This window comes from Thamnophis sirtalis, unplaced genomic scaffold (genome assembly GCF_051295495.1).
Source record: "Thamnophis sirtalis isolate CommonGarterSnake01/CBP01778 unplaced genomic scaffold, rThaSir2_p1.2 scaffold_8, whole genome shotgun sequence".
NCBI classification, from domain to species: domain Eukaryota; kingdom Metazoa; phylum Chordata; class Lepidosauria; order Squamata; family Natricidae; genus Thamnophis; species Thamnophis sirtalis.
In genome coordinates this window covers 38,634,267-38,752,282 of record NW_028261388.1, presented here as the reverse complement: position 1 = coordinate 38,752,282, position 118,016 = coordinate 38,634,267, and the positions used below count along the sequence as shown (strand labels likewise).

General features: G+C 37.5%; 1 protein-coding gene across 7 annotated transcripts; it reads left to right on the top strand.

Moving 5' to 3' along the window:
• The first annotated feature begins 2,301 nt into the window (after nt 1–2,301).
• On the top strand, nt 2,302–116,264 carry POU2F1 (POU class 2 homeobox 1). 7 transcript variants are annotated; one of them, XM_087721481.1, is made up of 17 exons: nt 61,347–61,561; nt 66,049–66,117; nt 72,167–72,261; nt 77,893–77,946; nt 79,502–79,621; nt 81,277–81,318; nt 81,424–81,456; nt 83,210–83,336; nt 88,968–89,062; nt 91,971–92,144; nt 92,746–92,887; nt 94,918–95,063; nt 95,959–96,135; nt 96,527–96,632; nt 100,480–100,825; nt 101,235–101,323; nt 103,287–116,264. In XM_087721481.1, exons 1-17 carry the CDS (start codon nt 61,534–61,536, stop codon nt 103,595–103,597), a joined length of 2,154 nt encoding a protein of 717 aa, XP_087577607.1. In that variant the 5' UTR covers nt 61,347–61,533; the 3' UTR covers nt 103,598–116,264. The 7 variants fall into 7 exon arrangements, with proteins under 7 accessions (XP_087577606.1, XP_087577604.1, XP_087577603.1 ...); XM_087721480.1 differs by lacking the exon at nt 61,347–61,561 and adding an exon at nt 2,302–2,346 and having other exon boundaries at nt 81,277–81,456; XM_087721478.1 differs by having other exon boundaries at nt 61,346–61,561; nt 81,277–81,456; nt 83,219–83,336.
• The last annotated feature ends 1,752 nt before the right edge of the window (nt 116,265–118,016 follow it).

Genomic DNA, 118,016 nt, shown 5'->3' with positions numbered 1-118,016 from the left:
TTAAAAACACATGTCTATTTTTGTAAATTTAAATGGTAATAATGGCTTTGGTTAAAAAAAACCAACTGATGCTTATTTATATAATTTTACATAATCATTGAAATTACATTCTCTCACCACTTGAGTTGTGGACAATGGAACTTTTCTAAAAGTGATTTCATAAGGAGTGCATTATGTTTCTAGTTTTGTCATTGTTGCTTGCCCCTTAGATGATAAATGTAACAATGAGTTGTCAAAGAACACTTCCAGGTTGTTTGCTCATCTCTTTATCTGTGTGCACAAAGATACTGCAATAAGATATTCTTATGTCACTGCCTTTGTCTCATCTACAGCCCATGTTGGAGGCAGCTCACTTTCATCTTTAGAGATTTTAGTCTAAATGTAATATTTTCCTCCTTCTCTTGACCCAAGGCAAGCCATGGATTATAATTGACCATTTCATCAATGGTGCAGGTAATAATATACTCATAGTCAGGGATTTACCAGCTCCCATTGGCCACTCTTGGCTGCTGTAGCATGTCTTCTGCCCTTTGATCACTGCCTTCAATTGCATTTCAGATTAGGCTGCTGGACAGATTGAACACCTGGTCTATATGCAATGCCTGCCTGATTGGTGTTTTCTAAGTGGTTGTTGGTATTACGCATATTCCACACAACCTGGGAATACCACTCTTTAAAAGGGGTGGTGGTCTCTTGGATATATGTGTGTGCACATTAGCAAAGTGGAATTTGACTTTGAGTTGCAGCGTCTAATCTAGTGAACAAATCATTCTGTTTCCAATCAACCTTATTCCCTCAATTGCTTATTCTCGTATTCTAGGCAGGAAAATATCTACAATCTCTAAAGTTATTTGTCTTCACATTAAAATCCATTAGTTAATTCCTTCAGCCTCTTAACATCTTAAACTCCAGAGGATAAACAAAAAGAGTAAATATATGCTTAAATGCAGAGGAGACCCACTGGACTCTTCACCCACACCTTATGGACTGTTCATGATTTGTCATTATCTGTTTTTGTTGTGTTTTTTCAAGAGATTGCAGCTTCTTGAGGTTGAAATTTACCAGGTAACCTTTTCCCACACCGTCTAATATCACTTCTCAGGCTACTTATAATCTGTTCTGGGATAGATGGGCTAACTTTAAACACCTGAAAAACAAGTGCCCAAATGAAAGCATGGTTTGACAGATAGTTAAAGTTACTACTCTAATCATCTGTCAAAATCTGCCTCCCACTCCAGCCTTTCCCCCATTAAAGGTAATGCTTTTCCCACTGGCAAGTAGAAGGAGAATTGAAGCAAAGGGATTACAGCCATGATTTTCCTCAGCCATTTCTTTAAATTCAGACTATCCTAGCTTCTTGAGGGAGAGCAGGGATCAGCAGTATGTTGCACAATGTTTTTGGTTATAGGCATTTTGTAACTCTTCATATTCTCTTTATTCTTATGACAAACAGTTTTGTGATTCTAAAACTTCGGCTTGGTATTGTTTTTATTTTGCATGCAATTTGTAAAGAATCAGGAAAAGTAAAATATAATAGAAATATATAACTGAAATTTCTACATTTTAAATTGAAAGTGGTGAGAAGAATTTCCAAATAACGTACAGAGATTATATCCGAATAAAATATGAAAAGGATTAGAATGCTTCGATTCAAATATCGAAAGGAACAAGTTAACACGAAATAATGTTCACCCAGCGGTAGCATAAGGCATGTGGGAAGAAAATTGCAGTAACTAAGAATTCCCTACAGCTGGGGACTCTGTTCCCAGGCAATGTGGGAGCTATGAGGTCAGGAAGAACTCAATTCAAAACTAAAGCTGGTGCATACGGACAAGAGAGCACCTCTCCGCGATTCAACCAGAGCAAAGCGTATTTGTAATTTGAACAAACTTTTCATGAGTTCACCTAACTGGCTTGTCTTTGCGTCTCTTACTGCTTTGAGTACAGTCGCAAAACAGGCAGAAAAAGTCGCTTTGTAGCTGGTTGGATTTACTTCGGTCCGCGGGGACATCCCATATTCCGCCCACTCGCCCTCACACGCATAGCGGACGTCTCGATTTCGTCCAGCAAACGGAGCCGGGAGGCGTGGGGGTGACGGAACGGCGAGTGGGGGGGGGAGTGGAGAGAAGCGGTGATGCGCACCGGCCGCGTCGGGCAAAAAGGGAGAGGGAGAGCGGCACCCAGTCGGCGCCTGCGCAAAAAGGAATGCGAGCAGGGAGGGGGCAGCCAAGGAGCAAACAAGCAAGGGAGGGTTTATCGGGCGGCCGATTTTGATTAAAATATTCAAAATGGCGGACGGAGGAGCAGCGAGTCAAGATGAGAGTTCGGCGGCGGCGGTGGCGGCAGGTAATCATTACTGCATTTTACATATTCATATTCATACTCGTACACGCGCCCCCCCGCCGCCCGCCTTCCTCGCTTAGCATAATTTATTAGTACTCAGAATTATTATAATTAACGACACAGGAGGGAGCTGTGGGGGTGGGGGGGTAGCCGCCGTGCAGACACAAGAGACACAAGGCACGCATAGACATACACACGCGCGCGCGGGCACGGGGGGCAACGGGCAGGATCCCCCACCCTCGCTCCTGGAGCCCAACTCGGACAGCTAGGCCGACCGTTGCCGCCGCTACCCAAAGCTGCTTTGCATATTCATCTACTGTATAATAGTAGGCTCTCAGACAAGGGGGGCGGCGCAGCAACGGCCGGAGGAGGGGGACGTGTAAGAGAAGAGCCAACAGGAGGGCGCTCAATCTTGCCGCATCTAGTCTGGGGTGGGGGGACCCCAATGGATCTGCGTCCGCGTCCCCTCAGAGGTCGCGCTGGCTTAGGGGAAGGCAGGGAAAAGTGCATTTTTTTAAAAAGGGGGTATTTCTGCGTCTCCTGCCCTTCTCCCGCAAGCAGCCTAATTTCCCCAAAGGCCGAGGCCTACGCGCCGAGGGGAGTTTGGGGGTTGCCCTCGGGTGGGCATCTTTGGCCTAAGTCCTAAGAGAAACCTCCAAGGCGCGCGCGGGCTGCTCCAGACGTATTTGCTCTCCCATCAGTAAAGTGTAGGGAGGGGTGGGTGGGTGGGGGGTGTTCATATAACCTCCTTTCTTGGGAGGAGGTAGGGCTGCGTTTAGGAAATGCACTGGGTCGATTTTGTCCGCTTGCCCGACAGGACTTGGATTGGCCTGCCAAATCTCCCCCCTCAGAGATGGAGGGAGAGCGTGTGGAATGGGGGTGGTGGTGGTGTCTTTCCTTGGTTTGTGGGCCAGCGAGGCGGGGGGGGGGCGAGACTAGAGAGGTCAACAATGCTTCCTCGTTTCCCATGTTTTTGGCAAAGTCAGGGTTTCTGGGGTGACAGGTTGAACGCGCCTCTTCTTTTCAAATTATTTCCTCTTCAAACTCCCCCCCCCCTTGCTCTCGTTCTCATTTGAATAATGTCTAATTCGGGGAGGTTTATATTATTGAAATGGCCGCCCGACTTTCCCCGCCTCTCATGTTTAGTAATTCAGGCCTTTAATAACAGCCACTCAGAGCCCAATGCCGTGTTTATATTTTACATTCGCCCCATGTGCTTTTGTGGTTCAATATGATTCTTCTTTCTCGCTCTCTTGCCTTTTTACGTTTTCTTGGCAAACGAATAGGGCCCTGAGATCAATCCCAGGCTGTGTGGGAAGGGAGGGAAGAAAGCTAGGCCCGGGTTCCTTTGGCAGGCGTTTAGGCCTTGCTTTCTGCTGCTTGATTTATTTACTAATAACTAAAATGTCCCCCTCCCGGCCTCGATGGTGAAAATAAAATCCTCCTGGGGCATGGGCAACATCAGATCTGCTCTGAGCTTTGCCACTTTAAAAAAAAAATCTGCCTCAGATAAGGGACTTGTTTTTAATTTACTGACCACAACAGGACTTTCTAAAACTGCCCCTTCCAATTCAGTATGTGTGAGGTCTTTCTTTGTCCTTATTAGCCATGTTTTTAAATGGTGAAAAGAACAGTTTGTCTTTCACATTTTTGAAGTGTGAAATCTGCAATAAGCTTAACAACTCAGCTCAACAGATTAAATACAAAATTGTTAAATATAGAGGTAGAATTGGTAATAGTTTTAATCTGAATTACAAATAATGTGCAATAGTAAAGGTAATGTAAATCACAATATTCATCTTGAAAAAGATAATCAGTACTGTCATATTTAATTGTTAATATTGTCCTTTTTTGAAGCTTTTAGATAACAAGTGTAAAGTAAAAAATATTATTGAGAAATGGGCACTAAATGCAAGGAAAGGAATCTTAAGTTTGTTATGATTTGATAAAGGTAAAATTGGAAACATTCTTGTTCTTTTTAGAACAAATACTAACAATATATTGTGTAAAACACAATACCCAGTAAAACACAGCTCTAATTGTTAAGATAACTTTATAAATGTAATATTACTACACTTGATTGATTGATGTAGTGAGTATTTTCTTCAGTTTATGCAGAATGATATCTGACAGTATATTTTACAGAATCTGTTTGAGTCTTACAAAATAATCATTGAGGCATGATGCTAAATTAATTGACCTTATGTCCCTTGGTCTTAGAGATATTAAGTGGAAGCATCATTAGGGGTATTGTGTAAGTTGTAATCAAAATTCACTTACTTCTATTTATAGCAGCAATGTGCAGCTGATTGGGTACAAATATAATATGATTGCATTACAACTATTGTAAGTTTAAAGCATATGCTCCACCACTTTTTAAAATGTCAAGTTGGTGTCATCAGTGACGAGATAGTCACGTGACTATAGCAATGTCCTATAGTCATGTGATTGCCATTGCAATCTTTTTTGCCAGCTTCAGACAAACAAGGTCAGTGGGGAAACTGGTTCCTATCTCAGTTGCCATGGTTAATGGAGGGCAAGCAAAAAATGTTTATGCCAAAATTAACATAGAATTATGTCATAAAAACATCTCTCTTAAATATTTGTATTCTTGTATGTAATGTAAATACATAAGGGAACGATGTTATGTATGTTTTGTTGTAATCCTCAGCTATTCCAGTGCTAGGCATACTAATTACAATTTATTTTGTATTTCTGTTAGAAGTGTCATTAGAAATGCATGTTCTGAATACTGTCCAGTATAGTGCCGAAGATATAGATACTTTTGGCACTATTCTTGGGATCTGAAGGATAGGAAAACTACAATTGCATATGATCTGCAAGAATGGGCTCTGTTTAGATCTCTTGGGGGAGATCATCAGGGACTACTGAGGTGGGCTTTCTCAATTGCTGTCTCCTTTAGACTGCATTTCCCCCCAATATCTGTATGGATTTACATGTATTGGAACTTATGAAGAATATAAAAAAGTGATTATTTCAACAAGACATGGAGTGGATATGTTAGAAATTACGGTATTTTCTTTTGGTAACATTTGTTTAATGGCGATTTTATTGATTCTTGAAGTGTGAACAGATGTATGATTTTGTTGCTTCTTGTGGTGTTAATCTTACTTACAGTTGTAATGTATGTAGACTACAGGTAGTTCTCAATTTATGGCATTTGTTCAGCAACTTTTGATATTAAAATAGCACTGAATGAAAGGACTTAAAACACATGCCCAAAGTTACAACTGTTGCAGTGCCCCCACAATCATATGATTCAAATTCAGGCATTTGGAAGCCTGCTCACGCATACTCACCTTTGCTTCTATCTTTTTGCTTCTGCTGCTGAGGAGGCTGGTTTAATGAAATGCATAAATGAGCTTGAGAAAGGGGGAAAGAGATGTTTCCTAGGAAGCTTCTCTTCTCCACTGTTCTTAAGGTCATTCAGACAGTCCATTACAGCAGGCTCAGCCCACCTGAAAGTTCTTATGGGGCTGGGAGAAAAAAAAGATACAAAGTAGTTTAAAGGATCCATAGTGTACCAGTCCCCTGTTTGTGCTGTGTGTCTGGCCCATTTGGGGCTGACTTCACATGGCGAAAAACGGGGGGGGGGGACCTTTAAGCTGCTTTGGGTCCCCCCCCCCCTGTTTCTCTTTCATGATACATAGTCAGCTCTAAACATCCAGGGGCACAGTTCATTCACAGTTTTCACCATGTGAAGCCAGGCCTATGTAGTCATAATGGGCATGTCTCATTGGCAGCAGAAGCAAGAAGGCAAAAAAGGTAAGATGGGGCAACAGATTGAGGTCCTGGATGAGGAGGGTGACCATAACTGGATTGAGGTGGCTTCAGCCTTCCAGGTTCACCACAGTTCTGAGATTGCTTGCCACTCTGTAAGGTAAGGTGCAGAGCAGCCAAAGGGCAATAATATGAAAGAGATAGGCAAATGTGGAGAGTTGGTGGTAGTCCCTTGATTTAGGTCAGAGCTGGGAAGACCAAGCCCAGAATGATTTGGATTGTGGTGGATACTTCCTGTTTTTTTAAAAAAAATCTTTTTATTTTGTTATTGGTGACTCTTAAAAGAGCCTTTGGGGTGGCGAAGGAGACTTCATCTCAAGCAAGATGGAGCTGGGGCCAATGGAGGGGAAGGACACAGTCCCTATGGCCCTTGAGGAACAACCTGGGCATGAGGACAAGGCAGTCCCCGGTCCCTCAGGTTTCAGAAGAGTAGGCAGGGAGGAAAAGAGAGTGCATGCTGACAAAGGAAGGGGGGAGGAGATGGAAAGGGCAGGCAGCGGAACAGAGGAGGGGCAGTGCTCCAGAGATGAGCAAATGCTTCCCCCATCTGATCCCTGAGTGCGGAGAATGCAGAGGTAGCGTCAGCACAGGATGACCTGATTACTTGGGAGAAGGGGACCCTACCCCTTCTCCAGAAGATCACTTGTAGAGTAACATTTAAGGAGATGCCTTGGAGAGGCGTTTTTGTTGGAAACAAGTGTTGTATTTCGCAACAACACACTCAATGGCTCCAAGAAGAGGTTTACTCCGGAATCTTTGCTGGTGTGGACTGAGGTTTGATACTTTGCTTTGACATTCATCGTGAACTTTGCCAAGTTTTAGAGTCTGTCTTGTCCCCCGGAGCAATGCTGCTGTGGACTTTCACTCCTGGGAAATTACACAAAGTGTGTACGGGCATGTATATTCGAGTCTTGCTCTTGGGCTGTAAGGGTAGCCTGGGGGCAGAGACCTTGGAGAATGGACCAGGAATTGCGGGATAGTGGGGGATGGTGGTTGAATAAATGCTGTCAAGCTTCTGCATAGATGTGTTGCTTGCGTGCCAACTCTGGATCATAACACATCCCCATGATTATGTGATCAAAATTCAGATGCTTGGCAAGTGGTTCATGCTTATGACTGTTGCTATGTACCAAGGTCATGTGATCAACTGTGATCTTCAGACAAGCAAAATCAATGGGGAGCGAGATTCACTTAATAGCTAGGTTACTAACTTATCATTTGCAATAATTCAGTTAACAGTTATGCAAGGAAGATTGTGAAATGGGGCAAAACTCACTTAACAGATGTCTCACTTAACAACATAAATTTTGGGCTGAACTGTGGTCTTAAGATGAGGACTACCTGTATTTCATTTTTATCGCTAACATTTGTTAATTTTGCTGATTTTCAGTTTTCAGAAGACTGTTCAATCAGTTAATGGGTGACTGAAGTAATATGAAAAAGTGGCTGGGCAGCTTGACTAGAAATCAAATATATGGTTAAACTTGGAATGCTCCATACTTGGAATGGAAAGATAAAAGGCAGGGGTGAATGAGAAATGATGCTTGCTAGGTTAGAATATTCATAAAATATTATTGCATAATAGAATGATGACAATATGTAGAAGTGTCACAGGTGTATCTTTAGAAAGAACAACAAGTGGAAGAATAGACAGCATGACTAGAATGAAAAATAAAAATGATGGTGTACGTTGATGAAATGACGTTTGAAATACACTGATATTGTGATCGAAGTGTTGAGGATAAAATGACAGTGTACAGAATAGAATACCAGTTTGCCACATAAGACTGACAGTGTCTCCTATGACATAGCATAATCCCATGGGTATTTCAAAAGGAGTACAGTGACAATTGGTTCCTTGCTCTTTCATCTATCTCCCTTTAACTCGCTGTGAGAATAGTTGCTGTCTTCTGCAAGCTTCTTTTTTTAATGACAGTTCTTAGCATTTGTTTTCCACGTCTTGCCTTATTTAATTTAAACACTTTTTAATGTCTGCTCTTCTCATCTATTCTCTTTTCTGCAGCATACTCCAGTTTATGCTGACTCTTATGGCTCTGACTTAAGTGTTTCCATCTTTGTTGGCTTATTCACTTTATATCCCCTAAAAATGTCCTCTACATTTTTATTCAGAAATAATTCGCTATGAGAAAAATGCCTCTACACAGTCCTAATAAAATCTACCCAAAAATATAGCTTGCATTATATCTATAAATGTTCTGTTTTTTCATTCTTTTCCGTTTTTAGGCTTCACTAACTTTTATATATTTTTCTGCTTTTGGTATCCACCATCGTCTTATCTCTCCTCTTTGTTCTTTGCCCTGAATAAATGTCTTTCATATTTCTGATATCCTCATCCTTTTAAAACAACCAATTCTTACATGTATTTTTAAAAATGTATGTCTATTTCAGTTACAGAGCTATATGTTATAATAATTTAAAATCTTTCTTTTGATATGAGAGACAGAATAGATCTATTTTAATAGCATTTCTGCTACTGCTCAGTAACAAAAAATGTCATTTTTACCTGGTACAAAAGAAACATCTACTGATGTTTTCAGTAGAAGTCTTTCAGAATAAAGATACAAAGGAATCAAAGTTTGCATCAAGAGAAAGAATCAGAGAAGGATGGTAGGATAATGAGATAATCAAATTCAGAACAGTTCTTCCCATATTTAGAATTTGATAGGCCCAAGTAAGTTGATGATAACTTTCAGTTTAATTTTTGAAAACTTAGGATCCCATTTTTTCTAATGCATAAAAGGAACTATGCAACTATTATCCAGCAAAATTATAAAAACATGACAATTATTATTTCAAATTTTGCTGAAAACATGTATTTCCTGATAAACACATGCCAGTTTTCTCTGTTTGAAGTTGCATTGACTTCAAAGACAATGCAGAATAAAATGTGCAGGATATTTAGTTGATGCTGTGTTCCAGTTCTGAAATGTACTGCCTTTTTATTGCATGGCAGAAATGGAAATTTTGCATAGGACTGTGCTGTATACAGAAATAGCAAATTTTGAAAAAATTATAAAATGGTATTTCCTTTTTTAAAAAAATGTAATATAGTTTGTAAAGCCAGTTAGACATATTTTAATAGGAAACAGTAAAAGAAATTAATACTTTATTCAACTATGGTTTCTAATTATTTCAACAGTTTACAAACCATAAAGCTGGAGTGTGTGTATAAGGGTAATAAATTAGGTTGGAGAGGGGCAACCAGTAGTTTGCAAGCAGTCACTTAATGTCCAACCCCAACAACATCCCAAGGTTATACTGCTGAAATTTAGTCATTATCAAATGCTTTTTAATTACAAAATTATTTTTAAAATGGATAAAACAATGTATGAAATGGATCTGGTACAAATCTGCAGTACTAATAAACTCTGCCTCTTAATACCTCCATAATCCAAAATAATAAATTAAGTGTCTATGTCCTAGGTGAACCAAAACAATTTTTTAAAAAAATGATTTGATTAGTGGCTAAAATACTTGCCTGGCTTATTGACAAACGTAGCCAATAATGTCTGGCTTTGTGGCACTTCTTCCTGTAAAGGTCTATCTTTTTCTCCAAATTCAGTTTCATACAATATTGCAATATTGTTCAGAAAATAAATAAATAAATATTTAAAGAAGTGCTTCTGATCTTTGCAAGAAGCACAGCAAATTTTATGTTTCCCCCTGTATTGAAATTATATAATAATAACACTTCTTCCCACAATTCCTTTCTTCCATTCACAAATAAGAAAATTATTGTCATTTCTGTTCAGGTATTGACACAATGTCCATAAAAGGTTTCCAACATTTTTATTTTGTTTCTAATCAAACAATTCAATGTCATATTCCTTTGATTTGGTTCTAAAATCTTGATGTTTTTAGTTCATCGATTTTTTGTTATGGGATTGAATTTCCATTCAAGTTTTCTTCTTTCCACTAAAATATTTATTTAAGACTAGAAACTCTGTTTTGAAAAATCTATTATTAATAAGCCTTTGCCAGGTCATTCTTCTATCTCATAATCCACAATTTCTGTATTTTCTAGTGTTTCTATATCAGCTGTAATTTGTTTCACCTCTTTATCCTGCTGGCCTGTAAATTCTTCCACTTTATCTTTCTCATCTTTTGTTTCCTCTTTAGGATCTTTTTCAAGAAATATATTGGTGGAGGCAGTAATTATTGCTGTCAGTCAATATGTTTCTCTTGAAATTCTTGAAATATGTGTTCATCTTTTTTGTCTTTTTAAGACACTTTTTTAATATCTTTGTTGTGGTTTTTATTTTTTGTCTTTTTTATTTAAATATTTTGGCATTTATATTTTAACTCTTTGAATTAGCTAAATTATATATGGTGAAAAAAGCCTTTGAAATGTCTCATATATCATAACTTATCTCTTATTTTCTAAGTTTCACTCTTTCTCCTTCAAATCCAACATTTTCTTTAAAAAAATGTTTGTCTTTTTCCTGTCTGAAACTCAGTCCCCTATAATATCATTTCTATAGAAATTCAGATTTCTTCATTTCTTAGTACTCAAATTTCAACCAGTTACCTCTTTTATGATAGAATAAACAATTTATATTCCCATGAATAGTCTTGTCTAGTCTAGCTTAGTCTAGTCTTTCATTTATGAAAAATAATAAGGTCCCCCAACTCACACTCAGTGATTCCAGGTAACTTACAAAGATAAAAATTCAGTATAAAAATAATAAAAAGCTATAAGCCTTCACCCCATCCGATGACAACAATCAATCATATAATGATGGCCTCCATCCCACCGTACAGTCCCCAGGCTAATTGAAAAAATCAGGTCTTCAGGACCTTACAATAAAATATGGACCAATGTTATTTCTGCAGAGATGGTGTTCCACAGAGAGGGAGCTACCATAGCTACAGCCCTTCTTGGTCTCACACTAGAGGAACCTTTTTAGGAGAGGGGACCTTTAGCACTTCCTGCTTCCCCAATCTGAAGTGTCAGGTAGATGTGACGAGAAAAAATACCAAGTCATGTAAAGCTTTAAAGGTGAAAATCAGCACCTTGAATAGGATCTGGAAGCAAATCAGCAGTTAATGCAGCTCCCGCAAGAGAGATAACACACGTAGACCTGAACAAAACCATGCGGGCCACCGCATTTTGAACCAATTGAAACTTCCATATACTTTTCAAGGGCAGCGCTATGTAATTGCAATAGTGAAAATGGGAGGTGACTAGAATGTGAGTGACTATGAACAGGGATTGTTGGTCCAGGATGAGGCTAGATTTCTCACTTCCGATCAACACTAACTGAGAATGACCATAAAGGAAGGAAATGAATCAGAACAACCCAATCCTAATCCCCAAAGCAACCCCAGAAAGATACTATGGTTAATTACGGCTGCTAAGAGGTCATGTAGAATGAAAATTAAAGTACTACCCCATCCTGCTCTTGCCAGAGATTAACAAAAAGCATGATCAATGCTTCTATCCAATGTCCAGACCTAAACCCTGACTGGAAAGAGTCTAGGTAATCCATTTTATCCAGGAACCTCTGGAGCCACACAGCCACTTTCTCAACAAACTTCTTAATGGAGATGGCAGTTTAGAAACATGAAACACAAACAAATCTTCCCCAGAAAAGGAAGATTGGAGACAGGATGAAAATTATCCAATAGGGTTGAATCTCACAATGGCTTCTTATGAAAAGGGCAACCACCACCTCCTTAAATGCTGGGGCACCACCCCCTCCCATAGGGAAGCATTAATCATCATCAGAACCCACCCGCATGTCAGTTCTGGGATACTTACACAAGCTAGCAGGGGCATGGATTTAAAACACAGTTGCACACATACTCCCAAGGTCAATTTCCTCAGTAGCAACAGGGTCAAACTGTTCCCAGATAATTGGGCAAGAAGCTACCCCAGGTGCCTCCACTAGATCAGCAATCACACCAACACCTAAATGGGAACAAATTCAAGTGATTTTGTCAGTCAGGAAATCAGATTCCTCAACGCACTCTTTCATGTAGACTTCTGTATCCTCCTTCCCCAGGAGGAGATTAAAGAGGGTTGCTGGCCGATTATCTGCAGATGCTATTTGTGTGGAAAAGTACTTACAGTTCGCCGCCCGAATCACCATGAGGTAGGCTTTAATAGCAGCTCTTACCTGTGTTTAATTGAATTAATTTCTTGTCTTCCACCATCCGCACTCTAGACATCCCTTCTTCTGTTTTCATTAATTAATTTTAAAATTCAAAAACCTTAGCAAAAGTTATTTTAAAAATTTAGCAAAAATTCCAATATTCCATTTTTTTTTCTTGTTCCTTAATTCATTTAAAATTTTCTTGAATTAAATTCTTATTTAGCTTTTTGGCCTTTATTTTATATTTTTTTTCTCTAAATTTCTTTTTCTTCTATTTAGGAATGAACTTTTATTCACCAGGTAGTTTTTTAAACATTATTTAGACTACTTCTTTTAACTTGGAAATAATTGTAAATCCAAAAGTATTTAGAAAGTGAGATTGACGAAGTATGCTAATCCAAAAATATCTTTCCTATCTGTTTGTCTGGTCGTCCGTCCATCCATCCATCCATCCATCCATCCATCCATCCATCCATCCATCCATCCATCCATCCATCCATCCATCCATCCATCTATCTATCTATCTATCTATCTATCTATCTAAGAATCTCCTTTATGGAGTCTTAGCTCGCCATTGCCCTACCTGAAAGTCCTACACAATGTAAGACTTGCATTTGGTGTCTCTCAATATTTGCAACTTCTAAAATATATTTTCATATTTTACCTACATTTTTATTTGGTTTGAGGGATCATAATCTACATTGCATGGTAATGGATTGCTTGTGTCAGATTGATTGCCTGACACAAGCATTCATTATGCATTTACAAAAGCATGCTGGATTTGATCACAAGGGTTTTAAACTGAACCTTGTAAAAAGGTTGGAGGGGAAATCTAGAATTAAAAATTTAAGGACTTATGCATTAACAAAAGTAAATTAAGAGACAAATTGAGAGGGCATCTTCAACATGAGACTAGACAAAGCTATGTCAGAACCATGCAGCTAAAGAGTCTTTCATTTAGCATTTTCTAGCCTCAGTGGAAATGTTCTCACTACAATATTTAAGTCTGTACCTGATTGTCTTTAACTATTGCCAACATCCTGCAACTACCGGTAAACTGCTCATAATTTTTTTTGGTAGTAATTTCTTGTGTCTCACCTTGCCTGGTGATCCTGGTTCATCCTTTGGACTTCCCTGTGGCAATTTTTTTGAATACAAGAAAATGGTTTTACTGACTGTCTTGGCTATCAATCTTGTTTGTATTTGTGTTGTGGACATGTTCATTCTACTATGCTGTGTATCCTGTATTTACAAAGCAACCTAGATAAAACATCTATAAATTAATGCTCAAGAGTATAAAAATTAACAAGATAAGTCTGAAGTATTAAAAGAAGGTACATATAATTTAATAGATCTACTTCTTATGAAATGGCTTTTATATTTTTAATACTGTATAGCAGATGAGTATAACATTAAAATGAGCAAAAACATTAAAATCATTTTGTGATTTGATGTTATAGAAATGTATTGCATTAAATATCCATAACTGTATAGAAAATAAATTTATTTGAGAATATTGTCAAGAGCAATATTCTGGATTAAAATACATGGAGGACAAATAAGAGCAGTACTATATGATATTGACATACATCCAACTAAGATGATATGAATGATAGTTTTCAGAAGCAAATTGCTAGTATTTTAAAGAAGCATATAGTAAAGCTATCATTAATCCAACTATTTGGAGAAAGTTACCAACATAATCTTTCCAGAACTTCTTCATTTCTTTGGAATACGGTTTATACTTTCAGATAGAAACACAAAGGGATCAGCTATCCTAATTAAACCTACCGTATTCTTCAGCGTATAAGATGCTTCCAAGTATAAGACACACCTAGCTTTTGGGGAGGAAAACAGGGAAAACAAATCTGCCTCTGCATCCTAGCAATTTTCCTCTTTGCAGCAAACAGTACAGACGATATACGCTATTTGTGGTGTTATATTTCAAACTATACTTGTACAGATGCTGTTAAAATTGATGTGGCTTTCTGGAAGTATACACTATTCTCTGCTATTTAAAAGACCATACAATAGCATTTGACCTCTTCAAATCAAGCATTTATTTTAAAAAGCTTCTTCATTTTGTTAAATTGTCTAGAACAGCGGTTCTCAACCTGTGGGTCGTGACCCCTTTGGGGGTTGAATGACCTTTTCACAGGGGTTGCCGAGGAGCCTCCCGCAGAGAGGCTGGCAAGAAGCCGGCCCGAAGGTAAGGAGCAGCTCGGGTTCCCTGTGCAGCAGAAGGAGGGGTGCCAGAAGACTGGCAGGCTTCCCAGCAGGCCAGTCCGGCCGGCTTCCCATACGCGCATTTTTCAGCAATTGTTCCTGCCCGGGAGCTCCTACAGGGCGCAGGAAGAAGAGAAAGGGAGAGGAAAAATAAGGGAAAAACAGAAATGAGAGGGAGGGGGAGAGAAGACAGAGAGACCCTATTCCCACAGAAAACACTGAGGCATGTCTGGAGGGGATGTCATGTGACTGGGTGGGAGTGATGTTGAGTTGGCCACACACACCCAGGTTTTGTGGCTCCCAGTGTTTTCTGTGGGAAACAGATCCAAATGGCTTTTTTGAGTGTTGCCGACCCCTGTGCTACACCATGCTTCAAGACAAATTTTCATTTATTTGTAATTAGAAAGAAATATTTCACAATATATAATTACATATTGTTTTTGTGATTAATCACTATGCTTTAATTATGTTCAATTTATAGCAATTAAAATACATCCTGCATATCAGATATTTACATTAAGGTTCATAACAGTAGCAAAATTACAGTTACATAATAGCAACGAAAATAATTTTATGGTTGGGGGTCACCACAACATGAGGAACTGTATTAAAGGGTCACGGCATTAGGAAGGTTGAGAACCACTGGTCTAGAACAATATAAAGCAGTCTTTAAAAAATGTCTAATAATTTGAACGTTCTATAGGCATTTATAGTTATTGACTTACTTCCTTGCAGCACACAGCCTGTTTCAGTTTAGCCTGATTAGAAGGGGAAAAATCTCCCTCTGCCTCCCAGCAATTTGTCTCCTTGCAGCAAACAGTCTGTTTCACTTTCAATTTCCATTTCAACATGGGCCTCCCGATGATCAGTTGTTTCAGGCTGCAGGGATTGCATAGCCTATTGCCATCTCTGCAAGCCCCATTTTCCCGTTTGCTGCAAGGAGGTAAATTGCTGGGAGGCTGAGACCAAAGGATGGGGGCCTGTGGTTGGGCAGCGCTAAATTCAGTGTAATAAGACATACTCAAATTTTCCCCCTCTTTTAGTGGGGGAAAAGGTGCGGCTTGTACTCCAAAAAATATGGTAATGAATATGAATGATGTAGAGTTAAGTAAGGGGGGGAATACTTTTGTGCTATTGGAAATCGTATGGGGAGATTAAAACTGACTGTAGTTAACTGCATACTTTAAACAACATTTTAAACTAATTTGCAGCAATTATAAGTAGAGTTAGACAACTTGTAACACATTGGGTCATTGTTCCACAGATATTTCCTTATCTAACCAAAAAAACCAAGAAGAGAAAAGCAGTGGGAGCAGCTTCCAACATCTTGCTGGTTTGAACATGGCTGATTGCCTTATAATAGCTGATGGCTATCTACCCAGAGAGTTAGCCAGCTGGCTGAAGGAATAGCTGGTTTATCTGGACAGTTGGTTTATCTGGCCTCCGGAAGGCTAAGGCAGGTCTAAACAGCAGCACTCATATGACCGCAAATATGCCAAATTTCAATCCCATCCCAATTTTGGATACTTTCTTCAAATTAGCATATTTGAAATACGTTGGTTCAAAAATTGTTGCCCTAGGATGCACTGTTTCTGCCAATTAAAAATTACACAACAATTTTAGCAGTATATAGATTTTATGACAAAAGATGTTAACAAAAAGGAAGCTTAAAATGGATGGAAGTTCTTATAAAAGAGGACATTTAAGAGTACTATTACAAGGAGTTGCAATAAGAAAAACAATAGAACAGGAATTCTATATAGGGGGAAGGGAAGAGGACCCAGGAATGGATGTTGCTTAGCTCTTCTGCCTGGAGACTGAGCTAGTCATCTTTTTTGGCAATGCTTCCTTAGCGGGAATCTCACCCAGTTTTAACTCAGTCTTTGCTGGTTGAGACGTAGAATTTTTTCCTCTGCTACAGCCATTCCTGGACTCTCTTCCTCACTCGTATAATAATTGGATTTTTCTAAATTGTATTGGAGATCACTAGAGGCGCGTTTCACAATCGCGTGGCTAACCAGTCTACCGGCTTAGCCGCTTGCCTGGCTTCTCAGCCAGGCATCTGTTATCTCGCGCCTTCTCAGCAAAGCAGGACCTTACCCTTGCTAAGTCCTTGCCTCAACTTGACAATCTGCCAGGCACATTCAAATGTAGGAATGGAAAAGGAGAAGTGCTAATTGAATATGGCAAAAGGTTAATAGCTACCCAACTAACCCAAAATAAACCTAATAACTCAACTTCTGTTTTTGCTTAGTCTTCTCTGAGAGGAGGATATGCCTTCCCTCAAGACAGTTGTAAACAGCTGGTTGAAACAAAAATATTTTACTTCAAATTTGATGGAAACGGAGGAAATGTATTATTCACCATGCAAAACATCCACTTCTCTGAGTTCAGATAAAATACATCTTAAGATTTTAAGAAATGCATTGTAGATTTGCAAAGCCTCTGGTCATTATCTTGAAAAACTGCTGGAGAATGGGTGAAGTACCAAACGACTACTGAGGGCTGGGCATGCAATCATATTATATCAATTTATTGGAAAGAAAACATTTAATAAAGCTTTACTATCCAAGCATTCTCCTAGGCGCTGCTTGGAGTGTCCAAGCACGGGTTAACATCAGCTTGCTGCCCAAGGACTGAGTTTAATATTTTTTGTAGCTCCGCCTCCTGCTCTCCTGAGAGCTCAGTTTCAAAAAACTCAGTCACCCTACAGGACGCATTTTGGGGAGATCCAGCCCTTGTGCAGCAAGCTGGTTCCCCTAGTCAGTGTAGTGTAGCTCCTAGAATTTTATTTTTACTGTGGTTAGTTAGCATAGACCTTCTGTTTTCCCCTTTAATTTCTCCTCCATTCTAATTCGGCTTTTCGTTCACTTTAAAATCAGCTGTTTGGCGGGAGGCTGCCTTTCTCTAGTGTAAAGGCTCCTGGTTGCCGTGGGGAGGCTCGTTAGCTGCTGCTAACGAGCCCAGGGGACGAATAGGGAGATAGGGTCCCCAGCGTAGAGCATTAGGCTCTCCAGCTTCCCTCGGTGTCACTCCAGGCCCACGCGTGAGTTGCGGCCGCCATTTTGAATCCAATTTGGCGCACTTTTTCTCTGAGGCTCTGACCATTACTGCGCTGTCTGTCCTCACTCGCAGATTGCCGCGGAGATCACTTAATTCAAGGGCCTAGTTTTGGGTTGGCTGTTCCAAGCGGCTGGGGGTGTGTGTGTGTTCTGGCTTCAATCCAGCCATTCTCCCTTCTCCCTTCTCCCTTGCTAAAGCGCAGATCTGCAGGCTTCCAGCCTTTCCTCAGCCGAGGCCATTATTCCAGCTCCACCTGCTCAGAGCCTTCAATTACCATCTGGCCTGGCTCCTGCAAGACTCATCTTCCCTCCAGGAGGTTGCCTTTCTGAGCCATTTCTGCAGCTGTTACTGTTCTGGCCTGACTCTTGCAACACTCACCTTCTCTCCATCCAAGCAATCTCTTAATACCAAACACCAGTCCATTATCTTGAGTGTAACTGGATAATACTCCACACAGATAATGGGCGAAAACAGAACCCCAGTCATTTCCATAAGATCAGCATAGTTGAAGTCTAACTCCAAGCAGATCAAAGCAATTTTATCCATTAGATGCTTGGCATAATATTCATAGTGACTGTACAAGGGATATTCCAGTCCCTCCAGGAGTGGCTATGAACTTTGCACCAAAGTTTCAAGAACCCCATTTGGTTTATTAGGTGCCTGGAGTGGATCAAATGAATAGGTCCCTCCTCCTTGTTGCAGCGATAGGGACTGCCAGAAAAAAAACTCCCAAGGTAGTTAGATCTCTGCAATGAAGGACAGATAACAACAACATGAAGAACTCCAAATTATGTGCCACTGCTTTGAGATAAAAATCAGATGTAATATAACCTCACTATGCATTAGATGGTCAGTAATCTAGATCAGGGTCATGTTCATGAATTTCTGAGCTGCTTCCAGCTTTGAGCCAGACAAAGGCAGAGTGAAGTCCTCTAGTACCATAATCCCAGAAAACTCAATCACAATTTGGCTATAAAAACAAGCAGCAGGCAGGTAGGAATACAACCAGCAGGTATATCTGATTCTCACAGCCCAACCTCACAAACATGGCTTCACATCTGCTTATCTGGATGTGCAAAGCAGCATATCCTGGAAGCTTCCAGAGCTTATGAACTACTGTCCACACCATCACCTCTGCTCTAGAGCCTTGACTGGTTTCTGCAAACACATCACCAGGAGGTCTTGGTCATACATTCCAGATTGGCTGTCTCATCCATGATTACATAAAGAGGCTTTATTACAGACCCACCTGGCTATATTCAAAGGTACTGAAACTGATTAGGTCTTGAGGGTGTGGAATGTGGCTAAACCTAGAGGCTGCCTTACTGAGAATGGCCCATCCCTTTTATCTCTTACTGTAATGGAATGTATGAATGGCCTGAAGGGAGGGACAAAGGAAAATAAACCTGTCTAGGAATAAACAATGAGACAGAAGCCTCCAGTGGATTAATGGTCAGAGGAAGAAATTTAGGACTTGTCCTAATTGTTCAGACAGTTAAGTGATGGGCAGGAGATTTGTACCTTCAGACTTGCAAGTTTACATTAATTTAAGCTTATAATAAAGTAGAATTATTTCATTTAGATATGTTTCCTGTCTGAGGTATCTGGAAGGATTGACACCTGCCACAGCTTTTCATGGCATCACCATCATGATATCTCTGCTTGTTCCTTTTATAGGACTCATCACTTCCAGGTCTCACCTTCCCCTCTCCCAACTATAAGGTCCCATGTCTTGCCCTAGGACTTGAGTGCTTCTGACCAACACTCGTCACCAGTCTTCACTAGTTCAATCATATGCTCCCCCCATTTTTTTTCCTCCAATCCTTTCTACTCTCATCTGGCAGGTCAGAGGAAAACACTGCCCTGCAAATCAGTCAAGCATCTCATCTCTCACCCCAAAAGTGGAAGAATAACTCTGGTTTTCTTCTAACAATTTCCTCAAAAAAAACCTACCAGCATCAAGCTCTGCAGATCAATCATTCCAGTCTTAGTTTTCTACCAAACCTTTCGGAAACACAGCTGAGATAGAATCAAGGCTGCTGCCAACTAGTGATATAACACCTAGCAAGACATCCATGATAGAATGTGAGAAAGATGTCAAAAAAGAAACCAAAATGTCTACTGCCATCTTTTCTTTGATATGTAGTAGCCACAGGATGCAGCTTTGTTCTCTTACAAGCCCACTGATTTACTTCTGCTCCTGCTGCTACCTGAAGTCTGGAAACTCCAAAACTTGGACACACTAAGTGTAACATCATTTGAGTTTGCTGAAAACTGGCTGGCTTTAACGTTTTAATGTTTAAAATTAAAAGCATATAATTCTGTCTACAGCCGAACAATAATGTTGACTTTTCTAATTAAATATTTGGACCCAGATAGTCTTGGAAAATCATTCCCATTTGATAACTTAGTTAATATTTATGTTTTATTCTTGTGTTTTGGAACTGGCACATAGACATTACATGTTTTGCACTATTCATTTGCAGCAAAAGAAATAGAGAGAGCAGTAAAAGCCATTCAGCATGGTGAAGACATAAGTAGCTACTAGTGCAAATGTTTCAGAATGAAAAAGTGAGAAACTGAATTATGTGACTTTGTACAGAAAGCAATTATTAGTGGACATGCAGGAACGATATGAAGATATATTCTCCCTAAAGATATATTCTGACGTTTTTGAACTTAAAACTATCTGAAACCTATAGTACAGTGAATTATAGTGATCTGAGCTTCATCCAAGTCCCGTTAAAGTTACATAAAGGTATACTGAATTATTTCTTTATTAAACATACTGAGCCAACTTTTGTTTGGTTTGTGGGAAAAAGTATGAGGCAATAAAAATTTTGTTGCAGATTCTTTGCCATTCCTCTGGACTTCTTTGCATTCTAGAGTATTCTATGCAATGAGCTATTTTTGTTGGGATCAGTCCTGGGAGGAATAACAAATGGGGTTGCCTCCATTTGTACACCAACTACCTGACAGTGATGCCTTGGTAATGCATTTAGTGCTCATTCTAGCTATCTGAGATTCAATAACTTTTTCTCAAAGAACTGCAAATTATTTATTTAGCGTATGGCGATGGTACAATTAGCCAGGAGACTACAATGCTAATTCATAGTAGCTGTTGAATAGTCCATTTAGTTCACACTCACATGCTTATACAGGATGTACGATATGGGTTGAACTGGCTCCGCACCAGAAAGGCAAGTGGCGTTATCCAGGGCCTTGTCTCACCAGCAATGTTGCCTTGTTGGACATTGCATCGGGGCAGGTCAAGCACCAACAGGGGTCAATAGTCTGCACAAAACACTGTTTCCCACCACAGTAGTACCTATCTTATCTACTTAAATGTAGCATGCTTTCAAACTGCTAGGTGGGCAGAACCTGAAGCAAATGATGGGAGTTCACTCCGCCATGCAGTGCTAGGACTTGAATTGCCAGAGCAGAGATTATCTTTAGCATCTTTTAAACCACTGAATCATCATATCTTCAGCACTGCAGAAATAGTTCCAATACGGGTAACCAATATGTATAGCTTTTTTAAAAATAGAAGAATGCCTATAAATGGGCTTTTAAAAATCTGGAAAAAATAATTAAAGTTTGCAAAGTATTACAAGGTCGGAACATGTGCATATTCTTCCTATATTGCTGAAACAAGTGCCAGCTTCCCTATTGCTTCTAAGACATTTAGCAAGACGATTAAAGAATCCTGATCCTTATTGATAAATGGGATGCTAAAGTATGCACTGTACATGTAGTTTCCATAATTCCATAATTTAATTCCTTTTAACCTTTCATCAAATCTAGTTAATAAAGCCCTCTGATAATCTAACCTTCTTGGGATTTCATAGGGACTTTCAAACCAATACCTGATTATGACAACATTATCCTAAGGCTTCAGATGCCTTTCCAACAACAGTAGTGAATGTGGGCCCAGTGAATTATAAGGCATGCCGGCTGTTTTTCAGTGCTGTTTGTTTACCTGAAATGTCTTTTTCTATTAATAGTAATTACATGGACCTGAGATAAAATTATAGATTATAGTCCTATATAATTTGCAGCTATTTCAGATGTTTTCACAGACTTTTTTGTATTTCTATAAGCTTTCAAGTTACACATGAGTTGTACAGAGTTTAATACAAGCAAGAAATAAAGTAAAATGTAGTTATGATTCTGAGAGATCTAAAGCTTCAGTTTCTCAAGCAATAATATGCTGAAGGAAATAATTTGATATGCTAAATAGTTTGGATTTTTGACAGCCCCAGCCATGATGGAGATTGGGAAAGGATTTGTGCAAATTATCTGTAAATTAACAGGTTGTTTATGTTGATATCAAGAATTTTCAAATTCAGAGAGCAAAACCAGTTGGTAAAGTAAAGAAAAAAGTTCAGGAACCCATGATCAAAATTCTAGTGATGGAAGATTTGATGCCTTTAAATGAATATTCTTTTTTGCTTTTAGTCTTTCACGGTGTCCCATTAAGTTCTTACAGAATATTTTAAATATACTCTGCATTGCATTTAGAAGGTACATTTGTCTTTAGGGACAAGAGTTGAATTAGGGACAAATAGGAAGGGGAAAACCAGTGCCTTTATGTAGAGGAAATAAATCAGGTATTTCAAGGAGATAGGAAAATTGGCTATTTTGACTTTTATTGAGCTTCATAGGCCAGTGTTATTTCACATTTTAAACAAGAACACATTTCTATCAATGGTGGGAATCACTTGTTAAATAATATATTTGCAAAATATATTCTGTCCCAGAAAACCTAATTTTGGAGCACACTATAACAAATATGTGATCCATTGAGGATGAAACTTCTTGCCTCTATGCATTATTTGCTCTAATTGTGTGTGAGGCTGCTTTTGATTTGATTGAAACCTGAGAACGTGAATAAAAGCCAACTTCTATACTGTGTGCTCACTCATAATCCTGCCCTTCTGATCCACATTAGCAACAAGTGATTGGTTGAATGGGTCCAAAAAGTGTGAATACAGCCTTATATGATAAAGTACTACCACCAAATGTCAAAGAGTCTGTTTACTCCTGGAAAAGCCCTCTTGAAATCCAAAGGTTTTTCTCAATTATTGCTGTACTACAAACACCCCCTTCTTAGGCAAAATGATTTAGAGGCTAGTATCTTCATTGTATGTGTTATTGGAGAATCAGTTATTTCTGTATAGGTTCTGGCCTGGTTTGTGAGCAGAACTAGCCATGTCCCCAAAAGATAATTTCCTACAGGGAAAAAACCAGAAGAGTATGTCTGTGCTGTTCCTACACGATTTCTTGCTAATTTTTATCTTTATATAGAGTAGAATTTTATAGCTGTGTTTCTAGATTTGGCAGTTGTGCAAGGTAGGGCATAAGATATTATTTTGTCCCTAATTCTACTTTACATTTATATCAAATTCATGAGGGCAGGCTTCATAATTTCTGGGGTAAAGAGGCTCTCTACTACAATGATGATATTCAATTACAGGTAGCCTCAACTTACAACAGTTCATTTAGTGACTGTTCAAAGTTACGTCACTGGAAAAAAAAGTGACTTATGACAATTTTTCACAGTTGCAACCATTGCAGCATCCCCATGGTCATGCGATCAGAATTTGAACGATTGGCAACTGAATCATATTTATGACAGTTGTAGGGGTCATGTGATCACCTTTTGCGACCTGCAAAGTCACTGGGCAAAAGAGATTCATTTAACAACCATGTTAGTAACTTAACAACTACAGGGATTCACAACAACTGTGGCAAGAAAGGTCATAAAATGGGGCAAAACTCACTTAAATGTCTCACTTAGCAACATAAATGTTGGGCTCAGTTGTGGTTGTAAGTTGAGGGCTACTTTTTCCACAGTACTTGAATCGGGGTTAGTATGGATGTTCGGAACTAATGGTTCAGGTGCAGTGATTAGGTGGTCATAGTCCACTTAACAGAGTCAGAAATCTAAAGATGGAGACTTCGTGGGTAGTGGAGTTCTGAATATAGAAATTGAGAAGTTCATTCTTAAGTGGCGCAGTGGTTAAATGCAGCACTGCAGGCTACTTCAGCTGACTGCAGTTCTGCATTTCGGCTGTTCAAATCTCCCTGGCTCAAGGTTGACTCAGCCTTCCATCCTTCCGAGGTGGGTAAAATGAGGACCTGGATTGTTGTTGGGGGCAATATGCTGACTCTGTAAACCGCTTAGAGAGGGCTGAAAGCCCTATGAAGCGGTATATAAGTCTAACTGCTATTAATTCTTAGAATCACTGTTGTATTGAGGCCCAGAAATGTTAACAACTTTATTTTGTATGCCATCTTTACTCCCAACAGGGAAAAAAATAAATCCTAACTGCTGTTGTCCCTATACTTATAATGGTCAGGTCATGCCTTGGTGATTATGGGCTTCTCTAGAGCCGTACCTTTCCACAGGAGGCGGGATTTATTAGATCAGCCCACCTCCAATGACTGATGATTTCAGATGGATTTCAGAAGGAGCTGGGAATTCTAACCAAAGATCTGCTGAGTCCCTAGTTGCTGTCTGGAATAGACAGGCATAAAGAGGCTTTGGATAGATTTCTCCTGACCTGTGGACCTCATTGCCCCCATAATAAACAGGAATTGAGAGGACGAAGCAATGTCTAAAGTACTGCTGGCAGAAGACAAACTCAACCAAACATGAATAAGAACTGCTACTAATGCCCACCTTGTGGATTTAGTGTCAAAGCATAATACTTCTTCGCACTGATTGCATCTACAGATCATATAATCACCCAGCAACCCTCTTTAAAGTGACCCGCTTTTTTCTATGGAGGATATAGAGGTCTATCTGCGGGGGCATTTGAGGCATTTCCTGATTCTCTGGAAGACAAAGCAACTTGGATTCATTCGCAGTTAGATGTTGATGTGGCTGCTGATCTGGTGGAGGTATCTGGGACAAGTTCTTGCCTAGTTATTTAGGAATAGAGCCTGTTTGAGTGTTGTAATGTGGGGAAGTGTATTGGGTTTTATATTGAGAGTTTCATTCCTGTAAACTACCTGTAAGTCTCTAAAAAGTTAGGTGGCCATGTGCATTTCTTTAATAGATAAATGAATAAAATATATCGTATTTTTCGGACTATAAGACTCACCGGAGTATAAGACGCACCATGATTTTGAAGAGGTAAATTTTAAAAAAAGTTTTTGCACTCTGCATGCCTCCCAAACCCTCTGCACACCTCATTTTTGGCAAAAAGGTGGGGCATGCAGAGCTTTGTAGGCTTGTAGAGTGCTCCTGGCGGTTGGGGAACAAAACCAAGCAAAAACTGTCCTTTTTTGCTCATTTTTGTCCTCCCCAGCCCCAAGGAGCACTTTGCAAGCCTCCCAAAGCCTCTGCATGTCCATTTTTGCAAAGGGGACAGGGTTTCAGTAGGCCAAAAATGCTGTATTCAGTGTATAAGATGCACCCAGATTTTCACCCTCTTTGAGGGAAAAAGCTGTGTCTTATACTCCAAAAATATAACTACAGGTAGTCTTCTACTTACAACCACAATTGAGCCACAGTTCTGGTCACAGTTAAGTGAATCACTACATTTGTTAAGTTAATAACATGATTGTAAAATGGATCTGGTTTCCCTATTAATTTGGCTTGTCAGAAGGACACAAAAGATGATTATATGATTCCGGATAGTGCAAGTGTCATAAATATGAGCCAGTCGCCAAGCATCTGAATTTTGGTCACATGATCATGGGCATGTTGCAGCAGTCATAAGAGTGAAAAATGATCATAAGTCACTTCTTTAAAGTCACAACGGCAATGAACAAAACAACTTATGGCCATTTTTTACACTTACAACCAGTGCAGCATTCCCATGGTCTCACAATCAAAGTTCAGATGCTTTGCAACTGACTCATATTTATGGTGGGTTGCAGTGTCCCAGGGTCACGTGATCATCTTTTTGCAACCTTTTGACAAGCAAAGTCAATGGGCAAGCCAGATTCCCTTAACAACTGTACTACTAACTTAGCAACTGCAGTGGTTTGTTTAACAACTATGGCAAGACAGATCATAAAATGAGGCAGAATTCACTTAACAACTATCTCTCTTAGGAACATAAATTGTGGTCTAAATTGTGGACGTAAGTTGAGGACTACCTGTACAGTATTTAGCTATGGGAGAACAACAATGTGAAATCATGTATGTATAATCAAGTTATATATGAACTGATTCTTTTTTTAATAATGATTTTTTGGTATTCTTTATTATATTTCGTCTTTTTCTGCATACTTTAAGGAATTAGGAATTGGCAGTGCATTTCGTGAAAAGCCAGGATGTCAGCTAATGGTCTCCACCCTTTTCCGTTTGAGTGGCTGACCATCCTGGTATGATAGCAGAAAATTCTGATAGCTATTTATACAAGAAGAATGAAGAAAAGTACAAGAAGGAGGCTATATATAAAACCATACTTCAGTGATAAAACACAACAGTTTTTGTTTGCCGAATAACTGCCAAGTCTGAGGCTGTTTGTGGAATTATTCAACACCCAAATTGCAAAAGACCAAGCTCTAGAGAATTCACATAGAATTATTTTGTCAGATGACATTTCATAAGATAATATTAAAAAACACTTCTTTGTATTGTGTGACATAGTATTTCAAAAGGGCCTTTGTTGCTTTGAGCCTGCCTGTTGGATCTACTGGTTTAAAAAAATGTTTCCTCTACCTCCCATGTAGTAGTCAAATCTGCATCACAGGACTGGAAACTTTGGAACAGATTTGAACATCATTCAAGAAAAAGACATAACAGCAGGAATCCTTTTGGTGAACCAAAGTGCATTTCCATAACATTAGAGGTTGCTATGCATTACTATTCTATCTGTTCTCCTGTAAATGGGAATTCTGTAATCACAAAGTATTGTGAGATGTTTATGAGACCACATGGGAAGCTTATGTGGCTGTTCTTTGTGATAACATTGCTGGATAAGTTCAAGATTCCTTTAATAAAACTTATTGTTCAGCCGTGTCTAACAGTCTCTGAATTCTTCTCCAGACTATCCAATATAGTCAAATAGAGCTTGTAAAATTTTAATTATAAGAATGTAATCCTTTAGATACTTTAACTCCAGTAGTTCAAGAATGTATATGTGAAAAGCAATATCTTGAATTGTAAATGGAAAAAATAGATGTAATTGCTGGATATATTTAAACAAATCTCTATCCTGCACAGCTTGGTGTTTTCTGAATGTTTTAAATTTTTCCAGCCCATCTAGTATGATCTATAGCCAAGATCAATGGAAATTCGAGTTAAAAGTATTTTGAATAGCACAATGTTCTGCACTCCCTGTTTAATTTTACTAGCCTTAATAATGCATTGTACCAGAATACCTGGAATAAACAATAATTTAAGTACTCTTCCAAATGTGCCTTAAAAAGAATTTGTAAAACATCTTACAGTTAAATAAAGTATTGTAACTTTGGAGTTAAGTTGTTCAATATATCAATTGCTTTTAATAAATTAACACCAGTTCGTTCTCTTCAACAGATACTGCACTTCAATGCTAAACATTTCCTTGATCAGTCTTTGTAATTAGGACATAATAGCCTTTATTCTTGGACAGTGGTCTAAAATATGTGTTTCTTTCAATATTCAATAAATAAACATTTCCTGAAATTTATATACTCTGCTACAAAAAGTAAGCGGTTATTTATTAATGACCAGCAACACAGTCAAATTATTAACTTAAGCAAAGTTTTAGATATATATATTTTTTTTTAAAAAAACATCACAAATGTAGAATGGGTAAATGGTGTGGTAATGGAGAGTAATAAATAAACTTGCCTTTTCTAGTATTTGCTCAGTCTAGTTACAGTAGATAGAGTATATTGTTTTTCTTCTTTTGCTCCTCTAGGTGGCATCTGTGTTCCAGAAAAACATTCCTTGAAATAGTTCTGATGCCAAAGAAAGCTGGTACAGGTTTTTTCCTGGCTTCTAACCCAGTGAAATATTTTAATATTGACGCCTCCCACCTTTCAGAAAGAAAGGGAGGGAAGATTTATCCATCATCATAAGTCATTAACTATAGTTCACAAATCACACTAGCTGAGTTTACACAGCTTAAAATGAACCATGTAAGTACATTTTATTCAACCTCCAGCCATTGCAAATTGTAAATAAAAGCATCCCAGAGAGATAGCTGGCCAACCTCTATTTTAACACATTCAGCAATGGGGAGCTTGCCACCTTTCTGAATAATTTGTTCCACTGTTAAACATTCCTTATTGATATGGGGCTTTTCCCAATACTTAATATTCTATTTATTTTATATAATTTTGTTATGAATTTTTAATTGAATAAAATAAAAATAAATAATAAAAGAAAAAGAAAAAAGAAAAGAAAAAGTTAGAAAGGAAAAAAAGAAAACCAAAGAAGTTGTTTCTGATGTTCTTTTTTTTTTTAAAAAAAACTCATTTTAAGGGATTACAGGGTAGAGTTGGGTGAATGGGCGGAGCTGAGCGTTTACTGGCCGGATACCCTTCCTGACATCACACACAGTTTGCAGCAGATTTTTTTTCTTTGCACTCTTAGAGAAGAAAAAACTGCCACTACCTAAGATTGAACTCTCAACTTTCTGAGTAGGAGGTGAATGTCTTCATCACTAGGCCACCACGCTGCTTATTTTATTTTATTATAGCTGTTAAATCAAACATTATCCCTTTCCTCCTGCTTAAACATAACCACAATCCTTTTATTACCTTATTCAACACTTTTTTAATCATAATTTTATATATTTCAATATTCAGCAAAAATCTGAAAGGTTTGATATTCTGCAAAACTCCCATCATATGTACTTCAATATATATCCATTTTACATCATATATTATATAATATAATAATCATATTGGCTGACAACAGTATTCTCTTTTATGAATTTATCATAAGTAGATGTATTGTTCTGGAGTTGTCCAAGAATTCGCTCTTACAACTTTCACTCCTTTTAGCAACAATCATTTTTCCTGTGTGCTCCTTGGAGATTCCAAGCATGGGTTAAATTAGTCTGGTTGCCCTAGAACTGAGGCAATCTTTTTCCTTAGCCATGCCTCCTGGTCCTCCTTAACGCCAGATTTTTTCCTCAGTCTGGCCCGTTAGGAACTCTATTTGTGAGCTCCAGCCTTTTTAAACACAGGGTCGGACTCTCTATTAGGTTTATTTTTAATCCCTTTAATCTTTTTCCTAGTTGAACCTTACTTAGCCTTAGATATTATTTTGTCCATTTTTTATTTTTGACACCCTTTTATTTGAATTTTCCTGCATCATACGAGTAGATTGAGGTAGAAGCGGACGTGGGGGGTGCTTAGCTTGCTGTGCCGCTCGCAGTCGGCAGCAGAGATCAGTTGATGAGTTTTCCCTTTCAGGATTGCAGCGGAGTTCTTAGCAGCTGCCGAGGGTGGGCGGCGTTTCTTTTGTTAGCGTCCTTGTTGCCTAGTCGTGGAGACGTGTGACCACTTTTAAACCTCGCAGCTGCCATTTTCTCCCTCTACACACTCACACCCTTAAAAAGGGTTTTTCGTGCCTTTTTGAGGCTTGCCTTACCGCTTTGTCCGCTCCAAAGCACATCGCTGCCAAATGGCCAGCTGATTTTTTTCGGGGCTCCGGCAGGGTTGCTGCCACTCAACTTTACAGCATCGGGCGGCGCTAGTGTCTTTGGCTGCCTAGCTGTAATACACCGGCCCATAGAGGGTAGATTTACATTTTTGCCCCTCTCTGACAGATCTGTTAGGCCTCGCAACCTCTCTGGTTCGCGACTCCTGGATTGAATTCCTCAATTAACTGGCTGATTCCTAACGGCTCCAGCTGCAGCAGGAGATTTTCAGCCCTAGAGCCACCTGCACTGCACCATTGTCTACGATCCCTTCGTGCCTGATTCGAGATGGCTGAGGCCTCTGAGTCTACAACCTTGGAGCAACCAGGTCCATCTTGCAGCTATCACAGTAGACCAGGTCCCCCACAAGCCCCTAGTCAGGCCAAGGCCTCAGGCTGGGGCAAGCGGGCCAGGAAGGGCAGGGTTGCAAGAAGGGCCAGTCATCCCTACCAGTCATCATCTGCAGATAGAGATGTGGAACACTGGCAGCAGGCTTTCGACAAACAATTTCAGAAGGCCCAACGCCAGACAGCAACCCGCAAACCATTGCTTGGGTTGAATCTATACTCCCCCCTCCCACATTGGGGAATCCCTGCGGGTCATTGAGGAAGAGTTGGAGTCGCAGGATCTTGGCAGATCCAGATACCCCCGTGCCTTCCTTTGTCTCTGAGCAGGATTTGGGTAGCCAGGCACTGCCTCAGCAGGCAGTCCCAGTTCCATTTTCTGAAGGGAGTGGACCTTCTTCCAGAGTCACGGGTGGGACCGGGCTTAGAGAGGATCAGGAACCCAACCCATAGCCCGCACCATCTCCCAGGGCATATCAGAGGGGCTTCAGAAGAGGGACCAAGTACCAGTGCATTCTGTCCCCTCCAGGTCCCGAGCAATGTGTCTGGTGCTAGCCGCTGGATTCGCCACCCTTCTCTAGAATTTTCTGTGATCAGTGAGTTCTCTGTCTTGGAGGACCTGGATCAGGAGGAGCAGGAAACCTCAGAGGACGAAGATCTTCCTCCAGATGCCCCCACCTTCTCTGGCCTCTTCAAGCCTACCTTATTTAAATCCATCTTGCACAAGGCCAAGGCCATTACCCAGCTGAACGCTAAGGCCCAAGCTCGCCAGGGTTCCTCGAACTCTACCGTTTCCAACCCTAATGACAGCATGTTTAAGGTACAGGTCCTTGTTCCTGTCCCCAGTCTCTTCATGGACGTAGTTCAACGGCAGTGGGTCCAGCCTGGTTTCCTAACCACACGCAGTGGTGGGGATATGAAGCTATATTCGGTGGAATCAACCCTAGAGGACATTTTTGACCTTGCCCTTGGTAGATCCCCCGATAGCAGCCCTCACTTCTAATTCTGTTCTGCCAGCAGACCTGATGGAAGGTCTTAAAGTGGGAGACAAAAAGGCGGAGAACGCCTGCCACAAAACCCATCAAGCGGCAGCCTGGGCCATTAAGGCGTCTTCCTCCACATCTTTCTTTAATAGGGCTTTCATCATTTGGTTATGCGAGCTACAGTCTAAACATCCAACAGGAGACACCCGCCTTCGCCAGGACGTGACCAAACTCATAGCACCAGCTCAGTACTCAACTGATGCCTTGCTTAACATGGTGAAGTTTGCCTCAAGGGTGCTAGCCTCTAATGCATAGCACGCCAACTCCTCCCTGGGTCTTCTCAAACTCATGCTCGCTATGTTGATAACACTAACCATCTCATCCACTGCCTCTCCCTTCTCCTAGACCTGTGATGGCAAACCTATGGCACGTGTGCCACAGATGGCATGTGGAGCCATTTCTTAGGGCACACAAGGCATTGCCATGTCAGCTCCAGCGTGCATGTGCGCACTGGCCAACTGATTTTGGCCTTCATTTTCTCAATGTGCAACCCGGAGGTTTGGGGACAGATTTCCAGGTTGTCCATAGGGTCGTTTTTCACCTTCAGGGGGCTTCCCTGAATCTTCCTGAGAGAAAAATGACCCTACAGGCAATCCAGAAGTCAGAAAACAGGCCCTTTCTGGCCTCTGGAGGGCCTGCAGGGGCGGAGGAGGCCGTTTTCACCCTCCCCAGGCTTCTAGAAAGCCTCTGAAACATGGGGAGGGTGAAAAACAGGTCCAATGTGCCATTTTTGTGCACAAAAGGGGAGAGGGTGGGGCCCCTACATACATGGGGTAGAGCACGAACGTGCACGACCCCCCCTCACTGCCCCCACTTTTTGCACGAGATGGCAAAACGTTTAGCCATCACTAAACAATGTCTAACCTCATCCTTCTTCCTTCAATCTTTTTCAACATCAGGGTCTTTTCCAATGAGTCCTCTCTTCTCATTTGATGATCAAAGTATTTGAGCTTAAGTTTCAGTATCTGTCCTTCTAAAGGACAGTCAGGATTGAATTTTTCTATTGTCCTTTTAAAGTGATCAGCTAATTATGTATCTTGTTTATTCTGAATTTCTTATTATTGAGGGTTTTTTATATTATCTCTGGATACTGGTATTGTAAACAAAGTAGAAAAGGTTTGAGCAGCATGATTTTGGGGATTTTTTTCCCCAACCCCTTTATCACAGGATGCAAAAATCCCTGCTATTTTTTCCATACTATTTTTAATTCTATACATGTCTGCAGTGCTTCCCCCAAGTACTTTATTTCCTTTTACAAAATTAATATTTTAATTTTTACAAAAATGTCTTTCTTCATTTTTCTAAATCCTTTCTCTTAAGTGTGATGTTTTCAAGGCAGCTTTCAAGTGTAATTGCATACAATGTTTTGCTCATTAAAACATTTCAATACTAATTGTTCTAGGACTCTGACGTATATCTTTCCTGATATATATTGGTCAAGCTATTATATTCTTGGTGTTTTTAAAAAAGAAATTAATAAAGTATTTTCACTGCAGTATATTATTCACCTGTCGTCTCCAAATGATTTGGCCTTTGAACATAAAAGTAAAAAGTGCTAATATACTAGTTAATATCTGATTTATTGAAGTTTGCTCAGGAATATATTATATATCAGTGCTCAAAAACAGATGCTGCATGTATTTGATTCTTAAACAAATAAAACAAAATTCCAGACTTATCCACAAGAACTAAAATAATGTGAAACAATCTCTTCTAAAACCCTAGAGATTATTATGAGATTAGGTAAACTTTGGCTAGATGGATAAATAATTTACTGTAATAGAAGGAAAAGGCTTTAGAAATTTGATGACCTGCTTACTAAATTTTCACCATAACTTCTACTGTAAGCCAAGGATTGCAAATGTAGTCCCTACTATGGTTTTGTGGATGGCAGACCTTTCTTCTTCTGTACAATCCGTATAGCATATGCCACTCCATGAATTTAGAAAGACCCTTATAACTCAAACCCCATAGTTGAGTTCTTACACTTCCTGTTAACCCTTGTTGTTTCTCTAATTAATAGTCCTGTGCTTGTTCTGATTTTGGCTTTTGATGCAGTTACTCATTCTGGCTGTTTCTTCATTTGGTCTTTTTGTTATGCTTGCCATCTGTCCTCATTTTATCCCTTTATGCTACAGTATCTGCAATAAATAGTCCTTGGGGAATGTTAGTGCAAAGACACACCAATAACATCAAGGCTGACCTCTGAAATTCTAATAAATTAGTTCTGTTTCAATATTTGGATAGATTTTCAAATATCAGCATAGATATTCTTGTCAATTGAATTACATTGGTTGAATTGCAATAATTAAACTTATAATCTTATAATATCAGAAAGCATTGTAATATTTCTTTCGGTATTCCAGAAAGAGACCATGCTATGTGGGATAAGGATACATACTGTATCTTGGGTACTATACATGATTTCAAAGAAGGTGGGTCTTCCAAACATATGTCATACCTTTCTGTATTAAAAGCAGTTGGAAAGATAATTAAGTGGCACTAAAGTAATTCAACTTCTAGTGATGATGGTTTTTAAAATTGTACACCTATAATTATTCTGAGTAGTAATATAAAATATTTTAGTAAAGGTTTATATTATCCAGAGAGACTATTGGAAAAAGGCAGAGCAAGAAAATATTGAAACATATCATATAATGAAAGGCATTTTAAGTAGCATGAAACAGGAAATTTAAGAGAATCTTGCATTAGAAATCTAAGTTCAGTAATAATATCTTGTATATATTATGGGCTTTCATATTAGGAAGGCTTTGAAAACCTATAGCTGATTACTTCTGAGAATCAGGTTTAGTAATAGAAAGGATGAATTCTTCAATCCATAACATTTAAAGATTTGAATTTTTTTATCTAACATCTGCTTAAACAATTCATAACTCTGGGAATTTTGAAACTAAAAATAATGTAAATATGAAGCAGTATAGTTTCTGCCCTGTGATAGTATTTGTCTCATAGCAACTATATCCCATCTGTGAAGAAACAAGAACAGAAAATAATAAAATTAAAAAGGATTGTATTCAGTGATGATATAATAGCTAGATTTCTTGATGTCATCCATTAGCCAAATTCTTGGCTTGGTTATGTTTCCCTAGTTGGTCATATGCTGCTTATCATCCATAGCAGGTCTGGACTTGAACATATCAACCACTGATGGCTTTGAGCCCAAAGGCTCTGGCCATCTGCTGCTCGGTTCTACATTAGTGAGTTCCCTGTTTAATTGTCTGTTGGCTAACTTCCACTCTGTATTTTGCTTGAAGGACCTGGCTCAGTTCTTTATTGTCCTTTCAGATCCACCTGATCTTTGTTCCATTTGGCTTCCTCTTCTTCCACCTGGTCTGTTCCCAACAGTTTGATTGAAAGTCACAGTTTTACATTTGGGTGATGGGTAATGAGGAGACTTCCTGGGAGGAGCCTACTGGTGAAGGCAGCAAAAAATCAGCTGCCTCCGAATTCCTGGCTACGTACCTGTTTAGAGGATCTTCCATCTGACGTCTTATCAGGTTTTCTTATCCTTCAGGCAAGAGGGAAAGAAGAAACTGTTTTGCTGGCAAATGCTCTTCGATTTTTGCAGCTTTTGTGCTTGCAAGGAAAGGGGGGCGAGCCCAAGGCAGAACGGCTGTCCGTGCTGGGAACTTCAAACTGCCTTGTGCAGGACAAAGTAGGTCTCTCCCACTCTGCTCTAAGTTTTGTTTGATTTAATCTTATCACGAGCTGAATCCGTTTACTGCGAGGACAATAATTGCTTATCAACATTTTAGTTTCTTCTCTTTTTCTCCTCCGAAAAATTATTTACTCAGAGGCTTTTAAAATGGCGCCGAGCAGGCTGGTTTCTCCGGTAATAACGAACACTTTTTGCTAATCCTCACAAGACTTCAAAAGAATTCAAAACAAAAGAGATAGCTTATCAAATGTTTTGGTTTCACAATAGAAGAATTTTACTCCTTCATCAACTTTGTTATTTGGAAGTTAAATGGTGATGAATCTGTTGAACGGTCTTGTTACAATGTTTACTCACTGAAAGTTTTGCCAAGCCTTAAACTTCAAAATAAAAGCCTCTTTACTTAAAGCTGCATATTTAGGCGATAGAGTTTTATTAACTGCAGGCAGACAAATTTTGAAATGGCCTCTAAACCAAATATTAACTTGAAGTCCTCACCCTCTACTTCCAGGGGCACACCCTCAGTGCCTGGCACAAAGCTGCAGCCTCCGCTTCCTACGCCCCCTGCTGGGGATGTGTTAACGAAAGAATTTTTTCTGAGTAATCTAAGCGAGGCTCTTAATGCACAGACAATTAAAATGGAAGATAAATTTAGAGATAATAGAGAGGAGAGAAAAGAGGAAATAAAAGAAATGAAAGAAGAAATTAAAAGTGAAATTAAAAGTGAAATAAAAGGACTTAAACAGGAGTTGTATGAGAAATTTGAGGCTAAGGTTGATAAAATTAGAGACGACATGCTGAGTCTTGTAACTGTATTAACAGAACATATTTCTGGAGTGGAAGATACTCTAGAGGTTCTTAATGATGCCAATGCTAACTTGACATTGAAAACAGAGGTGGTGGAACAAAAAGTGGAAAATGCTGAAAAAGAAATTATTATGATACAGTACCGACAAATGGAGCTTGCATTAAGAGTAAGGGGGCTGCGTGAGGAGAAACAGGAGAACCTGAAACAGATCCTATCGGAAGCTTTTGACCGCCTGATGGGAAGACCAGGGACCAACCAAGGCTGGCAAATTGACAAAGCTTACCGCGTTAACTCCTGGCTGGCAAAGCAGAAGCAGCTTCCTCGAGACATCGTTATATATTTTACTACAAGAGAGTTCAGAAATATGGTACTGCAAGCGTCTTATAACACTAAGCTTCAAATTGGCGGTCAAGACCTGGCTGTTTTGAAAGAGATACCACCTCAAATGTTAAGAGCCAGAAGAGACTACGCTTTTTTGGTCGAAGAACTCAGAAACCGTCAGATACAGTATAGATGGGATGCACCATTCGGCATCATATTTACATTTGATAAGCAAAGGTACCGCCTCAACTCTGTATGGAAAGCCCGAGATTTTTATTATAATATATTGAAGGCCGGACACCCTGCACCATCTGGACCTAGAGAAAGACCACAAGAAGGACAGGATAGACAGCAAACTACACAACCACCAGACAAGATGGAGCATCTCTCTTCTCTAGAAGTGCAAGGTGCTATGGAACCAAGACCTAGCCGCATGACTACTAGACGTATGGAGAAACAAGCTAAGAAGCAACAGTATCAACAATTATCGGCCATCGATCAAGGAACTACAACAACAAATCTGGAAGCAGTGGGAGGAGCTAAACCTAAGGTTAAACAGGCCGTGCAGGAAGCTCTAAAAATGCTTCAACCAACCAAAGATGACAACTAAGATTTTAACATGGAATGTCAACGGACTGAACTCTCCACAGAAGAGGAAGAAAATATTTCATTATCTTAAACAGTTTAAGAACGATGTAATTTGTTTGCAAGAAACTCATATCAAGTCAACTGATCAAAAATATTTGATCAACTCAAAACTTGGTCAACATTTTGCAGCTTCTGCTATGGAAAAGAAGAATGGTATAGTTGTATACTTAAGAAAAGATATGAAAGCTGAATTAATAGAAGCAGATCCCTTCGGAAGATATATTGCTTTAGACTTGATCTTAGAAGGGAAAAAGACATTACTTTTGGGAATTTATGCACCCAATCAACAGCAAGATAGATTCTATAGAAATCTTCATGCTAAATTAGTACAGTGGGACTATAGTTCCTGTATACTATTGGGTGACTGGAATGGAGTGATAGACACTAAGAGAGATAAGAAGATTTCCCGCCTAAATACCAAGATGCGAGCAAAGTTACCCAAATCCTTCTTTGACATTATGGATGATTTTGAATTGAGAGATATCTGGCGAGAAAGAAATGCAGAGGAATATGACTTCACTTTCTTCTCGGACAGGCATCAATCCCTTTCAAGGATTGATTTTATTCTAACCACTAATGATTTGCTTTCTAGGGTCAAGAAAACAAAGATTGCAGCTAGAGTCCTTTCGGACCATAACCCAGTTTGGATGGAGTTGGGAAGGGTAGTGCAGGCAAGAAGGTTTTGGAGACTGAATGAAAATTTATTTAGATATGAAAACTATATTAATGATTGTAAAAAATTACTATCTGAATATTTTGTTTTGAATATGAATAAGGGTACATCTATGGAATTTGTATGGGATGCAAGCAAAGCGTATATGAGAGGAGTTTTGATGAATATAAATAAAACACATAGAAATAAGCAAGGGTTAAAACGAACAGAACTGGAAGAGGAAATTAAGAGAAAAGAGCTGGAGTTAACAAGGAAACCAGACGATACAAAGGTTAAGGAAACTATTAACATATTAAAATCTCAATTTGACATGTTGATCTCTGACCAGGTAGCTTCTAATTTATTATTTGCAAAACACAATACTTTTTGTAATGCAAACAAACCTGGCAGATGGTTAGCTTATCAGATTAGGAAAAAAAGGAAAACTCGAAATATATCTAAACTGATTTACAGAGGGAAGGAGGTGTTCCAACAGGAAGAGATTCAAAAGGCTTTCTGGGAATTTTTTACAGAACTGTATAAAGGGGATAAAATTAATGGTTTAGACATAGACAAATATTTAGACAAGGAGAAAATACCTTCAGTTAGAGAAGAACACAGGCAAAAATTGAATCAACCAATAACCTCGGGGGAAATCCTGCAGGTAATTAAGCAATTAAAGCCAGGGAAAGCACCAGGTACAGATGGCTTGACAGCGGTTTACTATAAAAACTTACAGTTAGAAATGGTAGAACCTCTTAGAGAATTATTTAATATGATTCAAACGGAAGGTAAAGTCCCTCCATCTTGGAAGACAGCGTTTATATCTTTGATACCCAAAGAAGATCAAGATACTACTCAACCCAAAAATTATAGACCCATTTCATTACTGAATGTAGATTATAAAATTTTTACTAAAATATTAGCAAATAGGTTAATGTTGGTCATTCAACAATTGATACATACGGACCAAACAGGTTTTATACAAGGGAGACAGATGAAAAGTAATGTCAGATTAATTATTAATGCATTAGAATATTTGGGAAAGAACAACCAGATCCCTGCTGCGTTTATATTTTTGGATGCTGAGAAGGCCTTTGATCGAGTTAACTGGCAATTCCTGCTGAAGATATTGCAAAAAATGCAGATAGGAGATAATTTTTTACAGTCAATTAAAGCAATATACCAACAGCAAACAGCACAAATCATAATCAATGGAAGTTTAACAGACTCTATTCAAATTGGAAAAGGTACAAGACAGGGTTGTCCTTTGTCCCCATTATTGTTTATTATAACTTTGGAAGTATTGTTGAATAAAATACGGGGCTTGGATGGCTTAAAAGGGATCAAGATTAGGCAGCAAGAATATAGAGTCCGCGCTTTTGCGGATGATTTGGTCATAATATTGGAACAACCGCAGGAATCCAGTATGGTTTTAATGAATACGATTAATCAATATGGTCAAGTGTCTGGCTTTAAAATAAACTTAGGAAAAACCAAAACATTAGCTATAAATATGAATATTAAACAAAAGGAAGAATTAGGAGTGATGCTAGGATGTGAGGTAGTTAAAAAAGTCAAATATCTTGGAGTTAACATTTTAATTTCAAATGGGAAGTTATATAAGCATAATTATGAACCACTTTGGCATAGCATACAGACAGAGATGAAAAAATGGTAATGAGGAGAGAAGGCATGCCAAACATGATTTAGAAGTATAAGTTTAAACAGCAACACCTGCTTGGAAGAAAGCTTCCAAAATAGCAAATATTAGAACACATAGAACATTTAAAGTATGTATTTGGAGGTTCATAATATATACCAACTTTGAAATTGAATAATAATCAAAATTCTCTTTACATGTAAAGTCACATGACTTTTCTAATTAACTGGAAAGAAGAACTGCAAATTCCTGTCCAAACAAGTAATAGGATTTAAGGGCTGATACAGAGCAGCAATTTGTGGTTGCAGTGAAGTTGTATCTGGCCAGAGCCCTTCTGCCAATAGTTCCTCTTTTCAAATAATGTTCTACTTTTTTAAGTAACTTGAAAATTCTTTACTTGGTTCTCTTGTCTGTGGCCCTATTCTTTGCTATTCACTTTATATCCTTCCCACTAGTTCTACCTAGTGAGGAAGGCAAATAGATTGCTCAACTGTACATGTGCCATTTCCCTTTTATTTAAGCAGGTGATAACTTTGAATTAATAAATTATTTCATCTCCTAACACTGAAAAATAATAGAGAAACAAAAACTTGCTTTTGGAAATTCGGGTGTTTTCAGAAATACTCTTACTTTTTAAAAAATTAAAATTCTTTTTGTATATCTAAAGTGATTTCTAAACAATCAAGAATTATTCAGTAACTATTATATTTTTAAAAGTAGTTACAAAAAAGAACAATTATGAAACGGATTGAAATTTCACAAAGAAACTTTTTGGGACCACACATTATTAATATTCCTCTAAACATTTGGCAGTAAACTAAAATTTAGTAACAATATTTTTTACTTGTCATAATGATTATTGTTTGCTGCCCAGAATCACTTGTTTGAAATTGGCAACTAGGAAAAATAAATAACACAAAATTGAAATGCTAGATACAGTGGATATAAAATGAATATAACATGTCAATACACATCTGTTAAAATGCCAGGTTTTTGAGATGTAAAAAACCAGACCAAGATAAATCACTTCAGAATTCTTTCTACCTTTAATATAAAACATAAGCTGTATAATTCAACTGAAAAACTAAAAATTATTAAGCAAAAATAATAAAAACATATAATAATCTAGTTTCATAAGTGTGCCCACCTTCTTATAATTAAGAATGTGTCTATGTCCAGAATTAACCAATCACATTCAAACTGATGGTAAATAGTAGTGCACACCTGCCATAAATTAAAGTGACTCTGATCAAGCCAATATAAAGCTCTGACATTTATTCAATTGCTTATTACACCAAAAGCCATAGTCTGCAAAGAGCTTACAAAGCATCAAAGAGATCATATTGTTGGAAATAGTGGTGGGTTCCGGGCGGTACAGCCTGGTACGGGTGTAACGGTGGCAGCTGGGAGCAGTGGCCACCATACCGGAACGGCATCAAGTCACTAGTGCACCAGATTCGAGCATCACACCATGTTTCCATCGTGGCCCTTTCTCAATTTCTCGGCAAAATGATATCCTGCCTCTCCATCATGCCGTGGGCACAGCTGCATTCACAGCTCCAATGGTTCCTCTTACCTCACCAGAGGGCTAATGCCAGCAACTCATCAGTCTTGGTTCCAGGTCCTCGGAAGGTCCAGCACTCCAAACAATGGTGGCAATCTCCAGTAATTTTGAAGGGTAGCTTTTTCAGAGAACCAGAGCACCTAACCATCACGGCTGACGCTAGCCTGTTCGGCTGGGGCATACACCTGCACAACTAGGTGCAGGGCAGGTGGTCAGCCGAGAACTTAACTCACAGCATCAACTGGCTGGAGCTAAAGGCAGTGAGACTCACTCTCCTCCATTTCAGGGCAGACATCCAGGGGCATCGCGTAATGATTCTCACAGACGACGTAGCAACAAAGGCACACATCAACTGCCAGGGAGGCACCTGATCCAGATCCCTGATGGCGGAGTCGGTGGGCAGAGAAACACCTGTGTTCTCTTCAGGTGGAACACATTTCCGAAGTGAACAGTGTACAGGAGGACTGGCTGAGCAGGATTGCGATCGATCAGTCAGAGTGGCGCCTGTACCTGGATCTCTTCCATCAGATCTCCCAGAGATTTGGCCATCTGCAGGTCCACCTCTTTGCCACCCCAGAGAACATACCCCTTCCCAGGTTCTTCTCCGGATTCCACTCCCCCCACATGGAGGGGATCAACACCCTCCATTGTTGCTGGCCTCCCGGCCTCCTATACACATTCCCTCCATTGGCTCTCATCCCCAGGGTGATACAGAAGATCTTGGCGGAGTGGGCAGAAGTTCTCCTGGTGGCTCCCTTTTGGCCCAGATGTACCTGGTTTGCTGATCTCATCAGCCTATCGTCCAGCCTTGGTGCATTCTCCAGAATGAGGTCTCTCTCAGCCAGGGGGCTCTTCTCCATCTGGAGCCCCAATGGCTCTCGTTAGCCATCTGGCATTTGAGAGGGACCTCCTGAAGCGGGAAAGGCTCTCCAACAAGGTCATCCAAACTATACAGGCATTCAGACAGCCTTCCACAGCCAGAATCTATGATTCCACCTGGCCTTTTTTCGAGGTGGCATTCAACGGCCCAGATCGAACCAGTGATTGCTTCAATCCCACAGATTCTAGATTTTTTGCAGGAGGCTTGGATCGAGAACTTGGGCCAATATGCTCTGACGCCAGGTGGCAGCATTGTCAACGATTTTGGCTCCCAACACCCCTTGTTTGGGCGACACCCCATGGTCTGCAGCTTCCTTAAAGGAGCCTCAAATCTAGGACCCCCAGTCGTCCATTGCTACCCCATCTGGGAGCTGGAAATTGTTATGGGGGCACTTACCACTTCCCCCTTTGAACCCTTACGATCTTCCAGTATCCGACATTTGACTCTTAAAACCACCTTTCTCATAGACATCTCCTCCGCCAGGAGGATTTCGGAGCTAGCGGCCCTCTCAGTCAGGGAGGACTTATGCATCATTCACCCTGACAGGGTAGTTCTCCATCTGGATCCTTCCTCTCTCCCAAAAATCAATTCCATATTTCATGGGGCCCAGTTGTGATCATTCTTCTGGACTTTTGGCTGCATCCTAGACATCCAAGAGAAAAACAATGGCACATGCTCGACGTTCGGAGGGCCCTGCGCAGTTATGTTAAGCATACAGCCTCATTTAGACACTCTGAATCCTTTTTCATATCCTTCCAGCTGGCATCAATGGGACGCAAGATCTCTTCTTTCACCAGTTGGTTATGTGCTTGTATCGCTCTCTCCTATGAACATCAGGCCAGACCAGTGCCACACAATATCACAGCCCACTCCATGAGGAGCGCAGTGACTACCACAGCCTGGGCAATGCAAGCACCCATAGATTAGATCTGCAGAGCAGCAACCTGGGCATCGCCTTCTCCGTTCGTCTGGAATTATAAGCTAGACAAGTTCGCCTCAGCAGAGGCAATGTTTAGGAGAAGAGACCTTCAGGGCATTCATTCCAGTGGAGAGACCTTTGAATCTTCTGAGTCCCACCCTAGTGCCATGGGTATGTCCCATGCTTGGCACTGCGGGAGAGTCCGACCCCATCCTAGGGCCTCTCACCAGCTTGCTGCTGTATCATTTGGAATCACCTTCCAGCATATATGATGAACACTCTGTTGTACCACTTCACAGATCCACGCCTTCATTGAAAAACTAGATTAAGGACAGAACCAGAGGCGTGGCTAAAGATTTCCAATTCAGTCCTGGGCAGATAGGCAGAATTTAACCCATGCTTGGACTCTCCCACAACACAGAGAGAAGACCATTCAGGTAAGCCAACACTCATTTTCACAAAAATTAAAATACCATTTAAGCAGAATTGGTGTCATGAATTCTAACATTGAATTGCATCAGAATTGTATAAAAATTGAATATAAATTCTATGAAATAGGGTTCTTTCATTGTAGTGCATTAAGAAAATGGTACAAGCCTCCATCTATAAAGCTCTGATTTGTTTGTAAATGATATTATTATTTAATCATGGTCAATAAAAAAGGAAAAATGACTAAGTGTCATTTTTCAAAATGTAAACGTTATTAAACATTTTAATTACTTTCTTGTAACTTCATTTATGCATAGATTTGTTATATAAAGTATAAATTGTATTGTCTGTCCTTTTATTTCTATGAGAGCTGATGCTGCTCTCTTTCTTGAAAACTGTTGTTTTTCTGCAAATAACAGGTGATTACTTTTTATTATCAGGCTGTGAACCTAGTAGCATGTCCCTTGCATTATTTTCTCCATTAGTCAAAGAAGTACAGATTTCAAAAAAAAAGAAAAGTCCTTGTGAGAAGATACTATAATTGACATTTCATTTACTAAGTGTTTAAACTTTCTAAGCAATCTGAGGCAACTACAACCTCTGCTTTGGTGCCAGCTGTGTATGTTGCCATGGGAACTCAGTAGGGACTTAGCTGCTGATTACTGTTCTAGGGACCACACCTGGCTTATTTGCATTCAATTTAAGTTGAGGAAATTTCAAAAGAAGAAAAGGGGAGCTTAGATTAGCTAGTGGGTTGCCAAAAATGGATTGTCATTTTGACACTGCCAGTTTGGACAACAAAAGCTATTTCTTATTCATCAGAGTTTTTGGCAGACTCATCCGTTCTTGGAATTTTGTAGATATCATGGTGGTAGATGTTGGTACAATTTTGATTACACTTTACATTCTCCTGTATCTTTCCTTTTATTAAGCAAATTCATTTCATCCCTTGTAGAATTGATGATTTGCTGGGAAATACTTTCATGGGGGGGGAAGAAACCATTCATTATTCAAGTGTTAATCTTGTGTTAAAAGCTTAAAAATGAAAGAAAAATCTTTGTATTTTACTTCTTACAAGTTTTATAAAAGAAATATGAGAAGTTGACTTATTTATATGTCAGTTTTTAACCCAAGATATATTGTATTTTTCGGAGTATAAGATGCACCTTTTTCCCTCAAAAAAGAGATTGAAAATCTGGGTGTGTCTTATACACATTTTTTGCCTCCCGAAACCACACCCCCTTCACCAAAATGGCTGAGCACAGTTTTTAGAACGCTTTCAGAGAGCTCCTGGGAGCTGGGGAGGGCAGAAATGAGTGAAAAACAGGCCGGATGTTTTGCTCATTTTTGCCCCCCCCTCCAGGAGCTCTCTACAAGCCTCCTAAGGGCTATTCATGCCCCTTTTTTGGGAAAAAAGGGGGCATTGTTGGGAGGTTTGCAGAGTGCAAAAACCTTTTTTAAAAAATTTGCCTCTTCAAAACCTTGGTGTGTCTTATACTCCGAAAATACGGTACATGTTTTGCTGATTCAGAGACCCCCTTCACTTTTCTTTTCCCAGCCAAAGTTGTTACAGTGGATTTACAAATGAAACCAACCAATGTCTTAATAATTAAAAGAGACATAGAAATAACAAACTATAAAGAGATTTGGATAACTTTTTTTATTTTGGATTTATAAAAGAGATGTGTTAAACGTATAAAGGAATTTCTGAGAAGAGACAAAGAAAATGAAAATAAATTATGTTCTTGGATATTGGAATTTAAAAGGATTAAAGATTAAGATTTTTAAAAGTGAAGAGAAGATATACAAAGTTGGTTCATTTAAGCAAGGGATAAAGTATGCATGTTCCAGGCCTTTGCCCTAAAACAAAATAAGTGAGCAGAGTACACCCAACTAACCAGCTTGACTAACTGAGATGAAGGAAGCTGTAAATCAAAACATTTTGTAAGGAAACCAGGTTGGGAAAATGTGCTGGGGAGTCCTTGGTGCTCTTGGAGCTTAGTTATTTGCTTGTCCATCAGACAAGTAAAAACAATGCAGCAACCAGAACACCAGAAAAAAGGAAATAGACCATCTGTTGAAAACATATATTCAAGATATTTTCAACATCTGTTCAAAAACATCTTCCAACAAAATGGGTACTCGTCGAACTTTATCAAAAATACCTGACCACTCAACTTAGTAGAGCACAACCAATACAATCTATGGAAATAACACTGCTATACACCAAAAACATCTCAGAAATTTCCATTAGACTATATAGCATCTCAGTAGCACAAAAACCAGCTAAAACCCTCCACAATTTCTTAAGTAAACCAGTGGCTGAAGAAGAAAAAACAGAAATCAACAACATACGCTACTGTATAGCAGCCACTCTGTAAGACAGACAGAAGATTAACAGAGTGCCTCCATGAACACCAACTAGCAAATAGAAGGCACAACAACAGACAGGCTCAATCATAATTTTAGCTGGGAAATAAAGCATTCTGGATCAAGGTAAATTAAAAATACTGAGGAATTCCGGGAAGCTTGGCATTCAGCTAAATCAATAGGCACATGGAGATGAACTACATTTACACATCATTTGGGACAGAATTTAAAAATGGAAACAAAAGACCAGAACACATCTCTTTCAGCAACCAATGCCTTGGACTTCATTTTTCAGGACATGTTAGTTGGAGTATTAACATTCCAAATAAGTAGGTATTAATATCAGACAAATAAGCAGAAAACAATACCCTAATCAAGGAACAACCAAGGGGGAAAAATACCTTGACACAGATCAAGGTATATAATCAGGGAGTGAAGCCCATATTCATTCAGACTATTGATATTACCTAGTTTGGTAATGTAACGTATGTAAGCTAACAACACATTCAGGACCAAGAACTCCCCAATTCAACACTAAACTACATACTATCTATTCCCGTGAGAGTTTGCTAATCTCAAATTAGGCTTTAATACTGATTTAGAAAGTAGAGATTAGCCATTGGTAAAGTGCTGCCCCTATACCTGTGATGGTGAACCTATGGCAGGCGTGCCACAGGTGGCATGCAGAGCCATTTGTTAAGGCATGCTGACAGGCATTGCCCTGTCAGGTCCAGTGTGCATGCATGGGCTGGCCAGCTGACTTTGACCTTCTTTTTTGGCTGCTTTTCACCCTCTGGAGCCTTCAGGAGACTTCCCTGAAGCCTCCAGAAATCGAAAGGCAGCCCTACAGGCAAACGGGATGTTCAGAAATGGACTTCCAGGTTGCCCATAGGGCTGTTTTTCACCCTCCGGAGGGCCTCTTGGGGGAAGGCTGTTTTCGCCCCCCCCAGACTTCTAGAAAACTTCTGGCGAAAAACGGGTCCATCGTGCACCAAAACCGGGGGGGAGGGCAGGGGTCACATGCACATGGGGGGTTGCATGCATAGCATTATGGGTGTGGACATGCCCGCACATGCTCCCCTATGCTCCCCCTGCTTTTGGCATGCAATGAGAAAAAGGTTAGCCATCACTGCCCTATACTGTTGTAGCAGGATCAAAAAGGTTTTAAAAAATCTTATTTTTCACAATTGCTGTGACTTTGGAAATGAGCAATAGGATTACTGAAAAAGGACACTTATTTTTGAGAACTATGGAACAGCCAAGTAAGAAAATGGATATTACAGCTAGCCTTGCTATTTCCAGAATTTGGTAAAAATGAAAATGAATTGCCAGATGGGAATTATAGAAACTAGGCATGCTAATTTAGCATATCTTATTTGCATGATTAGCACTGCTGTTTTGCATAATATGTAAATTATTCTGGCTTGGGGAAGTTGGGATATGACAACCATATCCTCTCAATAGTGTGAAGAGAAGAAACATCAAGGAAAGAATTGTGATTAAAGAATTGCCCTGGATAATGCTGAATGGTTTGTTATAAATTCTGTTAACCTACAATACAAAGTTTATGTGTACAGGATCATACAGGGCATATTTCTTATTGTCTATTGCCATTTAGCACCTAGGCATGAAGTTAAATAAATATTCATTTCCTTTTTCCTCTTCTTCAGTTTTTCAAACTGAATGATAAAAACAACACTTCTTTGGTATCCAATTGCTAACATTATTTTAATAGGCATTTCTCTCCTAGTAGTTTTTTTCAGCAAGTTTCTCTCCTGTAGATTCCTAAACCACTTCTCATGTGTGCAAAAGGTCTCAAGCACTTAGGGAAACTTAATTTGTATCTTTTTTTGACTTTCACATATTCTGTTTATTTAATTCTAAGTGTAACATAGGCATTTATAATGAATAGAATGTTGTGAAGAGGGCAAGATGAGGCAAAAAGACATACCTGAGACAATAGCAATACAGTGCAAAAGGAATCCATAGGTAAATGGACCAGAGATGAGTTTTGGAGAAAACTGTAGGATTCTGAATAAATGCAATCCAGAAGAAAGACATATATTCTATTAGGTATAGGAATAGATTGGTGACATAAGTGTATGTCTTATGTCATTCATTCTTTGATCTCACAGAATGGATGAATGACAATGATGACTGCTTGATAATATTTGCTTGAAAAGAGTCTCTGTTTCTATTAATGTTTAAGTGGTGGAGTCCTTGGTGCTCTCTGAATTTGGCTGTTGGCTTGCAGACATTTGTTATCCAACTAGGTAACATCCTCAGTGCTAGTTTTAATATTTTAATCATAAGTATATTCATATGTAAACCCACCAAAGGAATGTATCTAAAAGCTTGCTTGATTTGATTACAATGAAAGATTAATATAATTAATGTAGGTTGAAAAATAAAGAATACAAGAGAGGTAAGTGATGCCAAATGTGGGACAGAGTAGTATTTTGCTACTATCTGGAGTGGGATTTGGTAAAAAGAACAAAATAGATACAGAAGAAAGGAAAAATTGTAAAACAAACTTGGACTAGTAGTGTTGCATCTAAATTAATAAATGAATTGATGTCCTCTTTTCAAACAAAACTTTCAAACTTGTTTTGACAAGATTTCTGCTCTCAGGTAGGGTTCCTACTATGCTTCAGTAAATCAGTTCTAGAATTCTTCATTGAGAACAGGAATGTGGCTCATCAGTGATCCAGTTGTGTGTGTGGAAGCCAGTCTTCCATACCCAAAGCTGTATCTCTGTTTATACTTGCTGGGGCTGCCTATCTGCTAATTACAATGATTCTTAGCAGCAGTCTCAACCATCTCCTGAAAGCTGTTTTGGCCACTGTAACTTTGAACAGTAATTACATTAACTGTTACATGAAGTAAGTTGAGGACTACTTACATATTAAAGGATTCTACAGAAGTATATAGAACCGATGGCATGCATGCCCGAAGTGGCACACAGAGCCATGTCGCCTGGCACACACAGCATTTCCTGTTCTTCTGGGTTTCTGGTGCGCATGGGCGCATGATGATCAACTGGGCTTTGTGCATTCGGCAGTGCCAGAAATTGGAAGAGATGGTTTCCATTTTCCGGCATGAGCATGCACACTGGCCAGCAGATTATCACATGCACATGTGCGCCAATAACCTGAAGACTAGCTGGCCAGAGCACCTATGCATGCCGGAAACCAGAAGTTCATTTTTCGGTGCACGAATGCCCCCTTACGAGCTCCTCTTCTGGGTTGCCTTCCAGACGAGCATGCATGCCAAGGTTTGCCATTACTGATATAGAGCAACATTAATGGGAGATATGAAAAAAGGATATTGATAGAATGATAAGATGAAAAGTATGTACAGTTTTTTGATTGCTGCAAAAAACAAGGATGCCATTCTGAAGGTCTTAAGGTTAGGATATCCAGTTTGTTTTATGAAGATTTTGGAATGTTATCTATTTCCTTTTGTAGATTTTATTTAAATACTTTTAATCTTCAAGAGTCACTTAATTGCAGCCGTTATCAACATATTAAATATATATTGAATAATGTAGAAAGAAAAGATAGCTTTAAGGCACAAAGGGAGCAGGAAAACCTAGAACATTCAGAATAATTTTGATGGAATTAATCATTATTTGGAAGTGAATAGCAAGGACCCTCCAATGGAACGAATGGAATTAAAAACAGAAGTGATGAAAGTATGGGTTGAAATGAAACTGAAGAAACCCTGGAAGGAATATTTTAGATATTGATATGGGAATGATAGTAATGTGTAAAAGTGGAATTGAAACAAATGTTTTAAAAGTTTGCATCTAAAAAAGTGAAAATGAATTCATAAATACTGTAAGAAATGGTAAGGTTTGAATGTAGATGATTTAACAGAGAAATATAGATATGATTTGTGATTGTGATTATGTCACATGATCTAACAAACATGGTGACAATGACCAAAATTTGAAAAGTGCACCATACTACATGCTCAATATGTAGACAAGATTTTTATATTCATCAAATTTGTTTAAAAATATGGATTTGAGAAAGTACATTTGTCAAATTAGAGAACCAATATGATAAAAGTGAATAATGCTGAATTAAAGAATGTTTTGCATGAATATAAAGAAAAATTGCTGAATATGATTAAATAAATATAGCACTAATAAATGGAATGGTTGTTGAATGATTCAAAATTGAGCAGAAAGATAAAATTGTGAGATAACGTCTTGGTTGTTTTAACATATTTATGTGTAAAGATAAAGAAGGTGTATGGCTTTGGTTGGAGCTATGAATATTTGTGGACTTTAGTATGCAAGTAATACTGTGTGCTTGGCCAAGAAATTTAATCATTTGCAACAAAGGATAGGATGTAATAATGATCATAAATCTCAAAATTGTTGTACAGAATCCTCACATATTGACTGATGGCTTAACAACCATTTGAAATTATGAAGGCTTCAGAAAGGATGCTTTGTGGCCAATAAAGCACTTCCAACTGTTGCAAAATGTTGCACCACCCTCCCAGCAATCACATGATTGTGATGTGCCTATGATGGCTCAATAGTTAAACCCTGTAATTTGCGCCACTTAGGTGGGAAGGTAATAACATTCCATGTCCTTGGCGTATAATCATGCTGTCCACATGAGCATGGAAATGTCTTTGGACAATGCTGACACTCTCAGTTAAGAAACGGAGATGAACACTGGCCCCTGAGTCAGACACGACTGGAAAGAGGAGACTTTTACTTTTACCCATGATTTCAGTCTTGGTGCTTGGCAATCTGTGTGCACTTACAACTGGGTGCTAAGCACTCCACTATCACATGATTGCACTTGCTACTTCCAGAAAGTCATTGTGCCAAGATGGCAGGGAAGTTTGCAAACTGCTGTTGCGTGCTGAGAGGGCTCCCTCTCATCTCTGGGGCCTGGATGAAAAAGGTCCCTGCCATTTTGTGCCTGCTTGGATGTCAATAGCCGAAAATCCTTCTCTCTGAGTCTCTGCAGAGGACTCGACAGCTGTACAGTAGTGGCCAAAATTGTGGAAACTCTTTGGGAAAGGTGTACAGTATTTTTGAGGTTTGATAACACCTCTTTGGGGGGAGTAGTACCATAAAATTATATATCAATGGAAAGATAATTTAATCAAGAATGTAAACTTTTATGAAGGATTCGCTATTAGAATAGTAGTTATAAAGAAGAAAAGTGAAACGTAGAAAATATGAGATATACAAAAAATGAGATATATATGTGCCATTTCATCTTGTATATGCCCAGATGATTTTCTTCTGTCACATAGGTAAAGCCTCTCAATTCTTATATCATCACTTGCTGTTGTGCACCTTTTCCTGCCTTTACCAGTGTGGTTTTGTATTGACTGAGTCTCCTTATAACTCTTCAAAAATTTAGAAATTCCACTTTTGGTAAACCAAATTTTAATAGATAGGAATGGTTTATTAATGCCAATATGGTAAATTGAAGATTACAGCAATTTTAAATCATTGCAGCAATTTTAATTCATTTTCTGAATGATGTCATGTAAAATAAGCAACTTGCTATGATGTAAATCAAAATTTCACATGAATAAGTTAGAAAAAACTAGAACAAGTAGATGAATTTGTGTGTTAGTAGCATGTTTACTAAATATGCAAAAATTGAGAAATTTTAAAATATAATGATATTAAATTAAGTCACAAGTGGTTTGTTGTGAGGAACAAATGTCACAAGAAGCAAAAATGGCAATGAATGAGAATGTACATTTGCTTAACTTTGATATCTGAATATGAAAGTTGGATGGATATGCCAGGAAAAGCATAAAAATAAATTGAATGCAATAGGAATGGGGTACTTAAGAAATGTGTGTGGTAAAACAAGAAGTAAAGTCAAGAGTAAAGGAACATGAATGTGGACTGAATACAAAAGTGAGTGGGCAGTACGAAAGAATTTTGAGGTTATTTGTTGCATGGGGTGAATAAGAATTGAATTACAAAACAAATCTATTATAAGACTAGTGAATGGGCTAAGAATGGAAAGACAGAGAAAATTGTAGAATGATGATGGTGTTGAGATCCTAAAAGAGAGGTGAGATTCAAAAAACAAAAGACCAATCTGAAGCAAAGTATGGACAGAGAAGCAAAGATGGGTTGCAAGGATGGAAATGTATGGAAAGGTGCAGTGAATGGTGTTGGTATAAAACAGATTTAGCTAATTTTCTTTCCTTAGCTAATGAATCAAATTTCTCATAGCTATTTACATTTTTTACAATGTTGCTTATTCCAAAAAGGAATAGCTATAACATTTGTATGGGGGTGGGAGTTATTTCCAGATTCTTAGTATATATACTTGAGGGAGCAAAAAATTATCTGTTGATATGCCCTAAACATAAATACTGTACATACATACATACATGATCCATATATACATAAATCTAAGAATACTTCTGAAGTAAACACTTCCATTTTGTTGGATTTATATTAAACAGTTATGTATTGTATACATAATATCATTTGATTTTACTTCCTTTTGTGGTATGCAAACACATCTATTACAATAATTTTAATGTAGAGGAAAAAACAAACATAATATGTATGTGAATGCTTGCCAAAAGAGGTCTAATTAAAAAAGCTTTCTAAAAGCAAAAGGCTTTTAAAATGAAAGCTTATATACAAACTTTCTTATACTATAATGAAATAAAAAAGTTTATGTATTTTTAATGTATAGATTGCTCAAATCATATAGGAAATTGAACTTGAATGCTCATTCTAGTTAGAGAAAAATAAATCAAGGAGTTAAGGATGAGACTAGTACAGAATAGCAGAATGAATTATTTGTAACTTCTTTGACAGAATATTGAACAGTTATATTTGTTCACAAGAGATTCTGAGGGACTTAAGAAAATACTGATTGAATTATACTATACTGACAAAAATAAAAAATGAAAAAATGAGGTTGATATTAAATAAAAAGACAAAATAGTAACAACCAGGGTGTTTAAATAATCCATTTTTAACTCTGAAAGTGGTAAATTGTTTTGTTTGCTTTGGTTCAAGAATAACTAAAGATGGACAGTGTGCCAGAGAAATAAAGCGGTGATCTATTATAGGGAAGAAGATAATAGCAAACTTAGACACAATCATGAAGGATAGGATAGTTCAATGACATGAAAATTCAGAATAATTAATATTTTAGTGATAATATAGCTATAAAACCGAACATTGGGAAAGAGTGAGGGATAAGATAAATGCTTGTGATTTGGAGATGGTAAGTAAGACTGCTATGAACTATGGCATCAATTAAACAGATCTGAAAGAAATAAACCTTTTGAAGCAGTGATTAGCAAGCAGCACTTCATATGCCTTGGCCCTGTTATGTAAGTAGAAGTTGACTGGAAATGGTTTGCCTTCAAAAGTTGTGGGTGCTCCATCATTGAAGGCTTTTAAGAAGAGATTGGATAGCCACTTGTCTGGAATGATATAGGACAGAGGTGTCAAACTGGATTTCTTTGAGGGTCGGATCAGCATTGTAATTTTCTGCAGGCTGGCTAGAGATTGGGGAAGACAGGACGGATGCTTCCTGCAGCACCCTGCTGGCCAAAATGGGACACCGGGGGCTGTCTGTGGCCACCCCATGTCCCATTTTGGCCGGCAGAATGCTGCAGGAGGCCATCCAGGCAGAAAATGGTGCAGGGGTGTGTTTTGGCTGCCAGAGGCACCATGGGCCGGTCCTTTGCTATTTCCACAGGCCAGATTTAAGCAACCTCCAGGGCTTGAGTTTGACACCCCTGATATAGGCTTTCCTGCTTGAGCAGGGGGTTGGACTAAAAGATCTCAAAGATCCCTTCCAAGTCTATTATCCTTTATGCTGAAAAAGGGAAAACAATGAGTAAGTTGGATAGAAAAAGACAGGAATTTTACTAAAATATTCCTAGAAGAGCTGCAGTTTGAATCAGTGACAGATAAAAATGCAGACCATTTCTTACTGATATATTTGACCCAACATCATGCTCCTTATACCTAAATAAGTAATTAAAGCTATCAACAGTTTGTAATCATTTTATTGCACTGCCCTGAGTTGCTCTGGGAGGGAAATGGGCAATTTTTAAATACTGTAAGTAAGTTAAGTAAGTAAGTAAGTGCTAAATATGTATTTCAATGCACTAGTAAAAATCCACTTGTACGGTGGCCTGACTATACTTTTCAATAGCTACAGAAAATAAAAGTAGGAGAGTTGCATTTATATTCTTCTTACGAGCTTTCCATGATTGCCGACCATAGGAATTAATGTTCATTAGTTACAGGATTCTTATGTTTCTTTGTTCCCCCTTGAGCTTCAACAACTCTACTTTAACTTTAGTTGTTGGTGAAATTTTCACAGAAGAAGAAAGGATATGTTGCTTTGGATTTTTTACTTGCCAAGGTATTGAGGGATGGCATGTTACTGGTTGATTAATTAAAGAGTGGAGCACGGTCATTGATTCTTCTTTATAAATCTTTGTTTTGAATTTAGTAAGATTTCACTATAAGTAAGTAATTTCAGATTGCAAGTCCACCACCACCACCACCACCACTAACTCCCCATATCTTCATCACAATTTTTCTTTGTCTTCAAACGTTTTGGAAGTCGGACTGATGGGGATATCTTCACTTTCACTACAGTGTTACCTGTATAACAGTGATGGCGAACCTTTTTTGGCTCCCGTGTCAAAAGTGGGGCGAGCACAGGGGGATCGTGTGTGGGCGTGACACACCCATAATGCTATGTGCATGACCCCAGTGCGCATGCGTGCAAGACCAGCACTCCACCCCATTATTGGCATGCTTTTTTCGCCCTCCCAAGGCGAAAGGAGCCTGGGGAGGGCGAAAGGAGCCTCCCCTGAAGGCCCTCCGGAGGCTTCAGGAGCTTCCCTGAAGCCTCCAGAGTGCGAAAAACCAGCCCTACAGGCAAACCGGAACTTCAGGAACGGACTTCCGGTTTGCTCATAGGGCCGGTATTAGACCTACAGGGGCCTTCTGGATGCTTCCCTGAAGGCTCCGGAGGGCAAAAAATGACTCTACGAGCAAATTGGAAGTATGTTCCTGAACTTCCGGTTTGCCTGTAGGGCCCGTTTTTCGCTCTCCAAAGGCTTCAAGGAAGCCTCCAGAGGGTGAAAAATGGCCTCAAAAGAATGCTGAAGTCAGCTGGCCAGCGTGCGCATGCCATAGGTTTGCCATCACAGCTGTATAATATCCAGTTATTGAAATCAGATACTTAATATTTGTAACTACTTTGTTAGCACAAAATCAATTAAAACACAATCCACAAAAGGGATAAAAATAAGAAACAAAACAATTTCCCAAATAGTTACATTATTCAAGAGCACAACAATGTGATAGAGTTTTAAGCAGGTCCGAACTGCTCTTGATATGCTAGATAATAAATATTATTTTGTCCTGTTTTGCACATCATAAGATTCTGCTTTAAGTTCCTGACAAATAGTGAACAGTGGAAAATATAAAATAGTTATTGTGCTTTACAACTGGAACAGGAAAAGAACAAAAACAAAAACATCTGAGATAACCAAACTCTGTTATCCTTTCTTAAATGATTTGCTACTAAGTAATCCTTAGTAGCAAGTAAGGTCTTAGAATAAAAGGGAGTTGTTGAATATGTGAAGGAAAATAAGAAATAGAGCATAAGGTACCTAGCAGTCTTTTTAAGATGGTATCAGGTTTTTAAATTAACTGCTGCAACTAATCATTTAAATGGCATCAAGACTTTACAAACTTGCCCTTTACAATAATACAGTTAATTGCTTGTAGAGAATGGCCAAAAGATTGAGATATGTTTGCATAATTGAAGTTTCATAACTCTTTTCTTTCCCCCAGCCTTTTATAAAGGATATCTCCATATAGAAATTAATTATAAATGCTTTAAATAGAGGAATATGTGACATCAAATTACCCTTGTCCTGAATTAGTTTCAGAAATTATATCTTTTTGATATCTAACTTCCCAAGCTCTTAGATTGTGTCCCAAAGCAAGAGCTTTGGCATTAAGAAGTGTTTAAGGAAAGGAATACAATTGTTGAAAAGAAGGTCATTCTTTACCTCTGCATCTGACCGGAAGTGGATGGATGGAAATCCCAGTGTGGCAGAGGAAGATTAGACCTTGTGATGGACTTGTGGGTGTGGAGGCAAGATCATAAACTTTCAACTGGGTGGGAAACCTTGGAAGCTTTAAGATTCGGGTTTCCACAGATTGTACCAACATGTCTCTCTTATTAAATTGGAACTTTGATGAAAGCTATGCCTTGAACTCTGATTTAATTCTGGATAATATTTGGGATGCTGACACCTGGTTGCTAAGGTCCTAAGTTAAGCAGGTGCAGGGAGCATGGGGCAGCTCCACCTCCCTACCCCCACTCTAGCTTGATTTTTATGTATGCATCTCGCCCTACCTCATACAACCAGATAGTGACTGGGTGGGGTCTTAACTAGGGCTTATATTTGAGTAGGGCTTATATTAAGCGCAGACGTAAAAATCAAGCTAGGGCTTATTTTCAGGGAAGCACAGTAATATAATATAATTAATATAAGCAATAAATTCCTTTCAGTTCAAATCATTTACACATATTTTTAAAATATATTTTGACTAGGGATTGGAAATAAACACACATACAGTACATTTTAGCATAACCCTAGAATCACTTTCCCCACCCATATTTTTTCAAGAATTCTGCCACACATTATTGACAGAAATGTATTTTCTAGCTACTTCTAACAGCACTTTTGAACTTCTAGAAAGGAAAGGTGGCCTTTCAACTCCGACAGTCCTTGGATGAAACCGATTATCTGGATTCCTTTCAGTCCGGTTTCAGGCCTGGTTACAGCATGGAAACTGCTTTGGTGGCGCTGATCGATGATCTCTGGTGAGCCAGGGATAGGGGTCACTCCTCTATCCTTGTGCTTCTTGACCTCTCAGCGGCCTTTGATACCATCAACCATGATATCCTTCTGTGACGGTTGCGGGAGGTGGGAGTGGGAGGCACCGTTCTTCGGTGGTTCTCCTACCTCTCGGACAGGTCGCAGTTGGTGTTGGTTGGAGGGCAGAGATCGACCCCAAGGCCCCTCAATTACGGGGTGCTGCAGGGTTCGGTCCTGTCCCCCCTCCTATTTAACATCTACATGAAGCCGCTGGGTGAGATCATACGCTGGCACGGGATTAAATGTCATCAATATGCAGATGATACACAATTGTATCTGTCCGCCCCGTGCCAACTCAGTGAAGCGGTAGAAGTGATGTGCCAGTGCCTGGAGGCTGTCAGGGTCTGGATGGGAACGAACAAGCTTGTGCTCAATCCCAACAAGACCAAGTGGCTATTGATGCTCCCTCCCAAAGATGGTCCAGCTATTCCATCTCTCAGTCTGGGGGGTGAAATTATACGCCCCTCAGAGAGGGTTCGCAATTTGGGAGTCCTCCTGGATCTGCAGCTGACCCTAGAACATCATCTGTCGGCTGTGACCAGGGGGGCCTTTGCCCAGGTTCGCCTGGTGCACCAATTGCGACCCTATCTGGACCGGGAGGCCCTTCAAATAGTCACTCACGCCCTCGTCACCTCAAGACTGGACTACTACATGGGGCTGAAGAGTGTTCAAAGACTTCAGCTTGTCCAGAATGCAGCCGCGCGAGCAATTGTGGGTGCACCTCAGTACACCCACATTACACCTATCCTCCGCGAGCTGCACTGGCTGCCTATTGGTCTCCCGACACGCTTCAAGGTGCTAGTCGTTACTTTTAAAGCCCTACATGGTATCAGACCTGGTTACTTGAGAGACCGCCTCCTGCCAGTCACCTCCCAAAGACCTATTAGATCCCACAGACTAGGCCTCCTCCGAATTCCATCTGCTGGCCAATGTCGGCTGGCGACCCCCCGGGGGAGGGCCCTCTCTGTGGCTGCTCTGGCCCTATGGAACGATCTCCCCGTTGAGATCCGGACCCTTACCACCCTTCCGGCCTTCCACAAAGCAATTGAGACCTGGCTGTTCCGGCAGGCCTGGGGCTGTTGAATTATCCAGCCCCATCCGAGGTTACAACTGTTGTGGAATTTTAAATTGCTGTTTTTATTTTTATTTTTTGTACCCCCTCCCCTGCTTATTGCTAGCCGCCCTGAGTCTCTCAGGAATAGGGCGGCATATAAGCTAAATCAATCAATCAATCAATCAATCAATTTTTTATTTTGCAAACAAACACATTCTACTCCTTACTATTCCCCCTCCCAATTCCCCACTAATGAAACAGAATAGTAAAGAAAGAGAAAGAGTGTGGCAGGCCAAAGATCCTAAAAGAAATATGACTGCAGGCCTGACACCATGCCTCCCACACCCTGACACTTGTTATGCCATTGCCTGACTTCTACAGCCACTCGCAGCCAGATGCCATGTGGTGCATTGTGCTGGTGCCACCCCTTGTGGCAGGATGTCTTGTGTCGCACCCATGCCACTGCTCTTGCACAGAATGGTGCCATGCGGCCTCTCATGGCAGGTCGCCATGTGGCTCATCGCGCCGGTGCCACCGCTCGTAGCAGGAGCACATGGTGTATCACGCAGATGGCACCACTCACAGCAGGAGGCTGTGTGGCACATCACACCAGTGCCACCGCTTGCGGCTGGATATCACCTGTTGCACTGGTGCTGCTGCTCTTCTGCAGAATGGCGCTATTGGCCTCCTGCCACAAGCAGCAGCACTGGCACAACGAACCATGCAGAGTTCTGCCATGAACGGCAGCACTGACATGAAAGTTAATGTTTTAAAATGGCCAAGTCCTGTCTTGTCCTATGAAATTGCTGTGGAACGATCTGAAGCAGGCAATTGATGAAAGGAAGTCCATTGGCATCCCTCAGTTGAACCTATTCTGTAACGAGGAATGAGCAAAAATTCTCTTCTGCCCACAAAAATAGAAAGAGCCTGAGAAACATAACCAGCTCTTTCTATTTTCAGAAACATTACCTCTCGTTTCTCAGTAGCTGCATAGAAAGAAAAGTAAAAAGACACACATGGTTGTGGAAGTAGGGAAGGCACTTCCAGGAGTGTGGTGGGGCAGGGTTAAGGTCCAGGCATTCTGGAAGTGGCTGTGCATGGGGAACCTTGTGTAGGCCTACCTGGCTAATGCCCTCCACCCATGGCAGGTTCCCATATGTTGATGGGCACTGGGTCTCTCCGCCTCTCTACCCCCTGAAGCTCCCACACGGTCATTTGTTAAGAAAAATTGGGATTGTGGCTATTGGTCCGGGGTTCATGTGAGTACCTAGCTTTACAAACAAAACAATTCATGGTCTAAATTCTGCCCTTGATTGTAGTTGTAAGACATGGAATATCTGTAGTGACTAAAAAGCAAGAACCTAATATAAGAGTGGCAGTTACAGATGTTGGTGAAAGAATGGGTAATTCAGGACATTTCATAGCACAGGTCTATATAATATGTATTAATAATAGATACAAGTAAAAGTGAAACAAAGTAGACTTAAAAACAAGAAAGGGTCTAAGAAAAATAATGGAATATGAAAAAAGTAGAATAAAAATCTCCCAACATAGTGTTAACATCAAATATACAGCTTAGAAGATATTTCCTACTTTCAAGAGCTTCTGGTACTCGAGTCATTGCCAAGTTGGAAATATACTGTACTTATGCAACAGAACTCATGAACCCACTGAAATATGCCAAGCAATAGAAAAAGAATCAGTAAAGACTCTAACCAAACTATGCCAGCAAATCTGGAGAACAGCACAGGCTGGCCAAAAGATTGGAAAAGAACATTCTACATTACAATTCAAAAAAAGGGAGATGTACATTATCCTTAATACCACATACTACCAAAATAATGCTTAGTGTTGAAACATGCACAACTTTGGGTAATAAATTCCTGGTTTTATTTATTTTTACTTCTTAAAAAAATTAAAAGAGATCATGCTTTTCCTGCAGTAGTATTTATGTTATTTTATTTTGACTGAAAAAAATTTAATTGTTGAAAAATGGTCCCGTTTAATTAAATAAAAACTATAGCTCCAGTATGCCTGATTTATCACTTACAGAGCAAAAGTATTTTATGTTTAGATTCTCATAGGATAGGTGTGTCTTCCATGAATTGCAAGGTCCTGTGAGCTGTAACTTTTTTTTTGTTACTTCATATAGCCATATGCAACCACAGGAACTAATACAGGCAATCTCCGTGTTATGACAGTTCACTTAGCAATAGTTCAAAGTTACGACATAACCCCCCAAATACTTACAACACATGTTGTAGCACCACGACAGTCATTCACACTTAAGAACTGTTCTGACCCAGCACCCCAAACACGACAAATCTCTGAAGTTAACTCAAAGATTCTTTTATTATTTTTGGCGGCAGCGCCGGCAAAAAGTTTATCTCTCACCACAGGCTAACAAGTCCATCTGGCCAGAAGATGAATAGTTGTCTGCCACATCTATTCATCTCCCCCTGCCTTTTATCCATAAAGCTAGGGTGGGGCTTTGTTAGCAGCAGAAGCTCTTCCTTCCCAAAGATCAGCCCACAGATTTCCACTGCTCTCCTCTTCTGCACATCCGCATGTCAGGTCCTGGACCCAGCTGTTCCTTCTCCTCTTTATCAGCCACCTCCAGACCTCGGGACTGTTGACTCTCCATCTGAGGGCTGATGGCTGGCCCAGGCTCCGCTTCTGTCTCTCTCTCTCTGCCAGCTCCACTCCCTCTTCCCCCTCGGAGCTCTCAGGTTGCCTTGAGGCTGATCCTGACTCCCATGCCTCCTCCACCTCTGATTCGGCTGCTGGAGGGACCGGCGACCAACAGACCACAACAAGAACAATCACAGAGGCTCTGCAACATTCGGTCTGCATATTCCCCCCTTCCCCCTGGTCCTTACAGGCATTAAGCCGGTAGATACTCACCTTGCGAAGATCTAGCAAGCCTTCGGGTTTGGGGCCTGTTTGGTGCTTCAGGCCTTCAGTGCATTTGCAGAGAATGAAGACCTAAAGTACCACAAGATCACATGAGATCAGTAGCCCGCACATCCCTCTGGGCCTTCATTCTCATTGGCAAAGATCTAAGTCCTTTGCTGATGAGAACGGAGCCTGTGAGGGGTGCATGCATCCCTCCAGACCTCTTTCTCATCGGTAAAAGCCTTTCCTCAAGTTCTTTGCTGATGAGAAGGGAGCCCTGGTTCTCATTGGCAGAGGCCTTTTGTGTCCTCAAGTCTTTTACCTACAAGAACAGATGCCCGTATGGCTAAAGATACAATTAATGCCTGTGCAAATACACATTAAATTTTGGGTAGGCTTGAATTAATCAGCTAATTATTTATCTGCAGGTTTCTGATTGAAATGAATAAGTAAAAATACCATTACTTGATTTAGCTGAAAAGATTGCTCATCATGGTTTGCATAAAACTCCTTGCTATTATGAATGTAAAATGACTTGTTTGAAAATTTTATTTTCCTTCACAATGAAACAAAACAAAACTATCCAGTAGTTAATAGCTTTCTTCATTTTGAAAGGTTGACTAAATGGTGGATTATGGACAAATCCAATTAAGCTGCAGTAATAGGCTGTATCTAATGCTGATCAAAACAAGTGATGGAACAGATCCCTTTCTCTTCCTACAGATTCCTTATTTTCTTCAAATCTCATCTAGACCACATTTTGCAGTCACATTTATATGCTATAGTTTTTTTTTTTAACTTCATTGTCATTATGTTTTTTTTTTCTTAAGCTATTTTTTGAGAGAGTGGTTTTCATTGGTTTTTAATAAAATTAGACTTCTTAGGAATATAAATATTTACTTTTGCAGATGCAAATAAGTACATTTAGTAAACAGCATTTAAGGCATCTACGGGATGTAGAAAATATTGCTTGTCATCAGTGGCGGGATACGACCGGTACATCCCGGTACGGGCATACCAGTGCCTGCTGGGAGCACCAGGTACCGTTCCAGTACAGTGCTCCTGAGAGCCCGCCTGTCCTCCTTACCTGTATTGAGCCAATAGGGGCTTACGCGCATGGAGCTTATGGTGCCTGCGCGATGCTCCACCAAGCAGGAGCATGCACGTGGTGGACGCCCGGCCCCATTGCACCGTACAAGTTGCAATGGGATCCGGAACCCACCACTGCTTGTCATATCTGTCAGTGTTGGCTACCTTTATATAGCAACTAACATGAATATCTGGACTTGTGCTTCTTTTCTCTGCAGAATTTTGTTCTTTTGCAGGACTCATTTAGCAAATATCACATAAATACAGAGGTTGTAGTTAGGTAAATTGTGTTCACCTTCTAACTTGCTAATAGGGGTGGAAGGGGAGGATTATTTAGATGGTGAAGAAAGCTTTTCCAAATCTCATTTATTACAAAACTAATTGTTGCTAGGAGGAATAAGATTAAAGATGCTTAAGTCTGTGGGGTTGTTTTTAATTTGTATGTGTCATTTCAGTGGCATTTTAAGAGAATGTTCTTACCTCTTTTCCTTCCCTATTTCTCCATGGTACTGTGCTCAAGTTAGGTCTGAGAAGCAAAGCTATTGGAAGAAATTTCATTTTGTTCCCTAATTATTATGCTGGCACTTGGAAGATAATTTTTCCCTTCATGCACTGCCAATTAATATGTAAATGAGCTGATAAATATTTATATCATGATTTAAATTATGCAGGGAGTGCTTTCAGTGTACTCTGCAAATGAATTGTTCATGGACTTCAAAGTGCTGGCTGCTGTGCTAACGAGGGGAGATTTGCATAAGGCCCTAATCAGGCGCATACTGATTAAGCTTCATTATGGAAACTGCCAGCTGCAATCTTTGTTTCTATTTTATTAAAAAAAGGGAACTTTTCATGCTTCAGTCGCCTTGACAATGTCAGACACAGCTAGTAGGAGAGACTAAAAGTCCACAGAGCAACTGAAGTTTCTCTGTTCAGTTGAAGATTGCAATGGTGTAACTGAAGTTGTACTTTTTCCTACTCCTGACCCCCCCTTTCTTTTTTTAAGAGTAGTAGTATATACCTTTTATTTTAGAAAGTATTTTTTCTCTTTCCTTGGACTATCTAAATCTACAGAAGATTGCACAGCAATGCTGGACTGCAGCGACTATGTTTTAGGTGGGTATCAGTTCCACTGACTTCTTGCAAGCATGTAATATGGAAATAGCGCTTGTTAAAATTGACTAAACATACAGACCTAATTGCATATGTACGATTGGGAGATGCATTTGAAATGTTGAAATCTGTCAGTGATTCAGTAGCAAACGCCTTCCCCATTCTTCATTTTTCTTCCAGAGATTCTTACTCTTCAGCATTGGAGAAATGGAGTTGCTCATGACTGTCAAGAATGGAAGCTTACAGAATTTTAAATTTTAAAACATTTGCCTTTTGACAGAAATAAGAATTTGCTTATTTGTATATATTACTTACTGCATCTATTCTAAGGTGTTAGGAGAATACTGTCATCCATTGTAGCTTCATCAATTCATCTTATATTTTATTTGAATGTGTATATTTCTGAACTGAAGTCATACTTCACTATTTAAAGCAAGTAAATCTTTTGATACCAATGTTTAACTACTAACATTATCTCCTAATTTAATTCCTATTAAATGAATGATTTTATTTTTTTTAAAAAATATTTGTAAGGTTAATAGATTTTTTTTATCTCCAGGACTTTTAGTATTTAGCATTTTTAAACTTATGAAAAAGAATTTAGTTACTTATAAATAAAAACAGCACAGATTGAACTGTTTTTAGAATGATTATTTCAAGCTCTTCATATAATTTTCCAACATGATTTTCACTTCAGTTGTATTCAAGTGCTTTTCATCTGGCCTTTTGAAATTTTGAGAATGTGATGAATTAATTTTGATAACTCTATTTTTGATAGCTGTAAGAATATTCATGAACATTAACTTTATACATAGCTTTCAGAATTAGCAGAATCATTCCCCTCATACCCTTCTTATTTGTTTTGAAATGGTAACGAGTATGTGGTTGGCTAATTTTGGAGTATTAGAGATCTGTTAGAATAGTACTAAGAATGAATCTAGAAGTAAATTAGCATATGACTTCAGTACTGCACCTGTTATTTTCTGTCCTTGCTTCATTAGAATTCGTTTACTTTAGAATACAGAATTGTTTTAGTGCCATAATAAACATTGGTTTTGCTGCATTTTATGAAAAAGAGAATGTGGATTTGTTCCACCATGTGTTATCCAAATTATGGTGCCTTATAGCCACACCTTTCCATTAAAAATTTGTCTAGTACTTTTGCATTCACCTTTAAATTAGACTCACTTTAGAATATATAATTGTTTTAATGCCATAATAAAAATATTAGATTAGATTTGCTTCATTTTATGAAAAAGAGAAAGACATAGTTAAAAATGTGGATTTGTTTACCACGTGCTATTCAAATTATGGTGCATTATACCCATTACTTGCCATTAAAAATATATTTGTCTAGTACTTTTGCGTTCACCTTTAAATTAGAATCGTTTTCGGATTATAGCAAGATTCCAATTCTGAATTTCTGAATTTTCTTATATTGGTGAGCCAGATGCCTTTGGGAGTTCACAAGCAGTTCATGGAGGTTCTGTTTGCTTTTGAAGTCCTCTTGAGCTACTTAGTATCACTGTATCATGTGGCTGTAAATTCATTATAGCAGTCTTGTAATAAGGCAGAAGGGATTATCTGTCTTCCTCCAACTAAGTTCTAGACAATGTGAGAGCAAGTGAATTCTCTTATTTTGAAGTACATACATCATTTCTTGCTCTTTATGATCATTTTATATTATTATGGTAATACATCCCATTAAACATGTTTCCATTATATTGAAATCTTTTTGTGGCAAAATATTGTTTTTGTTTCAACTTATGTTTATGCCTAACATAAACAATCTCTGTGTGTCTGTCTCTGTGTTTTGTGTGTGTGTGTGTGTGTATAGTTGATGCAGTCTAATAAATTCATTAAACTTTCAGAACAACATAGAATATTCTATTTTACAAATATGTTTATAATTGGTGGAGATAGAAAAAATAATTTTTGAATATTGAGTCATTGTAAATAAGACATACTGCATATTTATATTGCAAATATTCAGTATTGGGGTATTGTGTGTGTGTGCGTGTGTATGTGAGAGACAGTGGGGGTGGAGAGAATTGCATGTATGATGCAAGAGTTAACTTTGCATTATGGTGTAGTTGCTGACATAATCCCCTGCTTATGAAAATGATAAAACTAGGGTGATAAAACTAGGATGTAACATAATATACAGATACACACATTCATATAAATGTACCCATTATGACATTTTCATACTAAGAGTGATAGCCAACTATTATTTATTTAAATTTATTATATCCGTCCCACATACTTTGACTGAACCTTAATTGGAAAAAATGTTTCTTTAATGTTCAACATGCATTTTTCCCATGCTATATTAAAAGAGGAACACAAGATTATGTTCAGAAATCTGCTAATGCATATATAACATAGTAATTTAAATTTACATTGAAAATAAGCATATTTCTCCACGAGCAGTAGAATTTCCTATTCTTATGTTTCTCCACCGTCATCTTGCATGCATAACCCAATTCTGCCCCCTATATTGCCTTCTAGTGGCAGAATGGAGTTTGCCAATGAAATGTTACTGTTGGAACCAGATCAAAATTTTAGTTTACAAATATTTTTGAAAACCTGAAAGTACCCTTACAAGAGGGTTTTGTTTAATGCTGTATTGAAACAGACAACTTCATGGAATCTTCATTTTCAAGATTGGAATTTGAAGTAATTTGTGTAATGGCAAGAAAATACATTGACAATCTGGAATATGATTTAGTCAGGTTACTTAAAGCTTCATTTTGCAAGTTAACATGTGCTTAACAAGTAACATTTTTCTCCCATCTCATTTTTTACCTTATGAAAAATGACAGTCTTTGCCTAAAAGTTATTATTTTCTCAAGATTTGTTTGTGCATCTAATAAAGTAAGTGAATTATTTTGTTTCACAGATTTGGAGGATTTGATTTTGCCTTTGGCAATTTTCACTACAATTTTAATGCAATCTTTACTTATAAATAAATACTATATGTTGTCCTAAAATGGCACTCTCTGTGCTCTCCTAGTGGCTAACTGTTTTTAGTTTTTGCCTGTAAAATTCTATGGAAAGCTGAGAACATCCCCAGGTATCCGTTGTACAAGATTTGTTGATTATTTGAACTTGACAGTAGATGTTACTTACTGACACAATTGGGCCTACACTTTACTAAAACTCCATTTTAGGAGCATGTTATTCAAGCAGGGTAACCATTCAAGTAGGCATTCAAATCCAGATATTACTCCTGTCTTCTGATTTATAATTCCCAGGTTGAGTGACAATTTACCCAATTGCTTTCAGAAATGGACAGCTGTTGTTTCTACCCAGGATAATGATGTCTAAGAATAGATGTGAGGAAAATATTACAACAGAAATAAACAAGGCTTCTTGTACCAGGGATTTTCCCTCACTCAATTTTTACAGAAAAAAATTAAGTTCATGAAGATTTAGTACATTAATAAAGGTACAAAAGACAAATGGTTTATTGAGTGTTTTTGTTTACTTTGTTTTTCATAATGTTCTAGAAAAATTACCTGGATGTAGTAATTAAAACCCTAAATGTGCCATAACTGGAAAGATGAAGAATATATGGTATTTTATAAAGACAACAAACATTGGCTACAATATCATAGCTTCATATAATTCCAACATAAATCAGTTTGCTTGCAGAAAAGAGTCCCTTCATAACTGGAAAGTGATGGAACAAAGTTAAATAAAGATCTAGGAAATAATGAATGATAGTACTTGAAATGGGTTCAAAATTATTTTTATGACTTAGGTCTTTGTTCCATCATTTAAATTTCAGAACACTTCAGTTTTATTTTTTTGAATATTTTTCTTAACTCCTAGAAATAAATTTAACTCTCCTACTATCAGCACAATATGTAAATGTTTTATTGTTATAAAATGTTTGTATTACCATTCCACAGTGACAATATTGGGGAGATTTCAATGATAGACAAGGAGTTCTTTCTTAAAAATAAATGCTGGGATGTGTCATCACATTCAAGTTAGCATAATAATACAATGATAGCTTACATATATCATGAGAACTTCTTAGAAGATGTATCTGCATCAGTACAAGAAATGTGATTGGCACTGGGAGAGTTACAGTGGAAGGAAAGTTGTATAAGAATTTCAGTAAAATAAAAGTTTAAATAAAACTCAGCGAGCAATGCCAATGAAACAAAATATCAGTGTAAGGCTACTTGTTTAGCCAATATTTTTTATTTATTGCCAAAATAATTAATTGCAACAGTGAAACACATACTTATTCCAGTAGTTCTTTTTAATAGTAAGCAGTATTTAAAATTTTGTAGCGATATGTGGGGATTTTTATGCCCTGGTTTTCTCTTAATATATTCATTAATGCAAACTTAGCAATTAGGGTACAGTGTACTGTAGACTGATAAATAAATATGTCATGATTACTTCAGTCATAAAGATAGAGTCAGTAGTACTTTTCCCTCCTAATCACTCTTTTTTGTTTATTTCTGATGCAGACTCAAGAATGAATACTCCGTCAGAAACCAGTAAACCTGTAAAAATGGAAAGCGGGGATGGGGAAACAGGTATGGATTATATAGTATTTGAATTAGATTTCTTAATAATACCACAGTAATTACATGAACAGATTTACTTGCTTCTTACTTTTCTGTGTTCAGTATGGCAATATGTTGAGCAAGGCATCTATGCATCAGTCCTATGTAAAAGTGTATTAATAATAAATATACATTTTGTCCTGAAGTATAAAGAGCTGTCCTTATTAATACCTCTATTCAGATTTGTATTTATCCAATACATACCTTCTGTTTATCCCCTCCCCCACATGATAGAGAACCTGTTACAAATAAAATATGAAGTTGGCAATTGTTGCTTTTTGTGCTTGTTGGGATGTTTGTGTTTGCTGTTATGAATGAAATAATTGCCTATGTGTAACAGAAGAAAATATTGACAACCTAGATTTCAGTTCTGTAGTTATTTTTGAGTTTAGTCTATTATATCAGTATTTTACAGTGATAACAGGGCATTTCAAAAGTTATGTTTTTAAGCTGTTCTTTAACATGTAAAACAACTATTTTAACTGACATTGTACAAGTAACTTATGATATTTGCAGTGGGAGTTGGTAAAGAAACAGTCTCAACAATAACTTTTAAGAATTTGTTTTAAATTCAATTTTTTTATCTATAGCTATAATCTTCAGCTATTTTGAGTTGCTGTCTGTTTTTCTTTACTTTCAATTTATTTTTCACATTGTACTTGTACATAGTATTTTGGTTTGAGTACGACCATTTTTATTCAACACTAATTCTACTACAAAGAGCTTTTTTTCCTTTGATTTTAAAAAATATTTTTTAAACAATTTCCAGCCTTCATAACTACTGCTAAAATAATCTTACAATGGTTTGGAGCAATATAAGTTAATAAAGAATAATATATGAATAGTGCAGTTTATTATGATACTCTGGGAATTGATTGGTTATTCCCTGAAGAAATGCTTTCTTTTTATGAATTGCTCAGTAATTTTGTCTGCAGTTACCATTTCTGCTTCATCCAGTATCATAAACATTTTAATTAAATTGTAAATGAAATGAAAAAGAGGTCACTGAATTATATTCAGGAACAGCATGGTTGAAACTAGAATGAGACTTAATAATATCCTAAAGCCATATTCTCTGATCCTAATTTTAGTCAAATTATATCTCATTCTGTAAATTTCTCAGAGGAAATGGGCAAGAGGTCCTTTTGGCCATTTCCACTAAGAAGGGCTTAGTCTTAAGTATGCAAGTTTTGATATATACAGTACCTGCTGATAAATATACAATAAGCACAAGACACCAAACAACTGATGAGGTCTCTGGTCTCAACTGACTCACAACATTCCCAAAATGTAACATTTGGCTCTAGTGCTGTGATGGCAAACCTATGGCATGCATGCCACAGGTGGCACACAGAGTCCTCTCTGTGGGCACATGATCCGTCGCCCCAGCTCAGTTCCACTGCACATATGTGCATGACTCCCAGCAGGCAGCTAATTTTGGGGTCTCTGCCGCTCATGCGTGGGGAGTGGGGCACATGTGGGAGATGTGTGCACATATGGGGCAGGGTGCATGAGCATAGTTCGCATGCATATGCACAGGAGTCATACATGGGTCACATGCATGTGCAGATGTTGCATGCATGGGGACGGGTGTATGCAAAGGCATGTGCATGCAAAGGAGATGGGTGCATGTGAGGTCATGCGCGCATGCAGGGGCAGTGGGTGCACACACATTGCATTATGGGTGTGTGCGCACATACTTTCAGCACTCAGCACTACAAAGGTTAGCCATCACTACTCCAGTGAGTTGCCTTGCTCACACTAATTGGGAATATGTGCAAATTGCTGTTGCTATTTACATGCTTTGGATTTTGGATTGAGTAAGATACATATTCAACCAAATAGCTTAGTTAATAAGTGCTTTTATAACTTATCCATGTAAATTTCTATAAGTTTATAACATACCAGATAGTCATGCTGTGTATGCTGGAGAAAGCAGACTTTTTAAGATGTTAAAACAGTAAAATTCATGTTAAATAAAAATATAAAGTCTCCAGTCATACTCTTTTCCTATTATACTCCTGGGACAGAGATTTCTTTAACAAGATTTATTGAAATGGCAATTGGTAAAACTTTAATTTTAGCAATTGGATTAGTTTCACGTTACAAAATAATTTATCTTTCAATTTATTAAGACAAACAGTTGTTCATTTTAATGATGTTCTTGTGAGTTGAAGAGCTTACTGTTTTTTCCTCAGATAACTAAAATGAGCAGATTTTTATTTCCAAATCATTTCCTGAATTTTTTTTATACTCTGAACAAACTATTATAGTATCAGAAACATAATTATAAATTAGAAAATTAAAACCAATCATTTCAGAAAATTCAGATTCAGAAAATAAAATACATTATTTGCTTTTTTATTTATCTGAATTTATATATTGCTTACTTCAAAAAATGTAGGCAATTTATACCTCAGAATAGCAACAAGAACAAATCAATACAAGACTCCAGCCAGACTAAATATTTCCCTTGAGCAGTTGCCTCTATTATTATTTCATCCACACCAAACACTTACTGAAAAAGCAATCTTCACAGTTTTTGAGAATGGTAGCAAGTTAAGGGCAATCCTAACTTCAGGGGGCAAATTGTTGTAGAAGGGACTTTTACCACAAAACCATAGTTATTTAATCTCCATCTTATTTTGAAGGAGAGAATCCTCAGCCTGCTGTGTTGGCTATATGGAATGGACAAAATCTATATTGTCAATCTATCAATATTTTTTACTGACAATAAAGAGTATTAATAGAGAATGATTAGGACAATCAATTGGACCTGGAAGCCAACAAATAATCAATATAGTTCCTGCAAACACTGGTTATTCTAGTGCTTGCCACCATATTTTGTATCAACCATAACTTATGACTTGTATTTAATGGTTGCCTCATGAAGAGCAGGCTGTACTAATCTAACCAGGAGCACATAGGTAGTTGTTGCTAGAGCCTCATGTCTAGAAAAGGCTGCAACTGGGATACCAGTTGCAGCTGTCCTGATTATGGCCTCCACTTGCTATTCCTACAGGAGCTTAAAGTCCAGGGCGACCTCTTAAATTGTAAACCTGCTCTTTCAAGGGAAGTTAGATGTAAGAGCGGCGAGCATGGTCATCTCATAGCTGCTGCTGTGTTGCAATTTTCAGAGAGGCATTATTTGGGGGGGGGACTTATTTTAGTGCATGAGCGCAAAAGCCCAATTGGGCTTATTATCCAGGGAGATCTTATTTTCAGGGAAACAGGGTAAATATTAAAGAGCAGGAGATGCTGAGGAGCCACTCCTCACCATCAACTTATTGAGACTACCTTCTTGGGAAGGTATACAATCACTGATTGATAGATTATTTGCCACTGAGAGATAAAGCAAGACAAAGAGCAGCACCCTCTCCCCATCTAAATGGATAATTTTTGATGACTGAAGAGCTGGCCCAGGTTTTGTGTGACATGTTGAAGCTATTCTGTAAAAATAGGCAGGATTATGTCTGGTCATCATTAACAGGAACTAGTGAGGATTGCATTCTGTTTTCATGCCTAAACCCTGGCTGATAAAATGCTTCATCTAGCAGCATCTTCTTAACATTTGTTAAGAGAAAAGATTGGAGATGGGTAATACATGTCTGTAATGGCTGGATTAGAGCATGATCTCTTGAGAAGTCTTCCCCATCTCTTCCAAGTCTGGCAGTATCATTCCTTCTCTCAAAGAATCATTCTTTAGCATCTAATGTAGTTTCTGTTTACTATCTAGTTTCACTAAAAGTTGCTAAATCATATATTTGAAAATCTATAAAGATATTTTGTTGAAGCTATAGGTTAGGATAATAAATCTTAATCTGTCCAGAGTTCATATTATGTATAGAGAAAGTAGTACTTTTCCATTTCTTTCCAATAACAGAAATTCTGGTTAAGTTATGTTCAGCCTTGAGGAACATTTTAGTAAGTTGTTTATTCCTGCCAACAAATCCAGTTATTACATCCTTGAAAGAATCAATTTGATGGAAAGTGTTCAAGCATCATAATATAATTAAATGAAACAAATATTAAAACCTTTTTTTATTTTTTACCTTTTTCTGTGTTAGCATTTTATATTTCCATTCTCACTTATTTCTGTGATCTGATTCCATGTTGTATTTCTTCTGTATTGGTTGTCCCAAAGATGCTTTTTCAAAAGGCAACTGGACTGTCTTTATCTTTCTTTGAAAAAGCACCTTTGTAATCAAACCTGGATGACTGAGAATCTCCATAGACATTCTGTATCGGTTGCATGACTTCTAATGGCTGAAAGGATTTTGAGATTTTTTTGTGATATGTTGAGGCTGTACTATACAAGTAGTCAGGGCTATTGATCAGTTCTACCAAACAAAATGAGTACGAAGTATCTGCAAGACTTAAGCTATCAATTGTTCCTCTTATGTACTGTCTCATGTCTTGTCTTGTATTCCCCTCCCCATAAATTGTAAGCCGCCCTGAGTCCCCTCAGGGAAAAGGGCGGCCTATAAATAATAAACAAATACAAAATACAAAATACAAATAAATTGCCTCAAAAATGCAAAAAAAGGAGTCTAAATGTTTAGTTTCAACCCTTGGAGGAATCTAGGGGTCACCCCCCCAAAAAAATCTTGTGGACTGCGGGTAGCCCCTAATTCGGTCCAAAGCAATTAACAATATGCTTTATTACTGTCATATTTTGAAGAACCAGCACTACTTCAACTTATTGTACTTTTTGGACTATAAAACGCTCCAGACTATAAGATGCACCTAGCTTTTGGGGAGGAAAACGGGGAGGGGGATCTGCCTCTGCCTTCCAGCATCCATTCGGTATTCATCTGGCCTATTTGCTGTGACCCGTTCACCACTGTCTGTTTGCTGCTGCCGTCCATTCACCACAGCCCATTTGCCGCCAGAACCCATTTGCCACAGTCCATTCTAGAGCAGCTGATCGGTGCCGCACCAACCCCGTCCTCCCCATGCCGCAATATTCAGAGTATAAGACACACAGACATTTCCACCCACTTTTGGGGAGAAGAGTGCGTCTTATACTCCAACTTATTTTAACTTTATTGTAAACTTTTTGTCTTAATATTTTAGGTGCTTTTTAATTTTCCTAACACTATATTTATTCAAGTGTTCTGATTACAACAGTTCATATGTGACCATTCACAGTTACAGTTGCATTAAAATAACTGACCGTTTTCACATTTATGACCGTTGCAGCATTTCCATAGTTATGTGATCAAAATTAAGATGTTTGGCAACTGACTTGTATTTATGACGGTTGTAATGTCCTGATATCATGTGATCTTCTAACAAAGTGAATGGGAAATCCAGATTCAGCTAACAACCATGTTACTAACTTAACAATTGCAGAGATTCACATAACAAATGTGGCAAGAAAAAGATTGTAAAATGGGGCAAAACTCACTTAACAAATGTCTCACTCAGCAGCAGAAATTTTGGGTCAATTGTGGTCCTAAGTTGAGGAATTCTTCTGCAATACAGTATGTGTATCCATCATGTACTGAGAATTTTCTCCAATTGCCTATCATTCTGAGGATGAAGAATGAATTGTTTTAATAATGATTACTGATTTAATGGATGATCTGAGAAGTTGCATAGCACTTATTTTATTTTTTGTTTAGTTTCAGACTAAGACTTGTTTGTTTATCTAAATTTTTAAGGCGATATCATAGTTCCTTCAGCAATTTAGCTTCTATATCAACTAATTCTTTTAAATCTTGTTTTGTATTTTATAATGTTGATCTTTATATATTTGTATTTTTAGCTAGTTGGATTTTTAACTTTTATGATGGAAATTTTAGTAACATTATTCTACTGTGGGCTTTTAATAAGTGGCTTTAAAACAGAACAATAAATGTGGTAATATTAAAATTTTACTAAATACCGAGACTTAAAATATGGGCATTTTAAGCTCTTTGTCTTTGAATTGCTACTTGGATTTTAAGGAACCAGCAATTTTTTCAAAATTGTCTTTTAAGAAGAATTTTAATTAGCTATAACTTTGCTTTTCTAGGCACACAAACAAATGGCCTAGACTTTCAGAAACAGACGGTGCCTGTTCCAGGGGCAATCTCCACAGCCCAGGCGTTCCTTGGACATCTTCATCAGGTAAGCATGGGTTTTTTTTTTCTTTTATACAGACCTATTGAAAAAAGTCATATAGATAATTTTTATGTTCAGGATTAGTAGAGTATAAGGCTGATATTTTAATAACTTCTATAAAATTTGCCAGATTCTAGAAATATTTAGCAGCCAACATATGGAAGAAAATTAAAAATGGAAACAGCAAAAAGAAATGCTCAGTTGCTTCTTTATAAAAAGAATACATCATGATCATGTAATATGTCCTTTGTTACAGTGTCTCATATTGCCATGGGAAGGAATCCATGCATATCCACAAAATTACACAATGTTCTTAGCACATCATACAATTGCATATATTAAATAATTACATAAATTATGAACATTCATAAGGTTTTTGAAATATAAGGGCTGTCAAAAAGACAATTAACAGAGCAATGAAATAATTTCCAATTATCTTTATAATTTACTGATTATAAAGATACTGAAATTCAGCTAAAAGTTATTACATAAAACTTGATTCTTCAAGTGAACTAGAGGCTGCAAATCATAATAATTGTTACCATTGCTTGGACTATTGCTTATTTTCAGTTTCTAGGTAAAAGCTACTATCAATAACTGTTGATGGCTTTGGAATCCAATTAATTAATTTGTCTAGAATGATGCAAATTTTGTAGCAGGATCACAATAATAAGGATAATCAATTTGATGCAGTAGTTAAGGCATCAGATCAGAAACTGGGAGACCATTAGTTTGAGTACCAAGATCAAGTTTTAGGTACAAAGCCAGCTAGGTGACCTTGGGTCAGTCACACACTCCCAGCTATAGGAAACAGATACTGGCAAACCGCTTCCAAAAATCTTGTCAGGAAAACTACAGGTATTAGTCCAGGCGGTTTCTAGAAAGTCAATTCTGATTCAAAAGGTGCACATGTGCACGCACACACAAACACACACAACTTGATTATAAACAATACGTTTGAAGAGTGTCATGCCTTACTGAGTTTGATTTAATTTGACTGGATTTATGTACTTAGATGGAAACATGACTGATTCAGACATTTGATTTCAAAATCTCTTGTTCTCAGACACTAGAAGCCTAAGTGCTAAACAGATAATTAGGGGGTAGTTAAACGAATGTTAGCAGAAGAATTTCCAGTAGTCATCATGAATGAGATGAAGGATTTTGACAATGAAATTTTATTTTATTTATTTATTTTACAAATCAAGTGGTTGGCAAACAAGGAGAAAAATATGTACGAACAGAGGAAGAGGTAGCACAGTGATTGTATATACTGTACATAAAAACATTTCAGTAAAACACTATTTTTAAAAAGTGGCAGTTGATAGTAAAAATAATTTTCCATTACAGATTCTTACTATCGAAAAGGGGAAAAAATGAATAAGGAGTCTGCCACATAAAGAGTAGTTGAACAAAAATAGTTTCTTGACTGTTTCTATTGTCATATTCAAAGTAGGATGACAGATTTTTAAAACCCATGTTTAAATGAGATGATTATTCATTCTAGAAGTCAGGAAGTTAGTGTAGTGCAGCTAAGGAGTGAAAGAAGAGTTTCATATTCTAATGTAACAGACATTTAAAGCTGCAACTTAAACCATAATTTTACAATGCACTGGTATTTCCTAGACTTGTAAATTGTTTGATCTTTTGGGTACCTTAGAACACCTAATAAATCAAAATTATCTTATAATATATTAGTTTTGGTGAGATAAAAAGACAGATTCTTGCTTGCCTATCCCTTTTCTATATAGCATTTATTCTTTATATGATAAGCACATGGAGGTTCTTGCTCAAAAGAATCCACTTTTTTATATACTATCTGTATACTATTTAAAATTTTGCGTTCCTTCTTGGTCATTTTAGGGTACTGCCAAAATGGTACTTGGAGTAGGAAAAGGGAATGGGTTGAGAATTCCAATTGTTTCTCCAATACTTAATCTTATAGTCAAAGGGGCTTTTAATATTGGCATGGTTGGAGGTTAATTTGTCAGACCTTTCACTTCTCAATTCCAAAAGTTGAGTTTATTAGTTTAGTTTATTAGTTTTATATTTAGTTTTCCCTGCCTCCAAATTCTGTGGATCACATAATAAATGTTTTTATTTTCTTCCAAAATAGAAAGTGAATTTTGATTTGGAAAGGAGAGCAAATGTTTCCCTTCTGAATTTTGTTTAACAGATTTTATTTATTTGTTTGGAAAATATTGGAAATTTCGGAAATGTTACTATAGCCTAAAATCGATTGCCCCTTCTCACATTTACTTTTTAAAGTGAAAAACAGTTGTCTTTTTTTTTTTTAAGGATTTTTTTTCCACTGTTATTTGTAAGAATAAATGGCTGTCAGGTACTTTTCTCCCATAAAAGTAAAGAAAGGCATGATCATTAACATCCATGCCCCTGGAGTAAGGTCTGCCCCCACCCTCTTATCTTTCTATAAGAGCTTAAAGACCTGGCTCTTCCAGTTGATCTAGTACCCAGTGAGGGAGTACAACACTGGAGGTCGTCGTTGGACTAACTAGCTGATCCTAACTCCCCCTGTACATCCTGTTCTCTCCATGTCCATCTTGTAATTAATATTGCAGTACTTTATTTTTATTGTTTCATTGTTTTACTGTTGTTATATTTACATATATTTACATTTTTTTTAAAAATTTCATTGTACTGTTGTAAGCCAGCCAGAGTAGCCCCACAGCGACATGAGTGGCAAATAAATTTTATCTGTCTACCTACCAGCTGCCAGTATACTTCATTATTTCTACATCTGGTAAAACTTGTTTTAGAAGATCAATTTCTCTCACACTTCTATTTGTTTGTCTGACAGATGTTAGAATTTTCTGACAATTTAGGTGGTAATTCTGGTTCTATGGAAAATATGTTACATATGGATTTCTTTTTTCCCAACTGTATTACTACAATGTATTGTACCTGAAAGGACTTAGGAAATCAGTTACCTGTAATAGAAAATACCACAATAGTTCTAGTTTATCTATACAGTGTTGTTCTATACAGTAAAGTATTATTTTTTTTAAAAAAAGAGAGACTTAATTCACAGTTTGAGTTTGAGTTGTCCTATTTAATTAATACCTGTTTCAGTAACAGTATTCTTTAATGGCAGAACACAGAAGCATTCCTGTACTTGCACGAACCTTCTCAGATATAGACAAGAAAACAAGCCTGTGCTTTCTAATAGAGTTTCCTTCGGATTAAACTTCAGTCCTGGCGATTTTGTATACATAGCCGTACTATTTCTTGTGCAAACCATAGAGATTATTTGTCTCAACTTCCAAACCCAGTTCAGGTATTGCAATGTATGTAGCATACAGCTAGTGCTACTAGGAAAATTGGCTAGCTTAATCAAGTTTGGTTATGCTTCTTGATGAGATGTGCAGGAAAAAATATCTTAGTAAACAAAATCAACGTGATTTGGCTATCTTAGCCTTGGGTCCTAGAATGTTCACTAAAACTGAAATGTAATAGAATATTGGGTGTTTGAAGCAAATGCAACAAGGCAGTAATACATAAAATGATCAGGATGATGCTAGGGTATATACATGTAGGTGATCAAGGAACATGCCTGAGAATATACATAATATTATACATGCATCAATTTTAATGTATTATATACATGTATTACACACATATATATAAACGTATTTTACAATACACGTATTCTAACAATTAAATCATTTTGTCTGACTACCTCCAGTGAACATCTTCAATTCATCTATTGTCCACTATTCCTAAGCTTTCTGTGCTGGTTGTTTTTTTAAAATATATTTTAAGATAATTTAGAATGTATATAAATTTGTCACTGGGCAGTAGGTATAAAAGATAAAATTCAAACATGTCTTTTGCCATTTATATACTACTAAATGTGTGTGTGTGTTTGTAACCTTCAGTTGGTAAAACAGTGCATTGTAGGACCACCATTTTAGAATCAGCATATCTCAGACGGACTAATTTACCGAATACGTATAAAATCTGTGGGAATAAAATGTAGGAAAGTTGTGCCAGTTTTAGTGGCTGCACCGTCACAGTCAGCTGCAGTCACATGATAGTGATTTCCAAACATTCACTGCCAGTTTCCTAAAAGGAAACTCTGTGGGATAGCCAGCAAGAAATCAAGTTGCTCCTGCTCCCCTTGCTTCTTTGCTCATCCATAATTATTCTACCTTTTTGTTCAGGTAATGAAATATTTCTGAAATGATGACTCAGTGGGTCACAATTCTCTAGTTAACAATAAAATGATAACAGCTTGTATATTGTTTTTAAGTTCACATAGTTTGCAAGATTAGTTGGCAAAACGTCTTAGCATTCTTGCTAATGTGTGTGCTCTATTCAAGTTGATATCCAGTTCATACTTTTATTATACATACATACATACATACATACATACATACATACATACATACATACATACACACACACACACACATACACACACACATCTGGGACAATTGGCTCATCTACAATATAGGATGAATTTATTTAAGAATAAAATTTAGGCTATACAAATATGTTTACTGCAGAATATAGCATCATTCACAATTATCTAATGAGATTTTTTTTTTAAAAAAGTAATGCAGCATGTTGAACTTAGTTTTCATTAAAGTGGTCTTAAGTTTTTTTGCCAATTATGTGTAAGAGGAATGTATTCATAATTTGATACTACAAAAAGAATTGAAACACAAAATATTGTTTTTACCTTCATCATATCTCTACGACAGCTATGTTGCAATGCTGGTTTGCAAACCTCTCTAATGAATACTATTCTTTCTCAAAATAGTACTGAGCAGAGAGATTAAACTGGCTGTTGGCACTGCTGATAGAAGCTTTTTTACAGGATAATTACTTGCTTGGTGACAGATGGCATTCTTATACTTTTGTGGAATCCAACCCAGAAATGTGGGAAAAGTTGGAAAAAAGTATTTGCTTATATCTTAACTACCTTGCTTATGTCTCCTATTTACATATATGCTACCTGATATATTTGAGTTCCCAGAGCTGTGCTGTAGTTCAACACAGTGTGTAGGAAAATCCATATCCTTTATAATTTGGAAGTTTGTGTTCTTATGAAAATGATACACAACATGGTGGAAATCCCTACTTTTAAAAAATCATTAAACTTCTGTATAAGGATGCCCTAGTCTCTTTGAGAAAAACATTTTAAAATTTTTCATTGGAGTGATTTTTAGCTGATAAAGAATGCATTACCATCCACAGGTTCACACAACATGTTAAAATCTGAAGAAATTTAACATTTAGTGAGATGCATATTATTTATGATTCTGTGTTCCACAATTTTCTAATGAACTTTTAATAAGATTCTAATTTTGACTGCTTCATAAAAAATGCTGTTTTGATTTAGTCAGCTACTGAAACATTCCTGATCAGTTCAATTCTGCAATGGGATTCAACCTCCTAGCAAATTTCACTCATTATGATTTCATATCAATGTAGTTTTCTTGGCAAATACTGCCATTGCATTCTGCTAACTAGAATATTTTATTAGCCTATCTTACTATAACCTTCAGGGTTTAAGTAGTATTTAAGACATAATACTTATTATATTTTTTTCAAGCTGGGAAACTTTGCAACCATTTTGCTGACTCTATTGATAAAAATGAATTGTTTTTATAGGTTCAGCTTCCTGGATCAAGTTTACAAGCTGCTGCCCAATCCTTAAATGTACAGGTAAGAATTACTATAAATTTCTCATCTATCTCAGTCCATTTAGTTGAAATATGAATAGTGTGACACTATATACACTATAGTGTGTAATCAATAATCAACTTAGGTGTTCAACAGCAATTAATGCTGTTAATACTATTAAAAAGAGCTACTTTTATATTACGGAAGCGAATATCATCATCATTTTATCCTACCTTTTTAATATATAATTTTGGAAAGTTATACAATGTTGGAGAAATTACATTATTTTCAATAGTTGAATCTAAAACTTGTTCATTTCTATCAAAGATATATAGCTGACTAAATAAGCTTTGTGTATTGTATGATGCTACACCAAATTGTGATCCTCTGATTCTTACTATGAAGACATTCAAGTAATATATTAAAAAAGAAAAGGAATATAACAAATAGTATTTTGAAGTGGCTTCATTATAAGAATGCTAAAGACCGAAGACTATTCTTGAAGCCCTCTAGAACACACATCTAGTTACAAATGATGCTTCTGAAAGGAATAGGAAAAGTGACCTTCTTCTGTAAAAAAGAGGCTGAACATTGACTTGGTTGCCATGGTAATTTTTCAATCCCAGAGAGAGATGTTGGCAAACAGGCTATATCTCCAGTGCAGAATGTTTACAGTCCTGTGCTGTAATTATCTCTCAATGACTGGCAGAATTAATCAGAGCCTCTATGTTAATTAGCCTGCTCTGCGGTCCCCAAAACAGGTGGTGGAAAATATGCAAATCTATGCAGAATTTTAATGTTCTCCATAAGCGATTTAATTAGCATAAACCCCTCTTTGGGCTTTTCTCCCCCGTCTTTCTTTTGCTTTCTTGCTTGCATTTCCTACCTTGTGGCTATATATTAATTTGTTTTTCTATAAAATAGTTTAAATATGTAAACTGAGCTTGCCATTAAAAATACCAGAACTTCACTGATTAGAAATAATATTTGCATTCTGAGTGTTAGTTTTCTTTCCCTTGGTACTTTGGTATGTTTGGTATACAAACATTTTAGTATCTTGTTTAAATTGAATGCCATATTGATAAAATGGATATATGGAAATTGTGATCTTGTGATCCAAACCTTCAGTGTATTAGTATTGGTTTTCTCAGTAATTAATAGGGTTGGGCAATGTCACATACTTGGTGAAGGTGTGCATCTAAGAATTATCAGTAACATTGCATTGACTAGGAAAGTTTGGAAGCTTTAGCAGCACTAATTAATGTATTGGTTTAAACCAATGCATAATGATAGGGAGATAATAAATCAGAGGCTTTATGTATTCAACATATTCATTTCTATCCAACTATGAAAATAATCTGAAATTACTGCTCTTTTCTTTTATTCCAAATATTTTGTTTTTTACTGGTGCGAAAGCAGATACAACCCCATCTATTATCTATGATTACTTATAGAAATAAATAAGCTTTTTAAAGTGTTTTTTTTTTAAACAAATTAATTCGCAATCAATGAACAGGGAAAACACTACAGTAGAATATGTTTTTGTCCACACTAATAACTGCTGTGTTCTACAAAGTTTGTATTTTTCTTTCTCTAGTCTAAATCTAATGAAGAATCTGGGGACACTCAGCAGCCAAGCCAGCCTTCACAGCAGCCTTCAGTTCAGGCGGCCATACCGCAAACACAGCTTATGTTGGCTGGAGGGCAGATAACTGGGGTAAGATCAGTTGTAGTGAATGAGAATGAGCAACCTTCTCAAGTTGTGGTATTAGCCAAACAACCCATAAAAGGAAAATGAAGTAATCCCAGTGAATCTGAATTTATCAATATTATGCATTCCTGTAAATCTCTGACAAGATGATAAAATTGAGATTTTTTTTTGTTTTTCTGGTAATTACTCTACGTAAAGAGAGAAAGTACAAAAATTCTCTTTGCTGTTTCTTTTAAATAGTGCATTTTCATATGACACTCTGGATTCTAATAGAGTGAACTTTTGATCTCTAGGCCCAATATGTTGTATTTAAGTTTCACACTTTTAATGCCCTTGCTGGCTACAACAATATATTTACCTAAATATAAATACATTTGAAATCTCCTAAGCAAATCAGCTCTATTGCAAAATGTTAGTGATTGTAGATATAGATAATTTTAACAAAACCTCTTAGTCTAAACTGTTAGTACATTTTTATACATTTGTTTTCTACTCTTTTGAAACTTAAACATAAATTTTAGAAGACAAGCAATTTGTGATGAAATCAGTAGCATCATAGAAACAGCAATGTAACTTTATTACATGATTGAAATAAGAAATGTATTGGCGTCTCTGAAGTCACAATAAAATTACTCTCCTATTCATGAATATTGAATCAGGTATTTTAATATTCATCCTAAAGTGTAACTTTTAATACATGTTTTGGTTTGTTGATATTCTCTTTTTCATATAGAAAAATGAACCCTTAGATTAACATTTTAAAAGTTGGCATGAGATGAAAAGCTCTTTAAATAGGCTTCTCAGTTGAGCTCTTTGTACATTTTTCAATTGAGCATGTATGCCATAACAATAGCAAAATAACATATAAATCACAATTTTACTGTAATCTGAGTATCATTCTTTAAGGCTTAGGATAAGATTATGTGTGAATGTTTGCATGGACCTATTCAGCATCCTTCAGGCTTATTGAAATGCTGTCTGGGTCATATTGCTGAAATGTTCTTGCCTGTAATATAGGGAGTGGATTCAGGTCTTTGAACCTAGCAGCTCTCTCATTACAGAAACTGGGAAGAATAATGTGTCAGAGGGAGTTCGATGCCACCTGTTTCATAGAGATAATGCATGTTTGGAAACTGGCAGAGATGTCAACTTACCAGCTCAATGTTATCAAAACAAAAAGACAGACGGAAGAGGGGGTGCCTTGGAAAGGAACAAATGGTGCACATGTTCCTCATCTATATCTTAAGGCATAATGGGGACGATGGAACATGGCAGGGATTCATACTAATATGAAGCAGCTGGAGTATTATCAGTTGTTTGGTAACCACAGCCAGTATTGCTATTTTTCATTCATCTGGCTAATCGCTTGTGCTTCTGGTAGATGTAAATTTCCTTTCAAAGCCTGTCAATGATGGCTTGTTCTTTTTGCTTGCTATTTCCTGTCAGTGCTGTTTCTCTCCATTGCTTGCTTGCTAATTACTTTTTTCACATTAATCTTGAAGAGGAGTCATAGAGACTCTTGCTTCTCTGATCTCAGTCATACTGAAGCAAAAAATATAAAATAGCTTATCTAATAAAAACTTCTGAGAAATTAACAGTGATACTTAAGAAAGCAGCTTTTCCTTTCTTTTATTAATGAATGTCCTAAAACTTGTTTCTAGCTTACGTTAACACCAGCCCAGCAGCAATTATTACTACAACAGGCACAGGCACAGTTGCTGGCAGCTGCAGTGCAGCATTCAGCCAGTCAGCAGCACAATGCTGCAGGGGCCACCATCTCAGCTTCTGCTGCAACGCCCATGACACAGATTCCTCTATCTCAGCCGATACAAATTGCACAGGTGAGGTTCAAACTGTTAATGGCTTTAGTTTGCCAAATGTTATTTTGTTGTTCACAGAACAGATGAAGCTTAGATCCATTATATATCTTGTTGTGAGAATGTCTTGGGTGCCCAGTAACTGCTGTGCCATATCCTTGTTGCAGAAAGTGTGTAACTTTTTTAATCTATCACTATTCAATCCAGGAAGGAAGGATTTTTTTTAAAAAAAGTAGAAAGTGAGAGGAGGAAGCTTAGTTGATAAAGCTGAACTGTGGAATCAGCAAAGCAAAACTTCATGTTCAAATCTTCATGTAACCTCTAGAACAGGAGTCCTCATCCTCTGGGCTGTGGCCCATTCGGAACTGGGCCACGCAAGTAGTGGGTGAGCATGTATGCATGCACAGCTCCATTTGTGTGAACGGCATGCACATGTATCTGCCAGTCTCACAAATTAAGTGCTCATGTGAGCATGCATGCCTGCTGCACACAAAGAACTATCCTCTCTCCCCTCTGCCAGGCTATCAAACCAGAAAGGTTGGGGACTACTGCTCTAGAAGCTTTTACACTGTAGGCTGAAGAAAATACTTCCATCATTTCCTTTATCATTAACAACATGGCTTTTCTTATTTGAATTTCTATTATAACTTACCACCAAATAACTATTTCTTGTAATAAATTTAGTCATTGAAATCAATGACTTAGGAGATCATCCAAATGGCACATAGACCATTAAGTTAAAATCCTTGTGCTGAGTATGAATCAAATTAATTCATTAATGGCAAATGGTAAATCAGCCTCAGCCTTTCTACCTGAACACATCTAGTAAAGGGAAGACCATTAATATTATTAGGGAACTGCTCTTATTGTTATAAAAGTTTGGCCTTTCCCATTAATTTTCATGAAATTTTCAAACTATATAAAGTCATTAAGCAGATCTTTCAAAATTATGTAGTGATGTTTCTTGTCTTCTGTCTAGCTTTTGTTATTCATATTGTTATATAACAGTATTATATGAGAGACTGATGGATAATATAAATAGCAAAACACTTATTTTCATATCATAAAACATCATTGTTAAGGTCCAGCCCCGATTAGAACAAATGCCTGCCTTGTGAACTTTTAAAGTATCCTTTTTTATTTTCCTTTCTTTCTTTCTTTCTCTTTTGTAAGCCGCCCGGAGTCCTTCGGGATTGGGCGGCATATAAATTTTAACAATAAATAAATAAAATAAATAAATAAATAAAATAATCCATTTTTACCATTCCACATGTTGAGTAATTTGTTACCTCTGATTTACCAATGTTTCAGTGGTCATCATGTCAATCCATCAGTACGATTCCCAGTATTTATTTTTTAATACAAAAATAGTAAACATTTTGCTGATGATGAATTTGTCTTGGCCATTTACGAAGTGTGCATTGCTTCATTTATATTTCATCCCTTTTTTTATTCATAAATGTTAAAATCCTACACATTTTGGTGGCTAGAGAGGAGAAAAGGTAATAGAGAAAGGCAATATCTTTTCCCCACTTGCTTGCACAGAAGTAGGTGCATGAGCACCTTCAAAGAGGCCCTCAATCTTTCCCAGCATTAGGATTTTCTCCAGTGAGTCCTTCCTTCTCATTAGGTGGCCAAAGTATATCATGGTGTATATAAGTACATTGTGTTCAGGGAACAAGAAGCTTGGAGTCCTTCCTTTGGCTTTATTTTATTATAAAAAGGAGAAGGGGAAGATGCTTAGTTCTGGATATCTCATATGTTTTCCTTCTTGAAGGATCTGCAGCATCTACAGCAGCTCCAGCAACAAAATCTCAATCTGCAACAGTTTGTCTTGGTGCATCCAACAACCAACTTGCAACCAGCACAGTTCATCATCTCACAAACACCGCAGGGGCAGCAGGGTAAGCAATACATTTCTGAGATGATCTTTTAGAGTTTTCCTTTTTTTTTTTGAGACACTAATTTTAAAAAAATTGGTTACAGGCATGCTTCTTTTGGGGTAAGAAAAAGAAACTGTTCTATTGGAACCATCTGACTGACGGTAGTCACCTGATCAGGATGTATCTACTTAGTGTCCCTTTATACGAATCATTTTCTGTGTGAAAGATAAAGAAATTTTTTTTAAATAGTTTTTATTCTAATTGCATATTGATTAATCAGCAACAAATTTACATTTCTTCAGAATGTTTAGAAGTTGTTCAGCTGTATCACTTACTTGAAGCTTAAGCAAATACGACTAATAGTTAATTGGCTGAGCTTGTTCCCAGCAAATTCTACAGAACAGACATGCCATAAACCTTCAAGAGGACTCTGTTATGAGAATAGTATCTTTATATTATAGATTTTTTTTTCTTTTTGGCTTAAAGCAGGGGTGTTAAACTGGTGGCCCACAGGCCAGATGCATCATGCGCATGCCACGTCCACCCCAGCTCCACAAAGGGGAAAAATGTCGTGCAGCAATGTGATGCCGTGAGTTTGACATGTGTGGCTTACAGGAAGCACAAAATGCTGGTGGCTTATAGATAAAGGCAAATAATTTGCCCTTCCCCTTTTCCTTTTACCATTTAAGGACCAATTGTATCAACCATTATTAAACACTGGCTTTCTAGGAAATGGGATGGTAGTGCAATTTGCTAGAACAAAGGTCCATTTGTATATTGCTAGTAATACATGTGGAGAAATCTGATAAGAAACAGTAAGGGCAGAACCTCTATTTAGACATGGAGCCCAGTAGAGATTTTTTTAAGTAATGGCTTGGCTTACCACAGTATTCCCATATGGAACTTCTGGCTAATAGCTCACAATGGAGTTCTGTGGGCAAAACACTTTCTGGACAGGTCCTCTGAAATATGCTTGTGGTTAAACATCCAGAAGATGGTTCCCTGATTATCTCTGTGGAGATCTTGCAAGGATTTTTATGTTATTAACACCTAGTAAAAGATATACACACATTCACATATAACAACAGGCTTTACACTGAGAATGTAACATTTATGTCAGCTTCTCCACAGCTGCTCTCTTATTGGATGAGACTACATATTTTTTGGCGTGGATTAAATTTTGATTAGGTTGAATTTAAATGTTTAGGTATCGATATAAGGTTTAGAACTTAGAAATGGATATCAAAAGTTGCTAATTGCTATTAAATTTCCTATATGCTTTCTTGGAAGTATAGATATTAACTATAGCATACGCTTAAGCGGTTAAGTCCACTAACTCCTGTAGTATAGTTTCTAATATGAAGTAATTGTTTGCTGTGTAATTTATAGAAATTCTTAGAAATCACTCCAAGTTGGATTTAATAAGAGGATGTGTTCTTAGTGCTTTAATATGATTTTATCTGGTGTGGCTTGATCAAAAAGATTGAAAGCCATGTGCACTTGCTTTTAAACTATGCACAACTTCATGTAACATCTGCAGTTCAAAAAGCTGTAGTTACTGGAGGCGGGGCTTGATGTCGCAACAACACGACATGCAATCTTGGGGCTCCAGGATTGCTGTCTATATCTCTGTTCCTGGACGGTCCTTTTGTACCTAAACTGTTCTGAAGGAACAGTGATAGAGAAGAGCATGTCCTGCTGATCTCAGGGGACATTGCAAAGTCCCTGATTGATCCAGGCGAAAGCTCTTTTTGCCAGCTACAAGAGAAGCAGCCAAAATGGCTGCAGAAGGTTAGGACAAGCCCCTGAAACAGAAGCAATACAGGAGAAACTGTGTGTCAAAATGGGGAGGAAATTTTTTATTATTAGAGAAGGGAAAACCCAAAAGACTTGGAGTTTAAAATAAAATTGAAGACAGAAGAAAATAAGTGGCGAATTAGCCCTAGTTTAAAACTATGATGTTATCTTTTCTACCTTAACTTTGTTTGTTTTTTATGGATAGACTTTTTACAAATGCCTCTTACTTTTAAACTGGACTGGTCTCTTTTTTTTCTTTCTTCCTCTATACTTTTTCCATTTTTTGTATTCGTGGATTAAAAGTTTCTTTTCTCGTAAGGCTTGGACGGAGCGTAATTTTTAAACTTTTTTTTGTCTTCTGGAGCTTGGAATTTACAAAGAGAGGCAAAAACAGATGGAAAAGAGGTAACACTGCCATCTAGTGGCTAGAGGCTTGGCAATACCTGATATTACAAAGCTATAAGCTTTGTTTACTGAAAGGGTCAGTGGAAAACGTTTTGTTTATACAGGTGTTCCTTTGAAAGAAAGAGAAAGCTTTGATTTGAAAAACTCCACTGAATTTGTTTGAAACCTAAAAAGTCTCAGATGTTTTGGCAATGTTTATAACCTGGAAAATGGCACAATGTGAAGAAGAAAAGACTCTAACTGTGCAAAGAATTTTCTTAGAAATTCAAAAAGTTTTAATAATCACAGAGAGAATTGAAAAGAGACTTGAAATTATAGATCAAAATACAGAAAGAACGGAGACAGTGATGAAGTTTGAGGACAGAGCTCAAAAAATCACAGAGACATATGAAAGTGATAAGAAAATTGTTGACACTGACAGCAAACTGAGAGTGGAGGGAAATGACAAGTGTGAAATATGGAAAGGAGAAATCGATGAACCGGAACTTTATTTCAGATGTCAGAACATAGATGAAGAAAAGAGAGAAAATTTGGCAGAAATAATGAGAGTAATCTCAGCAGAAGCACTAATGATAACAAAAGTTAAGCTGATAAAAGGAGCAGATAGAGAGTTTCAAATCGTTATAAGACATGCAATGAACAACAAGTTCTTAAGAGAAGTCCACATAAGACTTATCAAGAAAACACTTAGAATACAGACTTTACAAATGGCAAGAGATATTGCACTACACTATTTCTGGAAGGATACAGGATGATGAAATGAAATAGCACAATAAATTTTAGTTAAATATAATTAAAGTTTGAGTGCTATGTACAATGTAATAATAGCTATAGTCAAATAAATGATTAATAATCATAACAAAGCATTTATATATACTATGATAATATGAAATTTTATACAAAGTAAGTGAGGATTATGTAGATGATGTTGAAAAGCCTTTTTATAAAAGATAAACAATTCTGTGTAGAATATAAAGATGTAATATCATTGGATGATTTCAGGATGATGTAATAAAATGTCATAATATAAATTTACTTAAAATTTAAAATTCCTTATGTTGAAAGGATGTAATAATAGCTAGGGTTAATGGATGTTTAATAATTATAACAATTTGTATACATGTATATTAGATTGATAATACTAATAATGGGGAAAAACATGGAATTGAAAATTATTAGAGAATGCTATCAATGCTAAAATAATAGAATGACAGAATAGGATTAAAAAAATCTTTATTATTGGATATATTGAAGATGATATAATGAATCATTATAATATATATGGTTATATATTTAGAATACCTTGTCTAAAATAGTGATAATCAAACAAAGGAAGCATAGTAATAATGTATACAAAGATATCTTGATTGACAATATGTGAATTTTGATAAAATTCAAGTGATGACTATGGAAAGGATGCAGAAAGACCTTGTAACCAATCAACACAATGTATGTCGTCGAAGAGGCTTTTATGTTTATGTGTTGTGTGTTTGTGTTTCTTTGGAAATAAAAATTTTATTTACAAAAGAGCTGTAGTTACTACGAATCAGAAATAGGCTTCCTTTTCAAATTAAAAAAGCCCATTAATTTATGAGGTCTTAGGTTTTGTTTCATTTTTCCTATCTTTTTGAAAGGACAGAGAAGACGTGTATGTAAACGTTTTGAATTTTCTATAAACCCTGTATCTCTATCAAAGTAATTGGAAGGAAACATTAAGTCCCGTCCTTTCCTCTTCAGTAAAGATTACAGTATATAGTATACATACTAAATAAAGAGCCCTCAATTTACAGGTAGTCCTCAACTTTCAACAGTTCATTTAATGATCATTCAAAGTTACAACGGCACTGAAAAAATGACTTATGACTGTTTTTCACAGTTACAACCTTTGCAGCATCTCCATGATCATGTGATCAAAATTCAGATGCTTTCAACTGGTTCATACTTACAACCATTGCAGTGTCACGGGGTCATGTGATCTCTTTTTGTGACCTTCTGACCAGCAAAGTCAATGCGGAAGCCAGATTATCTTAACTAGGTTATTAATTTATCAACTGCAGTGATTCATTTAACAACTGTGGCAAGAAATGTCGTAAAATGGGGCAAAAGTCCCTTAACAAATTCTCATTTAACAACAGAAATTGTGGTTGTAAGTTGAGGACTACCTGTATTTGGTTTTTAAATGGATTGCTGTAGGCAAATTCATGGAGTTCACCAAGTAATATTGAACAACAGAATTAAAGGGGACATACCCTAAACATGATTTGCTGAATGTTTTTGGTTAGCACAGAATAATTACTCACATTTATTATTTTTATAATTTAAGTAGTGCCTAACACCAATGACTGAGTGGTTTGGGGTATAACAAAACACAAAAACAAAGCAAGTTGGTATCCAGTTGCTCCAGATAAAATAATAGAAAAACAAATACCACAAGAGATTCCTTTCATAGTAACCAAAGGCCTGGGATGTTTTTAAGGCCTTTAGAATTCCACCAGGGTAAGAATCATACTGATTTCAGTGGGAATCTCATTCAAAAGGGCAGGCATCATGTTAGAAAATCACATTTCCTAGATCCTAATTGCACTGTTCAATCAAAAGAGCCTGGAACCCACCAGTTGGACCAGGGGAGACAGATGGTCCTTCAAATAATCTGTTCCTATGTTATATAGGGTTTTATAGATTATATCCAACATATTAAATCACATGCTAGCAACCAGTGCCATTTGTAAAGTAGAGATCTCACATAGACATTCTGGGGTATGTCTATCACTAACCACACTGCTGCATTCTGGACCAGTTGAAGGACATTCAAGGCAGTCCATATGTATAGCACAGGGTAGTAATCAAGCCATGAGGTGAATGGAATAAGACTGATTTTCTGAAGGGCTTTCCAATTTAAAGGGGCACAAATGGTTCATCTAGGGGAGCCAAAGGTCTTCCCTCCTTTCCAATCCATGTCCTTCTTTGCCTGATCAGTTATCTGGTATACACCTCAGTCATATACTGCACTACGTACAGTAGATTTCATAACCTGAAGTCCCAAGAGTTTTAAGTAGCCCTCCAAACCTTTTGGTTTTCCAAGCATCTATAATTCTTTGGGATTCTTAATGTGATATAAGGGCAAAATAAATTTATTTAAAATTTAATTCAATCTCATATTTTTTTCTTTAAAATCTTTAGTCTATAGCTAAGAAGTAAAATGCAACTATGGCTTGAGAGACTGTACCCACATGAGTTATGCTTTCTAAAGCACAATAACATAAGAGCTTACTTAATATTTTACTTCCTGCTCTGTTTCCATTGTTTTTAAGAAAATAATATAGTCTTTGTTTAACAGTGGCTTGAGCAACAAGTATGATACACATGAAGAAATGTTGTGAATTTTAGAACCCATACGTCAGCAAACTATGCTAATTAATTCCATTTATGTAAATGAAATTCAATTTTCAGGCCTCCTGCAAGCGCAGAATCTCTTAACGCAACTACCTCAGCAAAGCCAAGCCAACCTCCTGCAGTCTCAGCCAAGCATCACTTTCACCTCTCAGGTCAGTTCATTGTTTGTTTATTTTATTTTATTTATTCTGCTAACTGATGAGATACAGTAGAATAAATGAAATAGTACATGATTTGAATTCTTGGTCTCATTCTTCAGGATTATCAATCCAGGTGGCCTTCAAAATGCCTATCATGTCACATTCTATAGGGTCACACATTGCTGTGGTTGTTTCCAAGGTCACAAATTTACTGGACAAGAAGGCATGGAATGACATTACCAATTCATTTTCAATTGCCTGCAAACAAATATTTTAAAGGCTACTGGAAGCATAGTATTTTCAGCCAGAGTTCCCCAACCTTTCCAGTTTTGTTCACACAAGTGGGGATATGCGTACTCTCCCACTACTTCCATGGTCCGGATCTGAACCGTTTAAAGCCTGGTAGTGGGCCAGGGATTGGGGACCCCTGTTTTAGGGGAAAGGGAGAATGAGAGAGGAGTAATGCTGAATATTTTCTTTCCAAACATAGTCTTCATCATATCACTGGTAAGTTAATGTCCTTGCCCCATTCTTGTGATTTTCTCCAGATCTTTCTCTTCTATTCTGCTATCTCTAGGTGCTGCAGTATCCACCTTCAGTAGCAAGAGACTGCAGAATAGCATAGCATGCTATGCCTCCAAGGTCCCTTACAACTCTGCTATACTATGCTATAGCAGAGTTGGAAGGAACGTTGGAGGTCTTCTAGTCCAGTGTTTTTCAACCTTTTTTGTGCAAAGGCACACTTTTTTCATGAAAAAAATCACGAGGCACACCACCATTAGAAAATGTTTAAAAAATTTAACTCTGTGCCTATATTGACTATAGGCGGGTGTTTTTCCCACGGCACACCTTACACTATGTCACGGCACACTAGTGTGCCGCGGCACAGTGGTTGAAAAACACTGTTCTAGTCCAACCCCCTGCTTAGGCAGGAAACCCTACACCACTTCAGACAAATGGTTATCCAACATCTTCTTAAAACTTCCAGTGTTGGAGCATTCACAACTTCTGGAGGCAAGTTGTTCCACTGATTAATTGTTCTAACTGATCTTGTAATCTTTACCATGGAAGGAAAAATAGAGATGTTCTGATATCTCTTTCTCTGAAAGATTTTTCTTTCTATTATTCCAACAAGGTTTTAAAATGATATTTATTTCAATCCTGAATCCCCATTTGTTTATTTTCAGTGGATCATTTCAGTGGAACATTAGGAGAGTCAGAAGAAAAGTTAGCTCTATCCATTTTATCTATGCCATCAATGATTTTATATAATTCTATCATATCTTCCCATACCCTTCTTATTGTTGTAGCCTTTCCTCATGAAAGGTGCTTCATCCCATCAATCATCTTCCCTTTTTTACATTAACTTCAGTGCTGATGATCAGATCTGTACACAATAGTTAAGGGCGATTTGCAACATAGATTTATATAGTATTATTATATTGGTAGTTCTATTCCCTTTCTATGGTTCCATTCATGTCTTTTCTACAGCAGCTGCTGACTGCATTGACATTTTCAAGCTCTCCATTATTAAATTATTACAAGATCACTTTTCCTAGTCAGTTACTAGCAGCTCAGATCCCATTAATATATAGATAAATTTTAGATTTTTAAACGCCAACATGTAACTCTTTACATCTGTTTACTCTGAACTGTGTTTGCTTGGGGAAGCCCATTCTTTACAATCACTATTGATTTAGCCGCCTTTCATTGCTGCTAGTCAGCCCTACTTCCATTTAATTTATGGAATATAAATTACATCCATTGTCCTGAAATAGATATTTGAGGGACTTCCTCTTTGTATATCTCAGTATTGTGAGAATTGAAAATTTATGCCTACTCTTTGCTCCCTGGTTTTAATTAATTGCTAATCTATGAGAGCACTTGAGTTGACCCAGGATTCTTGGATCAAAGCTTTTCAGAAATTGTGAAATATCTGTTGAGTCATCCTTGTTTATATGCTTACTGATATCCTCCAAAATATCTATACTTCATTTTATATTACTATAAAATTATTTAAAGTATTAATTTTCTTCCAAACAGCTATGGTGATACCAAATGTATCTGTTTCTAAAATTGAAATAATGTATACACATGCACACACCACACACATACCCCCCCCCCACGATATACTGTAACAGCTAGATAACCTGTATGTGTAAAAGAAATTTCAGATTAAACTGTTAATATCCCTAATCTGGTACATGAGAACCTGTCTACTGTACTTTAGATCCTCATTACAACTTGGTTAGATTAGTGCAGTACACTGTACATGGATTTACCAGGACACTGTTGGCCATATGATAATTGACACATATTCCTAGGAGTACATAACACTAATACCACACATTGACTAATCAGTTTCCAAGTAAAATTTAAATTTGTGGCTCAGTGGTTAGAGAGCAGTACTGCAGGCTACTTCTGCTGATTGCTTGCTGCCTGCAATTTGGCAGTTCGAATCTCACCAGGCTCAAGGTTGACTCAGCCTTCCATCCTTCCGAGGGGGTAAAATGAGGACTCAGATTGTTGGGGGCAATATTCTGACTCTGTAAACCTCTTAGAGAGGTCTGTAAAAGCGCTGTGAAACGGTATATAAGTCAAAGTGCTATTGCTAATATGGCCATGAGCACTTTTTACTACTATTGTAACTTCAAATGGTCATAAGTCGAAGACTAAGTATTACCTGTACTTAGTGAAAATAATTGTTCATTATTTCTTTTGCCATAGAGGTACCATGAAAAATTTACTGAGAAAGCAAGGGTGCTGTATACCACTAAGGTTTGAGAACCTCTGGCACAGTGACATAAATTATTGAGTGCAAGTGCACTTGGATTGAAAACAAGACAATTAGAATATCATTCTTGTAGTACATTATTACTGCAGTTTCCATATTACTCTACTTTCTTGTATTTCTTAACAGCCAGCAACCCCAACACGCACAATAGCAGCGACCCCTATTCAGTCACTTCCACAGAGCCAGACAACACCAAAGCGAATTGATACACCCAGCTTGGAAGAGCCCAGTGATCTTGAGGAGCTTGAGCAATTTGCCAAGACTTTTAAACAAAGACGGATCAAACTCGGATTCACTCAGGTATGATCGGACTTCCATGTAGAAGGGATTTGGTCAATGGTATTCAGATCTGAGGCTCTTAATCACTTTTCCCAATTAGAAGTGGTTTCTTATTTCTAAATTTGCAATATTATTTAATGTTTATTAATACTGATATATTTAAATACATGCTTAGTGTATATTTTGCACCCAATTTGATAAGGAACTTTTGAAGCATATGTGTCAGACTCCTAAAGATAATGTATTAACAAAGAACTTCTGCTTTAGATAGAGCTGACACTTAGTATTATGGAGCCTTGCTGTCAGCACAGAAGCGGAAAATACAAAATGACCTCAGTTCATCCAACTTCAGGGTTGATATGGGATGATTACTCAGAACCCTAACATTTTCATCCATAGATAGGGAGCTATATTATCAAAACATCTTCATAACTTCCCATAGAAAATCATTTGAGGCAAGGTTTTAAGACATGAGCTATTGCAGTTGTAAAATGAACAATAAGTATCTCAGACATTCTACAATAATGGTTTACTGAAAGTGGAAAACCATCGTTCCAATGCTGAGTAGAAATTTTGTTACATCTGATATCCTCAACAGATTATTGTCTTTTTGTCCTTGTAGGGTGATGTTGGGCTCGCTATGGGCAAACTGTATGGAAATGATTTCAGTCAAACTACTATTTCTCGCTTTGAAGCCTTGAACCTCAGCTTTAAGAACATGTGCAAGTTAAAACCACTTCTGGAAAAGTGGCTCAATGATGCAGGTAAATAGTTGTAGATTTTCTCATAATTTCACAGCTGATTTTTGGAATTCTGAAAATGATTCCTGTTAATTTTCCTGACGATAAAAGTACACTTTGCGAGAATTATATCTGTAGATGAAGCTTTTCTGCATCTGTGTCTTATTTATAATTGTTTTCTGTTAAAAAATAACCTCATAAGCATTGCATAAAATTTTATATTCTTAAGACAAGTTTTAAAGAATATTTGAGCCAAATTACTGAGTGATAGACATTAAACTTTTATTCTAAATAAGGATATATGGAGTTTTACCGCAGTGTAAACCCATGTTTAATAAACAAGATGTTAGTATATATATATAGTTGTGGGAAGTTCATTTTATTCATTAGAATTGTGGGTCTCCTTTCTTTTTGCAAGTGGATACCGGGGTGGGTTTCACCCGGTATGTACCAGTACAGGAGTACCGGAGGGTCAAATTTACTGTGCCTTTCAGTACCCATTGGTCCGGTGGCACCGTAGCAGAACGCTCCCTCCCCTGGCCTGCCCCCCCCCCCCCAGCTCACTCCCCCTGCCCACCCAGTCACTGCTCAATCTCTCTCTCTCACCATGCTTGGGGAAGCTTGGTGGGTGTGTAGGGCGCCTGTCTTCCCCGGCCGGGCTGGAGCACGGAACGGCCTCATAACAGGCGCATCTGCCACTTGCTGAAGATGCGGCGCTCAGAAGCGGCGGCGGGCTTGTTTTCTACCCGGTTCCTAGCTCTGCAAAGGTCCCGAAAGTGCCTGGGCTCCGGGACATCCTGTGCCTGCCACCGCTGCCGCCGCCACTCCCAAACGAAGTGCCTGAAGCTGCTGCTTGCAGCCATTCGCAGCTGCAGGTAGACTGCACCTGTAGCGGGAAGCTCTTCACCCCGTGACAGCTCTTTTATGTCTCAAAGATGTTTTTTCCAAAAAGCAACTGGATTGTTTTTTCCTTGAGGAAGAAGAACAAAATGTTTCACTTGTCATCCAAGAAACTTCCTCAGTTGTGATGGCAATGTGTGTGTGTTGAGGAGGAAAGATAGGTACTGGTTGAGGCTGGATGGTAGGGAAAAGATCTGGTTGTTCACGATCTCTCTCTGAGAGCTGTTGAAGCCACTTGGGGGGTTGATCTGTGCCCTCATGATCCCCTGAATCAAATTGTAGAATCTTCTTGGAACTGCTACAAGGGGTGCATTGTAGACTAGACATAGGTGGTGTCTTATTCCTCCCTCTCTGTTGAGAGAGAGCTGGAGAGACCTAGTCTGTCCCGAGCTTTTGAAGCTGGTGGGGCGGGCTCTGAATAAAAGTCAAAACCTGAGTTTGATGCTGACCTAGAGATTTTGTTGGAATCCTGGTTTAATTTTTGGAGAAAAGATTCCCTAAACTTGTGACTGCTTTCATCAAACCTTAGAGTGATAGAGAAAGAAAGAAGGCAGAGAAAGAAAGAAAAAGAGAGAAGGAGGGAGGGAGGGAAGGGAGAAAGAAAAAAAGAAAGTGGAAACATACACACAAGGAAGGAAGGAAGGAAAGAATAGAGGGAGAAGGAGAGAAAAGAGAGAGAGACAAAGATAAAGAGAAAAAAGGAAAGAGAAAGAAAGAAAGAAAGAAAGAAAGAAAGAAAGAAAGAAAGAAAGAAAGAAAGAAAGAAAACCTATGACCACAATTGAGCCCAAAATTTTGGTTGCTAAGCAAGAGCGTCACTAAGTGAGTGTCACCACATTTTCCAAGTTGACCACTCCCACCTGGTCACATGACTGCCAAGCCACGCCCATTCGTTCACATGACTGTCAAGCCACTCCTACAAAACATGCCACACCTACCGAATAGGTTTAAAAAAATTTGAAACCCATCACTGGTGGGTACGCTTCCTGTTTTGTTGGAATGGATTTCTACGTGTGAACTTCAGGTCCCAAACAATAAAACTTTGGAATGTATGTATGTTTTTAGGCAAGCACAATGAATGAAATTTACTTTCTTTAAATTAACTTAATGCTTACATTACATTAATTACTATCATTAACTTGACCTTTTTGCAGAAAACCTCTCATCTGATTCAGCTCTTTCCAGCCCAAGTGCCCTGAATTCTCCAGGGCTGGGGATTGAGGGCTTGAACCGTAGGAGGAAGAAACGCACCAGCATAGAGACCAATATACGTGTGGCCTTAGAGAAGAGTTTCCTGGAGGTCAGTACTTGCACTTACTATCCCAGTATATAAGGTTTTAGTTTTTATTGCAATCATTTGTTTTTAAAAAGTTGATGAAATGGGGTTCAAATTTTCATACATGCACATTGTTTTAGGACTTGTGTAGAAAATAGGTCACGTACAAACAAGTATATCTTTGCATTGAGATGTCATTTGCATTTTTATGTTTTAATTTTAATAAATAATTGAAGATGTATTAGAAAGAAAAGCATAAAAGAAAAAAGAAAAGAGCAAAAAAAAGAGGAAAGAGATTTATAAGCAGTATAAACTTGAATAAGAATTTTCAAGGTAACATTAGATTAGCACTGGATACAAAGGCAATGGTTATATCAGTACAGCATTTCAAAACCATTATTAAAATAATATTCAGTAATTAACAAAGGCAGACAGTATAATAAGAATAATTAAACAGAATGAACTATTGGTTAAAAAAAATCTAATTGAGGAATATCTATTCTTACTGCAACAATTCAGGCAAGATTTAATCATGTAAAACCTTGTGACAAGAGAATCCCAAACTTAAGATGCAGTACTTTTCCATAAGCAAAATTAAGATCTACCAAGTTAAATTCAATTCCATATCCGACTTTTTTTCCCAAATAAAAAGTTATTTTTACATTGAGACATATGTTTACAACTTAGTCTGCTACTCTTTTACATAATGTACCATATGTGGTTTCCAGTGAGAGTCATATAAATATTTTGTAGGGATATAAATATTTCTTTCACTCTGTAATAAGATACAGTTTGTATCTAGCTTATCGGTGGTACTTACTTCTTTTGTTGTAGTTTTTTTTTAATATAGAAAGAAATATACTGTGGTTCCCAACTATACCATACAACATAAAATAGTCTAAATGGTTTTATCTTTCAGAACCAAAAGCCTACCTCGGAAGAGATAACCATGATAGCTGACCAGCTGAAAATGGAAAAAGAGGTGATCCGTGTTTGGTTCTGTAATCGGCGCCAGAAGGAAAAAAGAATTAACCCACCTAGTAGTGGAACCAGCAACTCACCCATCAAAGCAATGTTCCCTTGTCCAACTTCATTGGTAAAAATTCAAAACCATTTGAATTGTGTTAGATTGGGAGATAATGTAATAATTCTTGCTAAGTATAGCAAGAAGATGATGTTGATATTTTTGCTCTTAAGGATCTGATATTTGATAGTTATGATGAGTGGACATTAATGTACCCAGTTCAGTTCTTATTTCTATTTTGTAGTTGGTGCAGAAAAATAGCACCTAACACATGCAATTCTGAATACTGTATTTAACTCTCCCATTGTAGTTTGTTAATGTATTTACTTTCATTTTTCCACACACATAAAAAGATTAAGGATTTTAATAATGAAAGATAGCTTGTTACGGTAAATATCTAAAGCTATATAGAAGTTTTCATTTGACTCCTTTATTTATTTGTGACATCTTTTTTGATCTATAGGTGGCAACTACACCAAGCCTTGTGACAAGCAGTGCAGCTACCGCTTTGACTGTCAACCCTGGGCTCCCTTTAACCAGCGCAACTGTAACTAGTTTGGCAGTCTCAGGTAAGAAGCCATTTAGACTGAAACTGAATCTAAAAGCTTGCTCTTAAACATAAAATTATTATCATATCTATATACTTTATCCACTCAGAGTACTTTACAAAAATATGTGTTTGTGTGTCTGTTTGTGTGTGTGTGTGTACACATACACACATACATACATACATACATACATACATACATATATACATTCACGTAAACATACACATATATAACCATCATAATAAACCCTAGTGCTTAAAAATAATCAATGAAAATATTTAAAAAATGTTCATTTAATGAACAGTAAAATAATAGAACTATTTAAATGCAGCCAAATTCTGAAGTAGTAGTTATACAAAAATGTAGGGGTGAATAAACATACCTGCAGTGGGTTTGGTTTTTTTTTTTAAAGAACAGAAAATGGAACTAAGCCAAACTTCTCTCAAGAAACAGTTCCATAATTTAGTTATCAAGTCAATGGATCATTGTGTTACCCATATTCAGATTTACTGCTTTTTAAAAGGACATCAAGGTTTGTTTCTTTGTTTCAATTTGTAAATTTGTATAAACTACTCCTCTCATATGTAACTCTTAATTCAGATTGAGGAAAAACTGGAATGCCTGATAATATATTTAATAAATACTTACAATTCATCAGTATGCAGCATCAAAATTATTATTTCTTCTGAAGTCTCTCAGTAAAAAATATACCTTTTGTTGTATCATATTTTCCTCTACTAACAAAGTAATCCATACAATAAAGTCATCTGCCTTTCTACAAATCTAAGCATTTTTATATCTTAAATAGTAATTCTGTATTTGGCTCAAGAACTTTACTAAAGTTTACTAACTTTACTTGTACTAAACAACACTGAACTTTAGCTTAATCAAGAGTTGCAGAATAAGTCAATTCTGATCTAAAATTTAAAGCATCCATATTATTGTTTGTTTCTTAATACTGTTCTTATATAAGAATTGTGTTTCTTAATATTGTGATTTCCTAGGGTTTTGGGCCATATTGAGTTTTTAAAATAAATTACTGTTAGTCTAATTGTTGATGCTAAATGTTCATGCAAAAGAATCACTGAGTGTGTAAGGGAAGAGAGACTAAAATCAATTCAAGTGATATGCACACTTGACTCCCTATAGTTGTGTTTGAAACTGTCTTCTGTAATAGGATTTTCAACCAATAGGTACAAGTTAAAATTCACCTTATGTGGTTTATGCTTTTATGTGGAAATGCTTTAATTGGAGCAATAGAAATATTGAATAGAGTGATATATAATTCCATCTTTTTTTAACAAAAAATTCAGAGATAATTGCTAATTATTCTGTAGCCAAAATGGTTGCATTAACAAAAAGGAGATACCAACAGATTTGGGGAGCTCCAAGATTTGCAGAGGTACAAAAAAAATCTTTATGAAAAATAAAAACCAAAATGAATAAAATAGAAACAGATTTACAAAAAGGGTATTTTCAATGCCACTCAATTTCTGACTGACTTGCAAAGAGATCAGGAGTCTCTTGTTTTGGACAAAGAACTAAGATTATAGTATTGCGATTGAGGAGGAAGTTGATAGCATCAGGAAATGTATGTGAGTCCTGAAAATAATTAGTGTTCAGTTCTTAGTTGAATTAGGGTTCTTACCAGGGGTGGGTTCCACCCGGATCGCCCTGGTTTGCGTGAACCCGGAAGTAATTAACTTCCGGGAACGCCGGTACCACTCCTGGCCCCTGTCGCTGCAAAGTGCCCTTGCCGACAAGGCAGCACGACCCGCTCGGCATGTAGAAACAGCAAAAGAAGGAACAGGAGAGGAGTTCCAAGCCGGGCTTTTCAAACAGCCGAACTCCTCTCCTGTCCCTTTCTTTTGCTCTTTGAACAAGCCGTGCGGGTTGCGCTCCTGGTTCTGGGGATTCCCCCCCCCCCCCCCAAAAAAAGACCGGCTGTCCGTCGCTCCAAATCTTGTGGCTTTTCAGGATTTTCTTTTTAAAAAACGCCTCTCCGGGTGATCTTGAAAACCTGCAAGGTTGCTTTGGAAGGGGACAGATGGGCAGCATTTCCCCCTGCCCCCCTCCCTGGGTGCCTGCAGCCTCGGAGCCTGCAGCCTTAAAGCAAGCCTTTGCACAGTAAAGAAAATCTCACGAGCGAGAGAAGTTCTTAATTGCCTTTACTGTTGTGGAAGGCTCTGAGGCTGCAGGCAACCAGGGATGGGGTGGGGGGAATGCTACCTGTCTTCTCTCTCCCAAAGCAACCTTGCAGGTTTTCAAGATCGTCTGCAGAGGCGTTTTTAAAAAGAAAATGGTCTTCTTGGGAGGGGGAATGGGCTGCACTCAGAGGAGCCGGCACCCGGGTGCCCTGAAGCAGCGCCAGCCAACATGTCCATAAGAAAAGCCCCAAGGGCAAGTGTGGCAGCGCCGCACCCACCTCCACCCTGCCGGCCGCCTAGCAACACATCCCCGCCGCCTCCTTCTACTCAGCAGGCGGGGACATTCCGTCTGTGCCCGCTTCCGCTGCCGCCACCTCCACTCCCAAACACAACTGTCAGCTGCGAGCAGGTGCCTGAAGCTGCTGCTTGCAGTAATTTACGGCTGCAGATAGATTGTGCCTGTAGCGGGAAGCTCTTGCCCTGTGAGAGCTCCTCTCCAGCACTCCTAGTTTGGTAACATCATCAGTGCTAGAAGGGAGTGAGGTTGGGAGGGGGGGGAAGAAAGAGAAAGGACAAACAGGAGAAAGAGAGGGAGAAAGAGGAGGTGGGGGATAGTGGGATCCTTGCTGCTTTCTGAGCTTGGTGGTTTTCTTACAGGCATTTCATTACCAAATTAGGTAATATCATCAGTGCTAGAAGGAAGTGGGGTTGGGGGGGGGGAGGAGGAGAAAGTTACGACAAAAAAGAAAAAGATAAGGAGGGAGAGGACTGTGGGGTCCTTTGGTGTTCTCTGAACGCGGTACTTTTTAATTATTTTAGGGAAATTTTTTTATTTATTGTTTATAGTATGTTTATTACAAGAAATGTTATTCCTTTTTGCAAATGTTTTATTTGTGATGCAATATGTTGCTTTTAAGTGTTCAGACCAGGTTTATGTGTCTCAAAGTGGCTGCTTTTCTATGGGCAGGCCAGGTTTGTTGCAAGGCAGTGTGTTTCACCCTCCTTGTTTAGGTAATTCTGAGGTGGTTGATGGTTCTGTGAGCGCCTGTCCTTTATAATTTTCCACATTGCCTTGATGGTTTTTATTCCAGTGACTTTGTCTTTCCTGTCCTTAGACTTAGGAAAAAAAAACTGGTTTCATTTGCAGTCTTTTTGGGGGAGGGGATTCTTATTTTTTGGTGTTTTCCTGGCACTGTCATAATTTGTGTGGGTGGGTGGGTGGGTGCGCATTAATAATGATCTAGTAATATTAATAATATCTAGTAATTAGTAATATCTAGTAATAACATTGTCTTGGCCACTCCTACCAGGTCACATGGGTGGCAGGCCACTCCCATCTGTTCACATGGGCGGCAAGCCACTCCCACAAAGGAGGCCACGCCCACAGAGTAGGTTCGAACAATTTTTGAAACCCACCCCTGGTTCTTACACATACCAAATGCCATATATTGCTATTTTAAAACATCTATGAGTGGTCAGGCATGGTTGGAAATAATATTGTGTATTTCTCAAAAGAAATAGGCATATGAAATTGGTATATCCATGAAGTTTTTTAGCACTGTCATAACCTTTAACATCGCTAAACAGGACAGTTGTTAAGCAAGGATACTTGTATCTGCCCTGAGTTAGCCACTATTTAAATTCAAGTTAATTCTTACCCTTTTGTTCCATCAGAGTAACATTGGCTCCATCCAGGTACTTCAAATATTGTATTGTTTTAGGCAACACAGAAACCATACCCAACAATACCGCAACTGTAATTTCTACGGCGCCTCCAGCTTCCTCGGCAGTAACATCACCCTCCCTAAGTCCTTCTCCTTCTGCCTCTGCTTCCACATCTGAGGCATCCAGTGCCAGTGAGACAACCACAACACAGACAACCTCCACCCCCCTGACCTCGGCACTTGGGACCAGCCAGGTGATGGTAACTGCTTCTGGTCTGCAAACTGCAGCAGCAGCTGCACTACAAGGAGCTGCACAGTTGCCTGCAAATGCAAGTCTGGCTGCTATGGCAGCTGCAGCAGGATTGAATCCAGGCTTGATGGCATCTTCCCAATTTGCAGCTGGGTGAGTATCTTTAAGACTTGTTTTTAAAGTATAAAGTTCAGTGAGAGAACCTAGGGGTCATCGCACTTCAGTACCTTTATCTAGAATATATGGTGATTAAAAATCTACATATCTTGTTAATTCTCTGTTAATGAAAGTATAACAGTAGAACATTTGACACTTTTCCTAGTTTAAAAATATTTAGTGGATCCTTGTACATATTTCTATCACTTTAGTCCTCAAATATTTACGGTGCTATAGTGTGTTATTGTATAATCAAGATTAAAGTTTATTTAATAGATCTACTTCAGTTCTTATAGTTAAAATTCTAGAAAAAGATACATTTTGCCTTTAAATTAACAACTCACTTGGGTTTTTTTTGTTTTGTTTTGTTTTTTTGGTTGTTTTGCTTTACGTTTTGGATTTACAGAGGTGCCTTACTTAGTCTCAATCCTGGAACGCTAGGTGGTGCTCTCAGCCCAGCTCTGATGAGCAACAGTACATTGGCAACTATTCAAGGTTAGTTACTACTACATTATACTTTCTGTCCCTGTTAAGTTTCTTTTTTTCTGTTTCTGTTTTGAAAGCTGTAAATATTATGTATAATTGAAATGTAAAGGCCTAGTTGAAATAATTTAACAAGGATTTATTTCTAAAGAAACATACCGTATTTTTCGGAGTATAAGACACACCGGAGTATAAGACAGACCAAGATTTTGAAGAGGCATTGTTTTTTTAAAAGTAGGTAGGTAGAGGGATAGAGAGGGAGAGAAATACAGTAGGTAGGTAGGGAGAGAGAGAGAATAGCTAGCTAGGTAGGTAGGTAGGTAGATAAAGGGATAAAGGGATATATATATATATAGAGAGAAATACAGTAGGTAGGTAGGGAGAGTGTGTGTGTGTAGGTAGATAGGTAGGTAGAGGGATAGAAAGAGATAGAGAGAAATACAGTAGGTAGGGAGAGAGAGAGTGAGTAGGTAGGTTGGTAGGTAAAGGGATAGAGGGAGAGAAATACAGTAGATAGGTAGGGAGAGAGAAAGAGTAAGTAGGTAGGTAGATGTTTCCAGGAGGTGTATTTGTCCATGTGCTGGAGAAGGAAATCATTGACAATCTGCAGCACCTTGTTTCTGCTGGCACAGCACTTGGTCAATGTAATTCTCATCAATCAGTTAAACAGCTTTCCAAAAGGGGGGGAAAGTTTTGCACTCTGCAAACCTTCCAAAAACGGTCCGTTTTTCACAAAAACGTGCCCATTTTTTGTTTTAAAAAAAATGCATGCATAGTCTTATGGAGGCTTATAGAATGCTGTTGGGGGCTGGGGGGGCAAAAAACGGCCCATTTGTTGCTCATTTCTGCCCTCTCCAGCCTCCAGGAGCTCTCTGAAAGCCTTTATAAGGCTATGCATTGCCATTTGGGTGAAGGTCGAGGCTTCGGGAGGCAAAAAATGCTGTATTCGATGTATATAACGCATCCAGATTTTCAGCCTCTTTTTTGAGGAAAAAAAGTGTGTCTTATACTCCGAAAAATACGGGTACATGAATAAAAATGTCTACTTCAGTCCATTGTAGGATGAAAGGCGACAAGTAAGCCTCTGATATACATGTTCACATACTAAATTACATAACAAATCTTTAATACCTTAACTACCTTGTAACTTGCTTTGAACTCAGAGAGCTTGTTAGGATCAGGGGTAAAACCAAAATGTTGGAAATATTGGGAAAATGTTACTTTCTTTATTTCTCTCTATCTAAAGGTGGCAAAGATACCTAATTGTCCTGCCTCTTAATTTCCTTACAACAGGCCTGTGCGGTAGGGTGGGCTGAGTGTGAGTGATTAGTCCAAGGTCACCCAACCAGTTTTCATGCCTAAGAGATGCCTGGAATCACATTATTGTGGTTTCTACACCAGCACCTTAACTTCTACACCAAACTGGCTCTCTTGTGAAACAGTCACTTAAAATCCCCCTTCCATTTGAATTTGGTAGATATGTAGAAGTATATCTAAATCTATTTGGTTTCTGAAGTTACAGACCAAAGATTTCTGAGGATATGAGCTTAGTGATTAAAAATGCTTGAACCCCTTATTGAACAGGCAATTCAAATCTCATTATGTGGTCAATTAGGCAGAATTGGCAATCAAAATACCCACACTGTGGCAAAAAAAGAGGGTTTCTCATCTCCCAGCTACTTGATTGGAGTCTGAGGGTTATTTGCCTTGATTTTGGAAGTCATCACAAGTTTTTAGAAATACAATTTTGTGTTTTTCATGATCCTTCATAATGAATCTAATGAACCTTCATTTTTCAAATCTGTATTTCCTATGTGGCAAAAATTGGAAATTTCCTTAAGTGGAAAATGAATTTGCAATGCAAATCATTAAAGAGACCTTAAAAGGAAGTTCTTTTCTTTTTTAATTTTATTTCCCTGTAGTATTTTGGGGAGGTGGCTGCGTTAATGTGGATATTTATTATTCCTCTTTTTAGCTCTTGCATCTGGTGGCTCTCTTCCAATAACATCGCTGGATGCAACTGGAAACTTGGTATTTGCCAATGCTGGAGGTACACCCAACATCGTAACTGCCCCACTGTTCTTGAACCCTCAGAATCTTTCACTGCTCACCAGCAACCCAGTTAGTTTGGTCTCTGCTGCTGCAGCTTCCGCAGGGGCCTCTGGACCAGTTGCCAGCCTTCATGCCACCTCCACCTCAGCGGAATCTATCCAGAACTCTCTCTTCACAGTGGCTTCAGCCAGTGGGGCTGCTTCCACCACCACTACGGCCTCCAAGGCACAGTGAGTTGGGCTCAGCTGTGCTAACCCTAGCCTGTTTCCATGCTGCAGTGAGATTGGCTGGCAGCTGGGCTTCTGAACTGCAAATTATGTTTGGCTTCCTCATGCCGTCTTACTGGGGACAAGGGAGAGAAGGAAAAATATTAGAAACAGGAAAAAAAAACAGCAAGAAAAAGAAGGATTTAAAACTGGGACAAACAATTGCCTAATTTTATAAGAAACACTGTCTTTTCAGGATTGCTTCATTGATTGGAGAACTTTCTAACCAAAAATGTAAAAAAAAAAAAGGACTACTTATCATTTCAGCAGTCTCAGTGACAGGTTAAGGTGGGTTATCAACTCAAACATAGGAATGGGTTTTCTTTTTTCTTTTCTTTTTGATCTGAATATCTTTTTTTTTAATTATCTTTTATTGGTCTGTTGTACAGGCCATAATGTCATACAAGATGTTTATAATCTTATCAATCGTGTTGGGGGTTCCTTTCTTAACTGGTACAGTTTAGGCAGGCCTGTATTACTTGTGTATCTCTTTATGATTATTATTATTTTTTATATAAAGAGACAAAGAAAGTTTGGACACATTTCTCTTTGCTCCTGGAACAGTTTCCGTGAGCTCCCATGCCACTCAGAAGGAAGGGAGAAGAGAGGAAAGCAAGTGAATCACAAATATTCTTTATAATATCCTTGGTGGAGTGTTTTATGAGATTCTCTCAGAAGTGTTGGCAGTTAAAATAAACATACTGAGGGTCATGGGCAAAGATTGTCCACACATGTGAGGTGGGAGTTTTGTTTAGACAGCAGTTTGTTCATCATATTTGGCCAAATCTAGCCCTCATTTGCACGTCTTTGGCTCTTGTTGATCCAAGGGGGAAAGGATTTGGCCTGCAGAGTCTGTTTCAACTATTGTGGTAAATGATTCTCTTCTTTCCTAATTGCATGGAAATTGCCACTTTACAACTTTGGAAATACTTCTGTTATTTACTTTCTCAGGAGACTGCCTATATTGCTGATAACTCATATACGTCCACTAAATCTTCCTACCAGCTGTTTGGCATAGGATTTCAAAAAAGAAAAAAAACCTGCATTGGCTCATTTTTAGACTTTTTTTTCCTGGAGTCTCTTGCTTTTATGATTGTATTTTGAATATAAAACATTTCTGTTTCAGAAGTAAACTAGGTCACATGAACAGGAAGTACTATTTACGCCAACACAGCCATAACAAGCAGCCTTGTAATCTTGTTCCATTGTAAACAATCTGTAGTATTTTTACCATTGCTTGCTGCTGTGGGAAATAGTGGTAAGGGGTGATTGGAAAACAGGCCAACTTGCTGTGGAATACGATGAGCACTGGCATGTTGCATGTATTTTGCAATGTTTTGTGCTGTTTCTGGTTTTTGCTGCTAAATCATTTATGGCAGTAAACATCTCTACTAAAGAGGGTAAAACTGTTCTCAAGCATCAAGTAGTATGTGCAAACAACTGCTGACAATGGATGAGAGAGAGAGAAGGAGGAAAGGAGACAGAGAAAATGTTATATTGACTTGAACTCAGATGAAAAGAAGTTGGATCACTACCGCAGAGCTGGCACTTTCCTATCTCCTTGAGACAAATTGGAAAATATCAACTGTTCAATGTTCCTTTCTATTACTATTTGGAATATGGGGAAGAGGGACAAGGTAGTTCCTAAGCTCACATAGCTTCAATCCATTACTTCCCCCCAAAAAAATATTGTCTCTCATCAGCTAACAGAAAGAGAGTTCATTTATATTGCCATCTCTGGTTGATGACTCCAGTTTGCAATCCTGTATTAACTATCAACTGGTGCAAATCTGTCTCCTCTTCACCTGCTATCATGCTGCCTGTTCTCTGTTCATCTATGAATCTTCAACTTCCTGATTCACAAGCTATTTAAATATAAGAAATTATTTCCTAAAACTGAAAAAAAAACTTGTGAACTGTTAAGCAGGGAAATGAGCAAATGTCCGTCCACCGTCTTTAATGTGTGTTTATTTTTTTTAATGTTTTATTTTTTTAAAACTAAGCTTGAACCAAAGTCAATTTCTAGCAAGCTGCTGTACTAATGGACTAGTTTGTATAAGTGCAGTTCAGATGCAGAGAGGTGATAGATGCTACTGACAATTTCTTTTCATTTGTTTATTATTTTATGTAAAAATTGCTGCTTGTTTTAATCTTTTGGTGGGGAGAGGTTGATCTTTTTGTATATCCTTAGGGCAAAGTCTTAACTTGATTATTTTCTAATTTCCATGGTTCGGGGTGGGTAAATAGAATGACAATGGCAAATGCTTACTAATTTAGCTGATTCTGCATTTTCCTTAGCAGTTTGGATCAGTCTAAATCCTGTGATATGCTATCTCCATCATTCTAGTCTCAGAATACAATTATAATATTTTGGGTCAAATGTTTAATTGACTTATAGCAACAGCATGCTACAGTCAAAGTAGGTAATAAGGCAGGAGAATATTCAAGATGCTGGCCTATAGGCCATTATATTGACTAATTTCTACCAAAGTAAATATCAGTCCAGTAAATGTTTATTTTGTCCATTGAAAAAAGATTTTGCTTTTTTATACATGCACAAACACACACATAATTATAAAAGCAAAGAAGGTAATGCGACTTTTGATTGTGTTTGCTCACCCGTAGGCTTTAAAGAAAAGATCCTATGGATTTATGAACCAAAAAACAAAAAATACCCATTTTATCATCATAAACATTTCAAAGAAATTCAGGGAAATTAATTTGGCTTGTCTGCCTGTAATTGATTAGGTTCACTGTTTTTTGTTAGGTGTGAAGGTATGTTATAGAGATACTCAGAATTCTAATTATCCCAGATGATAGCTATAAAACATAATTATTTTAATTTGCTCATACAATGCATGAATCCAACAGGCATTGTATCAACTTATTTATAAACATTTTTCAGACCTTTCCACTCTTCCATGTGCCGTACAAATAGCCACACTCTTAAAAGGTGTTATAACTCTTGTACCAGAGAAACTGGAAATTCAGAAACAGACAAACCAGCAATTGTTTGGTTGAATTGTAAGTTTTATGTTTGATTTAAGTGGTTCAGTTATATATTTGATGAGTTATCAGGAGATTGTTTAAAATTTTCCAATAATACAAAAATACTGGAGTTTTAATGGTTATCACTATTTATTATTTTGCCACCTACTTAGTTCTACTCAGTATACGCATGCTCCATAAATTAACATAAATATTATTGCACAGTCTAAAATAATCATCAGCTTCCATAATATTGTAATAGTTACAATTGATTTAAAATTTCAGCAAAATATCAGATGTGCACAATTGGAGAATCTGTAGGAATAAACAATATGGAAGGCCAGAAAACACCTATTCTAGTAGTTGCGAAAACTTTCTAATAGTCACTACAAATGTAGTTTATGCACTCAAAAATATGTGCACTGTATATGTATCTTCTAATAACTAGAGATGATCACTTATTAATTCTATCACTTGAGTTAATTGTGTTCCAATCTCTCAGTGTTCTAAAATATGTTACAAGTGATACTGTTCCCATTTCATAGCCAAGTTATCTTGTTTTCCTATTCATCGCATTCAGTGAGACACCATTTTATAAACCAAAATTTGCAATATTATTATTATTACCTTAGTTTACATCAATCTTATATCTGGTATCCTTCACAGAATTGGATCACCTTTCTCTTTGCCTCAATACAGAAATAACACTGGCTGAGGATGATGGGAATTTCAATCTAGTGCATCTGGCAAATTTCAGATTAGAGATGATTGCCATAAAAATTTATTGGTGATTCATGGTGGAACAGATAGATTTCTATCCTAGTTTCTCCTTTCTCCTTTCTAGTTTGTCTTTGCAGCTGAAGATAATTTCTGAAAGTTGAACAATCTATGTTCCTTTCAAATCAGGAGGAAACTTTTGATTACTCTTAATGAAGCCAAAATGCCAGAATTTTAAAGGTGTAAAAAGAATGACATCTTGAGAAAATAAATCTCTTGACAAATATTTTAAGATACAGTCTGAGGTTAATCTAACTTGTAAGCATTTAAGGTCATTAAATTAAAGTAAATACTTTCTGCAGTGAGAAAGTTGTTCTTCCATCTTATAAAATAACAAATGTACAAAAGGGGTTGAAAACATTGAACCCATGAAGTTTAGAATTTCAAAATTGATTTTTCATTTTGATCATGTGCTACCAGTTTATACATTATGGATTTCATGTATAGGGTTCATATATGTGACAAGCATCATTTGAATATTTTTTTAACAGTTTACTTTTGAAGAGCATAACATTCATGCTTTTCTGATGTATTATGGCTCCTTTTTGTTCAGGGCTCGAACTTTATGTAAGACGATTAAATGTAGACTTTCCCCCCCTTTTTTTCCCTTTCCTTTGGAAATGTATAAATCTGTCTATATATATAGCAACTTTATTGAAACACAATTATTACAGCTATGCCAATAGACTGTCCAGTTATCCTGTTGGTTTAAGAATGTCTTCTAGGCCACCTCCAGTAGCTCATCCCACGCTGAATTACATTGTTCAAATTGAAGAGCTAGATCTCCAAAAATGTCATTTTAGCTAAGTTATTACTAGTTCATATTTCATTGATTTTGTAAACATCTTCTGGCAATATGTAATATTGATTCTCTGGCCATTTGTAACTTAATGCTTCAAAGCACAAGAAATAAGCCAACAGACCTGTTGAACTGTTCAAGTAACACAGGGAATGAGACCTATTACTATTAAATTTGTTTTCTAGACATAGAGATGTTTTTCTTGAATACTAATACCTAGGATCTGTAGACTGACTGTATATGACATATGGATGTGGCAGCACTGGGATGGCTGAACTCTGTCTAAAAGTATTGGACCTTTTTGCCATTTCTGTATCTATTCCATATACAGGTCTATATGTTTAGTGGTTTTATTTGACGCCTACAAAAATTGGAAATAATACAGTGATAAATTGTATTGAGAGTGGACCACATTCGTGTTAACTTTAGTAACCTGTGGCGATATAAAAAGGCAGGATGGATAGGAAGAATTCTTTTAGAGGAAAGTGCAATCCCAGGTTACATCTTATTTCTATCAACAGAGATCAGATCTTAGAAACATTACATGTTGACCCAAGGATGTAGGCATACTTTGTGGAGGATACCATGCTTTTGAGAATTTTAATGTAGTGGATGAGGATTCAGGTGGCCAGTGAGGGAAATACAGCAGTCTTTCTCTACTGCTGGGAAACAATGCAATCCCAAAGGTTGGGTCCACTTTTTCACTTTCAGTTGCCAGAGGAAATAATGTTGCACCCTGACTTGATAGAATGCATTATATTGCATTACAATAAATGTAAATTTTAGCTATATACTAGAGACTTCAGCCAAAGATGGTACATGTCATTTGAAGATATAAGGAAGAGCAGAAGAATTGCAAAATTTCCAATGCTAGAAACCAGGCTTAAAATCCATCGTTGCCTTATTCTCCTTAACTTTTCTTTTCACTTGTATATGATGTGTGGAAAGTTTATTCAGATAGTCATTTTTATCTGGGCTCTTTATTTTTTTTTGTCTGTCCTTACAACAAACAAGAATCTAGAACAATGTAAACTGGCTCTTTGTTAAAAGATATAGCCCGTATTTAATTCACTATCACTTTGATTGGCAATAGTTTTTTTATGTTTAATTCCGACAGCAAGATATAATTAAACATATATTTGAGATAAAAATATATTGCCAATGCACTCTAATTTTTCAATCCAAACCAAAATTATAGACTGGGGAATTTTTGCCAGTGAGTAAATGTGGGTATGCAGCTAGCAGTGGACAGACTCTGAAACTGTGTTTGGCATTTGGGGGGCAAGTAGGGTAGAACACTGAAATATGGGATTTGAGTCAAATGAAATGTTACAGGGAACAAAATAGTAAGCAAAACATATATTTCTAGAAAAAAAAATTCCATACAAAATGAAGCTTGCAAATGGTGAGCTCTGAAAAATATTGTTGAGGTCTTGCTTTAGGAAGCCCTCCCACCCCACCCCCTATTAATTTAGTAGTGGTTTCACATGAAAATAATGCCATTCCCCTTGTAAATTTCAAACACCTGAGAAATTTTGCATAATAAATATATAAAATTGATTTCTAACCTTATAATCATTTGGCAAACTCTGGGATTTGATCTGGCCATCTTGCTTTTGGAGTTACCAAACTATATTGATGGTGCAAAAGTAAATACGTGACTTTCTATTTTGTTACATACAAGGAATAATAAACCATGCTAGCAAACACATTTTTTCAGTTACATTTGCTTAAAATAATGTTAGCATTAAATTACAATTCTCATTATGATTCTCATACTATAGATGGACCAAAAAAAATGGCATGAAAGAATATTCTTGACCTGACTCTTTTCCCCGTTTTATCTCAAAAGTTTGAAATGTTTATACTTAATCTGTGTATCCCTATATGTACTTTTTAAATATGAATCCTACAAGGATTCAAAATTTCATAAATGTATATAGGAAAAAGTGATCATAGAGTAAACACTACCAGAAGAAAAATCTGTTGATAAAGAGTTGTCTGTGACCTTAGGATACATTGGCCAATTATGCAAAGCTACATTCTAGTATTCTTAAAGCAATATATTATTTTAAAATCTCAACTGCATAATTCTTGTTCTGTGCAGCATTGGGGCCAAATTTAACTTGTCAGCATTTCAGATGAATAGGTGGGAAAAGTTAAATCATATCCCTGAGTATTTCAGTTGGATTTGAGTTCCTTTCTTATGGTAAGAGGAGAAGAAACACAACTGTAATTAGTGCCAATTCATTGTCCTGAATTCTTCTTACTTTATTATGGATTATTATTGGTTTTTAACATTTTAAGTAGGTTTTTTTCATTGTCCACTTATTTTTTGCTATTGCTTTCAAATTCATGAAGTCATATTGGATCTAAATGGAAAATGAATTTTTCATTCTATTCCATATTTCTACTAGGCTATTTTAAACATACACCATGCAATACTAAACAAATTTCTATTTTCATGATATAGAAAGACATCTAAATCAACTGTTAATAAAATCTGAAATCAAATCAATCTTTGATTAATCTCCCACTCCCTGTCCAAATAACAATTTATAAATAGGAAGCTCAGTTTTTAATTCTGGTTAATTATCAATAGCACATGCCAGACTTTGAATCCCTTATTTAAGAATATGAAGCTATTTCACACATTTAGATTTTTCCTAAATGAAATATTATATCCCATTTTAGGAAATTATAACGTAAATATGCAGCGGACATTTACCTTTGCTCTGGGAACACAATCTGCATTTCTACTGCATGCACAGAGATTTGCTCTTAAGGCAAATTACAATGATCTTTGATTCACACTGGAACTAATGTAGCTTTATTATTGAGAAGGAAAACTATTTACAATGTTTAATGTTGCTGTATTTGTCGTTGCCTCCTGGCACATTCTGACTTCTGTTCAAACCTATGTTGTTGAACTGAATGTTAGTATCTTTGTTATATATTTTCTCACCAGGAGAGTAAAATGAAGACATCTTGACTGAAATAATTCAGAAGATCATTCTGTCCCTTCTCATCTCTTGTTTTTAAAGCAGGCAATGTTACAGAATTGTAGAAACAATGCCTTTGGTAGCAGCTGGTTTTCTGGCACCTTTAAAAAGATACCTCAGCATAGCTTTGTTAGTATTGTTTGTAGACTGAAAAATCAGGAGAGAGCATCTTTATAAATAGTGGAGGTAATTGTAGTGGTAGAGTTTAGTTAAGCTTTTGGAAACCCAGTGTATATGTATTTGGAATTCTGTGTTTTACAGGGATGGCGTTGAAAAGAAGCAAAGTATGTTAACTATGCTAGAGGTAGGGGTGTAAAAAAACATTTCAAACTGTTTCAAGTGTGAGACTTTATGATGCTGTTCTGAGTCCAAAATGGTTGCCCAAATGTTTTGGAAATTCTTCAGAATTGAAACAGGGCTTTGAGTTCAAATAGCTCTGTTTCAGGGTTGAATACTTACAAAATATTCAAACCAGCCAGTAACTGACTCAAAATTGGAAGTTTTAACAAAGCTTTACACTTGAATAGCAAGTACACTCCTACTAGAAGTCAAATGTTGCTTACAACTTCCATCTCTCTCTTTTTTTAAAATTTGATCTTGCCAAAGGAAGCAGACGCTTACTCCTAAATCTGGGATTCTTTGATTTTATCAATAATATTCAACATTTCAAAAGACAGCATGCAGGTTACCAATTTGAGTTGCTATATTGTGCTATTTGTACACACAGAAAATTAGCAACCCATTTCAACCTGTGTAGTTGCACTAGGTTTACTCTTAAGCCAAGATGTTTAACTTGGGGGTGGGAGGGAAAGATTTCCATCTACATGAAATCAGAAAGTTATGGTAAAGTGGTTGCTTTTTCCCTACTCATTGATTGTAGTGTTTAATAATAATTACTTTTAAAATAATTTTAAAGTAACAATGTTAACCTTGTCTAGACCAAAAATTGCAGAAGATAAACCAAACTAAACACTAATCTCCTCTGAACACTTAAACAAAGTGTACATGGGGGGAAAGATGATCTTGTAAGATAGTCCTTGGGAGAAAGGATTTCTTACTGAATAGATCATTATTCTTGTATTAATTTTGCTGAGAGACTGTCATTTTTTGCAAATAATGCATATTTTGGTTTGAAGACTGAATTCTTTAAATTTGTCTTTTCCATCCTTATTCTACATATTCTTTAAAATAATGTTAGTGTATGTGTATTTGTGGGCTGGCATATTATTTGAGAATGAAGGACTTAGGTTGACTGGAGGGGAGAATTTCCAATGGCTTTTATGCTTAAAGGCACTGGTAATCTTGGCCAACTTTCCTGTTTTTGGAGTGTGTTAAGGTTTTTAAAAAACCAGGTGGTCTTAGAAGTTCATATTGATAGCTTTTTTTCTTTGAGGACATAGTTTATGAATTTGGCTGATTTCATTGAGTACATATTGGAATGAGGAACTGATTAAAACAAAGCCCAAAGTCATAAGCTATTATTTGGAAACAGGGAAACCTGAAATATTTAAAAAAATGCATCATCTTTTGGCACAGCTCAGATGTACTGGGTGATGTCTTTTTCTTTACATAATGGAAATGTTGGAGATAACTGTTTTGTTTTGTTTTTGTTTTTTACTCACCAGAAGAGCTTTCAATATTCTCACATGACATGCTGTGGCTTGATTAACTGCAATAATCAAGTTCGACGTATGCTCATATAAAGAAAGCAGTTGTGTAATTATATATGGGTTGTCCATTTCTTACTTTGTAAATCGGCTAGAATGCATAACCTCACTGAAAGCTTTAATAATAGATTTGGTGTTCTGACTTTATGTAAAGTGATATTAATATTGTGTGATTTTCCTAAACTAGTTAGATTTATAGGTAGAGAATAGGAAAATACTATCAAAGTTAAGAGCACTTGGAACAAAAGATATTGAAAAGGAGAGGAAGGAAATGAAACAGTTGGTAGGTGGGATCTCGAAAGAAAAATTCTTAATGGAGAGAACTGCAATGATTCTCTTCTGCCTTATTTCTTATCTTTGTTTGCTGATGCCAAAATATTGACTTAAAGTCTGTTGTGAACTCTTCCTCCAATGTTCATTGTCACAATCTTCTTCTGACACACCAAAAACAGTATTGCTTTTTCAGTGGGTAAAACCCATTAAAATAAGTTTTCCAAATAATTTCTAACTTCATTTGATATATCAGAAAGTTTTCAGCACTGATGGTGCTGGTGATAAGAATACTATAAGTTATTTGATATATGTTGGAATGTATAAGTCTGCATTTAATTAAGATATACATCAAGCAAAACTACTTTTTCAGTAGTTTTGTAAAGGGCATTATTGTGGGGGCAGGGAGCCATTGTTTGCCCTATATAATTCTTATTATGATTTTAACGCTTAAGATTTGGTTTCTCTGAACTGCAAGGAGAAAATACCGTAGATATTGATATGGCAGTGCATAGATAACTCTACTTACTCAAAACTCATTGGAGAAGAATTGCACTTTTCTCTAAAACCCACAAGGCAAAATCTTTCAGAGCACCATGAGACATTTTCACTCCTTGATCCTACCATGTTGGTGTTCCATTTCCTTTTTCTGTAATAGTATCTAAGGCTAGGTATGAATAGGTGTCGGATATTTATCCGCCACAGGTACAGGAGCTGTCGTATACCTCATTTCTAACTCGTAACCGAGTAACTTGCTTTAACTTTCTCCAAACCCTACAGAGATGCCAAGCCTGCCACCCTTCCTTTAATTAGCATTGAACTCTGGCCTATAGCAAACCGTGACCTGTAACCTGGGGACAGATCCCCGAAAGCCTCTGAATGTTGCTGCTTAAAAGCTACTGCAAACTGAGGGCAAATTGCAATTTTTTATTTGTTTTGGTTACCGGGGGTCATCTTGTAGCCTTTGAATACCCATATCTTCCCAGCCTGTGCATGAAATCTGTATGCTGCCTTCTGCCACCTCCTGGCGAGATGTCAGGGCTCTTGTTTTCCAGGATCAAGCCAGGGCCAAATTGTCTGCATACATACCACTTTCTATCTTTTAACCTGTTGTCTTTGTGTGTCACTCCTTTTCTAAAACATGTTCTTTTATTATTTGACAATCTTGTTCATTTGCCACCTCTTCCCTCTGGGTTAACCAGAAGCTGCATCCATACTCTTTCTACCATTTTAGTTTGAATGTACTTTTACCTACCCCTTTAGAAAGGGAAGCTTTGCCAGGTCACGGTGCCCTGCTATATGCTGAGGGGAGCGGTTTCTTTGTTTTGTTTTGTTCTTTTAAAAAAATTCCAGCCAAAACCAAAGATTTCCTAATGATTGTATAAACTCAAAACAAACAAACAAACCAAAGACAAAGGGCATCTTCAGCACCAATCAAATCCGGGAAGCCATCTTTTCTGGGTGTGGAAGAGATGAACCCCAAGGTGGTTTTTGCCTTCCAGTCCAAGATGCAATGGATGGCTTGATCTAAGGTAAGGTGGATTTGGTCAGCAAGGTCGCTTTTCTCCCACTCCGTTTGGGATGCAAAGTACTCTTACAAGATTACAAATCCAAGGGGCATAGAGAAAAGCTTGGGGAAATTTGATGGAGCTTTATATATTGGTTGTGAAGCTGAAGACCTTGGTGCATGATTGGCTGCTCTGATGGGTACTTTTAACCCTTTGTGAGCTGGGTGATAAATTGATTAATACATGCTAGAGTGCACTTCTGAGCTTCCCCCCTGCCACTGCTTGGAAGAGGCTGTCCTATTGTGAGAAATATCTGAATTTTGTTTCTTATTTTCCGCTTTTTCCTTTTTGTTACTTGTTCATTATTTTTGCAGCACCACTGTGCAACTATGCATTGTATTTCTCAACATTTTTGCTAGGTAGATGCCTATGACTTTTTAAACTTTGGGGGAGGGGGGTTGCCAGCGAAGGAACTTTTTACACAAATCTTTTAAATCTCAGTTGAGTAGGGGTGTTTGGTTCTAGGGTCATACAAGCTCTATCCCAAAGCAAAATCCAAATGTTAATAATATTAGCCTGATGCAGATACCAAAGATAATTTCTTTCCTGCAGAACTTTAGACTTGTGTATTAAGTACAATTACCCAGCACTTGCATTAGTCTAACCTCAGTAATTCCAAAGCTTAGATGTATATTTTGCTATATTTCTGGGATATTAAAAATGTGTTTAAATCCTTGTTTGTTTCTGTGTAATGCTCTTAAAAGTCATAGCATGGAGATAATTGATTGTCTTATTCTTAGTAGTTTGAAATAATAGTATTTTTGTATGTTTTGGGTGTGTCTATGTACGTATTAACACAATAGTTTTCACTGCCTAGGTGTTCATAATTGAGGAAAAATGTACATAATCTGTAATTTCCATCAGATTGTCAATTTAGATTGCATTTTCTCTTATTGCCATTCTGAACAGAGAGATATTTTTTTTAAAGAGACAGCATGCTTATATGGGTGAAATTGAACCCTTGCCCTACTCAGAAGGCATCGTCCATTCATATCCAAAGGTCAGATAAGAAGACAGGTAAAGCCCTATGAATGGTTCTGATGTCCTAACTTTTTTCTGTTTGTTAAAAGAGAATTATGTTGCCATAAGACAGCGGAAACATTGATTAGAAAAAGGTTTATTGCCTTTTCTTTTGCAAAACCTGGTATGTAATCTTTGTGGACTGCACAGCTTCATTTACATTGATGAACAGATTTTTTTTCATTGATTCTTCTTTTCATGATCATTTGTGTAATTTAATTTGGAATGTATGCAACATAAAAGATGGTTTACATATCCTACAACGTTCATTCTCGCTTATGCTCACTCTGAGACCCATATCCCGAGGGAGCGCAAAATAATGCTGTCTCTTTAAAGATATCTTCTGTTTTTCCCCTAGTGGCTGCCTGCAGGCGGCTGTGGGCATTGAGAAACTGTAGATTACAGTGAATCAGGATGAAAATGGTAGGTTTTGTGTAGATGCATTTGTCTGCTGTAATTTTTATATATATGAGACTTACTGTAACTGTACAGTTCATTTCTGTTGTAAACTTCATTAAACCATTTTTCCAAGTGTTTTAACATCCATGTGCGTGTTTGTGATTTTTAAAAAAATACTAGAGACAAAACGAAATGCCAGCATCTAAGTTTTCTACTATCTTAAACTGACCTTACTTTATACCAACGGTTATTTGTTTTCTCAGCGAAGTGCAAGAACAGGTAGGCTTTTCTTTCATCTGTATTATAATCTAAAATCATACACACTATTCCTGATAATTTGGTGACTGGTTATGTTTTACAGTGGTTTTCAACTCTGAACTGAATGTATATAAACCTCAGTTTTTTTTTCACTATTCAAAGGAGCCCTTTTCAACCTAATACCCTCTAAATATTCTGGACTGCAATTCCTGTCTTTCCTAACCTTTAACAACAGCTAATTCATTATCAAAGGACGTCAAGGCAGAGTAAGCTACTGATAGGTAAGAGGATGAAGATACATTTTGTATCTATGTACCCATATATGCAGTTGTGCATAATAAAAAAAGAGATTAGGGGCAGTTTTAAAATTTGTATTGTATATTAATTCAGATGTGCTCCTATTTGTGAAATCATAATAACTAATCTTTAATATTATCATTTAACTTTTTAGAATTGTTGCCTTTTAGGTTTTTAAACACTGGACATCAAGCTGACAGTTATTTTTTCAAGATTATTTCAAATATTATCATATATGATCTGATTTCCTTATAGAGAAGTATTTGTGTTATGTGCTTTTTAAAATGTTATTAGATACATTATACTGTCTGGTATAGAATTTCTGATACAGCATTAGATGGATTGAATAAACACCGCTAGCCTATACAAGAGATACTAACATAGTATTTTCAAACTCTTCGAACTACATGTCCAGTACAGTTTAGAATTTGCCATATCCCTGAGTCTTTTGAGCTTGATAATATACATACTAGCCTAACATTGGATAAGTAAATATAAAAACTGCTGTGATCAGAATTCAAGCTGCCAACTCCCAATTTGTTGACTAGACATCTCAGTTCCAACTAATAGTGAGTGGAATACATACCAGTCCAGAGTATGATTACGGGGAAGAATTCTCAAGTATGAGTACTTTGCTTACTTTCAGTTAGGTTTTTCTGGACTTATTGCCTCTTTTAACAAGCATCTTTTTAAAGTTTGTTGTATTTTCTGTACATGATATAGAGACAAATTCAAGAGACTCAAATCCTAGGGGGAAGGGAGGGAAAGAGGCAGGTAAACACAAAGAAGATATTCCAGGGAATTTGAAACTTTACGGTGGATTTTCTCCCAGTCCTCATTGCACCTAATTTTACTCAAACTCTCATTTCTCTTATTGATGTGTAACCCAGTTTTATTTTTTATTTTACTATTGTAATGTTATTCTGGTCTGTGTCTTTAATAAAAAACTTTGCTTTATTTGGGAGCTATATTGGACACGATGTAACGTCTGTGCAAGCATTCCTGTTTTAAAGCTGGTGGCCCACTGTGGTTCTAAGGGATTTAATGACCTCATCTTTCGTGTTCCCTAAAGTTCCTATTCCATTTTACTCTTTTAACCATTCAAAAATTATGTTAATTTTTTAACAAGGACATGCTGCATAATATCAGTCTGCAGCATCTTTATTTTCTAGAATTACTTAAAGCCTACATGCATTCTATAAACCTTAAAAAGTAGAAGTAATTACTAGCTACTGCATACCAGTGTTTTATTTGGAAATACACTCACCTGCCCAGAAAAAAAGGTAAGCACAGGTAATGCATAGTATTCTACAGAGGGGAGAAAGAAGCATTAAATAGTAGA

Bases quoted from the DNA above. Each gene is read 5' to 3' on its own strand.
- POU2F1 (XM_087721477.1), top strand. From the start codon at position 61,534: ATGCTGGACTGCAGCGACTATGTTTTAG. The intron at 66,118-72,166 runs GTATGGATTATA...TTGCTTTTCTAG, and splicing joins AAGCGGGGATGGGGAAACAG to GCACACAAACAAATGGCCTA. The intron at 100,826-101,234 runs GTGAGTATCTTT...TTGGATTTACAG, and splicing joins TCTTCCCAATTTGCAGCTGG to AGGTGCCTTACTTAGTCTCA.